This window comes from Gobio gobio (assembly GCF_949357685.1).
Source record: "Gobio gobio genome assembly, chromosome: 23".
NCBI classification, from domain to species: domain Eukaryota; kingdom Metazoa; phylum Chordata; class Actinopteri; order Cypriniformes; family Gobionidae; genus Gobio; species Gobio gobio.
The window spans coordinates 6,608,841-6,725,398 of record NC_137119.1 but is presented as its reverse complement, the minus strand read 5'-3'; the positions used below and the strand labels follow the sequence as shown (position 1 = coordinate 6,725,398).

General features: G+C 39.0%; 2 protein-coding genes across 8 annotated transcripts; one reads left to right on the top strand and one right to left on the bottom strand.

The window, feature by feature from the left end:
• Window positions 1–4,806: 4,806 nt before the first annotated feature.
• wdr37 (WD repeat domain 37) lies at window positions 4,807–81,395 on the bottom strand. Of its 7 annotated transcripts, XM_079805975.1 has the most exons (17): window positions 81,179–81,379; window positions 76,208–76,316; window positions 69,934–70,112; window positions 66,752–66,804; window positions 64,190–64,286; window positions 63,654–63,749; window positions 59,992–60,056; window positions 55,707–55,790; window positions 49,082–49,217; window positions 45,109–45,180; window positions 44,903–44,947; window positions 37,903–37,979; window positions 36,092–36,326; window positions 35,861–36,002; window positions 12,795–12,929; window positions 12,318–12,432; window positions 5,771–7,357 (listed from the first exon to the last, which is right to left on the bottom strand). In XM_079805975.1, exons 4-17 carry the CDS (start codon window positions 66,755–66,757, stop codon window positions 7,226–7,228), a joined length of 1,437 nt encoding a protein of 478 aa, XP_079662101.1. In that variant the 5' UTR covers window positions 66,758–66,804; window positions 69,934–70,112; window positions 76,208–76,316; window positions 81,179–81,379; the 3' UTR covers window positions 5,771–7,225. The 7 variants fall into 7 exon arrangements, with proteins under 7 accessions (XP_079662100.1, XP_079662099.1, XP_079662101.1 ...); XM_079805972.1 differs by lacking the exon at window positions 66,752–66,804 and having other exon boundaries at window positions 81,179–81,388; XM_079805976.1 differs by lacking the exon at window positions 55,707–55,790.
• Window positions 81,396–82,425: 1,030 nt separating this feature from the next.
• Window positions 82,426–108,664, top strand: idi1 (isopentenyl-diphosphate delta isomerase 1). The gene is made up of 5 exons (XM_079805999.1): window positions 82,426–82,774; window positions 83,256–83,428; window positions 84,096–84,188; window positions 97,125–97,255; window positions 106,691–108,664. Exons 1-5 carry the CDS (start codon window positions 82,662–82,664, stop codon window positions 107,006–107,008), a joined length of 828 nt encoding a protein of 275 aa, XP_079662125.1. The 5' UTR covers window positions 82,426–82,661; the 3' UTR covers window positions 107,009–108,664.
• The last annotated feature ends 7,894 nt before the right edge of the window (window positions 108,665–116,558 follow it).

Sequence of the window (116,558 nt, the reverse complement as noted above, 5' to 3'; positions counted from 1 at the left end):
AATACCCGCCAACCCGCCAAATTTAATATAAATCAATACTGAAATACCTGAAACATTTCATTTTCCACAGAATAGATACAGGATACCAGCTGTGCTTTCTCTCCCTCTCTGATCTCTCCGACAGCGAGTTACACACAAACCCGCCTCCCCTCTCGATTCATTTGCTCCGCATGAATATTGTTGGTGTTAAAGGGCTTGAATTTCGCCGTGGGATTGTGCGTATTGCTCATCATTTTACTCATTCTCACAGATTTTGTGCTCAAACACCTAAAGTGCACGCACATAAAGCCGTCTCTCAGCACTAAATTCAGTTTTTTTCCGCTGCTTATCACGCTTAAACAGTCGAATACACACTAAATAATGTCAAAATGCTGGTCTTGGCGAGTATTCACGTACACACAGTCAGTTCTGTTTTAAGTGAACGTAAACAGTTGAGAAAGAAAACGCATGTGTAACAGTATAATGTGTGTCAGGTCTTAAAGTGACAGCAGCCTAATAAACTTGCTGGCAAATTATGAGATAATATTAAAAATATAAATATGGCAGATTTCCCCCATGGTATCGATGTCAAAATTAGGAACCACTAGCCACAGTGTCTGCTGAGCAAAAAAGTAAATGCCAAGCCCTGGTTGTAACCATGTTTTTTTGTCATTTGTATAACCACAGTTTTACCACAAATACCATGGTTAAATTATGGTTAGTCTATCAAAACCATGGTTCATTTGTGGTTACCATGGATTAACTATAATAACCATGTATAATAACCAGGTTCATTTTTGTAAAGGTAATGTTCATGCAAAAAAGGTCCTATACCCATCCTCAAAGCTTGATTAAAACAGTGTGACATCTTATAGCTAATCAAAAAAGCTTTTCTCAACCACTTAGCGCTACGCTAAGCTAATAAGCTATGCTGTTCGTTTGCTAACAAGTGTAAAGGCTAAACCATGTTTCATTTTTATCTGTGACAATGTGTGATATGTTATTTAAAAGGCACAAACTAGCATATTTTCATAATTAAGAACTAAAACAGCATAAAATGTTTTTTTTAAGCCTTTCTAATCAGGTTCAGGATAGAATACCCATCAAAAGTACTCAGACAGACCTACTTTGGTGTCCAAACGGGAAATGATCTTACAAACTCTGTCACATTTATAATAACTTCCGATCACAATTAGGCTAATTATATTATAATAAAGTATATATATATATATTAAAAACTATAGTAAACACATTTTATTATAATGTTTTTGTAACGAGTTCCAGAAGCTTTAAATACCTTTAGTGCAAAGGTGGATTAGTGCAAATATTGCTTTCCTGCCATGCAACACTTCAAGAATTAATTTTATGCCACAATTTCCATACGCATTTGAAGTTGTGGTGACCGTTCGGGTTTGTGTCCATTATGTCATGTTGATTACCACAGAAAATAATCAAAAACCCAAAATTAATGTTTGCAACACACTTGGGTAGTTTAGGGTTAGCTTTTGGGGGAGCTCTGGGAAACAATGTATAGCTCTCACGAGACTTTTGGCAGAACGAGGTTTACCAGCGGACAACGAGTGAGAAACAGGGACAATTTTCTCACAACACAGCAGATGGAAAGATGGTCACCTCTCTCTCACTCCACTGACGGCTCTCCTGTAGCCGTCATTCAAGCGTGTGTATGTGTGTTAACCTTCGCCAAAGTGAAAGGCAGCCGCCGTCTTGTCATTATCTGCCCGTTTCCGGATGGCCTGCCCCTGAAGAGCTCCGACACGCTGTCCAATTAGAGGTCCTGTCAGAGTGATGCGTCCCTCATTTTCCTCTCTCTCTCTCTCTCTCTCCTTTGCCTCATTGGTACAACTTTAAAATGAGGGGAAAAAGAAGGAACGAAAAAACAGTGGGGGTTGACATTGCAAAGACAGGTTAATTCAGCCCCATTTTGGGCGTGCAGGCTAGAGGTAATGGTGATAAACTAATGTAAATGGTGCCATTACGACACCCCGGGTCTTTTTTTTTTTTTTTTTTTTTTTGAATTGGTACAGCTTGCTGCTTTAATACCTCAATCCCGCTCACATGTGGCGTGTCATTTCTCTGCTGGTTTCTCTTTGTGTGTCAGTGCTGTATCTTTACACACGATGTTCTGGACCTGCGGGAAAAGAAAGGGAAACGTCGGTGGTTTGACGTAGACACAAAAGACGAAAAGAAAATGGAGTTAAGAGTGCGAGTAGAGATCTGTGATTATGGAGTAATTTGTAGTTAATGGGTTCATTTACAAACCGAGCACATTACAAATTGCTTTGTAAAGCCCCGACCCAACCTTTGAAACGCATGCCACTTTACCAGAGGTTTAACCAATGATTCACCCGCATTTGTTCAGTTCATTTAGATACTTCTCATTCGTGACTTTTGATTGTTTAGATTTGTTTAGTTGTTTTTTTGTGTCTGTGTGTGTTTCAGTATGCATGCTTCAACCTCCATTTATTTGATCAAGTTATTACTATTGATTGTTGTATATCATTATTATATTTTAATTGACTGGCAACATTTGAATTGTAGAGTCCTTTCTGTCATTGCATCATTTGTATTCTTTAATAAGCTTTCAGTATATGTTTTCAAATGCCACTGTCAACCCTCGAGATGTCATGTGCCACCCTTAACAAACAGCTCAAAATGTCACAGGGACACCTAGTGGTGGCAAATATATTTTCAAGTCTCACTCAGACCCGTTTAGTGTCTCACCTGATGTTATATTTTTTTAAACGATAATGAATCTATCCAAGATTAAATGTGATAAACTTTGTCTACCCATAGAAATATATAATAAATAGAAAGATGACCGTTCAAACATTACCTGTCTTCTGTATTTTTGTTTAATTCCCAGTAATTGCTCAAAGGATCATCTTGATGATGTTAAATAAAAAAAGGCTATTTTCAGCGCACTGACAACCCAGTTTGAAATTTCCATATCTTGAAAGACTGTTAATGCACGTCTTTGCTTTTGTTTTTTCCCTGCAGCATTCATTTTAATGTTTGAGTTGAGCGTTTTCTTCATCACAACAGAAACATAAAAAACCCTGGACGAACCTACATCAAGTAATTCAGTCGTAAAGGCATGATTGAATGGCAATATTGTACTAATGACTGTACATTTTGTAAAAATTTGTAGAAAAAAACACAGAAAATTAAAAGAGATAACCTTAAGATCAGTAAAGTGTAAATTTGAACCCCAAAGCATATGCTGCTAAGGTCTGTACATTGCACTTGAGTCAAAAGTGAATGTTTATGTGAATAAAAACAAAAATAATCACATTGTGTTATACTTTCACTTGCTTCTGGTTGTTGTGCTGTAAAAATATAAAGTTTTGGGACGCCTGCCTTTACATGCACATGAACTTTAATGACATCCCATTCTTAATCCATAGGCTTTAATATGGAGTTGGCCCACCCTTTGCAGCTATAACCGCTTCAACTCTTCTAGGCTTTCCACAAGGTTTAGGAGTGTGTTTATGGGAAATTTTTATCATTCTTCTAGAAGCGCATTTGTGAGGTCAGGCACTGATGTTGGACGAGAAGGCCTGGCTCTCAGTCTCCGCTCTAATTCATCCCAAAGCTGTTCTATCGGGTTGAGGTCAGGACTACACACCGAAACTCGCTCATCCATCTCTTTATGGACCGACGTTTTGTGCACTGGTGTGCAGTCATGTTGGGACAGGAAGGGGCCGTCCCTAAACGGTTCCCACAAAGTTGGGAGCATGAAATTGTCCAAAATGTCTTGGTATGCTGAAGCATTAAGAGTTCCTTTCACTGGAACTAAGGGGCCAAACCCAACCCCTGAAAAACAGCCCACACCATAACCCCCCTCCACCAAACTTTACCCTTGGCACAATGCAGTCAGGCAACCGTTCTCCTGGCAACTGCCAAAAACCCAGACAGAGAAGCGTGATTGGTCACTCCAGAGAACACACCTCCATTAGGGTTGGGGACCGAGAACCGGTTCTTATGCAGAACCGAAACTGATTTTTGAAAAATACCAGAACCGCGCGAAATTCCTACGTTTCGGTTCCGAAAAACGGTTCTGGTGCAATGTGTGTGCTAAGCGCTGGAAGCGCATCCTTTAAAAGCGAGTGACAGCCAGTGTTGCCAAGTCCGTGGTTTTCCCGCTTTCCCGTTTTCCACTGTTGCCGCGGGCTGTGTTTCACGTCCGCGGGTTGAAGCGACCCCAATTATGTGATATTTAGCCCCGGAAATGCGAATTTTACCGGAGAAGCCCCCCTGAAAAGCGATTGGGCTTGTTTTGGGCTAGTTTTGAGTAGCAATTGTGCGGTTTTTGTTGTGAAAACCTGGCAACCCTGGCTCACCTCATCATGAATATTAATTACGTTGCCTGCCGCTTCCAGGAGTGCAACGCAGTTCAGCACTGAAAGCCCTCGCGCTACACATTTACGGTTTTGCATCAGATATTTTCTCGTTGACCACCAGCATGGCGAAGAGAAAGTCACAAGTATGGATTCATTTCCAAAGAATGAATGATAATGAAGCAAAATGTAACACATGTGAAAAGTTAATAACATGCAAAGGAAGCTGCACTAGCAATTTGACAAAACATTTGCTACAGCACAGAGTGCCACAGGGCTTATACCAGATTTATAGTGAAAGGCCTATATATATATATATGTCAACCGTTGAGTCACCATGGTTTAGGTAAGCGTTTAGGCACAATTACCTTTGTAATGCTGAATTGCAATATATTATTTACAAGTTCACTGAATAACTGAATTACTATTAAATTAATATACAACTAATTAATAAATATAACTAATAAAAATAATTTATAACTTGGTTTTATTCAGAGACAGAGAGATAAAATGTAATAAGACAATTTCGGAGGTGTTCATTTGAAAAAAAATTTGTTGCAAGAATGGCTTAATTAATACTGTAATATATGTACAGTACAGGACTTTTTTGACATTGCCTACCTGTAAATTAATTTTAGAGCAAGTAATAAACACAAAATGGATTGTTTGAGTTGCGTATTGTGCCTTTTTCCTTTACCACTATTTGTTTAATAATTTTAATGGAACCGGAATCTTAACCGGAATCGTTAGGCGGAACCGGAACCAGAACCGGAAAATTTCTCACAATTCCCAACCCTAGTCTCCATTGCTCTAGAGTCCAGTGGCGGCGTGCTTTACCCCACTGCATCCCTCGCTTTGCATTGCACTTGGTGATGTAAGGCTTGGATGAGCTGCTCGGCCATGGAAACCCATTCCATGAAGCTCTACACACTGTTCTTGAGCTAATCTGAAGGCCACATGAAGTTTGGAGGTCTGTAGCTATTGACTCTGCAGAAAGTTGGCGACTTCTGCGCACTGTGACCCTCAGCATGCGCTGACCCCGCTCTGTGATTTTATGTGGCCTATCACTTCCTGGCTGAGTTTCTGTTGTTCCCAATTGCTTCCACTTTGTTATAACACCACTAACAGTTGAGCGTGGAATATTTAGTAGTGAGGAAATGTCACGAATGGACTTATTGCACAGGTGGAAACCTATCACAGTATCACACTTGAGTTCTCTGAGCTCCTGAGAGCGACCCATTCTCTCACTAATGTTTGTAGAAGCGTCTGCAGGCCTAGAGCTTGATTTATACACCTGTGGCCATGGCACACCTGAATTCAATGATTTTGGAATTCCTACTTTTCATTTATCTAATGAAAGAACATTTAAAAGTCAGGTGTTTTTTTTTTACACACTATTTAACAAATTATTGGTTTAATCAAAACGACGTGATCAATGAAAGACATTTTCACTTTATTGTGTAGCGCAGCAGTGAGTGATTTAAATGATTCTATATCTCTACATTGTCATTATATGATGCAATATGTTTTTCAAATACAGCAGATTAAGTTACTCTCTCTCAAATAAAAGGCTCAATACAGAATACCCCACAGAACATCGACAGCTTGTTTGACCGCTGGATAAAAGCTGAACGTTTTCTATGCGTTTTAAAGTCAAATACAGCCCATCAAACATGGACATCACACAAATATACAGATTTAACAGACGGTCTACGTGAAAAAGAATGAACAACTGACACTTTCCACCAGCATTAAGTCCAATGTAGTTCTGGGGAAAGTAACGATGCCGACTGTAACACACTGACGGAAGAGTTTCCATTAAGGATTTTTTTATGAATGTCGAAAGTCATTTGAGCGAGGTTTCTGTAGATGCGGCTAAGCACAGTGGTTCACACATCACAAGGAGTCCAAAGCACATCAGAAAGCCTGTCGAGCATCAGTAGATCCCACTGAGCAAGGCATTGACATTTGGTCTGATAATTATCGACGAATATTACAATAGCGAAAACTCTGCTGCAAATACAACTACAGCAACTTGTTCTGGATTTAGATGCATCGCTTCAAATATTTACCTCTACATGACTTGAAAGCCCTTGAAATGGAAGTGAACATCAATCGTAGGGCTTCATAAACAGTCACAATACTTACAAAGTCTTACATCTCCGCTTCTTTATGGTTTTCAATAGGGTGAATGAGATTACACAGCAATTATACAGCGTTTCGCTTCACATACTTGACAGAGAGGTGGGTTTATCATGCAAATGGTCTGCGGCAACACTGACAGAAGCTGATTGGCCGCTTGAATGGCGCTTCCAATCAGAACATCAAGAAGGTGCGGATCCGTTTGCCGATTTCCGTTCACAAAAGGCAGAGCGCTCTATGTTTCTTTCATCTCTATAAAAAGCAAAGCAGAAATCTATACAAAACAGAAAATCTAAAATGCTGTCGAAAAAAAAATAAAAAGTCACCTGTACAAAGAAACTTGCAACAACAAAAATACCACTAAAGTGAAACCTTACTTGAATGTAACAGCGAGAAGGAATGCCCTGGTCTCTCAGGATTCACGAGTCTCAGTTTGAATCATGCAAACGTGTAAAAACAGGGTAACAAGACTGCGAGGGAGTTCACCGTACTATATGACCAGCGCAGGGATAGATATGCAGAATATCCATGAAATACACTTCCTGGATGATGACCACTGGACAGTGACCGTAGACGCCAAATGGGATGAAGCACTGAATCGTATATATCGCACACAACGTGAACGTGTTCTTTAGTAAAATCTACAGAAGGTGTGGCACTGAAGAACAAGTTGGATGATTCAGTGGTGATTGGCCGTGTTAAGCTTGTGTAGAACTCTTCAAATAGGGGTTGCGGGTGTGAGGGCGTCACTTCTCCTGCAGAAGGGCGGGGATGTTGATGTTCCAGCCGATGGCCTGGCGGTCGAAGCCACAGGTGAACAGATTGCAGGCTTGGTTCTCCTCGTTCCAGGCAGAGCAGCACACCATGCGCCGATGGCCCTGCGTGTTAAAGGCGACATGGTTGTCAGGACACATTCAAAGGTACAAAACAAGCCAATGCAACAGTTAAAAGGACCAGGGCTGTCTCAAAACCTAGTGAGCCGTCTTCACACTAAAATACTAGATATAAATTACATGAAACTATTTCCTAACAACACTGCTGAGTAAAAATGGAACGAACAAACATATATTCATATATGTGTGTGTCGAAATGATTACAGGGGTTTAAACAGGAAATAATATTACATTTACAGGCAATATCCAAAATCCATGCTTTATAATGGCAGTGACTTGTTGGGTCATTTTTGAAGTCCATTAAAAGTGCATCTATACATCATATCCTTCTGAGATCCAGAAAAAAAAAGTATTTTGAATTTAGCGTTTTTTCATGTCATTGCATTGTTTAGAGCAGTGTTTCCCAACCGGGGTGCCGTGTGATGAGAGCAGGGGTGCCGTTTAAAAGTCCTTCAAATATATAAAAAAAATTTTTTTTCAAATTTTTCAAATAATTATCTCTTTGTAAACTTTGTTCAATGCATGCGAGTGCTGCCGTATGTTCGAATATGACCAGTAATTTTCGCCGTCATCACCCGGGTGTAGTGCCAGAAGAAGTGAATGAGAAGACTCGCGCGCTGTGAGAAAATGTGTCTCTGTGCACTCATCCGAAAGCGCGCACACGTCTCACAGCGCGCAAGTATTGAGTTCTCTTTCAAGTCTTGTTCTTGAACGGACAAACTCACACAAAAAGTATGTCAACATGTCAATCTTGATGAGTATTCTAGCAGACATAGTCTGTATATGCCTTAAATAAACTTTATACAGTCGAGAAAGACGACGCATATCCATGCTTTAGGTCTTAAAGGGGCAGTAGCCTTTACTGCTGTCTGCTGTTTAATGTCAAGCAACAAAAGACAAGGACATCACTCACTGCTCTTGATTGAATAGCTTTTGTAAGTTTAATAGGATTAATCTTTAATTTATACACTCAAATATGCAATGCTATTTTACATTCGATCAATTTCTGTATCTGAAAACTAATGTTAGACATACCTGAAAAGAATAGTTTATTTTATTAGTATCTTTACTCAATAGTATTTATTTGTGCTGCTGCTTGTATTTAAATTATTTGTTCTTATTAGTTTTTTTATGTTTTATTTGACATTAGTCCCTTTTTTCCCTGAACATAGCAAATACTGAACCGTACCGAAACCGTGAACCTAAAACCGTGATACAAACCGAACCGTGAGCAATCTGTACCGTTACACCCCTAGCGTAACGTATGATAGGGGGTGCCACAAAATGGAGAACATTTCCAAAGGGTGCCATGACCGAAAAAAGGTTGGGAAACACTGGTTTAGAGGATAAGAAACAAATGAAAAAAAATGGGGTTTTTTTGACAAATTATATTTTATTCATATGTTATGATATGTCCTCTGTAGTTGACACTAGGACTCAGTTGCTTAAAAAATAAGATGACATGAAATTGCATGTATAGGCAAAAAAAAATGGGATTCATTTTTAATTCACCAATAAATTTTTAGGTTTCAGGATTTTTTTAAACAAACTTTGTTTAAAGATGATTCTGGACTATGTTATGAAAGATATAACGAAATGCATTGCTATACCATTTCACTTTATGAAATACAGGGCTCCAGAGTGCGACCAAATGGTCGCATTTTGCGACTAAAATTTGAGAGTGTGCGACTGAATTTTACATCCAGTCGCACATGTGCGACCAGTAAATTTGCCTGCTGTCGGTACTGGAGAAATTAAGAAAATACACTTACTAATTATAATTGATAGACGTTATGTCTGGCAAATTCTATATTTGCCAGCCGTTTCTATATGAGAGAATATTAAACCATTTGTCCGTGATGCATTTTTGCCATTCGCAATCCAGAAGAGAGAGAAAGCGAGCGAGCGGGCTCTCTCACATGGAGCTACAGCGAACACAACACACAGTCAGCTGACGATGGCCAAGAACTAAACAAAAGTTTAGTCTGCTTAAACTTTAGGGATGTGCTGTGATATTAATCTAGTTTTATTTTCGATTTTGGCTTCCAAGAATTATAAAAAGATGGAATGAGGTAAAACTATTCCTATAGCCGTGTTCCGTCGAGCGCGACATCCTTCCCTTCACAGCCTTGCGCTGTCATTTCTCCCTAAACCTAAACTAAACGTCAGATTCAGTGATTGTTGTAAACTGCAGTCTCTGCTGTGGCTAAACTGCGGGATGTGTGTGATAATAAAGAGCTATTAAATCCACAATAATCCGCGCAAGAGACGCTGACGCGTGCAACTTCAAGCCGGCTTACGTGTGTGTGCTGCGAAATGGACCGATTTGCACATTATATTGTAGGCTTCGTGTGCGCGTCTAAACCATCAAATAAACAACAAATAGCCGGTGTCAAAATGACCGGATTGGAGAGTAGTTATTTTAACAGTTTATATCTTAAATGGGCGTAAATAGTTTGGAGAAATAGGAGAATATGATCTTATTAGTTCTACATTCGATCGGTCTTAAAGGGGCAGCGTCTAATAAACCTGCTGACGATTGAGCCATTAATTCGAATCGAACAAAAGGCAAATAGAGAATATTCACATCTCTTGAATTAATAACTTAGCTTTTATAAGCATTAATCTATCAATTTATACAGTGAAAACTATGCAGTGTTATTTTACATTTCATTACTTTATTAGATTTCTTTGTAGGTTTGTTCTTTAGCAGACCTTCCGAATGCCTGCACACTGGTCCATTTACAAATAGATGTTTTATATTTTGTTCAAACTTTGCGGTTTCTTTTGCTATAGATATTTTACTTTTCAGATTATAAAGCCATGTTAATTATGTTCTTAATTATGTTTTTTTTTTAATAAAAAAAATAAAATAAAGTATAATAAAAAGAACCGGTAAGAATACTGTTAAAGTACCGGATCGATAAGCAGTATGGGTAAGAGTAGTAATACCATTAAAACCTTAACGATACAGATCCCTATTAGTAATACAGTGGAAATTAGTAGATTTGGTTAGCATGTTGATTTACGGTGTGCGCCCCTAAAATTTCTGGTTGTGCCCCTCAAATTTTCAGTTGGGGGCCACTGTGCTCCTAGTGAAAAAAGTTAGTCTGGAGCCCTGGAAATATGTGGGTAAACTGGCCATACTTGGACTTTCGCATTCAATACAATGTATCTATACACTGCATCTAATTTGCATATTAATGTGTTCTTGGTGCAACATGTAATGAAAAAATAAGTGTAATAATGGGAGTAATAATTGCCGACATTTTCATTATAATATCTAATATGTCATAGGAATATTGATATGTAATTTCTTTCCCTATTCACTTGTTATGTCTCCAAAATGCCTGATAAACATGATTTCAATCCTGGCGTCCACTACAGTGGACATTTATGAAATCAATGCCCGGTTTTGTAACAGAAAGTCATATTTTGTCATAATTTAAATTATAATAAAAAAATAACATTTCCGTAAGAGTGCTAAACATTAATGTCAGCCGTTTTTAAAGACCAAGAAAAAGTTGTTGTCCTGGTGAAACCTCCAAACATTTAGTATCTCTGCAAAGCCCCGAATGTGCTCTTTGCTGTGACATGTGACATGTATGATGTCAGAGAAATTCCCTAAAATATAATGTCCACTACAGTGGACAAAAGTCTATTCGTGGGTCCCAGTAGGATATAACTGCTCCCCACGGCTCCGGGGGTTAAAAAAGGCCTTCTGAAGTGAAGTGACGCATTTGTGTAAGAAAAATATCCATATTTAAAACTTTATAAAGTAAAATATGTAGCTCCCGGCGGTCAGCGGTACGCAAGTAAAAGAGTAACCCTTTAACCAGTGACGCATGCGTATTGACGAACGCAGAATCGCAGAGGATAGAGCAAAACAAAACACCGGTCATGTGTTTTTAAAGAGAAATGCCGGAGGATTTCAATATAAGAGAAGAGGGGCTTGAGTTTGTTGCCCAGCTCTATCCACGAGAGGCGTCACACCTTGCGATGCTCCTGTACATCGCGTCAGGGGTCACTCTCTCACCATAAAGTCGACTTGCGTACCGCCGGAAGCTCGTTATTTTAGTCTATAAAGTTTTAAATATGGATATTTTTCTGACACAAATGCACCACTTCGCTTCAGAAGGCCTTCATTAACCCCCCGGAGCCGTGTGGAGCAGTTATATGATGGATAGATGCACTTTTATGGACTTCAAAAATGACCCAACAAGTCCCTAACATTATAAAGCTTGGAAGAGCCAGGACTTTTTTAATATAACTCCGATTTTATTCGTCTAAAGGAGAATGTCATATACACCTAGGATGACTTGAGGGTGAGTAAATCATGGGCTAATTTAGATTTTTGGGTGAACTAACCCTTTAATACATAGTAAAAAGAAATACGTGTACCCAAATCTGAAAATTTAATTAAACCACATTATACACTATCATTCAAAACAAACATTTTCAGCAAAAATGCATTAAATTGATCAAAAGTGAAAGTAAAGACATACTACAAAATATTTCTATTTCAAATAAAGCTGTTCTTTTGAACTGAACTTATTCATCAAAGAATCTTGAAATCAAAAAATTTTGTTTTTAACATTGATAAAATAAATAAACATTAAGAAATGTTTTGTTCAAATAAATGCAGCATTAACATTAAAAACATCTTACTGACACAAAACTTTTGAACAGTAGTGTTTGGCTTAGCAAAAGGAGGCATTTCAAAAGACGACATAATTTTGCTACCTATAATTTCTGACAACACAGTTGGAATCATGTATATGATGGCAAAAAATGAAAAAACTTTATAAGAGACGGTCTATAAGAAGAAAAAAAAACGAAAAAGAAAAAAAATCAAAGGAACTGTCTAGTGCTTAAAGAGTGTGAGGCACCTTGACAGACATGGAGCAAAAAGAAAGGTAATAAAAGCTCCCTGTGTGAAACGTACCTGTCTGTTGCTCCGTGGGAGACGGGCCAGACGGACCCCATTCATGTCAAACAGTCGGACCTGCCTGTTGTCATGCGGCAGAGCGATGATTCTTTGGTTCGCAGAGACGCTTATCCTGCAGGTTAGGACAGTGAATCAATCAATAAACTCCAAGTATAAAGAAATAAGAATGTGTATTTATGCTAAAAGGCTATTTTCACTCCCATCAGTAGTGTAAAGATGCTATTCCTTGTTATTTAATGTAAATAGAGCTAGTTACTGATTACATTAAGAGTAAATATCAAATAAAAACCATCAACCAAAAATATCCAAATCTTTCATACTATTTCTAATCCAAATTCTGACTTATTCCTTTCAGAATATCTATATGTGGAACACAGTCTCTCAATTTTCCAGAACTTTCTAAAACGGGCACTGTTTTGCCTCTACTTGTGTCTCAGGAAGCTGTCTTACACCTCACCAACCTGCTGCTCTTACCTATTAACGGCTGAGTCTGTGCGAATGGTAGCAATCGGAGATCTCATGTTCTTCAGGTCCCACACCTTGACGGTGCGATCGTCACTTCCAGACACCACATTGTCCCCCACGGTGAACACGGCAGATGTCACAGTGCTGAAAGAAACAAATGGTTTGTTAGCGGAAACATGCTCCAATCACTCTTTAACACCTGAAGTCTGAAAATATCACCCTGAACAAATGAACATGGTTTTCACGAAGGACATGTAAGATATCTATACGGACAGATAAAGACAGATCGTTCTGTAGCAACCGGAAGTTGCAGAAGGTCAAGGATCTGGGCTGCTAATGTGAAGGACAGCCTGATCGTGAGTCACCAATGAACTACTGTAACTGGGTTGAGGGAGGATGTATTACGGAGATGACAATCTTGCGGTGGAACAATTGAACTTGAGAGCGAGACTCTTAACTCCAGAACGCTCCGGCAGGAATTGTCAGGAAGTGTGGCGTAAGGGACTTTGGATTAAATACATCAGCAAAATGGCAAGTCCCCTAAAAGTAACTAGCTCAGCACTCAAGTATTCTTTCAAAGCAAGATGGACTCTCTCTTTTACTGGCATGAAAAATTACCATACAGAGTGACTAGAGAGTGCTCAAGGTGATTTGGTTATCTCCACATTTCTATTCTTTGCAGAACCCAACGGATCAGGAAGCAGATCATGTGAGCTCCACTGTCGGCACTCCCATTGATATTCTTTGTAGTCTTTGTTTTCTGGTAAACAAACCTTTTTATGCTTGATCACTGGTGTCATGCTCGAGTCCAAATCTGGTTTTGGTCCTCTACAGTAGCACTGTTGAACATTGTCAAACAGGTAGTATATAGTCTCGGCATGTTCACTGCCTGATGCATGTTAGTTGTGTATCAATTTTGCAGGCTGCGTCTGCCAGAGGACACGTTTGTCGACTGTATGCGTCATAAAGGATGTCTCATTTCAGAAAAGTAACCATTAGAGGTGCTGGTCATATAATTTGAATATCATCAAAAAAAAATTTTATTTCACTAATTCCATTCAAAAAGTGAAACTTGAATATTATATTCATTCATTACACACAGACTGATATATTTCAAATGTTTATTTCTTTTAATTTTGATGATTATAACTGACAACTAAGGACAAACCCAAATTCAGTATCTCAGAAAATTAGAATATTACTTAAGACCAATACAAAGAAAGGATTTTTAAAAATCTTGGCCAACTGAAAAGTATGAACATGAAAAGTATGAGCATGTACAGCACTCAATACTTAGTTGGGGCTCCTTTTGCCTGAATTACTGCAGCAATGCGGCGTGGCATGGAGTCGATCAGCCTGTGGCACTGCTCAGGTGTTATGAGGGCCCAGGTTGCTCTGATAGTGGCCTTCAGCTCTTCTGCATTGTTGGGTCTGGCATATTGCCTCTTCTTCTTCACAATACCCCATAGATTTTCTATGAGGTTAAGGTCAGGCGAGTTTGCTGGCCAATTAAGAACAGGGATACCATGGTCCTTAAACCAGGTACTGGTTGCTTTGGCACTGTGTGCAGGTGCCAAGTCCTGTTGGAAAATGAAATCTGCATCTCCGTAAAGTTGGTCAGCAGCAGGAAGCATGAAGTGCTCTAAAACTTCCTGGTATACGGCTGCGTTGACCTTGGACCTCAGAAAACACAGTGGACCAACACCAGCAGATGACATGGCACCCCAAACCATCACTGACTGTGGAAACTTTACACTGGACCTCAAGCAATGTGGATTGTGTGCCTCTCCTCTCTTCCTCCAGACTCTGGGACCCTGATTTCCAAAGGAAATGCAAAATTGACTTTCATCAGAGAACATAACTTTGGACCACTCAGTAACAGTCCAGTCCTTTTTGTCTTTAGCCCAGGCGAGACGCTTCTGACGCTGTATGTTGTTCAAGAGTGGCTTGACCCAAGGAGTGCGACAGCTGAAACCCATGTCTTGCATACGTCTGTGCGTAGTGGTTCATGAAGCACTGACTCCAGCTGCAGTCCACACTTTGTGAATCTCCACCACATTTTTGAATGGGTTTTGTTTCACAATCCTCTCCAGGGTGCGGTTATCCCTATTGCTTGTACACTTTTTTTCTACCACATCTTTTCCTTCCCTTTGCCTCTTTATTAATGTGCTTGGACACAGAGCTCTGTTAACAGCCAGCCTCTTTTGCAAGACCTTTTGTGTCTTGCCCTCCTTGTGCACGGTGTCAATGGTCGTCTTTTGGACAACTGTCAAGTCAGCAGTCTTCCCCATGATTGTGTAGCCTACAGAACTAGACTGAGAGACCATTTAAAGGCCTTTGCAGGTGTTTTGAGTTAATAAGCTGATTAGAGTGTGGCACCAGGTGTCTTCAATATTGAACCTTTCCACAATATTCTAATTTTCTGAGATACTGAATTTGGGATTGTCTTTAGTTGTCAGTGTGGCGAGCAGCGAGGCTGAGGGACCGTGAGAGCGGGACGAGGCCGCGGTCATTATTATGATGATGAGCACCAGCTGCGTGCCGCATTGGCCTCGTCTCTCGCGGAGGAGTGACGGGAGTATAAAGGAGGAGCGACGACAGTGAAGGACGAGAGAGGACCAGGCCTGGATTTTAATTTGTGTTTTATTTATGTTTTGTTATGTGTGTGCGGCAGTCGTCCGTGAGGGGCTGCCGCTTTTACTTTCACTTTGTTTGTATTCTTTTTGATTAAAGTATGTTCTATTGTTCGCCGGTTCCCGCCTCCTTCTTCCCACACGAACAAACATCGTTACAGTCAGTTATAATCATCAAATTTAAAAGAAATAAACATTTGACATATATCAGTCTGTGTGTAATGAATGAATATAATATACAAGTTTCACTTGTTGAATGGAATTAGTGAAATAAATCAACTTTTTGATGATATTCTAATTATATGACCAGCACCTGTATAAAATGTACCATTCCCTGTGCAGAAATTGTTGTAATTTCTTTCAAATGCAATGGTCTGGTGGAACTCAGCAGTTCCAATTTGACTGGCTCGCTTCTACACAACTTAGGGTGTGTTCACACTTGGCATGTTTGGTCGAATTAAAATGAACCCTAGTGCGATTGTTCTGTTAGTGCGGTTCATTTGAATAAGTGTGAACGCTTCCATCTGAACCCTAGTGCGCACCAAACAAGCGGACAGAGACCTCTGAAAAGATGGGTCTCTTCCACGAGATGTAGGCGGAAGTACCGCCGTAGGGCAAAGAACTCGCTCTTCTCATTTTCTCCTACAACTTCAAAATCGTCCGACATCATTGGTTTACCTTTTTTTTGTGAAGGGTATTTCACTTTCCCTCAAAAGCCTTTATTTATTTTCGACTAAAGAAAGACAGACATGAGCATCTTGGATGACATGGGGGTGAGTAAATTATCAGGAAATTGTAATTCTGAAGGGAACTACTCCTTTAAGTGGGCAATTCTTGGCTAGAATAAACTACCATGTAGACCAGAATTCATGGAGGGAATTAAAGGTCTGGCTATGTGAGCCTATCTAGCAAGTGACTTCTGTAATGAGGCTTGAGTTGCTACTGGAATTGAATCTTCCCAACAAATTATATTATTGTGATTATGAAATTAAACTCATCTTTCCCTGGTTGGAAAGACCACCCTCTGCTCATGTACAGGGCAGGAGAGCACCAGCAGCTGGGGTAAAATGAGGCAGAGAGAGTGTGTGTGTGATTTGAGACAGTCTGGGTGAACAGCAGGAATGTCAGCAACCCTCAGGGTCACAGCGCACATTTAACTGCTCCGCTCAGCACACACACTTCCATTTAATGGACCTTAATATTTCTAATCTATCACGTCATTCCCTGCTGACATTTCTCTCCTCTTTGTATTCCCTTCTCTCGGGAGAGCGAGGGAGAGAAAAAAGGAAAAAAAAAAGAAAAGGGCCGGAGTTGGTGCTCCACTCGCCTCTAGCCGTGCTAATTTGAATTGACATGATATTAAGGTTTAATTAGGGGCTAAATTCCACTGCATTAAAGATTTGGAGTTGGGTTTGGCCGTATTTAACAGCTTTGCTCGGCTCGCTCCGGCACAGTTCACATCCAAAGTGAAGCGTGGAAACACTTTCTGACATCGCGGGTCGCCACCGGAAAGCAAGGGTGGGGGCGGTGGTGGGGCCGATAATAGATTAAAGGCTTGATTAAAATCCTATTACAACTCAAATGATATTTTGGGAATGTTCCATTTCCCCTGGGACCACTGACAAGCAAGGTCGGGACTCATTAGAGGAAAAGTGGCGTGTGTGTTTAATAAGAGATCCAGTGCCGGATCATAATACACTTTTTAAAACAATGGCTAATGTAGTTGCATGTGATCATGTTCTGCGAAATACAAGATGTAAACTAGTATTTCTTTCTTTCTTTTCTCTTCTTCCTCAATAAGAGGGAACTCTCGCCTGTACTATGAAAATGGATAGGGATGGATGAACAGGGTCAAGTCCTAAAAGTAACAAAGCACCATAAAGGTGACCGATATGACTTATTCCAAGTTTTCTGAAGTCATTCAATTGATTTGTGATGAACAAAAGTCTTTATTTACCAAAAATCTTGCCCTCCACCATTTCTCTCAAAACCTATTCATGCCTCCACATAACAAAATGTATTTAAAGGGTACATAACACACAGTTTTGCCAATCTCATGTTAATCTTGAGTATCTATAGAGTAGTATTGCATCCTTCATATCTCAGTGAAGTCTATAGTTTTATCATATTTATAAGACAGACACACTGTGCCGATTCTTCCAAAAACAGCCGAACTCGTGTAGGCGTGCAGTGGGCGGAGTTAAAGAGTCACGACTACACACACACACACACACACACACACACACACACTTGCATGCACTTACACGCAGATTGCCAACAAAACACAGACATTTGATGCAGTTTCACTCATCACCTGTGGGTTCGACTCGTGACCGGGAAGGTGGGAACAAACACACACACACTTGCAGAACTCCGTTGCTACTCTGGAAAAACAAACTGCATCCACGGTTTCCTTAATGCTGGGTTATTTGGGAACACTTTATGGGGCATTGTTGATTTTGTGGTCTAAAAACAAAATGTAAGCACTGCCAGCGGCTTCCGTAACTCAAACGAAGCTCGTTGATGGGCGCATTCAAGGTATTCCACCCTTTATGACATCATACTCGAAAAAAAAAACTTTCGGAAACTTGTTTGAATCCTAAAGGAGTGTATTTGGCACTCATCTTCTCCTTCTACTTCTTCCAGCGTGCGTGCAGTTGAGTTCTGTTGACAACTATGCGTCGCTCAATATACATCACTTTGTTGCTCTGATTGGTTGTAGGTCTATCCAATTGAGTGCAGAGGCATTTTCTTTCCTGGTTCGGTTGAAACACACCCCATAATCAAAGCCCAATGTTATTCATAATAATTGTATGCTTCATTACATGCATGTTAGAGAACATAGGAGAGTTAGTTTTGGACTATGAGGTTCCATGTGTGCACATGGTGAAACAGCATGAATGTGTGTGTGTGTCAATGCATATGTGCATAAGTTTCAATGCATATGTGTACATTCAGTTAATGGAAACAAGATGTTTTTCGGGCTGCATAAAAACCAAAGTTTTTGTCCAGGAGGGCAGAGAGAGAACTGGCGATGGAGAACAACACTGAAGCATTATAACATCTCTCCAGAACTGTCTTTCTCTCCTATGACTTACAACAACAACAATTATTAAAATAAAGAGATCTCTTGATAAAACAACTGGTGTCTTGTCCCGTGAATCAAACAACGGGGAAAGAGGCAAATTCCAAATCTACATATTCCTTTAAGATTCAACAAATAGAAGTAATTTAGCAGTTCACTTATTACAGCTTCATAAATGAGGTCCATAAATGTACTCTTTTTCTAGGTTCAAACCTACAGCCTTTTGGCCTCCAGCCTGAATCTTTAACCACTAGTCTGCATCCGAGAAACAGAAATAGGTGGGCTTGTCATCCAGAATTTATGTGATCTGTCTCAAAGGAGACACCAGCTGTGATTTTTCCTCAGTGAGAAACCCATTCTGACACATTCCCCAAGACAGCAGGTGTGTCTCTCCTGTTTGTCTGAAATCGAGCACACTGGCGATACTCTCATAAGCATCCTGACAGACAGATAGTGTCTCTGACAGGAAATGCCCTGCAGATGAAAGAGGAACGAGGCAGCAAACACTGCGTGCCCGTGTGTACAGCGCCTCTCATGTCATGTATCATTTGTACTGTGCCACTCATTAGCATCTGCACCATCATTAGATGATTAGAGGACGGCATTTTAGGCCATTCTGCCGCCCTTTTGAGCGGCAATATGCACAGGCTCAGGTTTAGAAAGTCTCAAATTCAGTTTTGGTTTCAATTACATAAAAAATTGATTGCTGGGTTAAAAACAACGCGATTGGCAACCCAACGGTGGGTGAATATTGGACAGAACACATGCCCAGCCTAAACTAGCCCAGCAGGTTGGATTACACATTTTAACCCAGCAGTTTATGAGCATGTGCATCGTTTCTACTGTCAGTGAAACTTAACCCAGCAATGGGTTACACAACAATGTGAAAATAGAAAATGACCCAACAGGCAGAACCCTCTGAGTAAGAAAATAGCCCTGCAAATTTTAGCTTACCAGACCTGTGTGACTTCCACTCTTCCATAGAACTCAAAAGGAGAAATTTTGAAGAATGCACAGAAAAAGGTACACTTTTTTTTTGTTTGTTTCATAATAGTGGTCCATATGACTTCTGTGTTGTATCCCAAAACTTTTAAATCCATATGATAGCTGTGTATGAGGACCAGTGCCCGGTTGCATAAAGCACCTTAAGGGTAATTTTCCCTTAAGTTTGCCCTTAAGTTTTCCTTAAAACAAAGGGTGTTGCAGAAAAAAACCCTTAAGTGTTACTTAAGGGTTTCTTTAAGTGAAACGTCATAAACACTTAGAATTCCCCTTAAATGCTGTTTTTTCACTTAAGTAATCCCTTAAAAAGCGTTAAGCGTTGCATAAAACCCCTTAATGGTCATTTCCCTAAGTATAACTTAAGGTTTGGAAATCATAACCTTAAGAGTAACGCAGACAAAAATAAGACGACATGGCTGAATTTATGGAACCAGCTGAAGATCATTATGTGCCAAGAAGAATTTTTAGGGATAGGGAGAACCCTTTGGACCATCTTAGCGATGAAAAATTGTTGCAAGAATACTGATTTGACCGTCACACATCGCAACCACTGTGACACTGAACACTTGCAGTCATACGTACATTTCTGAATGAGATGAAGAAAGACTCACACAGTTAAAGAAGTCTTTGACGTTATAACAAGTCATTCATCTCTTTTAACTTATATGTTTCATATAATAGAACCAAAGCTATAGATTGTGAATTTAAACATTTCTCGGTTATCAGCGGCAAAAGTCAGGAGGACTAGCCGAGGTAAGGCTGTTCCAGGCGGGTTACATGAGCGCGAGCTCCTGGTGATCGCCGGGATCTCACAACATTTTTAAATAGGCGCTATCTTAACAAATAAACCACAGATTTGAGCTTTAAACAACTACATTCTCGACTGAACAACTCTTAAAAGTACATTTCGTGACACAATAACAGTAGTATTTTTTAATTTCGCGGCCGCACACAACCACAATGAAAAGCGCAAAAGGACGCGCGTCAATTTCGCTTCAAACGCTTGCTTTTTATGCGTGTCCATCTCGCTTTGGACGCGCAAATGCATTCAAAGTTCAAACATCAAACTAGACGCGAATTTGACGCTCTATTCACGTTTAGGGTGAACGCACCATTACTGTTAGTGTTTTGCGTATCTATGGCAACAAGACTTTTATAACGTGAATCCAGGATCGCTGTCGTGAAACACTTAAATGTTTCCCTTACCTAAGAGAACTGTTTAAGAGATTATATGCAACACCCTTAAGTTATTCTCTTAGGTATGAGGAAATCGGCCCTTGAGTATCATATTTGAGGTGCTTTATGCAACCGGGCACAGATCTTTTCAGACTACCTTAGCAACATTTTGTTCTAAAAGCACCTAGCAACAAATTTAGCAATTTTTTTATTTATTTGGCAACTTTTAGCAACTTCTGGAAAGTGACTCCAATCCAAACAACACATGTACAAGCTAGCTCAATAGGCCGAGCGGTTCATTCATAATTCCTTAAAATCGCTGTGGAAAGGTGGAAATCGCTGTAAAAACCGGAAGATCATTTAGGTAGCATATTTACGGAGCCCAGCATATGACATGCAGGAAAAAAACTAGTAGGCTAAATCGTGCACACGATTTATAAATCAAGGGAACAAAATGAGTAAATCGTGTGGACGGTTTAGTAAATCGAGGGAACAAATTTGTAAATTTTGCGCACAATTTACTTTTTTTTTTCTTGCACGTCATGTGTGGGGCTCGATCCGTACATATTAACTAACACATTGCTTTAATCTATTTTACAGACAAATCTAAATTAGCATTTCAAATAAAATCTACGCGTTACTTAATGGCGTAGTTTTGCCTTGCGATTACGCAATGACGTCATAGCGCAATGACGTCACAATGTCATTTAGCAACTTTTAGCAACAACTCGATCTGCCTTTAGCAACTTCCCCTGAAAATTTGTTGGCAACAGTGCTTCAGACTCGTTTTCCATCTCTGGTCTCACTTCATGTTCTAGGAGCACCAGTATATACTAATTAGCTCTAAAAATGCCACTCTATAAAGTTTTCCTTGCTTATGCTGCTAACAGCAGAAAAAAACTGGGCAAAGGCTTGAATGTTTCATCTAAGTGTCCATATGTCGTAATGCTGCACTCATGGTGTGTCCTGATGCTCTGGGTTAGTGAAGTGAGACAGGCATATGTCAGCTGTACTGCACAACTGAGATGAACTTCACTCACTATTAGAAACTGTACAGCAGTGAGTAATGTATTCTTATTAAAGCTGCTAAAGTTATTCAATCAAGAGCAGTGAGTGATTTTCTGTTTTTCTTTTGTTGTTTGATTCATATTAAGTTACTGTATATTACACTGCTGTCACTTTAATACACAGATCTAATATACACGTGATTTCTTTACTTGCCCTTTACCTTCACAGACATAACCGACTGTGTTTATGTGAACTTTGACATAACCTTGTGTGTATTTAACAATTTAAGAGTGGAAGAGAACTTAGTTTAATACTCACAGGTAAGGATGCTCCGATTAATCGGCCGATAATCATATTTTAAAACTTGATCGGTACTCACTAAACTTGGCCGATCTCACAAACCGATCGCAATTCGATGACGTCAGCGGATGAGGACGTACAAGACGCGTGGGGTAGTAGCCAGGGCTCTGAACCGGTTCAAGGAACGAAAACGAAAACCGGAAACGAACAAAATTTTAAGAGGAACAAAAACGAAAACAAAATCAAAATCAATTTGAATCGTTCTGAACAGAAACGTTAATTTGAAATGAGCATTAGATTTGGCTGTGACCAATCATGAATAGAGTAGTGCAGCATGTGATGTGACGGATCAAGCGAGAGTGAAATGTAGCGTGCGCATTTACACGCCTCAAGCACATTTCTTTCCCCGCTGAGCTCATCAATGAAAGTGCAGCTATTGGAGGACATTCTTTTCGTACGTTTAAATAAGCAGTACAAACTTTAAGCTCAAATAGACTGATTTAGGCTAGTTTGTGGATTCTGTTTAAGCCTGTCCAAGTAGGCTATAGCATCTATCAAACATTCCTATAGTCTTTCAGATTGCCAATACAGCTCAATGTTTTCTATATAGACGGCTGATGCTTCGTATTAAATGGTGTTATATTGATTAAATGATCAAGCTTTATTAGCCGACTGAGTTTGATTATGGGATGCAAGGACGTGTTGCGCAGTGTTTGCTTTGAAATTACCAGCATTAAAAGAGCAATGGTTATCCAGTTTATTTATTCTTTATTCATGCAATTTTTAAAACAAGTCGTGTTGAAAAAAAGTTATGTACAAATAATGTTATCACTCTTCTGAAAATAATTCGGCATAAGAGGCCACTTTCAGCTCCATTAAAACAGCTCAATATTTGTCCCGCTGTTTATGCTTTGTAATTAATGCATGTATTTCTGTTGTGGTTTTAAAAATGTTATGAAATAAATATTCAAGTTTAATTATCATGCGTTATATTATTATTGAGAGAAAATAAGTCTTTATTTATACATATTTAAAATTACGTTATTAACCGTTATTTTTTCAAATCAAACCGTTTTTGGAACAGTAATGTTTATTGAGGAACGCAAAAACGGAAACGCTATAATATCGATTCTGCTCGGAGTGAACCCATTGATATTTTTTTCCGTTTTTAAGCCCTGGTAGTAGCAAATATTCAAAAGAGAGCTTTGAAGACCGAAGTGGAGAAGAGTTCCAAGAGTTCTCTTTTCTTTGTGTTTTCTTTAGAACAATGAAAAATTAGCCATTTGCCGTGTATGTTCCAAAGAAATCTCACGTGGAGGAGCATTGTATTGTACAATGTTTAAGTTATATCAGACTTCTCCATTTTAGGAGATTCAATTTTTATTTTGTCCTCAACATTTTACTATTGGACAATGTTTAAATAAACCTTGTGGGCTGCATCAGACTGCTCCATTTTGTTTTTTCTTATATTAAGTATCCTAATATGCGTAGTGTTATGCAGAAACTCCATTTTAAAGGCAAATTAAAATCTAGTACCCTGTCAAAAAAATAGTTACATTACATTACATAATTACCATTAAAATGTAACAAAAATATAATAAAGGCAACATCTATAGTATTTTTTTTATCTGAAAAAAGGTTAACGATGATCAGAGATCTCACAAATCAGTGAAGCATTGGAATTGGTATCGGCCGATCACCATGACAAGAAATCGGTACTCGGTATCGGCTGCAAAATCCTGATCGGAGCATCCCTACTCACAGGATGTGCTGTCTAACAGCCAGCTCAGAAAACCATATATCAGAAGTTAAACGTTCATGATGATGAAGAACTGCAATGTCACGTGAGCGTGAGCACGATAGAGATGAAACTCAAAACCAAACTGATGTTTTCGTTTTTGGCAGAGTATCCGAGGCACGAGCTGTAAAGGCTCCGCCCTCTTCTGGAAAGTGGGTGGGGAGCAGCAGTTCATTTGCATTTAAAGATACATGGCAAGAAAAAAAGCAAGCGTTTCCTTCCACTCAAAAATTAGACTTATATTACATCTTGTAAAAAGGGTCATAATAGGTCCACTTCATAGACTGTAAAAAAATATGGACGTAGTGTCCGTGACGTCACCCATAGGATTCTGATGAGCCGTTCTGAAGCGCAAAGTATGGACGAGATGGCCGTTGCCATCTTGGCAGCGCGTCATCGCGCTTCACTCCCGGATAAAAGAAAATGGGCAAAAAGGCGGGACGTGGGCGGAGTTTAAGTGACATGATGACTAACAGACAGCAGATAAATGGCTATCCATCTGTCACTCGAAGTGGCCACGCCCTTAATTATGCAGAACTTTAATGCTTTATATAATGTAAACGAATGAGTTATAAAAAAATTCACCCCCCTCACAGTCGTCATGAAGGGCAAAATTAGCCGTATAGACCAAAACCACAATTTGTACAAGGCTGTAAACTTTTTTTTTCTGCTGTAAAGTTGGCCATTTTAACTCAATGGGATTCTGCTCCCTTCTGGAGCCTGTCCCTAGTGGCCAGTCGATGAATTGCAGTTTAAGGCAATTCCGTATGGGCTTCAAGAGAAACTGCGGGAGGTTGCCGCTCATGCTTGGTCCACTTTAAACTCTATAACGCAGTGAAATTCGCATGCACATGAATTAAACCCACTCAAAAATGAAAATTCTGTCATCATTCACATACAAAGCAGGTCAGTGGAAAGAAAGAAAAGAAAAAAAACGCACATCTTGAGACTATTTTTAAAAGTCTCCAGCAAAGTCTCAAGCATAGTAATTTTAAGCATTTTTAGAATGCTGTGGCATGACGCGAAGGCCAAGTATGGTAACCCTTACTCAGAGTTTGTCCACCAAGGTCACTTTAACCCATCCAAGCTAGTGGACACACATTAGGAGCAGTGAGTAATGAAGACACACACTGCAAACCGTGAACACACACACACACCTGGAGCAGTGGGCAGCCATTCACTGCGGCGCCCAGGGAGCGATTGGGGGTCAGGTGCCTTGCTCAAGGGCAACTCAGTCGTGGGTGAAGGGTATTGAGGGTGGAAGAGAGCCCTGTTCAGAGAATCGAACCGGTAACCTTCAGGTTAACTCTATAACCATTAGGCCACAATGGTCAAACACATCCGTCTAGTGCTTCAAAGATCAACGAAAGTCTCCCATTCAGAAGGTTTTCCATTCAACTGCACTACTTTTCCATTGTTTTTCGGATGAAACTTGAGTGATTTCCATCACTAGGTTGTAAGCCGATTCACCCCAAACTTTGATGGTTCAAAAAGTTCATAAACACATTGTAAAAGAGATCCAATGTTTGGAGCTCCTATGTGGAGCTGGATTTTGGACCAATGAGATTCCATTGTGGGCGGAGCTACCCATTATGGGGTAAACAGAAGAAACCGTGCAACTTGGTAAATGTGTGTTTATGTGGATGTATGTGTGTGGCATCATGTGGAGTCAACACTTGAAGAATGAGTGGAGGAAGTTAAGGGAAATGAGGATAGCAGGATAGGAAGTCTGAATGACAGGAAGGCAGAATCAGGAGATCCTGAGGGAGTGTGTGTGTGTGTGCGAGAGAGAGAGAGAGAGAGAGAGAGAGAGAGAGAGAGAGAGAGAGGCATGATTCATGTATGTGTGCCTTGCATGCACCCACAGACATGATCAGCATGAATGAATATAAACTCAGCCTGTGTGAAGGTGTGTAAGTGTGTGTGTCTGGTCTTTAGGAGGTCCTCAGCTCCTGCCAGGAGCGCTGCAGAGCTCATTCATCTTACGGTCCCAGTGCAGCAGAGCATTCACTCCCACTGACAGCACAACACCCTCTCTCTGTCTCTCATGCGTGACTCAATCAAGCCACACACACACACACACACACTGCACTGTACGCCACTCATTACAACCAACAGCTGTCTCTACAGCCCACACACACTCACACATCTGCATGCAGGAATACTCACACACGCTGCTATTTCCTGTCAAACATCTCATTCATTAAGCCTTTCGGCGCATTTCGAAGTGAAAGTTTCCGTGTCAGGTGATGCATATTCTGAGGAGAATCCGCAGCCAGCATGCTAGGGTGCTTTGGGTGGTTTCCTGGCATTATTATTTAGTTGGTAAGCTGTTCAGGGTGTTTTCAGGAATGCCGCTATGTGGTTGCTAGGGTGGCCCATTGGTCAAAAATCAAAAGAGCACATCCTAAGATATAAGTCTCTAAGATATTCTGACATTATTGTGGGATTTTCAGGGCCCTATGGAATGATCAACCCCCCCCAATTCAGTTTTCCATTATAATAGTTTAATTAAATTGCAATAATGAAAATCAATTTGGATCAATTGAAATTATAAAATTTTAACAATTGAATAATTACAATTACAATTTTAGCAATAATAATGCCCTATAAATGTGATTATGTTTCCCCAACAATTCTATATTGTTGATTTTTTTTTTTTTCTGGATTCTGTGTTTTACAAATTACAATTAAATTCATCTTTTAAAATGTAATTAAATGTAATTTTAACCATTCCTTTCAATATTTGCCAAACAAATTTCTGTTTACTGCTTAAATTGCTGAAAAATTGTGATATTCCTTAAATACAGGTTTTAATAAACTGTTTTAATTATTATTACTTTGAGAAGTACACAGATCAGGCATAAGATTATGACCACCTTCCTAATATTGTGTTGATCCCCATTTTGCAGCCAAAACAGCCCTGACCTTTCGAGGCATGGATGGCAGGATCCAAGGTTTCCCAGCAGAACATTGCCCAAAGCATCACACTGCCTCCGCCGGCTTGCCTTCTTCCCATAGTGCATCCTGATGCTCACATGCCACTGTTGGCGCTTTCGGCGGTGGACAGGGGTCAGCATGGGCACCCTGACTGATCTGCGGCTATGCCGCCCCATATGCAACAAACTGAGATGCTCTGTGTATTCTGACACCTTTCTATCAGAACCAGCTTTAACTTCTTGAGCAATTTGAGCTCCAGTAGCTCGTCTGTTTGATCGGGACCACAAAGGCCAGCCTTTGCTCCTCACGTGCATCAATGAGCCTTGGCCGTCCATGACCCTGTCTCCGGTTCTCCACTGTTCCTTCATTGGAGCACTTTTGATAGAGACTGACCACTGCAGACCGGGAACAGCCCACAAGAGCTGCAGTTTTGGAGATGCTCTGACCCAGTCGTCTAGACTTCACAATTTGGTCCTTGTCAAACTCGCTCAAATCCTTACGCTTGCCCACTTTTTCTGCTTCCAACACATCAACTATGAGGACAAAATGTTCACTTGCTGCCTAATATATCCCACTAACAGGTGGCGTGATGAAGAGATAATCAGTGTTATTCACTTCGGTCATAATTTTATGCCTGATTGGTGTCTATTCTACAGTATAATAGTAATATATTTCCGTCACAATTTCAAATTAAATCAAACTTTCATGTGGAGAGTCCTCATACATGCTGAAAACTCTAAAGCTACTTTTCACACATTTCTTTATTTTTCCACTCCAATGTCTGATTACATAAGGGGAAAAAAGAGAAACACTGATGCACAGGTGTTAAAGTGAGGACTTGAGTGCGAGCGTGTGTCTGTGTTGAGTGTTGCTCAGGGCTCAGTGACGAGTGAATTCAGCGGCCCAACATAATTAGCTACGTCTCATCAACTCCTGTGTAACCTGACAGCACTGGAATCAATCTGATACCCCGAGTCACATGTACAAACCTCTTCACATATAACAAGTTCAACTACGAGGCGACAGCAAATGTGTTTGCCCTCATGATTTTTGGTGTCTTATTGTCGGGAAACGCTCACATTCATTTCATTTACACTGTACTCTTCACTTACATTACCAAAGCAGTAAAAAGATATCAAAACCTTTTTCTTTTAAAGTTTAATTTGTCTAGCAACAGTGAACATACATGCAACGCAGGAGTTTTTTTTTGTGTCTATTTATACTAAGTGCAAATAGCCCGCCTTGTTGGCAGAGGGTATTTTCACTGACTCCGCCCACTGACGTCTAGTTGGGCCAGAAACAATTACGGAAGACGCTGGATTGTCAGCAATGGGGATAAGGGCAGAAAATTGATGCAAATCGACCCGAGTTCAAATCCGCCTTTTGCCGAACTCACTCTACTCCCTTTTCCCCATCACATATCAGATCGGAAAGGCATTTATTTTCAATAAAAATAAAGAAAATATTCGAGAAGTGGAAATTAAGTGTCTAATAAGTATTTAATAATAAAGTGTTTATTGGGTATAGTTAGGGGTAGGTGAAGGGAGGGATTTATTGTCCCAATAATGTGGCATCCATTTAATAATTTTATAATTTACACTCACATGTTATTATTGCATACCGTTTAATGTACAACAACACTGAGGTACAAATAGTATTGCCACTATTTATAAGTAAATATCATAACCAGTTACACTAATTTCAAAGAAAATACTGCTATTTTTACATAGTGTAAATAGAATATATTTCAACCTTTGCATTCACTCACAAAATCTCTTTGTTTGCTTGCAAAGAAAATTTTGAACACAAACAATTTTTTTTTTTACATTTACATTGCCAAATATTTTTTTCCCTTCACCATGTCCAACCCTCTACACACTGTCGTGCGCTAGTTTGAGATGACATACGTCACGACCAAACGTTAGTGATTGGTTATGGCAGATCCAGAGTGGCTCTGGGCAGATCCAATAGTTTTAAACTTCAACAGAGAACCCGCCTTCAAGGAAGTTAACGCTTGTCAACGGAGAGCAGCCAGACTCTCTGAACAAATGACATGTACGAGAGTCTGGTAGGGCCAGGCTATACATTTACCATTTTCATAAAGAGAACCATTTATTTAATCGAATCGAATGAATGAATGACTCAATTAGACATTTACCGCCATCTATGGGCAGTTTCGTATTTAGAGTATAATTTCATATTTCCATATTAATAAAAACAAACATTAAAAGGTATAGCTCACCCAAAAATATTTATTTCTGAAGCTACTTTTGTAATGTCTATTTAACAACTTTAAATGATCTTTTGGGAGTCATTTCTGTGCGATTAATTAATCGCCACATTGTGTAATTAATTAGATTTGATAAATTGAATCGCCCTAGTAAAAATCATTGTCATACAATAAATATTACAATGGTTTATTGTTCTTTTTCTGAGATCATTTCAGTTTTTAAAATCTATCAATTAATATGTTGATGGGTTTTCTTATTTTAGGATAACAATAATGTTAAAAAACTAAAGACATTTGAAAAATTAACAAACATAAATGAAGGCATGGTAAAAAAAACATTTTTTTTTTTATTTGATTAGTTCTAATAGAACTCAACCTCTGGAGTTTTATATTTAGCTTAATAATATATTTAAGAGAATATTACAATAAAATTATCCCTCTTTATTATTATTATTATTATTATGTAATAACTATTTTATAAAAGCGATATTGTGAACACCGTCACAGGTAAAGCGGTTTGATTGTTCATCTAACAATGACTATATTCCCTCTATAGCCCCGCTTCTGCTACATTTTCACTCAAATATGAACCCTTTGAGTAATTAATGAACTGAATGAATTGTGTGAGGTTGCAGATGATCCACGGCGCTCTTCGTCAGGAATGCACGAGAGCCAAATGAACAATCGGCGAGTGGCGATATCAGCGAGCCTCCCGTCAGCCTCAATGAGAGTGAAGGACAGTAATTGACTTTGCACGGAGGGGCTGACAGTGGGAAGCGTGCGGCAGTACGCCGGCTAATCTCATTACGCTGATTGTCTATTTGAGAGCATTACGCTGGGATCTGACGGAATTATACATGTTGGGCTTGAACATAATGAGCGGCGTGTAATCCCCGGTAATCAAAGGCTGCAGCGCCTCCTCATTCCTGCCTTAACCAGCTATAACCACCAGGCAACTGATTTCACACGCCACCAAAACGCAGCTCACACTGCAGCTGGTGACACATATTACAGAGCAAAGGGATTGCTCTGGGAAAGCAGAAATAAGAGCGCTGGAAATAAATGATAGAGAGCAAGACGGTAGAGGGTTTGCTTTTACTTGGTTTTGAGGAAATTGATGTGAATGAAATTAAAGTTAGGAGAGAAATAAGTACATGTTGAGCTCTTCCTGTAAATGCTGTACATGCACTGCCATCTAGTGGTCAGAGGAAGGAACAGAAACAGCAGAGACATTTAAAGGGTTAGTTCACCCAAAAATGAAAATTCTGTCATTAATTATTTACCCTCATGTCGTCCGACACCCGTAAGACCTCCATTCATCTTCAGAACACAAATGAAGATATTTTAGTTGAAATCTGATGGCTCTGAAAGGCCTCCATTGACACAATGCACGGTTCACTCTCAAGACCCTTAAAAGGTACTAAAGACGTCGTTACAAAGTCCATCTCACTACAGTGGTTCTAAAATAACTTAAAATAATCGGCGAGAAGTTTTTGTGCGCAAAAAAACCCTAAATAACGACTTCTATAGTGATGACGATTTCAAAACACGGCATCATGAAGCTTCGAAGCGTTATGATGCCGTGTTTTGAAATCGTCATCACTATGTAAGTCGTTATTTAGGGTTTTTTTGCGCACAAAAACTATTCTCGCCGATTAATAAAGTTATTGTAGAACCACTGTAGTGAGATGGACTTTGTCTATTTTCTATGCAGAGAACATGCATTTATTTGTGTTCTAAATGATAGCTGGCGCAGGATATGCACTTTATGTATTCGTTTTATTTATGGTGAGCTTACAAAACCATGTGTATATTGTGTTACGTAATGATAATTTGCAGCGTGCAATTTTTTTGGGAAGCTTTGATGCTTTCACTGAGAGTGAAATAAAACTCTGAATCAGAATCTGTTGCTGTGTTGTCAGTCAGTCTCCCCTCATCCCCACTCCACTCTGCAGCTTAACCACGCCCACTTTTATAGCATTTTTCAAAACTGTGGTGAGAACTGACGGCTGCTGAAACGGGGGTTCATTTAGGGTTGGGTACCGAACTCGGTACTTTTAAGGGCACCGACCCAATTACGTCGGTACTACCGAGTACCGATACACATTAAAGCTGCACTATGTAACATTTTTGCAGTAAAATATCCAAAAACCACTAGGCCAGTGTTATATATATTGTTCAGTTGAGTACTTACAATATCAAAATGTTTCCAACTATTTGTAAATCGTGAGAAAAATGCTATTTGAACCAAGGAACCGGGACGTGTGAGGGAGTCGCCTGTCGATGGCGTCATATCGGTTCCCCTCGGGTTTTTTTTCTTTTCAGAAACGCTGTACTCTCACTGCAGTGTGAACAAGTGTCATAGCAGCCGCTGAGAGAACGCACAGAGTAACGTCATAACATCATCAACACACTCAGATGTGTCTAATATGATAAACGGAGCTGTTTTACCTCATACTCATGACCGGAAAAGCGGAAATGGCGCCAGCGACTGAGTCATAATAAAAGTCCCGCTGCTTGCGAGGCGTGTGTTGCGTTCATCTTATTAACAATCGCTCTAGCGGCCTGGCTCAGCTCCACAACACTTGCTCCTGCTTTGCTTCAGACTACATTAACGTTAATACATGAACATAATTTATGCCCGAGTCCTATCCCGATTCTTCTCCTCCGGCTGTGAGGTGAAGACCTCATATCCCAAGATTCTGCGCTCAAATGTGGCGTCATCAAACTACGCCTTTTTTTTAACAGACGACCTCTAGTGGACGGAAAAGTCACATAGTGCACCTTTAAATCAATCGGTACCAAATGTCGGTACCTGAGAACGCATCTGGTGATATAGACTAGTGTCTGTGAATGTTAAACTGCAAAAAGACTATTTAAATACGACTTGTGCGTGTCTCTGTGCGAATTAATGCCATAGACGCGCGGTTTACCTCACACACTCACTCAGGTTTGCACGTGACATTCGCATGTTTCCATCTCTGCCATCTCATGAACGCACGGACGTCATCGCCAGAGCCACTGAGAGTCACTTTATGAGCATTTTACCATTTCATTTGAGAAAAACTACAATCTGTCATGTCAGAAACTCAAAGGTCTTCACGGCAACCCGTCAAAATAAAAGTTTGCCTTAACTTGACAAATACATCACTGTTGTACAGTAGAATTTATATACATCTCAATGTATTAAATAATACTAACACTAATGTAATAATATTACACTATCAAAACTTAATTTTTTAAGTAATAAATTAAAAAATTTCTTCCATGTTTTAATTGTTACCATATAGGGATGAAACGATTACCTGTTTCACGATAAACCACGATAAAATTTAGCGACGGTTAGTAATATCGTATAAAATGTATTTATCATTAAAACCGCGTGTGATTATCACGATTGTGAAAACTTGCGGTAAATCTTGTCCAGTCAGCGTCAGTCTGGCGCAGCGAACCGCACCGCTGTTTTTTGAATGAGAAGAAATGGCAGAAGGCAGTGACAGTGCCTGGATTTCTAAAAGGACCAAATCTGAGGCGTTGTCATATTTTGGCTTTTACAAAAGTCCTGAGGGAAACTTAATCGAAGATGGTCACCCTGTCTGCAGAACATGCCAGGAGAAAGTCGCTGTAATAGGGGGAACACTTCAAAACTACGAACGCAAGGCAAGTGGACTTTGACCTCAATACCAAAACTACGTCTGGGAAATAATAACGTGAAGCGAACAAACAAATTCAGTCAAGACTAGGGTGACATTTAAGGGATAATCAGGGCTTGACATTAACAACCGCCATTTGCGGATGTAACGTTATTTCGGCTGCACACTAGCCACTCTGGCTGTTGAACTTATTATAGTCTTCTCAAAAGCCATCTGTTATAATCGCGTTGCGCATTATAACCACTCACACGTGTTTCTATTGAGTTTATGTAAGCGATGTCGTCTCATAATCAGAGGCGTTCAGATTAGCGGAGTTTTGTTCAGAGCGCGCGCCACTCTCACTCGCTCAAATCTGCACTCAAAGCGGAGATAAACGTGCGATGTACGCAGGAGATTCACTCATCATACAGGTTGACTGTTTTTGTTCTATTTCAGCAGCGAACATGGTTTCAAACAAACACAGCAGAACCACAGCGCCTCTGATATGACTGGCATAACGCTGGCGAATTTAGAGACCGTCTTTAAAGTTTCATACAACATTGGTAACGTTATACACGTTTCTGACTTCAATAGCATTTGAAGGGAATGACAGTCATAAAACTGACTGTAAAGTGTTCATCTAGGTGTACAGGTATGATGCACACCTTTTGATATTTAATAAAATAAACTGTCAAATCATATGAAAATATGGATATGCATTATTTCACTAGGATTCTGTTTGGGCTCTTACACAAAATATGCTCGATTAAAATGCATCATTGCTGAACACTGATGAGAATTTTGCTTGAATATATTTACAGAGATAATATTAGAGATTATATTTACGACAAATTATTATTATTTATGTGTTATGCGTTGCTATTGACGACGGCCATTATAAGGAAGGACATCCCAAAGAATAGAATCTAATCTAATCTAAAAAAGTGCATAGAGCTGCTTGATTTATTTGTGGTTTGTTGATTTTCAAATATAAAAATTGTTGAAATGTTTTAAGTGTGTGCATCAGTTCTTTTTGAACACTTTCATCTCATTTGAAGAAAACCGTGATAATATTGATAACCGTGATAATTTGGGTCACTATAATCGTGATGTAAAATTTCCATACCGTTTCATCCCTATTACCATATAAAGCTCAGTTGTGCAGCACTTTGTTTGACAAAAAAAGTTTAATTAAATTAAAAGATACATTAATTAATGTCTTCATTTGATTATAAAATACACAACACAGAATTTGTGGGAAATCTTTTCATAGAAATGAAATTAAAAAGAAAAAATCATAATATGGTTGTTATTATTAATTAATTAAGTAGCTAGTAGCCTACTATTTACTAGTAAATATTTCAGTATACAAACATCACAGACAATGGCAGACAGAGACCAGGGCAGCTCTGGCATAATGTCAATAACACTTCTATAAATGACTTACAGTTTCTTTACAGTTATTGATGTAAACATCCCTAAAGTACAGAAAAAAGGTACCGTTGGGCTCCGGTAACGAATTTCAGTTAAAATGTGAACTGTACCCAACCCTAGTTTCATGAACCTTTAAGATGGCATTTCAAAAAATAGTTCAGTTATTGCCTAAGATGTAATCCATGAACCTTCATAAATGACATATTAATGTCTCAAATTTGGCTTAATTTCTTTTGTGTTCCAGGGAAGAAAGGAAGCCACAGTTTGGAATGAGACTCTGAATACCTTAGCATCAACATAGCAACACCCTAGCAACCACCCACAACATCCCTGTATTGTAACTACTTTTGCAACTTTTTTTTCAGAATTAATTGGCAATAAATAAACTAAAAATATTTATCGTTGTTAGATTTAGAATTAACTTTACATTTTAATAATAATTTGTTACATTTATTTAGCGCTTTTCTGGGTACTCAACACGCTTTACATAGAAGGAGGGAATCTCCTCATCCACTACCAATGTGTAGCACCACCTGGATGATGCGACGGCAGCCATATTGCGCCAGAACGCCCACCACACACCAGCTGATTGGTGGAGAGGAGACAGAGTGATGAAGCCAATCGTATATGGGGATGATTTGGAGGCCATGATGGACAGGGGCCAATGGGCAAATTTGAGTTACACCCCTACTCTTATTCCAAAGGACATTCTGGGATGTTTTTTATGACCACAGAGAGTCAGGACCTGGATCGGTTTAACGTCTCATCCGAAGGACGGTGCTTGTTACAGTATAGTGTCCCCATCACTATACTGGGGTGTTAGGACCCACACAGACCACAGGGTGAGCGCCCCCTGCTGGCCTCACTAACACCTCTACCAGCAGCTACCTAGTGTTCCCAGGAGGTCTCCCAGGTTGATATGGCTGCTGGCAATTTAATTAAATTTAGTCATTTAGTTACGTTTTTTTATTATTATTTCTATTTAGCTTTAATTTATTTTAATTCCCCTTTTAGTACATACATTTATTTTATTGCAGTTAGTTGCCAAAGGCAACATTTCTAATTTTCATTTCAGTTTTTCATCTATTACTTCATTTTTATTTCAATTAATGAAAATGTTTTAGTTAACAATATTGTCATTTTTATTAGTGTTGGTTTTTTATATATATTCCTATTTACCCTTCATTTATTTTTATTTCAGTTTCAGTTTTAGTCATTTTAGTACGTACTTAAATGACAATTACTGAAATAAAATAAGCTGAAGTTTTCATCTAATATTCATAATTTACATCAGCTTTATTTCAATTAATGCAAATTATTTTTAATAGTTTTAGTTAAAAATAACACTGATATTTATCAGCCATAACTATTTCTTTCTTACGTCATGAAAACGTATTTTCGTATTGTGAATTATTTGATTAAGAATTTAAAAAAATTGTCGCAATAACAAATGGACAAATCTATATTAAATATGAGTTATCAAGTCATGTCAAAACCACTTTAGCTACAGTCTCTAGTTGAAAAGTAAGCAGGCACAAAACCGTTGAGACCCATTCTGATTTTGTTTCTTATATTCTCTCTTTGGTGACAGAATGCATAAATGTTGACAATGAAGTCTGTTGGCTTCCTAGCAAAACGTCAGATAGTAAGTTGTAAGCCGATGGCCAACAGTCACTGATCCTGTCTTTAGAAGAGCTTTTGTGTCACAATGATAACATTTTTACTCTCATTTGGCACCAACTTTTACTTCAATTTGGCGCAAATTGATGGCAAATTGATGTGAACCTTATTTTATGTAGAAAGTCAGGCATGTAAGAAAAGAGATCATGTGACTTACTCAGTGTGGCCTTGGAAGACGTTCACAGAGTGGATGGAGGGATCTCTGAAGTCCCACAGGCGGAAGGTGGTGTCCCTGGATGAAGTCACCACCAGACGTTGGGTGGGGTGAGTACAGCAGTGGGTCAACTCTTGATCGTGACCTGCAAACACACCCATATACGTGTTAAACAGAGGTGTATGACCCTAGCAAAGGAAACCAACACAGCCACCAGAGCAGTGACATGTTCACCTGTGAGGGTGTGCACCAGCTCAGAGGTTTCTACATCATAGAGGTTGGCGGCTCTATCCCAGGATGCAGTGACCACCTGCTTTCCTCCCACCAGCCAATCAGCTGCAATCACCACCCCCTGGTGGCTCTTCAAGGTCGTCGTTGCGACACGGATAGTGGGGCATTCATTGGGCCCATCTGCCTCTCCATCGGCCTCGTCTTTATCAGAGAAGTCCACGTCATCGTCCAGAGAGGCCTAATTCAGAGAGGAAAGAAGTCAGCGCACAGCTGTAGTATATGTACAAAAAATAATAAAGGATTTAAAGTTAATTCAGACTTTTTTACAAATAAAAAAAAATAAGATAAAATAAAATAAATAAATAAGATTAAGAATAGAATAAATTAAGAAATAAATAAGATAAAATAAAATATAAAAAATAAAATAAAATAAATAGGGCTGTCAAAAGATTAATCACGATTAATCGCATCCAAAATAAAAGTTTGTGTTTACATAATATTTGTGTGTGTACTCTGTTAATTATTATTTATATATAAATACACACACATTCATGTATATATTTAAGAAATATTTGCATGTATATACTGTATATACATTTATATAATCTATAATATATATAGATATAAATGTTTTATATATAAAAATAATATTTTTTTCTTAAATATATACATGCTTGTGTGTGTATTTATATATAAATAATAATTAACAGAGTACACACACATATATTATGTAAACACAAACTTTTATTTTGGATGCGATTAATCGCGATTAATCTTTTGACAGCCCTAAAAATAAATAAATAAATAAGATTAAAAAAAAATTAGATAAAATAAATAAAAAATAAAATAAGATAAAATAAATAAAATAACATAATTAAATATAAGATTAAAAATAACAAATAAATAAATAAGAAAACATTTAATATAAAAAATAAGATAAAATAAATAAAATAAAAAATAAATAAGATAAAATAAATAAAAAATAAATAAGATAAAATAAAGGAAATAAATAAAATAAAATAATTACTGAACATTTTAAAGCTACACTTTGCAACTTAAAAAAATTAACTTGCATGCGTCTTGCTGGAGGTTTGCCATTTTGAACGATCATGGTAAAAAAAATTCTCGTTCATTGTGACAACTAACATTCAGCGCTTCATGCTAGGAGCTGCTTTTCTCGGTGTCAGGACTATTATAGTTAAATATAATTTAGTTTAGTTTAACTCAAACTGAAATAAATTAATATAAACTATATAAACTAAATTACTAAAACCGATATATTAAAATAAAAAAGTAAACACTCATTTAGTAAAAGCTAATTTATGGTACGTTTACACGACAGAGATGTACTAAAAACAGAAACGTTTTTTCCTTCGCGTTTTTTGAGTTCAGACGATGTTATAAAAACGATCCCCGTATACACATATCAGGTGAAAACAACAAAAAATGCTGTATTATTCATACTAGGCCAGTAGTTGGGGATGTCACTGTAGAAAATAACGGTAATTCTTGTGGAAAAACAACAGTTACCATGAAACAACATTTGTAACTAATTTTACAACCAAATATTGGATGAGTAAAGCTGTTTCAAGCCGTTTCTTGAAATATTAAACCTTTCAAACACTTGCTTTTGAAAAACTGTAATAAAATAATAAACTAATACATTGTAATAAACTGTGCACAAAAACTGCAGATAAATAATATTGATGTCAGTACTCATGTTGAGGCACTTGGATGAGAACCCCTGCTCTAGAGGAGCATAATTACATAAAAAGGAGGCAGAAAAATGACGGTGTGCGTGTTTTAGCACTCACGCTGATGTCTGCTGGGGGCTGGGGAAGTGGCAGCTGTACCATGTAACGCCAGATGTGTGCCGTCTGGTCCCCGGACGCTGTCAGGAAACGCAGACAAAACAAACACAGATGGAGCATTGTATAAAAAAAAAAGGGCAGTCATCTATCAAATCACATTTAAAAGCATCTGACAGGTGGGGGGAGAGATACAAATAGAGATGAAAAAAATATCTTAAGTCTTATGGAAAAATAAATATTAAATGCAACATAGCCTTTAGTCGTGGGATAAATGAATCAGTGTTTCCCCAACCACGTTCCTGGAGGTCCCCAAACACAGCACATTTTGCATGTCTCCTTTATCTGACACGCCCATTTCAGGTCTTGGAGTCTCCACTAATAAGATGATCATTTGAATCAGGTGTGTTTGATTAGGGAGACATGGAAAATGTGCAGTGTTGGGGGCCTCCAGGATCGTGGTTGGGAAACACTGAGGGTTCGATTCTTGAGCTTAAAGGGTTAGTTCACCCAAAAATGAAAATTATGTCATTAATTACTTACCCTCATGTCGTTCGACACCCGTAAGACCTCCGTTCATCTTCGGAACACAAATGAAGATATTTTAGTTGAAATCTGATGCCTCTGAAAGGCCTCCATTGGCACAATGCACGTTACACTCTCAAGACCCTTAAAAGGTACTAAAGACGTCGTTACAAAGTCCATCTCACTACAGTGGTTCTACAATAACTTTATGGAGTGACGAGAATAGTTTTTGTGCGCAAAAAAAACCTAAATAACGACTTACATAGTGATGACGATTTCAAAACACGGCCTCATGAAGCTTCGAAGCGTTATGAATCAATGAGCCGAATGATGATTCGGATCGCGTGTCAAACCGCCAAACTGCTGAAATTTGGCGATTCAAACCGCTGAATCGACTCACTGATTCATAACGCTTCGAAGCTTCATGATGCCTTGTTTTGAAATCGTCATATCTATGTAAGTCGTTATTTAGGGTTTTTTTGCGCACAAAAACTATTATCGCAGATTTATAAAGTTATTTTAGAACCACTGTAGTGAGATGGACTTTGTAACGACGTCTTTAGTATCTTTTAAGGGTCTTGAGAGTGTAAAGTGCCATTGTGCCAATGGAGGCCTTTCAGAGCCATCAGATTTCAACTAAAATATCTTCATTTGTGTTCCGAAGATGAACGGAGGTCTTACGGGTGTCGAATGACATGAGGGTAAGTAATTAATGATAGAATTTTAATTTTTGGGTGAACTAACCCTTTAAGCTGGGCATACACTGTACGATTTCTGTGCGATTTCATCAAGGTTACCTACTCACACTGTACGAGTAGATCGCATGCGATGTAAAGCCAAAGCTCACGGTTTATGTGCTCACACTGTGCGGTCCGATCGTTGAGCGCGACGTGTCTGCTCACACTGTATGAGTGAAATATGCGCAAAAAAAACCTATAATAGAGAGATAGCCTATCAAATGCATCAGCTATCGATATCAAGAGAATTTAGCATTTACAATTTATAGGCCTATAAATGAACATTATTATTAGGGTAGGCCTACTTTTATTATTAAATTGATATTACATTTAATTTGCACCGTGCTAATTTTATAACGCATCAATGCATAACCGATACTCTGCATAATAAAAGAATAGATAGATTAGCTTACTTCTCATTATTTAAATACATTTTGCCCAATTAAACAAGGAATTATAGGCCTATAATTAAAATGATTATCGGTCTTTAATATGTCAGAACACTGCAATAATATTATCAGAAAGTAAGAGCAGCTTTATTTCAAAAACAACTTGTTTAACAGGAAATGGGCCTATACTTCTCTTCTAATTTGTTTCACAATATGGGCCACAAGAGAAATATTATTTTAAAGAAGATGTATCTCGTCTCTGTGAGAATATGCGCCGAAAGCTCGTCAGATTTTACTTTCACTTTCGCATTTTTGCGTGATATCCACTGACTCGCCTTCATGATTTAAAACGAAAAGAAAAAAAATCTATACTGCGCCGTGACATTTTGTTATTCTTTTATTTTGTCAAATGATGGACAACGGTTCACATTTTTCCCATGATAATAAAATTAAGTAAATATTAAATAATAGTAAATAAAATAATTTGTGCAAGTAAAACAAGTAAATTAATGTTCAAAGTTAAATGAATAAAAGAGGCACTGATAGGCTAAACACGGTGGTTTGAACGTCTTAGATTATCCATTTTACAACAAGAACTGGAGGCAAGCAACAGTTTGCTAAATTTCTGCTATTTGATAACTGCCTACAGAACTTAAAGATCTCTCTTTTCGTTTTCTTTCTTGCTGCATTAAAGATGAAATGGTTCAACTTCTGCTTTCGCGCAGGTGCAGTGATGAGAAATAGAGCAACAGTTCGTAGCTCTGCTTCAGCTGTTTAATAACCTCGCGAGATGCGACCAGAATTTCTGACATGCCAGAAATTCATCCGACCATCCGATTGCTGATCGGGAGAGGCTTATCGCGCTCGAAATCGGACGAAAATCGCACAGTTTATGCCCAGCTTTAGGCTGTGAGCGGTCCCAGCTTCAAATCCCAGACGAGCCCCCATTTAACAGATTTGTAAGCTGCGGGAACTTTCCCCAGGAACTAGGAACTTTGGGTTGGTACTCAGGAACCAGTGTCTAAATGAAGTTCTGGGTAAATATTTCCCCCTCAGAAAGTCCCCGGTAGTACTTTTTCAAAGTTCAGGAACATTCGGGGGTGGGACTTTGAACATGCCGATTGGTTGAGTTCATGCTGAGTTTTATTTCAACCACCATTTTATAAAGCCTGTTGCGGTGCGTGTAGTAAGAGTTGTTTGCTATTAGAATCAACAATGGCGTTTAAAAAATACGATGATGGACCGCCGACGAGGTTCAGGCTTTATTAAGCTTATATGCGGAGGACAAAATCCAGCGGTAAACTGGAAAGTCATGCACAGCCCTGCGTCACCGGACTAATCTTCACGGTACTTTAGACCGCGATGGAAACGCAGACAGCAACAGGTCTGGGGGGGGAAGGAAAAAAAAACCTGGGACAAATTGTTCCAGGTAATTTCGCTGCAAACGGGGCAATAGTGAAAGATGTGACTGCTGCATCAGCAAATGCTCACACTTTAAAGATTTAGTTCACCCAAAAATGAAAATTCGGTCATTAATTACTCCCCCTTCATGTCGTTCCAAATCCGTAAGACTTTTGTTCAGAACACAAATGAAGATCTTTTGAAGAAATGTGAGAGCTTTCTGTCCCTCCGTTGACAGCTACACAACTATGATTAAAAGCCTAAATTCAAACGGTTCATCATATAAAGCGATTGAGTCTCTTCAAAACATTTGGACTAAACCCCTGAATTCATATGGATTCGTTTTATAATCTCTTTGTGAACTTTTTGAATCATCAAAGTGGAAGTCATGTAGCTGTCAGCAGAGGGACAGAAATAATGGTCAACCGATATATCGCCATGGCCGATATATTGGCTTTTTTTTTTTTTAATATCGGCATCGGTATAGGCAAAGTAGTAGCCTATAGTGTATGCTTTTGGGTTGTTGACGTGACATGGCATTTTCATTGTCAAAAATGAATATAATTAGTATTGTCATCATTAAAAATGCAGTAAATGGTTAAACATTTCTTTGTCTTACATGGACCTGTTGATATAAAAACTGCTTTGTTATAAGATTTGTAAAATTCTCCTCAAAATTGTCCTCAAATTGTCTCAAGCATGGTTTAATAAATTAAAACTTTTATAAAGTCAAAAAGAAAAGCATACAAATATTAATAAGTGCCTCTATTTTAGTAAATGGCAATCATTTCATCCATATCTTTTTTTTAAAGCGTAAGAATTGATACATTTTGTCACTGAAAACCATATCTTCCGGTGTGACACCAAATCCTGATTTTAAATCAGGCAATTCCACTGAAAAGTTGAATTAGTTGAAGGACCCCATTCAAGGTCATGCTACTGAAGCCCATGACATGTGCACTAGGTAAGTTGTCTCAGAATTGTTCAAATATTTAACTTTTTTGGAACCACTATAAAAGTGTTAAGTTTTGTAGTCCTTTGGTGGGATACCCCTATATTCTTAATTGTTGCCATGTCACACCATAGTTATAATAATATTCATAATATGAATTTTTCTTCAAAAAAAAGAAGCGTTTTACAAAAAAGCTTTTTTTACTGCATATATCAACTACACTTTTATATTATTAGTAACAGAAAGACAAATAACTGTTATTATTAATTAATACCTTTTAATTTACTGTCATCATTCAGCAACTATATATACTTATAAATATACTTATATCATTTAAACAAATCTTGGAACATCTAATAAACATTTAATTTCATGAACCTTGCAGACTTGAGTGGAATCCAGCTGTCAGATATTCTGAAGTGCACATTTGTAGCCTGCGTGAACATGTTACTCTGTGCGTGACGGTCAGTCCATGTGAATCAAATGCAGAAAGGAGAGTTCAGCTTCACTGGAGTCGCACAATCGACAAACTTTAAACCCTTGATTTCAAACTATGATGTGCTGTATTCAGTTGCTATGTCATATTCACTCAGCTGCATGTCAAATTCGTGTTACCTTGTCTTTATTTGAAAAAATATGATTCCCAGTGCCCACAAATTTAGATTACTGAGTGCCCTGTTGGTTTATATCGGCACTCGGCCACTCTGCTCTTGGCCATCAAAAAAATAAACAATATCGGTCGACAACTAGACAGAAAGCTGTCAGATTTCATCAAAATGATCTTCATTTGTGTTCCAAAGAAGAAGAAAAGTCTCAAAGGTTTGGAACGACATGAGTAATTAATGACAGAATTTTCCTTTTTGGATGAACTGTCCCTTTAATGTGTAATAAAAGGTTATAACCAGTGGATGGCGCCATCGTGCATCAACAGCATTTCCAGAAATTGACCCTTTTAGCCTCTGTAATAAATGTCCCTGGTATTGATTGCACAATATTCTAATAATCTTTACTTTATTTTTTAAATATTGAACTTACTCTTGTAACAACTTTTTCTTCCTTTTGACGGAACCAATGCTACGCAGGCAGAAATAATAATACTGTTCTATAATATTATCAACCATTTTTCAAAATCAAATTATTTCCAGCTGAATATTTTGTTTCATGATGTCTATTTTTAAATAGAGAAGAAAGTGATGTGTTGATATGATCTTCTACTAGGGAAATATAATAAAGTAAACAAAAATATTCGCTCAAATGACCCGTTATACAGCTCCATGTTCCTTGGTCCCAAACAGAGCTTGGGAAAAAGATTTGAACTATAATGCTTCTGTTGCTCGGAATTAGGGATGGGAAGGTTACCGGTTATACGATAAAACCACAATAAAATGTACTGACGGTTAGTATTATCGTTTAAAATATAATTATCATGATTTTGAAAACTTGCGGTAAATCCTGTCCAGTCACCATCAGTCCGACGCAAGCGCAGGCGCAACGTAGTTTTTGGAATGAGAAGAAATGGCGGAAGGCAGTGACAGCGCTCGGGAGATTTTAAAACCTTTTAAAAGGACCAAATCTGAGGTGTGGTCATATTTTGGCTTTTACAAAAGTCCTGAGGGAAACTTAAACGAGGATGGTCACCCTGTTTGCAGAACAATACGGTGAAATACTTCAAATCTACAGAGTCGTCTTCGTGACCATCACACACTATTGTTGTGCGAACGCAAGGCAAGTGGACTTTGACCACAATACCAAAACTACGCCTGTGAAATAATTGGACACAAATTGTTGTTTTGAGTTGAAATATTTTTATGAAATAAACGTGAAGCTTCTGCGAATACATTTTGCGGCTAGGCTTTGAGCCAAAGCTGAACGAACAAGTTCAAACAGTGGCATTCAAGGGACAATAATGTATATTAATCATACACTTATTACACAGATTTTGTTTTTTTACCACGTCAGTTATTACAGGGACATATTGAATTGAGATGTTTTAAATCCATTTTGTACAGCGTATAAAACAATCGTCCAGACAAGATGATCACAACAATATTATAGTAGTATTGATAGTAAAGTCCTCTGATTTTATTTTCAATACAATCAAAAGCAGAGACCCAAGACGCAAGTTGTATTCGAGTGAAACGAGAGCGAGTCTGTTGTGATACGTGGATGTGCGCTGTTATAATGCGCTGCTATTGATGACGGCCATTTTAAGGAAGGACATGCCACAGAATAGAATCTTGCTTAAAAAAGTGCATAGAGGTGCTTGATTTATTTGTCGTTGGTTGATTTTCAAATAAAAAAAAATGTTTTCAGTGTGTGCATCTGTTCTTTTTGAACACTTTCATCTCATTTGAACAAAACATATAAATAATACGTGATAATATTGATAATCGTGATACATTTTTGTCACTATAATCGTGATATGAAATTTCCATACTGTCTCATCCCTACTTGGAATAATCTATAAAATATTTTAAAGTTGTTCAAACTCTCAAGGTAACATTTCACAATAAAGTCTCATTTGTTAACATAGCATTAGTTAATGAATGAACTAACATGAACTAATTATGAGCAATATATTCTTACAGCATTTAATAACCATTGCTAATGTTAGTTAATAAAAATGTTCATGTTAGCTCACAGTGCATTAACTTATGACGCTAAACATGTATTAGTAAATGCTAAGATTAACATTAAGATTAATAAATGCTGTTCATTGTAAACTAATGTTAACAAAAGTGTTAGTGTTACCAAATGTAAAGCACTTTTAAAAGACTTTATGTTTCATCCCCTGGTAAATTGTTGCTGTGATTCCTAATTGTATTGTGGTTGATATTGTATTTTTTTTATGTTATATGTTGCAGCCTTCTTGGCTAGGTCACTCTTATAACAGAGCAACAGTTTATTATCTCAATGAGTTTTTAACTTGGTTAAATAAAGAAAAAGGAAATGAAAGAGCGGGCGTTGTTCAAAAACAAACCACTGAATGTGTTGATGTATACCTGTAAGTGCCATCTGCTCTGTGGGGTGAAACTTAATGGAGTTGACTGCAAGAATAAAAAAAACAAACATTCATTAGAGCCAATAAAACATATTTAACATTAACCAAACCCACAGCATGCAAAATCTGAAGTTCACAAAATCAACACTTTCCCTAGTGTTACAGACACAAATCATGACACAAGCGTACTGTGAAAAGAGATCATACCTGACCCAGCGTGGCCGGCATATTTTAACAGGCACTTCCCCGTCTCAATACTCCACAGCATGGAACAGTGATCTAAAGACAAATGAAGACAGAATGGTTTCTGAAGGATCATGTGACACCGAAGACTGGAGTAACAGCACTGTAAAATCTACTGAATAAGAAAAGTTATTTTAAACTGTAATATTTCATAATATTACTGTATTTTTGATCAAATAATGGAGGCTTGGTGAATATAAGAGACTTCTTTAAAAGAAACATTTAAACTGAAGTGTATCAGCCATTTTATTTTGCATATGCTGTTAACAAAATTTGAGGCATGTCTAAATTCAATTTAAAACTTATGATTTTATCAGCAATCAACATTATATAAAAATAAAACAAAAGTCAGAATAAGTAACAAGAACCAAAATTTTGATTTGAAATTAATTTGCCACTTAGTCCATCTAGTTTGAATGGTAGTTTACATTTAGGGTGTGTTCCCACTTGTAGTTCAGTTTTTCTTGGTTTGTTTGGCCCGGACCAAAACCTTTTGTCCTGGGGCCTGTACCATGATGGTAGTTTGACAAACTCAGGGTTACAGGATTAGTTTTGAGTTGACAAAACCAAACCAATCTATTCAGGCTTTGTTGGTCCCATGATGCTGATCATCAGCTTTCTCTGTCAACTCAGGCTTTGATCCTGAGTTTAGGAGTTTAGCTGTGGCATCAGCAGTGAACAGCCAATCACATGCTGTGGATCAGTGAAACTGAGATTCATTTCTCTCTTCTGCAGAATATTACATGATTGAAAAATATTAAGAATTTAAACAAATAGACAGGAAAAAAAGAGCTGTCTATGAAAGAGGATAACTTAAAGAAATATATTATACGTCAATGCAAGTAGAAGCTATGAAGTTAGTTTAGTTGATATATAGAGAGAATTGAACATTTAAGATCACATGTAGTCATTTTTATAGCTTTATTTATTGATTTTAAAGCTTATTTGTATGACCTTTATATAGGCTATTAATATTAATTTTAACTAAGTGCCTATTAATGATTGATTAACTAAAATATATAAGAGTATAATTACATAAATTATATCAAAATCATTCAAAAGTATTATTATTATAAATAAGCATTGTTAAAAGCCAGATGCGTTAGTCTTTAAAAACCATTTGCTATAGTGACCTTTAATTTGGAGTAGAAACAGAGGGAGTGACTTTATTGCATCAGAGGTGTGTCACTTTGCACACAGCTGATTGGTCCAATTTCAGTTTGAGATGTTTTATCCAGAACATAACCTGCCCTGGAGCAGGTTAGCCGTGGAGAGTAAGTTACTATGGAGATGAACACGGCTAAAAGCCAAACCACTTTAATGGTACCTAAAACCCAGGATTGGCACAAACTAAGCTTAAACAAATCTGGCTAGCCAGCTAAACCGGCTTCATGGTATAGGCCCCAGGTCTGCTTAGAGTTCACAGAGGCATTTTGACAACGAACATAAAGATACCGAACCTAAAGACTTGTGTTGGTCCCTGTAGACTTGGAATTTGCCTGAATTTGCCTCATAAAGTGATTTGATTTGATTTGATTTGATTTGATTTCCCCCGTAGTTTAATTCACGGGACCAGACACCAGTTGTTTTGTCAAGAGATCTCTTTATTTTTAAATAATTGTGGTTATTGTCAGCCCATAGGAGAGAGAGACAGTTCTGGATTGATGTTATAACGCAGCTTCACTGTCGTCCATCGCTAGTTCTCTCTCTGCCCTCCCGGACAAAAGCTTATGCTTTTATGCATCCCCAAAACATCTGGTTTCCATTAACTGAATGTACACATATGCATTGAAACTTACTCACACACATTAAAGTTACATGCTGTTTCACCGTGTGCACACATGGAACCCCATAGTCCAAAGTTAACTCTCCCATGCTCTCTCACATACATGTAATAAAGCATACAATGATTATAAATGATTATAAAAAATAATAATAATACAGATACAAAACAGTAACTAATTATGAATATTAATGAAAAGTAACATTGACTAGTAAAATTTGGTCTACAGTCCCCCTTTTGCTGCCAAAACAGCCCTGACCCATCGAGGCTTGGACTCCACTGGACCCCTGAAGGTGTGCTGTGGCATCTGGCACCAAGATGTTAGCAGCAGATCTTGCAAGTCCTGTAAGTTGCGAGGTCGCGCCTCTATGGATCGGACTTGTTTGTTCAGCACATCCTACAGACGCTCGATTGGATTGAGATCTGGGGAATTTGGAGGCCAAGTCAAACCATGGCCTCAAACCATTCCTGAACCATTTTTGCTTTGTGGCAGGGCGCATTATCTGCTGAAAGAGCCACAGCCACCAGGGAATACCGTTTCCATGAAAGGGTGTACATTAGGGATGGGGCCGATCCGATCCAGTATCGGTATCGGGACCGATACCAGCTTAATTCACGTATCGGATTTTCCCGATCCAACCTGCGGAGAAATCCGATACCCATGAGCCACGTCTGCGCTTTCCAAAAGTGATTCCCGCCGGCTTGTCTGCTAGCTGGCTGCAAACTATGGAATGGATTTCCTGAACAGAGGCGCGGAGTGAGACACAGAGTTATGAGACACGCCCCACTCAGGAAATCCATTCCGTGACATATTCGTTCCCGGAAGAAAACTCAAGACTACAATGGAGGCGTTTCAGGGAGTTCAGAAATAGGTTTTTTCATGATAGGTGATAGGACCTCTTAAAGTCCCTGTAAAGTCAAAACTAAACATGTGTTCTGAGTTCCTCACACCACAGATAAATGTGTTATTAACCACCCAGCCAAATTTGAATCATAAAAAATTCCGGGAAGTACATAAAATAGCTTATCAAAAACCTGAAAAAATGAGCAGCATTCTCTGCTCTCAAACGCTGGGGGTGTGTCGGCTGTCGGCGCTGAAACCACGCCCACTCGCGGGAAAGCGGCAGTAGCACACAAGACAACAAACACTCACTGATCACGAGCGTCTATGATCACGACGCTCCAGATGTCTGCGGGACGGGAGGATGAAGGCCTGGGCAGGGGATAGTCGGTTCTGCAGCGGATTATCAGTGAATCCCAGTTGTCTCCGGTGAAAGTTTGTAAAACGATCCGGTGTAAAGTCACTGCAGAGGCAGGTGTCGGTGATGATCCTCAGCTCTCCATCAAGGTTGCTGTTCACAAAATTAATCCACTTCTTCATCGTTTTTGTTTTGTAAGCTGTTATGTAAGTTGTTGACTATAGTAACTAGCCGTACTAACAGTAACTCGCGATCGAACTGATGCGAATGTGCTCTAGTTATGATCGTGTTAGGGGAGGAGCCAGGCTCGTTTTAGCCCCGCCCAGAAAATCCTGAACACAGCAACGGTGAAAAACTGTTTAACGGTCTAACTTCTGAATTCAGTACTTCATAGTTCACAGTCTTTGTAATGTGTTTCAGCAATACATTTCTAACATTTATAATGTGTTTAGAAACAAATCTCAGAATTGCCTTTACAGGGACTTTAAAGTAATTAATTCTCAATTCAACAAGTCATATTTATTACACTTTTTTCACAAATATCACAGATTTTTATTCAATCTGGTTTCAGGGAGTTCAGAAAAGGTTCGCACTGATATAGAGAAGAACTCCCTTTGTAACCTTGCAGAGCTTTTCCATGCTCAAACAGCAACATTGCACACTAAAGAAAGCTGAACACGTAGAACAGGATGATAGGACCTCTTTAACTCGTCTAACAGGGATAAATACTTGAGCTTGATGATGACAGATGCAGTCATGACAGAAATTATTATTACGTTTTTGGTAATTAAAGTAGCAATAGAATTAAGTAGAATTACATAGAACTACACTTATTAATTTTAATTCAACATATTTATTTCACAAATACAGATTTTTATTCAATCTGGTCAGGACAAAAAAGAGGTCTTAACTGAATTATGAACGGGTAAGGTAAGAGTGGTTGTGTCAGATTTACCTGCTGAAGCTGTGCCTAGAACCAGCGGCTGAATCCGAGTAACGGCCAGGTCCCATATCCCATCCCGGTGTCCCACATACTCCTTGACCAGCTGACAAACTGCACGAGATGTGGTGGCTTTGAAACTGGACACGATCTGAGGGACATAGTGGAGAGTGAGCATTTGATCAGAGGTCCCGCTCACACACACACACCACACACACAGATCTAACTACAGAGCAACAGTAAGCAGCGCAGAAGCATGGGGATACTCAAACCATACATGACTGGAACATCTCTACACTTATAACACACGTCATGTAGTTACAGCTGGATTGTATGAACACACTGCATTCAGTCATACAGTCTCTCACACAAGATCAAGGTCTATGAAAGGAGAGCGTAGTCAATACTTCTGAAATGGGAAAGTTCAAATTAAAACACCCAAACAAACATAAATAAACAAGAACAGCATCAATACCATTAAAATAAATGAAAGATTACAAAACCAACTAAATTAATAAAAAATACAGACGAATGAGAAAACGGTTCGTAAATTTGGAAAATTATACATGTAAACATATGGATCATATCTGAATACGGAAAGAAGCTGAGCTGAGAGAGCAAGTTGGTCATTGGTTGCTATGTATCCAATGCATAGATACATAATACAATACAATTGAATGGCAAATGACACATTTACAAAAGTGTTGAAAATACACAACTATTTTACACAATATCAACTTCAAATTCACAAAATGTGGTAAATCACTGTAACACACAACCTTTCCTGGTGAACTACTTTACTCCATTGATATGGAGGTGTTTTAGAACTATAAAAAAGGGCCCAGATATTGTCCAAAATGAACTAACTGGCCTGGTGGATTTACTACCGTTCAAAAGTTTGGGGTCTGTAAGATTTTATCAGTTTCTTATGCTTTTTTTGATCCAAAACACAGTTAACCGTGATATTCTGGAATATTAATAGAGTTTAAAATAACTTTTCTATCTGAACATTTGAATGCAATTCAATGTCACATGATCCTTCATAAATAATTGTAATATGTTGATGTGGTGCTCAAGAAAAAGGACTTATTAGTTGTTGTTTTTTCAAGTTTTAGTTTTTTGATAAACAGAAAGCATTTATTTGAAACAGAAACATTATAAAGGCCTTTACTGTCACGTTTGATTCGTTTAAAGTAAGGGTAGCCAATTTCAGAAAGGCTAGCAATAGCAAGTTAGCTTTCAAAGCATGAGATCCCACCCTCACTTCAGAGCATCTACAAAGCCACGCCCCCTCTGAAAGACATGAACGCCGTACACAGCCGATTCGGCAAAGCTTCATGAGAGACGTCGTTAAACTACCTCATACTGCTGCAGATTAATTTCAGTGTTGATCGTGTCGACACAGAACCACATAAATGCGAGCTCCGTCAAAGGGCTCCATCTCGTAATTACAGTTATGACTAGGGTTGGGTATCGTTTGGTTTTTTTACGATACCGGTGGAAAACCAATACTTTTAAAACGGTACTGGTGCTTAAACGGTACCTGAACTGATACTTAAAATTAAAAAAGCCACAAAATGACAGTGGATGACATCAAAGAATGGCTTTTTTATCTTTAAACTTAATAAAAATAAATTGTTAAAATTAAAGTATACTTGAATATATTAAACATAAATAGATACAAAACACAATTTACTTAACAAATTCACAGTAAAACCTAAACTACAACAGGCCTAATTTAACCCTAAATAATAGTTACAGTGCTAATAACAGCAAAGTAGTCGGTATTCTTGGTCTGCTACAAACCAGCTTCAAGGTCCAGAATTATTTTGCAGAAATATGACCATATTATCTGGCTAAATATTTTAAAACGCACAGCCTTATTGTTTCCATGGCGATGCATCATGCTTCCGCAATAGTGCTGTATGACAGCTATAGCTGTTTTATTTTATTTTTTATTAAAATATTCACAAACTTGTTAACTATGTCATGAACTATCTGATATTTTGATTTTCAAATATGTGTAAGTGAATGTGTTTTGCCATTTAAATACCTTTATAATGCTCATGTTGATCTATAATGCACGATGGGCACCGCCATTTTAGTTTGCGCCGCAATTCAGAGAATTGGATCTGTCGGATTTATATCACATTTATTCATCTAAGTCTCACAAAATACATGAAAGACTGGTGAACTGGGAGAAGAATAGAGTAAATTATATAGTTACTAGATTATGTGTATCTGATATAAATAAGACACGTAGTCAAATTATTAAACTTTCTGAAAGGATTGTTATTGCCGCTTCCATAGACAGTGTGTGTGTTTTTGCTAGTACTTAAGAGCATTTAAATGTCTGAAACCTAAAATAAACATGATGTGGTTGGAAACACCGAATAGTTGTGATACGTGACGAGTGGTGAGTGTGTCTGTCTCTGGCTTGGCGCCAGCCAAAGCGCGAAAGTACGTTTGAATTTAAATGGCACCGAAATGAGGAACCGGAATCTGCGTTCTGATTCGGTCCGGTTACATACCGGTTATATAGGTACCCAACCCTAGTTATGACATGGCGTGAACGCAGCAGAAGCTGGTTGTTTTGGTCCAATCATTGCATTTGGACCGAATGCAATGATTGGATGAAAAAATGTTTGGTCCTGAGACTTCCACAGAAGATATATGTAATTTTTCTACACTATTATTTATTGGTAACAAGATGCTTCAACCAGGATGACAAAAAGTATTTATAAGAAAAATTGCCTACCCTACTATTAATGCATCCATGATCAATAAATAATAAACCTTACTGACCCCAGACTTTGAAAGGTAATGTATATCATTATATCCCCAATTTTGCAGATCATTTGGCATTTAAACATTTTAATAGGATCTATACTTGACTTAAATTAATAAAATTGCCCCGTCTGAAAAAACATCAAAATAGTTGCACAACTGTAAATCGTAAAATATTGTACATCTGTAACTAAGTAAAAAAAAAAAAAAAAAAAAAAAAAATGTCTTTTCTTGATGCCTACAGTGATGATACCAACAAAGTTTCACATATATTTGATACAAAAAAAAAATGCTGTAATATTTAGGGATGCACGATATTTCAGTGACCATTTCAAGCCGTGCATTATTGATTTTTAGTTCTGTTTTGTCATTTGAAGCATGTCAAATTGTAATTAAACTTGTGTAAATCTATTTTTTACTATGATCCAAGTTCAACAGTATAGATTATTATACTGGCCTGCAGTCATAAGATAAAATCATACAAATTGGTATCGGCCAACATTTCTATTTCAGTGCATCCCTATAATAGTGTTTGTAAAAGGCAATGTTCAGAATAAAGAAGTATTGAGGTACATTGTCCTAACTTTAACAAATGTTTTGGCATCACAGGAAGCAAATGACTTCTAAGGCCCTGTTTACACCTGGTATTAAGATGCGTTTTGATCGGTCGGATCGCAAGTGGACGCTGCTAAATGGGATCTAAAACGTTTTGAGCAAGTCCACTTTCGACCACTTCCAGAGGTAGTCGAAAACACATTCGACCGAATTGCTTTCGTAGTGTAAACGCTCATTTAGTCAAATGTGTTCGAACAGAAACAAAAGACCGCCTACTGACTTAATGCATGAATATTATGAGAAGCACGCTAGCCAGGCGGGATTTAAACTTTGATAGCTGAAGACCCAAAAAAATGTAAAAAGTACCAAGCACAATGTTCTATCATCATTCCTGATTTCTAACACACACACAGCGTTTTTCCCACAGACCCTCCCCTTGAAGAAATCAGGACAGAAGTGGTTGAAAGTGGTCAAGAGAGACTTAACCTTTAAAGATTAAAATACAAGGTGTAAATAGGAATGTCTCCATGTATTTGTGATCCGATCGACCAAAACATATCTTAATACCAGGTGTAAACAGGGCCTATAAAGCAATGGACTGAGGAAAGTATGCAAGCATGTCAATATGCAGCCTAACTACTAATAAGCACTGCTAAGCTCAAAATTTCACTGAAGGTAAGAGCAAACACAGCAAGCACAATGAGCCCTCATCTCAGCACTGTGAAAATGCTCTTTAATATTAGAAAGCAATATTATATAGTAACTGACCAAGCTCCTCATTTAGAGTTCATAAAACATGTCCAAAAGACAATCATGAAATTCCTTGAATTCGTATGTACAATATACTTAAAAGTTACACAAAACCAAGCCCCCAAGAGGGCTATTAATGCAATGCATACATTTGCAATATAATGATTTAATTGTAACTTAAAAAAGAGGTCACAACACCAAAGGTCACCAGTGTCTGGATAGTTCAGCCAAAAATTTTAATTAGCCCATGATTTACTCACCCTCAAGCCATTCTAGGTGTATATGACACTCTTCTTTCAGATGAACACAATTAGAGTTATATTAAAAAAGTCCTGGCTAATCCAAGCTTTATAATGGCATTGACTTGTTGGTTCATTTTTTAAGTCCATAAAAGTGCATCTATCCATCATATAACTGCTCCACACAGCTCCGGGGGTTAATAAAGGCCTTCAGAAGGGAAGTGGTGCGTTTGTGAAAGAAAAATATCCATATTTAAAACTTTATAGACTAAAATAATGAGCTTCCGGCGGTCAGCGGTATGCAAGTCGACAAGCGCTAAAAGAGTGACCCCTGACGCGATGTACAGGAGAATCTCAAGCTGTGACGCCTCTCGTGGATTCTCTAATATCGATTCTCCGGCATTTCTAATTCATGACCGGTGTTTTGTTTTGCTCTATCCTCTGCGCTTCTGCGTTCGTCAATACGCATGAGTCAAGGGTTCAAGGGTCAAGGGTTACTCTTTCACCGCAAGTCGACATGCGTACCGCTGACCGCCGGAAGTTAGTTATTTTAGTATATAAAGTTTTAAATATGGATATTTTTCTGACACAAATGCACCACTTCGCTTCAGAAGGCCTTTATTAACTCCCCGGAGCCGTGTGGAGCAGTTATATGATGGATAGATGCACTTTTATGGACTTCAAAAATGACCCAGCTATTCACTGCCATTATAAAGCTTGGAAGAGCCAGGACTTTTTTAATATAACTCTGATCCGTCTGAAAGATGAATGTCATGTACACCTAGGATGACTTGAGGGTGAGTAAATCATGGGATCATTTTCATTTTTGGGTGAACTAACCCTTTAAGTTGAAAATATTATCTTAACAATATGCTACGTGAACACAATACTTTGTTTTATGAAAGGCTGTGATGTGTAATTTATAATTTAATGAATGGTGTCCAATCTATTAAATCGCATCCAAAATAAAAGTTAGTGTTTACATAATATGTGTGTGTGTACTGTGTATAATTATGTATATATAAAATACACACACATGCATGTATATATTTAAGAAAAAAATATATATTTATATATAGAAAATATTTATATATAATATAAATTATATAAATATATACAGTATACACATGCAAATATTTCTTAAATATATACATGTATGTGTGTGTATTCAAATATGCATAATTATACACAGTACACACACATGTAAACACAAACTTTTATATGGGATGCGATTAATCGATTTGACAGCACTAAATTTAATAGCTAACAAAAAAACAATAAAGTATTTTAAAAGAGATTTTTTTAAACAATACAAGTATTTTTCCTTCATAAAACAATTAGTATGTAATAAATATATAATAACAATCTATTAAAATAAATACTATTGCTACTTGAGATTAAAACTTAAAATCAACACTGTTCTGAGCTTCATTTTATTGAGTGAATCAAGTCCTAATTTTAACATTTTCAATACTTTTTATGGTGTTACAAAAGCAGAACGGAGTAAAAGTACACTATGTACAGCCTGAAAACAAGAGAGCATTTTCAACACTGACTAAACAAGAAACATCAGCTAATGTTCCCTGTAACGGGGGAAAGAGCTGTTGGTGTTTTCTCTTCTGCCGTGTCTAGTGTTTTTGAAGGGAAGGGTTTGTATGAGGGATACCACATTACAGAACTACTCAGCAGGGGGATCAACTTTTTAATGTTTTAAAGTGTGAATAAAGAAATTTTTGCGGCCAGTTTGTTAGAACAAAAATGTCACAAAAAAAGACAACGACTATTTGCATCAAATTGAGCTGTCTAAACCGTCCAAAGCCAGAATACGGTAATATCATTGTTAGATTTAGTCAGCTGTCATGGTTCTCTCCCAGCCAGCACATCTGGCCCAGGTCACCATCAAGATATTTAGCCATTGCATTTCTATTTTTTTTGGCATGTATGCAAAATACTTGGTCACAGAACATTTCAAGGTTTGCTCTAGTAATGATCTGAAGGGCTTTTTTCAACCAATTCAAGATTTCGTGCTCTGGCCAAATGCTTGAATGTGGTAAGATGTGCTGGCAGTTAAGAACATCAACGTCAATCAAAGGTTTCCAAGCCAAGCCAACTATTCAGAACTTCCATAAGCGGTATTTCTTAATCTTAATACAAGACATTATCTTAACGTGTTGTATAATGCTGAATTAGTGTTAGAGTTAGCCAGATAAGCACAGATTGATGGCTTGTCATCAAGCGCATCGTTATTGGGTTATGACCCCCAACTGTTGGATAGTTCATGCATTTTGGCACACTGAGGAGTTAATTACCCATGAGTCTCCACCCCATAACTCCCAGTTTCCTACATTGAAGTTGCGAGGTCCACCTACTTTCCCCGGGAAAGAATTTGAGCGCTACATCAGTGAAACCGAGAGAAAAGAACAATTGTAATCTATGAGGAGCAAAACGTTAAAAAGCTGATTTGAAATTTCAACCAGCACCATTCAGCTAAATATTCAAGAGTCCACGGGTAAACAAGGTGCTTTGTTCCATACATGGACCCATGCGGAAAGTTGTGAGAAATTCTGACAATAGGGATGCAACGATTATAGATTTTGTTGGTACGATTATAGTCTGAGAAATAATCACGGTTTCACGATTATCACGGTTATTATAATTTCACAACAATGTATAAAATCACATGAACACTCTTTAGATTTTAAAGGGGTTATTTTTTGCTACATTTTGAACCAGAAATAATCACAGCAACCAAATAATTCAGCACAAATTAATATACATAAAGACAAAAGTCCATCTCTCCCTTTGGAATTAAAGAAAGGAATTAAAGAAAGGTGACCTCCGCTCTGTAATCATCCAATATCAGCATGAGGGGAATAAACTGAACTGTTACTGTCACGAACTGTCCTCCATACGTATTCATTTTACTAATCTTTTTAATAATTAATCTAATTTTGCATGTGGCCTGAGAAAGTCATGTCTATTATTTTGGTTTGTTTGTTTGTGTCGCTGATAAATTCAAATGTGCTTCTGCGCTTTGCGCTTTTCATGTATCACTATTCATATATCACTATATCACTATTCATATATCACTATTCATATATCACTATTCATATATCACTATTCATATATCACTATATCACTATTCATATATCACTATTCATATATCACTATATCACTATTCATATATCACTATTCATATATCACTATTCATATATCACTATTTAACCACATAATGCTTATTTGAGGTTTTAGAGATTTAAATAGATATGAATTAATAGCCTATATAAAAAGACATGTATAGTTTGTTAAATTTCAATTCCATACACCGATATCCATGGAAGCTGCAATAATAATGCTTTTTAATTATAATTTGAATAAATGTTTTATTCATATCAGATACATATTGTGCATGAAACAATAAAGTTTGTTCTTCTCTCATGTTCACTGGCCACTTCTATGCATTTCGGGGAAAATTGATTAATTTTACATGATGTAAAAGAGTTGGGCTGGACCAGAATATTTGAATATTCGAATAGTTGGTATTCCATTTTCAATTTTTAGGATTCGAATATTCAGGGTTTTTTTTCCCTTTTCTTTTTTTTCTCGCATTTACCTGGCATCCTCCTTGAGCCGGTTCTCATTCACGCTTGCATTTGTTAACACTATAAAATCTGGCGAAATACAATACTCTTTTTTAACAATTATTTATAGCCTAGCAGTTTTTAATAGGATGGACAGTTGAATAGGAACCCAACCTCGTTATATATATTTGCTTCCCTGCAACGGAGTCTCTATCTAGAACGCACAACTGCACAAGCTTATGGAAGAAGCGCGTGCCTGAGCTTGCATTTCGGGTTCAGCTGCGTTGGTTTTACATTGTGGAAAATTGAATAATAGAATCAAAATGTATTAGCTTTTTTACCCGTTAGGGATGTGACGGTAAAAAATGTTCCCTTGCCGTCACATTGCAGTGCTTGTGCACTGAGCGGCTGTGAACGAATGCAGCCGTGCGCAGTTTACTTTCGGTTTGCCAATTCGGGGGCGGGTTGCTTGAATTGTGGGTTCATTAGCCTATTATTTTTAATTAAAAACACAACAACAAAACATTACAATGACAAACTCCCTTAAATAGGCACTTTTACATTTCGCTTTGAAACCAAATCTTCCTCGATCATCTTGTCATTTAGCTCCTCATTCTCGTGATGAATGAAATCTGACTCTCGTTCGGCTCACGCTGCACGTTCAGTATTTAATTGTAGTTAATCTGTTCTCTAACTGAACAAAATTATTTTTACAACTATATCAAAACTGGGACGTAACTGACCTGTGTGTTTTGTATCACTACTGAAGTGTCAGTTCTCTGAGCATATAAGCCCTGCCCGCGTGAGGCGTGCCGCTTCTTGAGATTCCTGCCTTTATTAGAGAGAAGAATATCTTCAGCCCCTTCCCTCCGAAGCTTCGAATATTTGATGTTGATTACTACACTGTAAAAAAAATCCCTGTAAAACTTACGGTAAAAAACCGGCAGCTGTGGTTGCCAGAACTTTACCGTAAAAAATACGGCAGTAACGTTTTAGGGACAGCACGATATAATTTAAAGGTTTATAATGTAATAATTATGGTCCAAATGTTTTTTTATTTTACAGTTCAAAACCGTATAATGTAAAGGTTTATATTGTAATTATTATGTTTTCATTAACTGAAATAATGTTAAATTACCAACCTATTGAAATACTAATATCTGTTATGTACCTTTGATATATATACGGACAACCACCAATCACAGTGGTGATGAGAATCACGTGATGAATCAAAGCTCATCACAAGCAGCTTTTAAGGGGACAATACTAAAATATAGAAGGTGCTCAGTGTCATTCACACAAACACTAAACACCATCATGGTAAAACACATGAAATAAAAAAAATGCAATAAACATTAATTTAACAACATCAGATGTAACATAAAACCCTAATGTACATAACTGATTAGAAAAAACAAAGAAGAAACATAGTTATTGCAATGAAAGTACATCAAATGCGAAGTGTCACGCAGAGAATTCTGGGAATGTCAATTTACGGGTTTTCAATGTAAATTACACAATGACTCGTTCTTTTTCACTTTCAAAAACGGTATTTTACTGTAAAATGTACGGTTAGATCTATTACAGGTATTCACTGTATATAGTACGGAAACTTTCTGTTAACCAATTAACTGTTTTTCACCGTAGCATTTTTACAGTAAAATGCCATTAAAATCACAATCATTTTTTACAGTTTACCGAAGCTTCGAAGCTCAAATAATGGTATTCGGACCAGCCCTAGAAAACAGATCTTCTGAATTGCAAACTCATTGCGCGTTATTTCAACGACAAAGGCATTTAAACGACTGTTTGCTGTTCGCTGTTTGGTCCCTCTGCCATAGTTAATCCAGTGTGTACAGTAGTAGCCTCCGTGTCTCTGATAAGCACTGCACTTTAAGCTGGTGCACCGCTGGTGTAAATTTGTTTTCGTTTTTTGCAAAAGAAACACTCGGTGTAGCAGAGCCTTTACGGTTAATTAACCGTGACGTTGTTAAGCGTGATTAATCGAGAAATTGGTTAATCGCTGCATCCCTTTTTGAAAACATGAGCTTTCTAAATGTGTTTCATTTTCAAACAGCACATTTGGGTAAGAACACAGAAGATTAGGGGTGTAAACATTTAAAATAGAGTAACTACACAGCAAAAAATAAAAATAACTAAAAAACATGAGCAAATAAGCAAAACAGTGTGCACAGATAGTAGTTCACATTTTTTGATTTAGTAATGATGGTACTAAATTGTGTGATGCACCATGAAAAAAAAAAAAGAAGTATAATCGGGAATGTGTCGGAAGGAAGTAGTCTGAAAAGTCAAGATTTGTATTTTGGATAATAAAGGAATGTGCAATAAACTGGGTGTTGTTCCATATCAGAATAAATTATGAAATTCCATAACTGATGCATTGAAGTTTCAATGTCAGATCAATGCATGACACGTTTTGCACCCCTGCTACTGATAAATTGGTATGCAACTCCATGAAATATGTAGCTTGTGTAATTGAAAGGAACCAGAATATTAACAGACTAAAATGCATTTAAGCACAGAACCACTTCATTCACAATTCAACACAGACAAAACATAGACACATACATATCACCTAAAACAGCTTGCTATAGAGATGTCACAAATCAATACCAAAATTCAAGAGATGTAACGATACCAGTAATGTCAGTAATACACCATGTGATGAAATTAAAAAAAGGTAGATGGCGTTCAGTTAATAATTATGGAAACTAAATGAAGGAGTGGCAATAAAGGAATTTCAACCTTTGCTGTGAAGTTGGTATTGCTAACATTTTGGTATTGTGACAACCCAAGCTTGTTCAATTCTAAAGTATCTACATATGTTAAACAGCAGATTCTGGAAGCCGGCTAGAAAGAGCAGGACTTTACACTGAAACATTACGTTTTTTTATAGAGATTAGTGAGGTTTACCGAGATAAATATTCTGACCCACAGTAACAGTTTTAATCAGAGCTAAATGTGAGCGATAACCCCGTAGATACAATCATACCTTGCTCGTGGAGGCTTTGTATGTCGTCTTCAGCTTTTGGGACAGTTGACTTGTGCTGTGACTAGCTGTGCACAAGAAATTAAAAGATTATGAGTAAAATATGAATTAACTGTTCATTTTCATTACATTGAAGGACATTGAATGTGCAGAGTTAAGTTCACCAGAAAAACAATTCTTTATGGACCTGTAACAAAAAAGGCCTAATTCTACTGTAAATGTTTGTCTAAGGAGATTATATGGCAAAATGATTTTTTGCTCCTGTTAGTAATGGGTAGGGATGGGCATTTAAAGTAAAAATAATATTTGATGATTGCTGGGAATTATTCGAAAATCGCAACTCCTCCCCCCGCATGCACACGTGTATAAGCTACACACATATAAACAGAAAGAGAGAGGGAGAACGAGACCATTCACGCTCTCATTCTGTATGATAACAAACTGTTTAATTCATTAGGGAATAGGCTATATTAACTCAAGCCATATAATTATTGTAACATGCTGAAACATATGACTGGTATTTGACATCGCTCTAAGTTACCGTAACCGTTATGCCACAAGTCTACAGTGTGTGTGTGTGTGTGTGAGACAATGTGTTCTTCTTCTGTTGTCTCAGGGCGTTTTTACACTGGCAGATTAGCTCGAAATGGGGAACGGTTCACATGAAAAATTGCTAATGTTAAAGCTTTCATAAACCTCTTTTCCACCAGCATGAACCGGGTGCTAGTTCAGAGCTAGTGCTAGTGCCGGTTCGAGGTTGGTTCGACTGACAAGCCTTCTAAGATCCGGTTTGCCTTTCCATGGGCTAGAGAGCCACCACACAGCCAGTCTTCCGTCACTGTATACGTCTCATCTTTCTCAGCAACTCTAGCGAGGCAGCGGGAAACACATCAGGCTTGTTCGCGATGCATCGGCGCTGCACAGACCGATCAGCGTATGATATCAAAATACAGCAAGAGCGATTCAAAAGCATAAGGAGTCGTCTGCTCTTGTTGTACTTTGATGTCATTTGTCAATCTGTCTGCACAGCGCCGATGCATCTCGAACAAGCCTTCCATTAGTGCTGGGTGGTTTACCGGTTCATACCAAATACCGGTATTTATTTTTGTTATGATATGAATTTTGATGATACCGCAATACCGGTATATGTCGCTTAAACATCGTTCAGAACGCGTCGTTGTTTGAGAGGGGACACATTTCACTGTTGCACTGTACTAGTGAGAGCGGTCAGAGCACAGCTGAGATCGCATTACAGCCTATGGCTGAATCCGAGATCGCCCCCTATACCCTCATTCACTATTCCCTAAGTTATCACTTTATTTGAAGGAGTGAATGAAAACGAGAGAGTGAAGTCGGACAACCGTTGTGTGTACATCAGCTGTACACTCGTTATTGTGGTGCGATGTGGGATAGAATAAGTGCACTAAATAACGTCCACTATGGTTTCGAACACCACTACAAAGCGTTGTCCCCTCCAAATAATGCCCTATTTGAGGTTATAGGGGGCAATTTCGGATTAAGCCCTTGATTATAGCGGATAATTCAAACTACAAGTGGCGCTTGAGAGAGAGCAGTATCTGTGCTGAGCGCCGTGATGAGATTACCAGCGTTCTCCACATGGATCATATAGCACATGTATAGACCGTAGCGAGCGTGTTTAAGTTTTTAATGGACATATTTCATATTCTCTAGTGCTCTGAACAACTACCAGAAGCGTGTATGCGCACATTTCATCACGTCTTCTTCAAATGAAATGTGCACTGATTAGGCTACACAGCTCACGACCGCGATGACACGATTATTCTGCTATACAAAAGACAATGAATGATGTAAGTTAATAAATAAACTGACAATTCAAAGAAGAATGGGCAAAAAAGTAACTGCTTTATTCTTTCTGTGTTAAACTGATGTGTGTCATTTGTTCAGAGAGTGCTCTTAAATGTATTGCAAATATCCGCGTTTCTCCCTCGTTTTGTCAGTTTGTTGTTATATAGTGTTAGATGTTTAAAAATGCTTAAGGTGCCCTCAACTCTGTTTTTTCTCTCCATGGTCATATTTTAATATTCATGTGCCTGTAATGATCGTGTTGCAGGTCTGTGTTTTATCGGTTGTCAAATAGCATCATTTTATGGGGCTTTGCAAACCTGTATTAACTCTAGTGTGGAGTTTTTCTACAATATTCATTTGTCATGACAGTAAAACAGGGCATTCCAGTCAATCTACTGCAGTATTTCCTCTCTCAATCAGTAGAAAATGTGGTTAACACCCGGTCATGCATAGGGGAAAAAAATACCGTCTTATACCGTGAAACCGATATAATTTAGAAAAATACCGTGATATACATTTTTGGTCATACCGCCCAGCACTACCTTCCATCAACAATGGCGAAAGTTGCGTTACTATTGATGCACATGGCTTTACGATCCTACATCGGCATCAAACCACAGCAAATCCAACGCATTCGTGCAGCTCGCCGTGATTTGTATAGACGGAGATTACAAACAAGCAGCAGCTATTAGCTCGATTAGCTGCCATTTCAAAAATGGCAGTCACAAGTTTGTGTTCGTCTTGTTGGTCACGCTAACCCCGCCCCAAGCCCCTGATGCAAGCGGTTCTTACTTCTAGACCATCAATGTTTTGGTGCTACTTAAGAACCACTTTTCCTGGTTCAGAGCTGGTGCTTTAGGTGTCGAAAGACAAAGAACCGATTTGAAACTAGGCTCTGGCTCCGAACCAGCACTCAAACTGCCTTGGTGGAAAAGGGGCAATACAGAGCTTGGTACGCACTGAGGTACCGAACCCGAGAACCCACAACCTGAGTTCGGTTGCATTCGAACTGTGCCGTGATTTCTGTGAATGTAAATGCAACACTCGGGTGCGCGAACAAGAGCGAGACTGCAGTGTATTCGCACATAGCGAGTGCAATCAGGGCAGCAAATGAACAGCAATTCACGGTCTCCTCAAAAGAGTCTTGTTTGCAAGCAGCAAAAGCCGCCTTCAAGCGACACACATACGGTAAACCCAAGTGTCGTTTACTCAGCTGTGCATAATAGCACCAAATTAATAAAAAAACTAAACTATATATTCACCTGCGTCTATCATGCCCGTGCACGTTTGTGATGACGTAAGATGAACGCAAAAGCACCAGGGTTCAAGTTGAGTATGAAACCAGACCAACGCTGCGGAGGCGCTGGGAAGAATCACAGCAAACGTGCCCAGTATAAAACACCCTGATAGTTGATTGACAGCTTTTAGGTGCATTATTGACAGCGCCACCCTCTGGTTACATGACCGCGTCACCACCACATCAGCACAGAAAACATGGTGATTTTTAGACGATAATCGCACAACCTATTCAATATTCTATCATTAAATCAACTAATCGAATATTCGAAAATCGTGACTCATCCCTTGTAATGGGTGTTGCTAAAATAGCCAAACCCTTCATTAGAAGAGGGTGTCTACAAACATTTGACCATGCTTTGATAATTGAATAGCAAATTTGAGTTAAAACATCATATCATACAAGAACACAGCTTTAGGCAAAACGTTATGAAATTATTCCTCTGAATCATCATTATTTATTCAAAAGCTTGTTCAATGATCTGGTATTATGAATGCAGAAATTAAACAACAGCTAAATGTCAGTTTTGCTTTGCACATACCTTTTGTTTTCAAGGCTCCTTTGCTCAGATCACCGCCATCGACTGTCTGTCCTTCTCCAGCCAAACGTTCGTTTAGGGATTCAATCTCTCTCCGCACTGCACAAAAACAGATATTTTGACCTCTGATAAAACACTGATCTGGTCACATTTACACACGAAAGGGATAATGGGATAATGTACTTTCAGCTAGTTAAGCTAGATAAGTAAATAAATGGATGTGAAATATAATTTGACCACAGGGTGACATGACAACAGAAATCAATTGCAAAACCCAAAAAAATACTGTGATTGACTAAAATGAAGTATTCCTGAGAGCTCATTAATAAAAGAATATAATACATTTTAATAAATACAGATAACAAGGATTCAGATCTTGAGAATGTTGTAAGTGTGAAAGTCGCTTAGTTAAAATAGGATGAAGATTACACAATTAAATGTGTCTTAACATTGTGAAATTAAGAATAAGTCATGTAAACTGTGTCCAGTCATGCAAAAAGGATATTAAATATGATGGAAGCCATTTGGCTAATACTCACATTCCAAGTTTTCAATGTAGAGATTTTCAAACTCCCGTTCAATCTGTCCAAACAGATCTAGTAAGTTACTCCTTAAGGCCATCGGCAACTTGGAGTCCTAGAAATGTAATCAAATAAACCATATTGCAAATAATCAGAAACTGTATCATCATAAAAACAAGGTCCATATATTCTAGCTATTTAGAAATAATGCAAAAAAAAATTATAAACTACTACAACAAAAGGAGTGTGGAGGGAATCTTGTTAACAGGATATTTCCAGGGGGAAATAAAACAAACACCACAGATCTACAACATAACTTTATGTAAAATGTCTTGCTGGTCAAAAACTTTACATCTAAATGCTTATGTAATATATTTTGCTGTTTTAAAGGTTTGTATAAAAAATAATGCTGTTCAAAACGTTTACGTTAAAATAGATTTTTGACGTAAACTACAAGCCGACAGTTTACAACAAGACAGTTCACATAAAATATCTTGCTGTTCTAAATATTTACATCTAAATGTTCTAAACAATCTAAGTGTTCTGAAACTTTACATAAAATACCTTGTTAAAAGTTCAAATGTAAAAGTTAATGTAAAATATCTCACTGTTCTAAAACTACATCTAAAATGGTAGTAAAATATCTTGCCATTTTAAAACTTTATATCTATGATTGTACGTAAAATATCTTGCTGTTCAGAAACTTTACATTTAAAAATGTACTTAAAAAATTTAACTGTTCGGAAACTTTCCATCTAAAAGTTAATATAAAATATATTGCTCTTCTAAATGTTTATGTTAAAAATCTTGCTGTTCTAAAACTTTACATCTATGATTTTATGTAAAACATCCTGCTGTTCTAGAACTTTACATTAAATATCTTGCTGTTCAAAAACTTTACATTTAAAATATCGAGCTGTTCTGAAGCTTAACATTAAACATTTACTCACAATATCTTATTTTAAACTTTACATTTAAAATATCTTGCTCTTCTAAATGTTTGTTAAAAGTCTTGTTTTAAAACTTTACATCTAAAAGTTTACATAAAATATCGAGCTGTTCTAAAACTTTACATTTAAAATATCGAGCTGTTCTGAAACTTTACATTTGAAATATCGAGCTGTTCTAAAACTTTACATTTAAAATATCGAGCTGTTCTGAAACTTTACATTTAAAATATCGAGCTGTTCTGAAACTTTACATTAAACATTTACTCACAATATCTTATTTTAAACTTTACATTTAAAATTAATTTAAAATATCTTGCTCTTCTAAATGTTTGTTAAAAGTCTTGTTTCAAAACTTTACATCTAAAAGTTTACATAAAATATCTTGCTGTTCTGAAACTTTACATTTAAAATATCGAGCTGTTCTGAAACTTTACATTTAAAATATCGAGCTGTTCTGAAACTTTACATTTAAAACATCTTGCTGTTCTGAAACTTTACATTTAAAATATCGAGCTGTTCTAAAACTTTACATTTAAAATATCGAGCTGTTCTGAAACTTTACATTAAACATTTACTCACAATATCTTATTTTAAACTTTACATTTAAAATTAATTTAAAATATCTTGCTCTTCTAAATGTTTGTTAAAAGTCTTGTTTCAAAACTTTACATCTAAAAGTTTACATAAAATATCTTGCTGTTCTAAAACTTTACATTTAAAATATCGAGCTGTTCTGAAACTTTACATTAAACATTTACTCACAATATCTTATTTTAAACTTTACATTTAAAATATCTTGCTCTTCTAAATGTTTGTTAAAAGTCTTGTTTCAAAACTTTACATCTAAAAGTTTACATAAAATATCTTGCTGTTCTGAAACTTTACATTTAAAATATCGAGCTGTTCTGAAACTTTACATTTAAAATATCGAGCTGTTCTGAAACTTTACATTTAAAATATCGAGCTGTTCTGAAACTTTACATTTAAAACATCTTGCTGTTCCGAAACTTTACATTTAAAATATCGAGCTGTTCTGAAACTTTACATTTGAAATATCTTGCTGTTCTAAAACTTTACATTTAAAATATCGAGCTGTTCTGAAACTTTACATTTAAAATATCGAGCTGTTCTGAAACTTTACATTAAACATTTACTCACAATATCTTATTTTAAACTTTACATTTAAAATATCTTGCTCTTCTAAATGTTTGTTAAAAGTCTTGTTTCAAAACTTTACATCTAAAAGTTTACATAAAATATCTTGCTGTTCTGAAACTTTACATTTAAAATATCGAGCTGTTCTGAAACTTTACATTTGAAATATCGAGCTGTTCTAAAACTTTACATTTGAAATATCGAGCTGTTCTGAAACTTTACATTTGAAATAGAGCTATTCTTTACATCTAAACATTTAAGCACAATATCTTGATGTTCTAAAACTTTACGTAAAAACAAGCCACAAGCCTCATACAGATCATTTCTGCCCTCAAAATAAAAGCATTGTTTCTTTTTAAATGACCCAGGTTTGAGACCAAGAGTAACCAAACATTACTAAGGATGTTGCGACAGAAAAGATCTATAACAAAATCTGAAAAAGCCAATAAATAACTAATCTACCAAACCAACTTACCTCCATTATCAAGGATAAGAAGTTCCAAGTAAAGTCTTTCAGCCTGATTAAAGCTACACAAAGAAAAGCAATCCACAAACAAGCATTGCTGTTGTGTAGGTTAGACTAGATATGTCCATATTAACTACTCCAGGACAACAAGGTGTGCTGTCAAGTTAAACTTGTTAACGGTGAGAACAGTGTAAGCAAAGTCAACTGCTCTCCATTCTGTCATTACCACATGTACTCATGTGCACATGAGAGAGGGAGAGAGAGAAATAACAATTAACAAACATCTCATCGTCTATTCTTATAAACCTACTCAATCCCAAAAGTTGTGGTCACCATAGCAACTGGACATAATGACAGCATTGAGAGGGTGAAAGGCGGTATAGTCTAAATCCAGTGAACGGTTTACAGTAGGGACTGCTAATCAGAAATGACTCCACAGAGGAATAGCCGGAACAATCAAACCCCAGAGTGGGCCGCTCTTTAAAAATGGATGAGGCTATAGACCATAGAAAGTACAAACCATAGATCCCCACTGAGTATCAATAAAACAGACGACCAAATGGCATCATGTCTCAAGTCTGAAATGAGCTAGACTATTCTCCACGCCTCTTAGCTTAATGAATAAAACATTAGATGGAAAATAATGTTTGGTATGATTACAAACTTTTGAAAGAAACATCTATGGATAATTTTCACATTCCATTCATAATACAGTTGTGCTCAAAGGTTTACACACCCCTTGCAGAATCTGTGAAAATGTGAATAATTTAAACAAAAAATAAGAGATCATACAAAATGCATGCTATTTTTATGTTTTTGTACTGTCCTAAAAAAAAAGATATTTTACATATAGTCCACAAGACAATAAAACAAAATTGCATTAAGAGCCGGGGGTGAAAACCTTTTGATTTTGAAAATCAAGGTAAATTGCACTTTAAAATTGAAACATGCTAGTATTTTCTGTTGCTTCCGTAGGGACTAAATTTAAAAATATATATATATTTAAACAAAATAAGAAAAATGTGGACATCTTCATCCTGTTCAAAAGTTTTCACCCCCGGCTCTTAATGCATTGTGTTTCCTTCTGGAGCATCAGTGAATGTTTCAACCTTTTTTTAGTAGTTGCGTTTGAGTCCCTCAATCGTCCTCAGATCTCAAAATCATACAGTCCCTGCTGGAAAGGGTTCAAATGTGCAAAAGATGCTGGAAATCTGAAGAATGTGCAGGACCTGGAGGATTTTTCTGAAGAACATTGGGCAGTTTAACTGCTCAGGACAAACAAGGGACTCATGAACAACCATCACAAAACACACACACAGCCGTGGATCATTCAGAGTCAAGGGTATTTAAACTTGTGAACAGGTCATTTTTATCAATTCAGCTATTTTTTTTGTCTCTTTGGACCATATGTAAACGTCTTTTATGTAAAATATCTTATTCAGGACAAAACTAAATAAAAAAAAAAACATGCATTTTGTATGATCTCTCTTAATTTGTCACATTTTCACAGATTCTGCAAGGGGTGTTTAAACTTTTGAGCACAACTATGTCGAAAGAAACCTTTTCAAGAACATGTAAGTTCTTAGTACACTTTATTTGAATGGGAGAACTGATGATTACTGTAGTAATTTATGTGAGTACAGGCGTCTCTTATCACTGACGTAATCCAGTAATGTTTGCGTAAGGAATGTGCGTCAATAACACACTCGTTCAGGACAAATGATGTGTGTTAGAGGATGTAAATTCCAGGGATACGTCACAGTACCAAAACAATGGCAAAACTACTTATTGACAGAAATGCTTAACTCGTGTCATTTGTTCACCAGATGTAACTTTGGACTTCGACGTTTCATTTTTACGACACTCTTTCCATCCATCTAAACTGGAATCACTCTCAATAAAGACATTGATACAGTGTAATTACAATTTCAAATGGTCATGTTAGTTTTTATTTCTATTTTATTTACAATATGTCCTTCCAATTTAGTTATTTGTATGTAGTTATTAGTTTTTCAGTATATTTTGTTTTCATTTTAGTATAAGGATACCAAAGTCAATGCATTAACTGATACAATTTAAATATTTTTAACCGTTGAATGATTCATTTTAGCATTTTTAAAGTTTTTAAAATGTTGCTTGTTTTGCAAGTGGGTTGTTTACAATGTTCTAATAAACTGTGCAAAACATGGATTTAAAATTAATTATGGCCATTTCTAGTATATTTCTATTATGGCCATTTCTAATAACTATTGTTATTTTATTAGCTAGTTTTGGAGAAAACAATTATTTTGTTTTACTTTTGGATTTTCCCATTATGTTAATAAATAAATATTAACATAATGTGAAAAAAAATATATATTATATTATATTATATTATATTATTATATATATATATATATATATATATATATATATATATATATATATATATATATATATATATATATATATATATATATATATATATATATATATATATATATATATATATATATATATATATATATATATATATATATATATATATATACATATATACATACACACACCGTATATATGATTTATAATTATGTATATTGACACATACACTATATATTTATGAAATATTTGCAAGTATATACACTGTGTGTGTGTAATATATATATATATATTACACACACACAGTGTATATACTTGCAAATATTTCATAAATATATAGTGTATGTGTCAATATACATAATTATAAATCATATATACGGTGTGTGTATGTATATATATATATATATAAATATATATATTCTTAAATATATATTTACAAAAATATATATATTTCGGTTAAGGAAACAAATTCATTTACTTTTGGATTTTTCCATTATAACACGTCATTTAGAAATCAACATTGGCTTCCTGGGGACTGAACATGGCTAACATTCTAAAACAATAAAAAACTATTCAACCACAACATGACACGTGTTTATATGAATGCTTACATATCCCAGCTGTCATGGCTTGGTGTTTATCCAGAACAAAAAAAATCATGAACAATGTCACAGAACTGGCTTTGTGTCATTCTTGCCTGTACACCTGGGGACGACAGCATGCTCAAACACTAGTTTCCTCTATTGTTCGTAACCATGAACTTCAAGCCTGCATCTATATGTAACCATGCAAGTTTCCATTAAAAAAAAACCCAAAGACAAAAAGCAACCTACCTGTCCCTCCAGCATGTCTCTCTGCATGCCTGGTCTGTCCTGCTCGGTGCTGTTGGTCCTCCTAATGGAGAGACTGTGCGACTTGCGCTTCTGTTTGACTTGACGGGCGGCTGCGCTGTTTCCACTTTCAACAGGCATCACTCCTCAGTGACGTCCCCCTACGCACTTCCTACCTGAAACTGAGCAATCAAACGACAGGGTTTGCCCCATCCTGCAGCAATGGAGGAATACAGTGTGTCCTTTGTAGGATACTATGCAGTATGCTCTATTCCTGGATGCCATATGTAAATATCAAGTTAAATATTGAGGGAGGAAACATAAGTAAAGTAAGTCTTGGTTGATGACATACTTGAGGAAGTGTTGCCTACCGTGGGTGTAGGTTGATTTAACACTAGTTAAGCCAACATCATAAAAGTGAAGAGTTGCTGTAAAACTCTGATGCCTGAAGAGACGGTTTGACTGAGCAGGTGAGTGTGAATCTAAATGTCAAGATGAGTCTCACGGAAACTGTTAAAAACACGTCTGAGACATATTTCACCCAAAAATCTAAAGAAAGCTAAAATAAAGTAAAAAGGAAGCTTACATTTTTAGTAATTTAACAAGTTTTACAGTCATTTATCTGTGTTATAATTAAGAGAACGGCTAACTTACTATAGTGCGAATTATTTTAATATTAAAATCATAATCACATAAACGTCGCACACCTGTGTGTGATAGGTGCAAAGGAGAGCAGGACAAAAAAGTCCAATTAATATCAACCAATGCAAAAAGTCCCGCACACTATCAACTTGCAATTTAAAATGATTTATTTTATCATTGCAACGTTTCGATCTTTCGACATAAGAACATAAGAAACTTCCGTTTCTTTTAAAAGGTACCGTTGACCAATCGCAATCTCGAGGTCAAGGTAAACCAATCACAATGAATAATAGAACACATTAACATAAAATTGTCACGTCACAATTAATCGTGAAATCATCTTAAACTCATCACATTACCATGAATGAATAGTGGAGCACATCCTCATGAACTCGTTATATCACAATTAATGGAAAAACCAATCATCATAAACTCGTCATATCTCAATGAATGGTAAAACACCATTCATTGTGATGTGATGAGTTTAAGATGATTTCACGATTAATTGTGACGTGACCATTTTATGTTAATGTGTTCTATCATTCATTGTGATTGGTTTACCTTGACCTCGAGATTGTGATTGGTCAACGGTACCTTTTAAAAGAAACATCATGCCTGAGGAAGATCGAAACATCGAAACGTTGCAATGATAAAATAAATCATTTTTGATGATAGTGTGCGGGACTTTTTGCATTGGTTAATATTAAAATCATGAAAATTAATTCTCATTAGCAATTTTTTACCATGACAAGAACGCTTTTGCTTAACAGAAGTATCGGAATTTTTCCTTTAAAGTATTGAGAATGGGATATTTTTATATTACATTATCAGTAACAAGAATTTAAGAAGAAATTAGCTTAATTATCATGAAAATATATCAATAACGTCACATATATACACTATATTGCGAAAAGTTTTGGGACGCCTGCCTTTACATGCACATAGGGCTGCTCGATTATGGAAAAAATCATAATCACGATTATTTTGGTCAATATTGAAATCACGATTATGTAACACGATTATTTCACATGACTTTGGGAATGTGTTGCATTTATTAAAAATACACCTTTCAACAATTCAATTGAAATTGTAACATTTGTTGTACTTTTTGAACTATTAAAATAAATAATATAACATGTATTCAAATCAAAGTATAAAAGTATTCACGTAAAAATGATAACCACAAATAAATAAGATCAACAATATGGTTCGGCTAGATATGCTTTTCAGGAATGTCTAACATTAGTTTTCAAGTACAGAAATTTATCAAATGTAAAATAACATTGCATATTTAAGTGCATAAATTAAAGATTAATCCTATTAAACTTACAAAAGCTATTCAATCAAGAGCAGTGAGTGATGTCCTTGTCTTTTGTTGTTTGACATTAAACAGCAGACAGCAGTAAAGGCTACTGCCCCTTTAAGACCTAACGCATGGATATGCGTCGTCTTTCTCGACTGTATAAAGTTTACTCAAGGCATATACAGACTATGTCTGCTAGGATACTCATCAAGATGGACATGTTGACATACGTTTTGTGTGAGTTTGTCCGTTCAAGAGCAAGACTTGAAAGAGAACTCAATATCTGCGCGCTGTGAGACGTGTGCGCGCTTTCGGATGAGTGCAGAGACACATTTTCTCACAGCGCGCGAGTCTTCTCATTCACGTTTCATTCAGAACGCAAGACAAAATGAGAGTGTTCTTGCCAAACTGAACTCGTTTTTTCTCGATTGTACTATTTTGGTGATCGTTGGGAGGCAAAATCGAAATCGAAATTCGATTAATTGCACAGCCCTACATGCACATGAACTTTAATGACATCCCATTCTTAATCCGTAGGGTTTGATATGGAGTTGGCCCATTCCTTGCAGTTATAACAGCTTCAACTCTTCTGGGAAGGCTTTCCACAAGGTTTAGCAGTGTGTTTATGGGAATTTTTGCCCGTTCTTCTAGAAGCGCATCAGAAACTGATGTTGGACGAGAAGGCCTGGCTCTCAGTCTCCACTCTAATTCATCCCTAAGGTGTTCTATCAGGTTGAGGTCAGGACTCTGTGCAGGCCAGTCAAGTTCCTCCACACCAAACTCGCTCATCATGTCTTTATGGACCGACGCTTTGTGCACTGGTGCGCAGTCATGTTGGAACAGAAAGGGGCCGTCCCTAAACCGTTCCCACAAAGTTGGGAGCATAAAATTGTCCAAAATGTCTTGGAATGCTGAAGCATTAAAAGGGTAACTAAAACCTAAAAAAACTTTTTTTAGTTAACGATCTGCAAGACTGGGGCTTTATTAGTGCTGTTCATTGCTTCGAGTAAATTTTTTGACATTTGGGTATAAAGTGTTTTAATTCTACAATATATGGTGTAAAAACGTCTGAGGTTGAGCGGTGGATACTGCAGTTGAATTTTCCTATTGGACGTTGTTTGCCATTGTGGCGTATGTTGGCTCTTCCAACGGCTTACTCCCCACGCCCCTGAGAAATGTTTTCCCACATTGATCACATGAGAACGGCTTCACTCCAGTATAAACGCTCATGTTACATGAAGTAAAAACATTATGAATGAAACTTACTTGACACTTGCTTTAACATTCTAATGAAGAAAACGCACTTGTCAGTACACGTCAGGCTTTTCTTGCAATATTTTTTTTTTGCCGTGGTAACGAACAACAATACCATAACGTGCAGCCGTATATAGTGGAAATCTGTTTATAATAGGCTATTAGGTTTGAACTTATTGGTCCTATTGATTCAGTTTATTATGAATAAACATCTGACAGCTGTCAATCAATCCGTCACTGTGGGTCTCAGGCGCATGCCCCCGCTCAGCCCCGCCCTCGGTTCGTCCCGTCTCTGCCCACTTTTTCAGCATTTTTTAAACATTGCCAGTGGGTGAAGTTAGGCTCTGATCAGGGGTTGAGTTATCCTTTAAGAGTCCTTTCACTGGAGCCCAAGAGTCCTGACCTCAGCCTGATAGGACACCTTTGGGATGAATTAGAGTGGAGACTGAGAGCCAGGCCTTCTCGTCCAACATCAGTTTCTGATGCGCTTCTAGAAGAATGGTCAGAAATTCCCATAAACACACTCCTAAACCTTGTGGAAAGCCTTCCCAGAAGAGTTGAAGCTGTTAGAGATGCAAGGGTGGGCCAACTCCATATTAAACCCTACAGATTAAGAGTGGGATGTCATTAAAGTTCATGTGCATGTAGAGGCAGGCGCCCCAAAACTTTTGGCAATATATATATAATAAAAATTTAATAAAAATTTTGAAAATATAATTGTGCTCAAAATTATTTTATTAACAGGTCAAATTTTAAATTATGGTGAATTTTTATTTGACAAATAGGCATCTTCTGGCTAGAAATGACACAAAAAGTTGCGTTAGAGATATTAACGAAGAACAATAGCATTTTTCTTTCTTTTTTTTTTACATTTTGACAAAACATTCCTCATTCCAACATGTCCACAATTATTCATACTTTTTCTTAATAATCAATGGCAAAGCCTTTATTTTTCATCACAGCTATCAAACGTTTTTTTTCATAGTTGGTGACACGTTTTTTGCACATTTCCATAGTGATTTTGGACCACTCCTCTACTGCACAGATCCCCAGGTCCTTGAGGTTGGAAGGCTTCCTTGCCATCACTCTGGTCTTTAGTTCTCTCCACAAATTCTCAACTGGATTCAGGTCTGGTCAGGTCTCAAAATGTTGATATTGTTCTGTGCCAACCATTTCTTGGCCACTTTTGCTGTGTGTTTTGGATTGGAAGGTCCACTGCGTCTCAGGCCAAGTTTTTTTTTCTGTATTTTCATGATGCCATTTACTTTTAAAAAGGTTGCTTGGCCCATTGGCTGAAAAACACCCAGAAAGCACCACCATGCTGGACTGTGGGCGTGGGGATGGTGTTCTTGGGGTTTGAATGCTTCTTTTTTTCTCCAAACAAAAGCCACATCCCTATGTCCAAACCACTCAATTTTTGTCTCGTCAGACCACAGAATCAATGACCAAAAGGCTTCTTCTTTGTCCAGGTGAGGCTAGCTTTTCTGTGCCTGTCTGGAAGTGGACTCCATCATGTCTGCCTTGAAACGTTGGTACCAGCATTGCTCAGATTATTCAGGATGGCTTTGCTGGTGATCCTTGGATTCTTCTTAGCTTCCCGCACTACCAGCCTCGCCAGCACAGGGGTCACTTTTGGCTTCCTAACACGTCCTTTCAGATTTGTTTTACAATGATGAAGCTCCTTGAATTTTCTAATAATGCTTTGCACAGTGGCCACTGGTACTTGAAACATTTGGAAATACCTTTGTAGCCTTTCCCTTTCTTGTGAGCATCCACAAGCTCCTTGGTTTTAACCATGACTTGCAATTGACCAGAAGCTGACAAGCAAACAGGTGTATCAGCTGTTCTGGATGTATAGTTTATAGACCAATTGAATGCCCTAGAACATGCTAGAAGTTGCCAGGAGCATTTAGAATGGTACTGAATTTCCTGAGAATTTTGCAATGAGATCTGTGATATGCATAATTTCGGACATGGAATATTGTCAACATGTAAAAAAAAAAAAAAAAAAAATTTTCAGTAATATCTCTAACACGCAGAAGATACCCATTCATCAAATAAAAAAATTCAGCCTGGGTATGAATCATTTTGAGTATAGAGACACGCGTCATAATCTGAAGACCAAGCCCACCGGGGGGGAAAACAATCCAAAGCTCTCCATTGACTTTGCATTGCGTGAGGCTGCCTCCTTGTCATTTCGGACTCATAACAAAAAACAGAACAATGTCTAAAAGCTGATATGTGAAAGTGTAAAGCAAACAAGCTAAACAAAACTCAGAACTAAAAAAAACTGAAGTTTTTATAATCTGTTGACTCAAAAAAAAGCGTTTAAGGATACAGAAGTGGATACAGGCAATTGAGACGCCACATGTTATATTGCACTGAGAACTACACCGACTAGAGGGGAACGTAATCAGCGACAGGAAATATAATATATAAAACTGACATTTGGATATTAGACTTAACAGTGACACAATGTTTACTGCACACGTAGACATATTGAGTGTCAGGATCCCAAAATTTACACATTCTTCCTTCTAATGCTTCACGTCTTATTGCCTGTATCCACTTTTGTCTTCTTAAACGCTTGTTTTTTTCGGTCGACAGCTTATAAAAACGTATTTGTGTTTTTTAGCTTGTTTGCTGTACACCTTGTCACATATCAGCTTTCAGACATTGTTCTGTTTTTTGTTATAACAAGGAGGCAGCCTCACACAATACAAAGTCAATGGATGTCAATGGATTCATACTTTATTTTTTTTAGGGGGAACGGGTAATATGACTTGGACCCTTTTTCCTTTTGAAAACCCATTATAATTTTGGTTTTAGATGAAGCAATGGGTGTCATTTTAAAGTAAAATAAAATGTAAATATGTGAAGTTTATGTGAGTTGATGAAGTGATGAATAAAAAAAGTTAAAATTGTGATCAAAAAAGCAAGCCAGGCATTATCCATTCCACAATAACAATCAACAGAAAGTGTTAATGTCAGCCTAAGCATCTTAAGAAGTATGAATGATCATATATATATAAAAAACATAATGCTAAATAAAGGGCATGCAAAAAAAAATACAAATACCAGGCATGGAGAGCAGTGAATGTTAAACAAAGCAGACACATCCTCAGACGACTGCTTAAAGTGATGAAGAAGACCTCAACAGGAAGCCCGGGCCGCACTCACTCCAGCACTGAACACAAAACAACACCAGCTATCGGTTCACAAACATGACAATGAAGAAAAGAAAAGCTGCAGGCATGGAGTGACAGCTCACAACCTAAAATAACAGGAAGGAGGATGAGAGTAGGTGGATGGAGCTGGTAAAACAGACGGGTTTTAGCTCATGAGGTTAGTGGGTTTGAACAACTCAAGTGTAATACATCCAAGAAGACATATGACACTATTATAAAAGAGTTATTGTTTTGTTTTTTTAGGGGCACTAGAATAGGTTATCATGCTTTAAAGCTGCAATATGTGAAATTTGTGCAGTAAAATATCCAAAAACCACTAGGCCAGTGTTATATATTTTGTTCAGTTGAGTACTTACAATATCCCAAATGTTTCCAACTATTTGTAAATGGTGAGAAAATGTTATTTTAACCAAAGAACCGGGACGTGTGATGGAGTCGCCTGTCAAACGTGTCATATCTGCGTTCTCCTCGGTTTCCAGTTTTTATTTTGCAGAAACGCTGTACTCTCACTGCAGTGTGAACAAGTGCCATAGCAGCCGCCGAGAGAACGCAGGGTAACGTCATAACTTCATTTTCTAATATGAGTCTAATATGATCAACAGAGCTGCGTTACCTCATACTCATGACCAGCGGAAGTGGCACTGGCGACTGTGTCATAATAAAAGTCCCGCTGCTCGCGAGGCGTTTGTTGCGTTCATCTTATTAACAATCGCTCTAGCGGCCTTCACAACACTCGGTCCTGCTTTCATACAACAGTAACGTTAATAATCACATCCATGAACATGATTTCTGCCCGAGTCCTATCCTGATTCTTTTCCACCGGCTGTGAGGTGAAGACCACATGTCCCAAGATTCTGCGCTCAAACTTGGCGTCATCAAACTACGCCTTTGTTTTGAATAGACGACCTCTAGCGGACGGAAAAGTTACATAGTGCACCTTTAATGTTCAAAAACATTATTATGTATGTACATTTTTGCAGCACCTCTTATTCCCAGGCTGTCAGAAACGCTCTGATTTCTACCAAGTCCCTCGCTCTGATTGGCCAGCTGACCCAGTGCGTTGTGACTGGCCAAACATCTCAAGCGTGTCGGAAATGTCACACCCCTTACCATAACTGAGATTCAGCTTCCAAGGCTTCTAACGCAATCATAAACGCACAGTTAATATTGTTGTGAGTACCGTATCAAATCAGATTCGTAATAGGAGCCGATTATTGGCCTGGCTGATATTAAGCATTTTATGGTTATCGGTATCAGTCATTTTTAATTTTGAAATGCGCTTTTGGCTCTGATGCAGCCACCTCCATCTTAACGTGCATTTCAAAATAGTTCAACTTTCACCGCTGTGCTCTGTGATGATTACCCGAGCGGCCAATAGAAACGGGGCATTCAAACAAGTGCGGAAAGCAAAATGGTTGAACAGCTAGTATTGTGTGTAGGGATCGACCGATATGGATTTTTTTTTTGTGCCGATGCCGATACCGTTTTTTTTTTCATCAGCCTTAGCCGATGACTGATACGGGCTGCCGATTTTCTTGAGCCGATATTTGGAGCCGATACTGCTTTTGCTCCCTCAATTTACACAACATAAAAATGACACAATGATCATGATGATAACAATTTAAAATTTAAAAAAGGAACATTTATTGAACTAAAAAACCAATATTTAACAAATAGTAAAAACAGGTGACGTAGAACAAGAAAAAAAAGAGTTCAGTGGTGAAAAATTCTGAAAATAAATATTTAAGCATAAATACAATAATGACACTATTGCACACAGTATCAACAAACAAGCAGCATAATAAAGTGCACACTGACTGTACTATACTTCATTTTAAAACTATTTACAACCTAGTCATTTAATGGTTACACTCTAAAAAATGCTGGGTTAAAATTAACCCAAGTTGGGTTGAATATGGACTAACCCAGCAATTGGGTTGTTTTGACCCAGCGGTTGGGTTAAATGTTTGCTTAAAACAACCCAATTGATGGGTTAGTCCATTTTCAACCCAACTTGGGTTATTTTTAACCCAGCATTTTTTAGAGTGTAGGTGCACTTCACTTAATCTCTTGTAGAGCAACACCAGCAGTAATTCAGGAAAAAATCTCCCAATGCTCCACGTGAAACTTCAGTCTTTCGACCTTTTACCATCGTGTCAATTCTCAATTGATTTGGATTAATATGCGCGAGGGAGGGAGAGCAAGACAGTTTGAAGACGGTGAGAGCTGCCCTGTGGACGCCCGTCTGTAAATAATGCAGGGAAAAAAATATTGGCGAACGCAGCAGCCTTGTATCGGCCGATGCCGATACACGTAAAAATCGCAAATATCGGCCCGATATATCGACCGGCCAATATATCGGTCTATCACTAATTGTGTGTGTCGGAATTTCCGGAGCTATAAAATACAAGTTTAGCACAGGATAGATACATATTTTGCTGCTGACCGAAAGGTGGAACAACAATCAAATACCTCCCGCTAAAAGTTTTGAAAACTCCGCCTACTTTGCTCTGGCCAGGGTAGCATAAATCGCTTTGTATCTGAAGCGCAGCGCATTCCACATCCTGCCTGAAAGGTCCTCAACACTCACGGGACACTTACATTCAAAGTTTGTTGTTGCGCCAAACACCGGTTTGCTTTTGCTGCAGTCGCCACTTCCGCTCTTTTCGTTGCGTATGAGGGGTAACGCAGCGCTGTTTTACATGCTTAAAACAATCATACTAAATACATTTGAGTGTGTCGGAAGTTATGTTATAACGTTACTCTGTGCATTCGCCCGGTGGCTGCTATGAGAGACTTGTGGCACTTAGCAGTAAAAATCCAGAAAAGAGTCTAGATCGATATTAGAATATCATAATACAAACTGCTGCTAATGACATGCAATTCATTTTAATGATGTATACGGATCACAAGTGCCCAAAACTTGCATCTTTTTCACATATTTTTGTTTTTAAGACTGAAAATTGACAGGCTTGTGCAGGAATTCTATGGCTGTTTTGCCCTCCAGGGCAACAGTCACGTGACTGAATACTATGAATAGAGAATTGTTGTTTTTTGGGCCCAAATTGGCCCCTTTAAAGGGTTAGTTAACCCTAAAATGAACATTAGCCCATGATTTACTCACCCTCATGCGTAAAAGTGCTCCATGCGGCTCCGGGGGTTAATAAAGGCCTTCTGAAGCGAAGCGATGCATTTGTGTAGGAAAAATATCCACATTTTAAACTTTACAAACTGTAATCTCTAACTTCCGCTAACTGTCGTATGCGCGTACACAAGAGACTGGCGTTCCAGCCTATGACGTAAGATTTTGGATTTACATTTTACATTTACATTTATGCATTTGGCAGACGCTTTTATCCAAAGCGACTTACATTGCATTCAAGGTATACATTTTACATTTTGTCAATTCTTGCTTTCCCTGGGAATCGAACCCATGACCTTGGTGTTGCTAGCGCCATGCTCTACTGTTTGAGCTATAGGAAAGCTATATGAAAACAGTCCAGGGTTGTTCTCCATATAATGGACTTCAATCGGCTACAAACGGTTCAAGGTCCAAATGACAGTTTCAGTGCAGCTTCAAAGGGCTTTAGGGGGAACCAGACGATGAATAAGGTTCTTATCTAGCGAAACGATCATTTTCTGTGAGAAACCGAGCAGTATTTATGCTGTTATTTTACCTCTTAACAGACGGACGTGATCATCTCTGAGCTCCGCCATAACTTCCGGAGAGTAAGGTCAAATTAGATCGTGGTTATAGATATATCGATAGTAGATGCCTCATTCTACTGATCCGTGCAGTCGCTAATGAGGCATCTACGTATACATCTATGACCACGATCTAATTTGACCTTACTCTCCGGAAGTTATGGCGGAGCTCAGAGATGATCGCGTTCCTCTGTTAAAAGGTAAAATAAAAGCATAAATACTGCTGGGTTTCTCGCAGAAACGGATCGTTTCGTTGGATAAGACCCTTATTCATCGTCTGGTATCGTTTAAAACCCTTTGAAGCTGCACTGAAACTGTCATTTGGACCGTGAACCGTTTGGAGCCCATTGAAGTCCATTATATGGAGAAATCCTGGACTGTTTTCATCCAAAATCTTAATTTCTTTTCGACTGCAGAAAGAAACAAACGGACATCTTGGACTACATGGGGGTGAGTAAATTATCAGCAAAAGTTTATTTAAAAGTGAACTAATCCTTTAACCCAGTTTGTAGACGCAGTTGTTATTTTTAAGAAAAAACTATCAAAACTTGCCCACTTGTATTGAATTGTTAATATGATTGTAATGACTATCATTACCATGCTATGTTCCTCACATGACCACGTAAACCATGGTAATGTCATGGCATATTGTCCAAAATTGACATTATGGTATTTGATGCTTCTTCTTACGTTTTGTAAATGCTTCATAAAATACAAATTCCTCTACTATTTATGGAAACATATGACTGCCTATATTCATATTTAAAGGCTATTTACATTTAGAAGTCGTACATGTTTAATTCTAAAGTGGAAAACGTCGTTAAAAATACTATTGTTTTGGTACAAGAATAATAGTTTGGGTTTAAGTATCGTCCCCTGAAAAAGTCTGGTGCGCTGAACACACAATTATCCAAATTGCATATATGCCATACGCAAGATCTGACCACACACACACACACACACACACACACACACACACAGCTGACGCAAGGTCAGCTGGCCTGCTCGGTTAAAACACCACTAACACAGTCAAATGATGCCCGTTATCATTCATGAGCCGGTGCTGTTGTGTCTCTCTGTGTGTTGATAAAGTGATTATCAGCTAATCTTCCATTACGACGAACACTGGCGCCTCTGCTCTCAATAACTTACTCACATTTATGACCGCTTCAGATGATCTGAGCGCGTTTGTCATTCGCTGACGGTGGGCTGGTGTGTGTTTGAGTCCTCCAGCATGATCCACACAAACACGAACTGATGATTCTGTCAAAGAAACCTCCGGGATTTTCACACTTTGATGTTATTTTTTTTATCAAACCCGACGCTGTCAGCAGACTGTGAAGCAAGAGGAAATGACAACAGATCTGACGGGCGTCCCACCGGATGCAAAACTTCAAAATAAAAGCTTGAACGACGTTATTCATTAAAAAAAAAAATCTTCGTCACTATGTAATTAATTATTAATAATAAAACGCACAGCTAAATATCACCACAAATACGTACATGTGCATCGACATTATTAAAAAATTGTAATGATTAAAATATAATGAATAATTAAATTATGAGTATGATATTTCACATTCATACATAGACAAAAAAATGACGAATGATGAGACAACAATGTAAAAAATATTGGTTTTGCTCTCATATGGAAGCTATGTGTTTACACAAGCTTACTTTAAATAGTAAATAGCCAACTAAATACGTAAACATTTAGTTCACGTGATTTTGAACCTTCATTTAAAGGGTTTTCTGATATACCAGAAATGAAAAGTGGAAAATGTGAAAAATATATCCTTATATCCTCAATTTGCATGGGTTATTATTATTATAAAGGGTTTTACAATAATGTTGAGATTAATTAAACGATTAAAAAGATTAATTATATATATATATATATATATATATATATATATATATATATATATATATATATATATATATATATATATATATATATATATATATATATATATATCCAGTGTAACTGTTAAACGTTATATTGTTATGTCCAAAATATTTGACATTAAACAATTTACATGTTAAATGACTTGCATGTAAAAAAAAAAATATGTTAAACAATAATAATTAATAATACTAATAATAATAGCAATGACGATGACAACAATATGAATTGATAATAACACTTTTGACAATCGTGTCTTAAAATGTGTGCTGATATTTCCAACAGTTAAACGTTACATTATTGTATTTAATCTTATATCCAAAAGAATTTATTTAGTTTCGTTTAATGTCATTTAATGTCTTGCTTGTTTGATTGTCAGGCTTTTCCTGCCGTCAAGCAAACCCGGAAGAGATCCTAGCTCAATATACACCAATCCGAAGACGGCTTCATTCCCAACAACCAATCAAAATCTTCGGCATAAACGCTCATCTATGGGCGGGGAATCAGTGTGTCGTCAGAGCTGAGCAGTGATCGTTTCCTTTAGCATTGTTCGTGTGCTTTATGTGTGACTCGCGCGTTATAACGACAGTTCGAGCTTTATCACTTTAGCAGTGTGAGTGTGTGAAGCGTTGCGTTACTGCCGAGTTGTAGAGCGGGTGTATATAGGTTGTGTGGTGTGATGGCGTGTTTGTAGTGTGCTGGAGTGTGATTGGTCTGTGCGGTGTGCGCGCTCATGGTGCGGTGGTTGTGGGCGGGGCGCAGATCAGCTGCTGCGCTACTCGCGAGAGTAAATAAACCCGCGGCAGGAGCAGAAACTCTTCATTTACCTGCTCAACATCTTCCCAGGTGAGTGCAGAATACACTAAAATATAATTTACATAAAGCACGTTATGAGCTGCTGATCTTACAGGGCCTAAATAACGTGTCGCGAGCTTTTAGCACACCGCTAAACTAGTTTTTGCTTATTTTTTTTATTGTAATAACGATTTAAGTATCATTTTTTATTATTATTATTAGGTATGTTTACTTTGTTTAATTTTATTCTGCAGTTTTCTTTTTATTATTATACGCTTATGACATTTAGCCGTTAAGTATGTGACATTTTCTAATGTTTAAGTGTTGTTTTTTTTATTATTATTTATTTAATACCTTTTTATGTATGTTGTTACCTAATTATATTTCTTTAAAAAAATAAATTCAATCTTTAAAAAAATGACGTTCTGTATGTTAACCATAATGAATGTTATTTGTGTGTGTGTGTGTGTGTGTGTGTGTGTGTGTGTGTGTGTGTGTGTGTGTGTGTGTGTGTGTGTGTGTGTGTATGCAGTCAGGTCAGACGGCTCAGTGCACCTGTAAGGATGCCGGAGATTAACATGGATAATCTGGATGAAAAGCAGGTCCAGCTGCTGGCAGAGATGTGCATCCTGATCGATGACAATGACAAAAAGATCGGAGCTGACAGCAAGAAAAACTGCCATCTCAACTCCAACATTGATAAAGGTAATGTATGTGCATGAGATCTTAATGTTGATTATACCACGCATGCCCAAAAAGTGTTTCAAAACTTCAGACACACTTTTAAAATCATATTACATTCTGGTAGATTCTGACAAATGCCTTTGCATCATTTGTTTGCCACCATCATTTGCTATCTAATGCAACTAAAGACTGTGGGATTTCGGCAATCCTATAAGATCATTAGAAATCACACTGCACTGGTCTAATAAACTTGGGTTTGACATGTAGGCTATGTAGACTTTACAACGATGATGACACCCATTGAATCGTAGGCTACTACGATGCAAGCTAATTTTGCAAATGTAGCTTGAGGTAAGTAGTTTTAAGTTTTAGCGCCAGGTCACATTGATCAGCCCAAAATCGTACAATGTATACCGGCATAATGCAACTATACATTTTGAGCATGACGGGTGTCTAAATAGTTTTGGAGCCATTGTTTGTGTCATATACTCAAAACAAGTAATGCATCAAGTGTCTTATGATTTAAGTGATTTCCTCATTCAAGGTGAGGTATAACATATGTATTACACCGACTATATTGTATTGTCTGTGTGGTGGATAAAACCACATTTGGCAGGTTGTAAAACTGATCTTATTTTCTTGTTTTAAATGCATAGTCACTAATTACATTCCTTATTTGCTTCTTCAGGATTATTGCATCGAGCGTTCAGTGTTTTCCTGTTTAACAGCGAGGAAAAGCTTCTCCTTCAGCAGAGATCCAATGCAAAAATCACTTTTCCAGGTGCGTCTTTGTTAATATTACTTTTATGCTATTATGGTGGCGTTTGCTCAACTCCGTTTTCAACTAAAAACAGGAAAACTTTGGCCGTTCATTTACAGGACAACAGCGTTTTGCGGACCTGACAACACAACTTGTTTCAAAGTGCAAGTGTTTGAAAGCTATACCGTTATCTTCTCCCTGTAAACCACAAAAGGGATTTGTGAAAACAGTGACGTCATGCACATGCGTGTTATGTGTTCAGTCTATAGATGCTTAGGGCCAGATTTACTAAGGCCGGCTACACACTGCAAGCGTGGCGTGAGCTTCTCGGCTGCGTGGCGTGTCCGTTTTTATTTTGGCTCCCATGTTAACAGGTCAGAGCTTGCACACTGCCTGCGTGACACGGGCGGACATGCATAGAGACAGAGCGTATTTAGGCCACGCCCACACCGGGGGGGGGGGACAATCCAACGCTCTCCATTGACTTTGCATTGCGTGAGGCTGCCTCCTTGTCATTTCGGACTTATAACAAAAAACAGAACAATGTCTAAAAGCTGATATGTGACAAAGTGTACAGCAAAAATGCTAAAAAACACAGAAGTACATTTTTATAAGCTGTCGACCCAAAAAACGAGCGTTTAAGAAGATAAAAGTGGATACAGGCAATACGAAGTGAAGCTTCAGCAGGAAGAATGGGTAAATTTTGGGATCCTGACTCTCAGTATGTCTCAGTATACCTATGTGTGCAGTAAACATTTTGTCACTGTTAAGTCAAATATCCAAATGTCCGTTTTATATATTATATTTCCTGTCGCTGATCGCGTTCCCCTCTAGTCGCCGTAGTTCTCAGTGTAATATGACCTGCGCGCTCTGTCTCAATGGCCTGAATCCACTTTTTTTGTCCTTAAACGCTCGTTTTTTTGGGTCAACAGCTTGTAAAAAGTTTTTGGTTTTTGGTTCTGGGTTTTGTTTAGCTTGTTTGCTGTACACTTTGTCACATATCAGCTTTTATATATTGTTCAGATTTTTGTTATAAGTCTGAAATGACAAGGAGGCAGCCTCCCGCAATATAAAGTCAATGGAGACGGTTTGATTGTTTTCCCCCCTGGTGGGCGTGGTCTTCACATTATGACGTGTGTCGTTCTGTCTCTATTAGGGATGTGACGGTGAGGACATTTTCCCACCGGTTAATCGACATGTGACAACACCGGTAATACCGGTATCACCGGCGGGGGCTTGTAAATCACTAACTCTATCTAACCGAAAGTAACATACACGACCGCAACTGAAAACTGAACTGAAAATGCACCAGTGCGCGCACACACTGTGAATGACAGCTCGTCTGTAAATGTGAGACCATGAATGAAGTTCGTCCGTAAATGCGCACTCTGTGAGGCCATGAATGAAGTTCATCCGTAAATGCGCGCTCTGTGAGACCATGAATGAAGTTCATCCGTAAATGCGCGCTCTGTGAGACCATGAATGAAGTTCGTCCGTAAATGCGCGCTCTGTGAGGCCATGAATGAAGTTCATCCGTAAATGCGCGCTCTGTGAGACCATGAATGAAGTTCATCCGTAAATGCGCGCTCTGTGAGGCCATGAATGAAGTTCGTCCGTAAATGCGCGCTCTGTGAGGCAATGAATGAAGTTCGTCCGTAAATGCGCGCTCTGTGAGGCCATGAATGAAGTTCATCCGTAAATGCGCGCTCTGTGAGGCAATGAATGAAGTTCATCCGTAAATGCGCGCTCTGTGAGGCAATGAATGAAGTTCATCCGTAAATGCGCGCTCTGTGAGGCAATGAATGAAGTTCATCCGTAAATGCGCGCTCTGTGAGGCAATGAATGAAGTTCATCCGTAAATGCGCGCTCTGTGAGGCAATGAATGAAGTTCATCCGTAAATGCGCGCTCTGTGAGGCAATGAATGAAGTTCATCCGTAAATGCGCGCTCTGTGAGGCAATGAATGAAGTTCATCCGTAAATGCGCGCTCTGTGAGGCCATGAATGAAGTTCATCCGTAAATGCGCGCTCTGTGAGGCCATGAATGAAGTTCATCCGTAAATGCGCGCTCTGTGAGGCAATGAATGAAGTTCATCCGTAAATGCGCGCTCTGTGAGGCAATGAATGAAGTTCATCCGTAAATGCGCGCTCTGTGAGGCAATGAATGAAGTTCATCCGTAAATGCGCGCTCTGTGAGGCAATGAATGAAGTTCGTCCGTAAATGCGCGCTCTGTGAGGCAATGAATGAAGTTCGTCCGTAAATGCGCGTTCTGTGAGGCAATGAATGAAGTTCGTCCGTAAATGCGCGTTCTGTGAGGCCATGAATGAAGTTCGTCCGTAAATGCGCGTTCTGTGAGGCCATGAATGAAGTTCGTCCGTAAATGCGCGTTCTGTGAGGCCATGAATGAAGTTCGTCCGTAAATGCGCGCTCTGTGAGGCCATGAATGAAGTTCGTCCGTAAATGCGCGTTCTGTGAGGCCATGAATGAAGTTCGTCCGTAAATGCGCGTTCTGTGAGGCCATGAATGAAGTTCGTCCGTAAATGCACGTTCTGTGAGACCATGAATGAAGTTCGTCCGTAAATGCGCGTTCTGTGAGGCCATGAATGAAGTTCGTCCGTAAATGCGCGTTCTGTGAGGCCATGAATGAAGTTCGTCCGTAAATGCGCGTTCTGTGAGGCCATGAATGAAGTTCGTCCGTAAATGCGCGCTCTGTGAGGCCATGAATGAAGTTTGTCCGTAAATGCGCGCTCTGTGAGGCAATGAATGAAGTTCGTCCGTAAATGCGCGTTCTGTGAGGCCATGAATGAAGTTCGTCCGTAAATGCGCGTTCTGTGAGGCCATGAATGAAGTTCGTCCGTAAATGCGCGTTCTGTGAGGCCATGAATGAAGTTCGTCCGTAAATGCGCGCTCTGTGAGGCCATGAATGAAGTTCGTCCGTAAATGCGCGCTCTGTGAGACCATGAATGAAGTTCGTCCGTAAATGCGCGCTCTGTGAGGCCATGAATGAAGTTCGTCCGTAAATGCGCGCTCTGTGAGGCCATGAATGAAGTTCATCCGTAAATGCGCGCTCTGTGAGACCATGAATGAAGTTCATCCGTAAATGCGCGCTCTGTGAGGCCATGAATGAAGTTCGTCCGTAAATGCGCGCTCTGTGAGGCAATGAATGAAGTTCGTCCGTAAATGCGCGCTCTGTGAGGCCATGAATGAAGTTCATCCGTAAATGCGCGCTCTGTGAGGCAATGAATGAAGTTCATCCGTAAATGCGCGCTCTGTGAGGCAATGAATGAAGTTCATCCGTAAATGCGCGCTCTGTGAGGCAATGAATGAAGTTCATCCGTAAATGCGCGCTCTGTGAGGCAATGAATGAAGTTCATCCGTAAATGCGCGCTCTGTGAGGCAATGAATGAAGTTCATCCGTAAATGCGCGCTCTGTGAGGCAATGAATGAAGTTCATCCGTAAATGCGCGCTCTGTGAGGCAATGAATGAAGTTCATCCGTAAATGCGCGCTCTGTGAGGCCATGAATGAAGTTCATCCGTAAATGCGCGCTCTGTGAGGCCATGAATGAAGTTCATCCGTAAATGCGCGCTCTGTGAGGCAATGAATGAAGTTCATCCGTAAATGCGCGCTCTGTGAGGCAATGAATGAAGTTCATCCGTAAATGCGCGCTCTGTGAGGCAATGAATGAAGTTCATCCGTAAATGCGCGCTCTGTGAGGCAATGAATGAAGTTCGTCCGTAAATGCGCGCTCTGTGAGGCAATGAATGAAGTTCGTCCGTAAATGCGCGTTCTGTGAGGCAATGAATGAAGTTCGTCCGTAAATGCGCGTTCTGTGAGGCCATGAATGAAGTTCGTCCGTAAATGCGCGTTCTGTGAGGCCATGAATGAAGTTCGTCCGTAAATGCGCGTTCTGTGAGGCCATGAATGAAGTTCGTCCGTAAATGCGCGCTCTGTGAGGCCATGAATGAAGTTCGTCCGTAAATGCGCGTTCTGTGAGGCCATGAATGAAGTTCGTCCGTAAATGCGCGTTCTGTGAGGCCATGAATGAAGTTCGTCCGTAAATGCACGTTCTGTGAGACCATGAATGAAGTTCGTCCGTAAATGCGCGTTCTGTGAGGCCATGAATGAAGTTCGTCCGTAAATGCGCGTTCTGTGAGGCCATGAATGAAGTTCGTCCGTAAATGCGCGTTCTGTGAGGCCATGAATGAAGTTCGTCCGTAAATGCGCGCTCTGTGAGGCCATGAATGAAGTTTGTCCGTAAATGCGCGCTCTGTGAGGCAATGAATGAAGTTCGTCCGTAAATGCGCGTTCTGTGAGGCCATGAATGAAGTTCGTCCGTAAATGCGCGTTCTGTGAGGCCATGAATGAAGTTCGTCCGTAAATGCGCGTTCTGTGAGGCCATGAATGAAGTTCGTCCGTAAATGCGCGCTCTGTGAGGCCATGAATGAAGTTCGTCCGTAAATGCGCGCTCTGTGAGACCATGAATGAAGTTCGTCCGTAAATGCGCGCTCTGTGAGGCCATGGGTGTGTCTCAACAGTTCCCTAGTAGTCAGGGCACTGATCAGGCATTGATCGGTCTATGTGTGAGACGCACTCCATGAATGAATGACAATTCGTCCGTGAACCCTTGTTTATACTCGACGCGTCCGCACCATGGTCCGAACGAACGAGCGCGAGGGTGCGTGGGGCAAAAATTGCGTCATCTCAGAGTGTCAGACTCAAAGTAAACAATGCGCGCTCTGTGTGGCCGTGCACATTTTACTTTCGGTTTTGAATTGGCGCCAATTCGGTGGCGGGTTGCTTGAATTGTGGGTTCATTAGCCTATTATTTTATATGAAAAACACAACAACAAAACAAATGACAAACTCCCTTAAATAGGCGCTTTTACGTTTCGCTTTGAAACCAAATCTTCCGCGATCATCTCAGCCAGCTCCTCACTCTATGATGAATGAAATCTGATGAATGACTCCTGCCGAGACTCACGGTCAGGTCATGCTTTATTAAGCAGACACGTTCAGTTTTAATTTGTATTGTCTGTTCTCTAACTGAACTAAATTATTTTATTAGGATTTAAAAAAAAAAAAAACGATGGTGGGGCGGTGCCACGGTGGGCAAGTGATGTAAGCGGTGTTGAGTCTGAACACCGGTAACAGCGGCAACACAGAATATCGTAGCAAGCCTAGTCTCTATGCTAGAAATAGAACCGACGCCTATTTTTCACGCGACACGCAAGTGTATTGGAAGTGTTTCCAGGCAAAATAGAATAGGAAAAGATGTTTATATGTCATTTTGACACGAATACATATTAATAAATGACATTTTGATGTTTGAAAGTCTCTAGGTTTTGACATAAATGCAGATATAATTGTAATTCTTAAAAAAATTAAAATAATTATCGATGTTCAAATATTGTACCTGTCAATATAGAACAAAATATTCTGTAGCCTATTTTGCTGTCAATCAATACTGGCGACTTTGTCTTTGCTGTATCAGTAGGCTATATATTTATGTTTAACATGAAGTATAGTTCTTCCACTATGTCACCTAGCAGCAGCATCTACATCAGTGTGTAGCCGGCCTAACAGCTTGCACCAGCTCAAACCCTCTTTTGGCATTAAAAAACGACTGTCAGGATTTACTAAAGACACGCAGTGAAAATTTTGCTCTGAAAAGACGTGGACAGGGTTATTTTTGCGGCTGACCTTATTGCATGTCCATTGTTGAAGTTTGTTGGAGAGTGTTAAAATGAATCATGGAAGGTGATTTACTAAGGTTTGCCCGTGTCAATTTACTGGTGTTTCTGCCGTTATTAGGGATGAAACGGTACGGAAATTTCACATCACGATTATAGTGACCCAAATTATCACGTTATCAATATTAGCACGGTTTTCTTCAAATGACATGAAAGTGTTAAAAAAAGAACAGATGCACACACTTTCAACAAGTTTTATATTTGAAAATCAACAAACAACAAATAAATCAAGCAGCTCTAAGCACTTTTTTTAAGCTAGATTCTATTCTGTGGGATTTCCTTCCTTATAATGGCCGTCGTCAATAGAAACGCATAACGCATAAATAATAATAATTTGGTGTAAATATAATCTCTAATATTATCTCTGTAAATATATTCTCAAGCAATATTCTCATCAGTGTTCTATCAGCTATAACACATTTAAATCGAGCATATTTTGTGTACGAGCCCAAACAGTATCCTTGTGAAATAATGCATATCCATATTTTATTTGATTAAATATCAAAAATACCTGACACCTAGATGAACACTTTACAGCTGGTTTTGTGACTGTAAGTTATTCTCTTCAAATGCTATAGAAGTTAGACACGTGAATAATCTTGTATGTAACTTTAGAGACGGTCCCTAAATTCACGCATCTCGAACGTAAAGCCAACTTTATGCCAGTCATATCCAAGCCTGTAGTGCTCCAGTCAGAAATTGAAGCTTTCGCGCCTCGATCGCCCCCCGGTGGCCGGTCCCAGTATAGCTCCTAAACCCCGCCTCTCCATGTATTTGAATGGGCGCGAGACACACTAAACAATTTAATTACACTTCAAATAATTGTTTCCTAAAGATGGTTTCTGTCATTTTAGGCAGTTTTTATTACAATAATTTCATTTCAAGTGTTCGTTTTTTAAATAAGTTTAGTTTTAGTGAGTTATTTGATGCTATAAAAACGGGGGGTGTGACGTCATGATTGACAGCTGAGATTGACGGCTTCTCTGAGTGAACTTGTCACTGAGGCACTAACAGACTTTTTTCTGGATTTTTGGGAGGAGATTGGAGCTTTAGCTTTAATTTCTACACTTCCATAACTGTTTATTTCACACCAACATAATGAATTGTTCTGCATCTGCGAGAGTGTGGGCGGGCTTTTGATAATCGCGCCTCTACTTCCTGTTCTCTACTGCGCAACTCCGGTCCCGAGATCGCTACTGCGCAGACTCGGTCCCAAGATGTCAGCGCCGTGAGCGGGCCTATGAAAGCTTCAACTTTGGTCAGCGGAAGTCAATGAAGTCGCGTCGTCCATATTTTTTTACGGTCTATGGTCATATCAGATGCGCTGTGGTTCTGCTGTGTTTGTTTGAAACTATTTTCGCTGCTGAAATAGAACAAAAACAGTCAACCACTGTATGCAGGATTCCCGCGGGGTCTTAAAAAGTCTTAAAATGTCTAAAATAATTTTTTTTAAATTTAAGGCCTTAAAACGTCTTAAAAACGGCCAGATTTTCACCCGAGGTCTTAAATTTAATTTAGTTAGGTCTTAAAAAAAGTGTTCTCGTTCATTTCCAGAAATGCTGGCTGCAGAAAGTTATTAACGTTACACTGTGGCAAAAAAGTATCGAATCGCGAAAGCGGAGCTCAAAGTGGAGCTCTAGAGTCTTTGCTCCGCCGCCCTCAGAGCGTTCGTTCGGTGTGTTGTAGTTCTTTCTGGGGGTGTTGTTGGTACACGTACTCGGTGATAAAACTACAAATCCCGTGATAAATGCAATTACCTGCCCGCAAAATACGTCTACATTTAATAACGTTGTATTTTTCTGGACAGAATGAGGCAGACAAGCATTGTTTTATATTATTCTAAACAGTGATAAAGTCTGCACTCAATCAGCACTGCATACCTTATTATTATGACAATAGTGAAGGCTTGAAGAACTCAAATACACCATAGCTTGATACAGTCGTGTTTATTGTCTTCGTTTCATCAGTCAAAGCGTTTCTATCTTCAGTCTATCCTACATCGCTTGCTTCACATTAGGGCTAAGGATTACTTCTCTGAGGGAAATGAGGAGTTTCTGCTCGAGGGCGCCCTCTGGCTTCCAGTATGAATAAAAGTTTGGGTAACAAATATGAAAAATAATACTTCTCTCTAAATAAATTTATATGACAACCCATATGTTTTTCTCCAATGTACAGTTGTTCCCCCACAGTGGATGCGTAAGAGGCTCATATTTCATATTAAATACATAGACTTTAAGAAATGTATATGGGTCAAAGACGAGACGTCACAATTTTGGTGTCCGCATCAAATTATGTTTACAAAAGTCATTTTATATACATAAAAAACATGTTAAATGCAAGTAAACTGTCTACTTTACTATTTCAAATAACTTTTGTCAAAATAAAATGTCAACATTTAGGGGAAATAATGTTCCAAAGTGTAAAATTGTCATTCAGCGTAATGGTCCGGACTTTGATTTTGCCATTACATCTTTAAATAAATGTATAAAATAACAAGTAAAAAAATATATTTGTTTTCTTGGCATTTTCAAATATGTGTTGGCTGTGTTATATTAAAAGGACTATGTCTTACTTATTTTTTTAAGTATTTAAATAACCAGGGGACTTTTGTCCCGAAAATCCAGTTTGTAAGAGATCATTCAGTGTAACAGGATCAAGAAGCCATTCTGAAATCATATAAAAAACAGATAGTCATTCGACAGTCTGTGACATCATCAAAAGGCCCCCTAAAGACCATGTGGTGCAGCAGAAAAGTGAATTCATTGCTCTTTAATATTTGATAATTCCACCTTTTCATGGTGTGGTATCTAAGTTACAAAACCGCACGTCATTCAGTGAAATGCCAAAAAAACATTTATATTTAGAACTTTTTAAAAATAAGTAGATGTTGTGAATAATTGTGATTAACTTTACTGGTCAAGCTCACTTTTTGATATAGATGGCCAGCTTATGGCCTGCAATATAAGCTGAAGTAGAATTTCGTCATTCAGGGTAATGCTTTTTTCATTCAGTGTAACAGATATATTTATGTAAAAAATTAAACAATATACTTATTCTAACCTGTAATCATTCAAATATATGAAATAATGTGATCATACAAAATGTTTTATTATATTTTAAATGATTTTCACTTCCTTACAAAAACTTCTTGCTGGCAAATAGGTAAACCTAGTGGTTTGAAGGATAGTGGCAAAGTATAAAGATTTAAAAATTCTTTTAATATGCCATCAAATGATTCCTGTTTTAAATATGCCTAATAAGATTTTCTGATACATAAATATTGTTACACTGAATGACATTTTAGTGGGTGTCTTCTGTAAATCATGGTAAAAAATGTGTGATAGTCATTATTTTTTGCTAAAGAAAATATAAAATTAAACAGGACACATTCTAATGTACAGGAAAAAACTAAATTTAAAGCTGTATTACACATTTATTTTTTTGATGCTTGAAAAACCCTGTTTCGTCTTTGACCCATATGCATACACTTTTCATTTGTAAAAAAAAAAAATAATAATAATACTTTTTTGCATTTTAACCAGAATAATCTCAATTAGATATCTTCCCCAAATCGTGCATCCCTAGTTTATCCTATCTCCCTAGTGCATCCCCTGTTCAATCTCTATTAGGCTATTAATATGCTGTTTTGTAATCTATTCTATTTGAGGGCAAGTTTGTTTTAGCCTATTTTCATTTTGGGCCTAAGGTTTTGGGCATGCCAAAGGTTTTGGCCGTTGTTGGCTGTGGAGGGTTACTAATGTCATTGCTTTTTTTATTATTTCTTTGATTTAAATAATTTTGGTAATGCATCGTATAGGTCTTAAATTTCAATCTTTATGGTCTTAAAATGTCTTAAAAAGGTCTTAAATTTGACTTTCTGAAACCTGCAAGAACCCTGTGTATGATGAATGAATCTCCTGCGTACATCGCACGTTTTCAGTGAGTGAGAGCGTGCTCGACAACTCTGGCTAATCTGAACGCCTCTGATTATTAGAAACGCGTGTGGTTGGTTATAATGCGCAACACGATTATAACCGATGGCTTTTGAGAAGACTATAATAAGTTAAACCGCCAGACGTAGTTTTGGTATTGAGGTCAAAGTCCTCTTGCCTTGCGTTCGCAGATGTGAAGTGTTTCCTCTATTACAGCGACTTTATTCTGGCATGTTCTATAGACAGGGTGACCATCTTCGATTAAGTTTCCCTCAGGACTTTTGTAAAAGCCAAAATATGACCACACCTCAGATTTGGTCCTTTTAGAGGCTGAACAATCCCCCGAGTGCTGTCACTGCCTTCTGCCATTTCTTCTCATTCAAAAAAACAGCGTTGCGCTGCACCAGACTGGACAAGATTTACCGCGAGTTTTCACAATCGTGATAATCACACGCAGTTTTAATGATAATTAAATTTTACACGATATTACTAACCGTCACTAAATTTTATCGTGGTTTATCGTGAAACCGGTAATCGTTCCATCCCTAGCCGTTATATAAAGTGCCCCAATTATGGAAGGTGATTTACTATGGTTTGCCCGTGTCAATTTACTGGTGTTTGTGCCGTTATATAAAGTGCCCATATTATGCTATTTTAAAGTTTCCTAATGTAGTTTTGGAGGTCTACAACAACAGGTTTACATGTAGATTTACAGTAGTATTTCAGTAAGACAGTAATAACGTCAGTTAGCCAGAGACCTACACAATACTTACACAATAAACACACTGTAGAGCACAGCTTCTTCTCGACATGATGCTATCAGTGTCAGCTGCAGTGTTTGAGGAGGTTTAAGGTTTCCATGGTCTCTGCGCGGCGTGCGCGCGCACAATAAGTGGACGGGCAATATGCTAATGTTCCGTCGTGACGGCACAACAAAACGCATTGCGACTTGTTTGAAGCACTATTAGTTTAAAAGACAACTTTACATATGCTGCACTTTCATATTCATTCACTTAGAACAATGTTACATGTTTGAAAATCTCAAGGTAACCAGTGGCGAATTGGTTGTCATCGCTGCACCACTCTATTGATTAGATGGTTTTGGTTTGCTATAGGTGGATCTCATGTGAGTGACAGGTTGCCCTCTTATTATGGGTGCTCCGATTGATCGGCAACCGATCTCGATCGGTCGATCATCGCTTTGGGATGATTGATCGGCGGTCTCCAAAAAGGCCGATCTCATGAACCGATCGCATGCTGACGACACATAAAAACCGCGCCTGCCGTGAGAGCGAGGGCATGATATGCAGCGACACCGTCTCATTCTCTTTCCAGTGCGGGTAAAATAATTATCATGCTGAAGGTGAGGTACAATTCATATTTCTATATTAAATAACTTACGCAGTCATTTGAAAACTTTCTGTGGGACATAAGTTCACAAACAGCGCGCGTGAATCACCGCGTGCGCGCGCTCTCTCTCTCCCTTTCATAATGCTCAAATGGCTTCACATCAGCGCATCGCATCTGCACTAAAATCGAGCTGCTCAGTTGACACAGGATTTGCCACTTTGCACAATCGAGGCAGTGTCGCATCGTCACTAAAGTTTATCATTTGCATTTATTTTTAAGTCTTGCCAGTGTTCAAACCGCTCAGCACTCGCGTGCACGGTCTAGAGAGAGACACACACACACACACACACACACACACAGGCCATCTCACAAAAAGCTTGCGAGTACAAATTGCGCTGAAATGGTCAGATACACACAAATGTATGTATTAAATTACCGTCTTGACGAGTGTGCACGTAAACCCCGTCGTGACTCGCGAGTGAGCGTTTGTGCAGCTGTAACCGTATCCGTGTTCGCTCTTAACCCTTTAACTGTCACCCCCCTTTTTAGAATACACATGAAAATGCACTATCCAAACTTAAAGGGCTGTAATTCAAGAATGCTTTGGAATATAGACCAAAGTTTGGTCTCGTTTTAAAGACGACATTCTGCAGATTATTGCTGAAGTGAAAGCAATTCGAAATATGAAAGTATGAAATAGTTATGGAAGTTTAAATTTACTGTAAATGAAAAATACTGTACTAAATATTTTTTATTTCATATAAAATATATATTTTACAAAAAAGAATTTACTCTAAAATTAGCCATATGTCTAACCAATTTGTGTTCCAAATTTGAAGTTGATATCACAAAAATTGAAGTCCCCATGAGATTTTGTTTAGGGTGCTGTACCAAAAATAGCCACCGGGTGTCATTCAAATTCCATTTATTGTTGTTTTGATGCATTTTCCTGTAAATTTCTGTCCAAATATTACTTCCATCACAAAACAGTCACCAAATATGGACCCTTGAGACTCAGACCTTTCCGACAATATGCGTTTTGTCAAGATTGGAAAAGATTTTGAATATAAAGTAGTTAAAATAATTGTTGTAATATGAAACATGACAGCGCCCACTAGGGGAGGAGCCCACTAGAATAATTTAGAGTAACGTTTCCATGGCAACACAATGTCCGATTTCAAAACGTTTTTCACAGGATGAATTTTGAGTTTGTAAGCTTTCAAATGATACCTAATTTGTGATAATTACTTAAATATATGATATGAAAAAAAGGCGATCAAAAAAGAGCACCAGGCGTCCCACCTGTGGGACGGTGACAGTTAAGAGGTTAAAGTGACAGCTGTCGAATAAACTGCTCCTGTCTCTGAGTTTCTCTTTGTCTTGTGTTTGATGAACCTTTATGACACTCACTGCGCTTGAATGACTAACTTTTGCAACCTTAAGTGTAAGGATTAAACTAATTTATGGTATTCAGGGAAGACCAATATTAATTTACATTTGATTTCTTATTAAATGTCTTTATTTCTTACCTCAATACTAATGTTAGACCTACCTGAAAAATTGTTTTTAAAAACAAAAATGCACTGCATGATCAAATATTTAGGTGAGATAATTATATACATTTATTATATACATTTATTTGGGAAAGATGGCCTACAGTAGCCCTAAGTTATCTCATTTTCTAAAATAAACACTTGGTGGTTCTTCACGATCTTGACTCAGTTAATTTAGAGTTTGTTTCATTTCTACAAATGGTGCAAACTCTGCAAGATTATAGATAAAAGATTGCCATTCTGTGATCGGCAGTGATCGGCAATCGGCAGATCATGAACTTGGTGAACGGTAATCGGTGATCGGCCCCAAAAATGCTGATCGGAGCATCTCTACCTGTTATGATATGCTTTTATTTGATATGCTTTCCCAGGCTGTTTTACCAACACTTGCTGTAGTCACCCGCTGCACACTGCCAGTGAACTGGAGGAGCAGGACACCATCGGGGTCCGCCGCGCCGCACAGAGACGCCTCCAAGCTGAGCTCGGCATTCCCATGAATCAGGTACGGATACTGAGAAATTTTTTTCCACAGCATTATTTAATCGCATAACAGCGGCATGTACAGACAGGGCCTAGAATTAACACTCGCCAAGTGACAAATGAGAGTAAAAATCTGCGTTGGCAAGTATGTGAAACGGTGTCACAATCGCCAAACGGTCGGTAACATTTTTATGAATTCTAGCAAAGCAATATTGTGAGAACTTGAACATGAACGGCTCTCTGAAAAGATGACGGCCAGCATTGCATCGTCACGAAAGTTTAAGCCTTGCCAATTGAAATATTTAGCGAAAGAGAACTCTTGCTTTGTGGGAAAGTTTTCTGTGCGCAAACATCCGAATTGTGCACCCAGAAATTAGCATCTCAGACAGTATGTGAATACTGAATTGAACTCTTTCAAGTCATCTTGCACTTAGAAATTCCCATATTGGCGAGTGTCCTCGTAAAGTGAACATAAACAGTTGAGATAGAAAACGCATGTGTGCAGGTAAGAGATAATCCACAGCTAGCTGTACATTAAACGATTTTAAAGGATCCCATGGTGTTAAGACTTGAATGGCTCAATATAACATAAATTGTCTCTTACTGAAATATGTAGTAGAAAACCCATGAAAGATCTACGTTATTTAAAAAATCCGTTATAAATTTGGACAATGGGCGGTGCCATTTTATTTGCATTCTAGGTTGATGACGTAGAATGGTTGCACTCGGCAATCAACTGGCGCTACCCGTAGCTATTTTTACCACAACACACCTCGAAAAATGTTTCAGAGTTAACCCTCAGAGCCCGACGGCATCGCCCACGACGTCACACGGCACCTCCGATAAATATCTATATTATTTCATGAAACTTTTATCGATTTTCTTACCGTTTTTTCCAGCAGAAAGCTAACGAGCTAGCCATCACGGGGGTGTCTTTGGTGTCTTTGTAGCCTTTACAGAAGGTTTTCTATCCAGCCTGGAACATGTGCATCTTTTTGGAGTTGTTCAGCAATAAATCAAAACGCTTACATCCAAGATATATCCACTTGATGTCCATAATTTATACATTTTCCGTCATTTTTGCCGCTAGCGCGATGCTAGCTGCCATTTTGGATGAGGGTTTGACCAATGACAGGCTGATCCGTCATCCACGTTGGTGTGCGTCATTACGCATGAACCACAGCTCTTTTATTGTGAAGAGAGAGAGACGCACGGCTAGTGTTGAGGATAGAGAGAGAGAGACGCGCTGCAGTTTTTAGTAGTTTTGTGGAGAAAGTTTGAGGAGAAAGTTTGAGGAGAAGTTCCTGATAGGAACTGTTTTGAGGCTTGGCACCAGTAAATATCCAAAATCCAAAGAGGCCAAAAGCGCCTGGACTTTTTTTGGAAAAATGTAAATAGTTTTGGTTCTGTATAAGTTATCATGTTTATTCCTGAGTTCCAGGACTCTAAAGACTTGAACAAACTGTTTTCCAGAGGAAATATGCTTAGCTTTTATTTATTTGTGTGTGTTTTCAATAAATATTTGAGTGATTCAATTTCCGTTTTATGTTTTCATTTGTCTTTATGGTCCCATAACTTATTTTACATTCAGGTGACATCAATGCAACACAAATATACTGACAGAGCAACTTGTCTTGAAAAAAAAGAGGTGTGTCAATTGTCTGTGCACAACAGGGTTGATGTTTTACAAGCTTTTTTAGTAAATAACACCAGGCGGAAAATTAATTGTAAAAATACCCTTAGGTCTTAAAGGGTTAAACAAAACCCATCAATTGCTTTGTAATTGCATTTAAAACACACATGCACACAAACCCTCTCTCTCTACACACACAGACACACCAATATATCGGTGTGCGCTCACACACACACACATCCGCGCACACACATGCTCAATCAGCTGTAATGTTATACACGAGGTTGACTTGCCTAGTTTGTCACCTGGTTCCGATTCGGCAGGCCAGCACTCTCCCTGGCTGAATCCGAAATATACCCTCAAATAGGGCGTTGTTTGAGGGGACAGCCATTTGTAGTGGTGTCCAGACCATAGCGGACGTTATTGAGTGCACTCATTCAATCCCACATTGCACTGATATAAAGAGTGTACAGCTGATGTACACACAACAGCGGTCCGAATTCACTCACTCGTTTTCATTCACTCATCAAGTGAACTGTATTAGTGGATAACGTAGGGAATAGTGATTGAGGTTTTAGGGGGCGATTTCAGATTCAGCCCCTGTCGTGGAGACTGACGAGGGCAGCCCATAACACATCTCGATTGAGACAGAGCAGTCTGTCAGATGTGTGTGGGCATGTTTTTGTGAAATATCAGGACACAAGTGTATAATGACATGGGTATGACATAGGTATTACAAAAAGAGGGTGAAATATGAGGACGTTCCCCATGTCCTCACTTTTCAAAATGCTTATAAATCATACAGAACGAGTGTTTGTGCACGTGTTAGTTTGAGTGTGTTTTAAATGCAATTACAAACATTTTTCGAGGTGTGTTGTGGTAAAAATAGCTACGGGTAGCGCCAGTTGATTGCCGAATGCAACCATTCTACGTCATCAACCTAGAATGCAAACAAAATGGCACCGCCCATTGTCCAAATATATAATGGCTTTTTTAAAATAACGTAGATCTTTCATGGGTTTTCTACTACATATTTCAGTAAGAGACATAATTTATGTTATATTAAGCCATACGAGTCTTAACAACATGCGATCCCTTAAAGGGGTGGTAAAACACATTGACTGTGTTTGTGGGGTGCACTGTAACATGTGTTCATGCTTCGTTTTAAAAATAATTGCCTTATTTTTCATATATTTGACCTTTATCCTACACTGCTCTGTCCCTCCTTGTAAAACGGTCTGATGCTTTCCGGGTTGTATGAAGCCAGTCCCTCAAAAATACGCAGTGGGCTCTGATTGGTTAGCTGGCCTAGTGTGTTCTGATTCGCTAACCGCAGTGCACGGTTGTCGGAAACGTCACGCCCCTTACCTGGAGGCTGTGCTTTGGTCGGCGTCAATAAAACCATATGAGCCCGGATCAGACCTAGAACATTTGAGTGAAGATGATCAAGCAGAACCTGTTCAGTCCTCAAGAGTAAAGACTGCGGATCTATAATGATCGCTACTGAATGGCACTTTAACTTTTGTATTTTTAGAACGATTATAGCCAAATATCTGTCGCAAGAACTAACCCAAAACGAACACTAAGCACTGGCTTTAACTAGTAAGTTAGCCAAATCACACACAGAACCATGTTTAGCATGCCTGTAGATAAACAATACATAAAAGCTCTAATCAAAGAATCATTTACACTAATGTCAGGTTCGCTGTTGAGATTTTAACGTTAGTGTTTGTAACGTTAGGTGTTCGTCGGATAAGGTTAAAGGGGGGGTGAAATGCTGTTTCATGCATACTGATCTTTTTGCACTGTTAAAGACTTGGATTCCCATGCTAAACATGGACACAGTTTCAAAAGCTAAGGTGGACGTTTGATGGGAGTATTTCTTTGCCAAAATTAGTACTTCCTGTTAGTCATAAGTTTCGGAAAGTTTTTTTCGATCATGGGTCCGCTTGACGTCAACAGGGCGGAATTTCCTTGTATGGGCCGTACGGACAATTCCACCGGAAGAGCGCGCGCGAGAGAGAGAGAGAGAGAGAGAGCGCGTGAAAGCAATAGGCTACGCCCATCAAAGCGCTGGCTCGTAGCCAAATAACCCCGCGTTAAGGCAAAAGTGGATGGAGTTTGCTTTTCCGGATTTTCAAATCGCCTAATACTGAAGGATGGAGCGGTCCCAACGATAAAGGTCCCAACGTTGGAACCGCAGGCAGTGAGTAAGACTGCTTCAAATGTCTGTTTTTGCCTATGCCCATCAAGTAGCCCAAACATGACCACGTATTGATCAATGGAGCAAACAACAATACACAAAGAATGGGGAAATATGTTGAACTAAATAAGCGCGCTTCTTCATTCAATTGCGCTACTATTCCATGTCTTTCTATGTAAACACTAGCCTGACGCGCAAAACCAGTCCGCTTACTACAAATCATGTCTACACAAACCACGCGTAAACACACACACACACACACACACGATATAATTAAAGTATAAATGTGTAAATAACACAAGCCGCTAAGCATATTATATAGTTAGTGTAACTTATACCACATAGAGATGTCCTGCTCTAGCCGTTTTTGCTGCTGCTCCTGTTCAACTTCAGCCTCTGGGTCTGATTCCGGATCATAGATGTATGGCTGTATCTGATTAAAAGCCATTTTTTATGTTGAATAAAGTTTTTTCCCGCTTTTAGGGATGACGCAGCTTTCAGACGCACTCAACACAGTAACAGCGGCGCGCGCTCAACATTCTTTAGCTCCGCCCACACGATACGCCCCCAGCCGCACGGCTTTTTTCGGAAAGACTCGGAACAGCGCATCTTCCTTTTATAATTATAATAAAAATGAAGACTTTTCGGAGATATGCAGGATGCAATGCTACTCTATAGGTACTCAAGATTGACATGAGACTGACTGAAACTGAGTGTTTCCCCACCCCTTTAAGTATGAATGAGCATTTAACAGACTGGTTTGCAGAACAGCGTTGTCATCTGTTTACTTCCTTGCTACAACCTATTACAGGAAAACACATCGATGAAAAATAAATCAGACTTACAGGTTGTGGCCCGTAAACAGCTTCTGTTTGTAAATCCAGCTTTCAGGACAAGCCGTTGTGCATATCCTGTATTGAACTTGCGAAGTTTGTGGAAGTTTGTGTTGTCCTCCGTGAAATGTGCAGCGCGCGCGTCGTGCATCCACGCACCGGCAGTGTTTTTTTCACGCAGCTGACGTTGTGCAAATCTGGCATTGAAATCGCAAAGACGGTGGATGTTTTCCTCTGTTAGATGTGCTGCAGGGAGCCCTGCGCGCGCCTGATTCCCCGCTGACTCAAACACACGTGCATATAACATGCTGTATGTTAAACGCTCTGCAACGCACCCCCGTCCCTATGAAGGCTGAACAGAGCAAGTACCCCAGACCTGCAATCCGGATGAATATAACAGCGTTTCGTCGGCATTGCGGCAACAACACTCCAGCCTAACTAACTTATACCACAACAGCACCGCAATACAAAATGGCCTCACCCCCCCTTATTTAATATTCTCGGAGGAGGGGTTTATGTAAATATTGAGCCTGTTGATGTCACCAACCCTGGAGGAATGTGTGTAGTCGCCTACTGGCCGTTTGCTGTAGTTCTTAGAAACTGATTTCTTTAAAAGCAAATATCTCCCTTTGCTTTAAACTTTGAACGTTGTAACTTTGCAGATGTTGTTTATGCTCAAGCAGCAACATTACACGCTAGCTAAAGTTAGAATAGTGAAATCGTGGTTTACCACCCCTTTAATGCATGACGTGGAGGCAAAGAACCGCCCGACGCGAAGCACCTCCATGAAGTGCATTAAAATAGTTTAATGCACAACTACCCGGGGATTATCCCGCTTATACCATGGTCATTTGCCAGCATTGACAACTTAAAGCTGTTATTGATGTTTGCTTTGCAATATTTGACCAGGGGCCTGTACCATGATGAAACTGAGATTCACTTCTCTCTTCTGCAGAATATTACATGATTGAAAAATATTACGAATTTAAACAAATTTACACAGCAAGAAGAAAAGAGCTGTCCATGAAAGAGGACAACTTAAAGAAAAATCTTATACGTCAATGCAAGTAAAAGTTATGAAGTTAGTTTAGTTGATATATAGAGAACTGAACATTTTAGCTCACATGTAGTCATTTTTATAGCTTTATTTATTGATTTTTAAGCTTATTTGTATGAGCTTTTATATAGGCTATTTATATTAATTTTAACAAAAGTGCCTATTAATGATTGATTAACTAAAATGAGACATATGTAATTGATTAAGGGTATAATAATTACATAAATGATATCTAAATAATTAAAAATTATTATTATGAATAAGCATTGTTAAAAGCCAGACGCTTTAGTCTTTTAAAACCATTTGCTATGTAGTGACCTTTCATTTGGAGTAGAAACTGGGGAGTGACTTTCATCAGAGGTGTGTCACTTAGCTCACAGCTGATTGGTCCAATTTCAGTTTTAGATCTCTTATCCAGAACATAACCTGCCCTTAGGGCTGAAACGATTCATCGAGTTACTCGATTACAAAAATTCCTCGAGGCAAAAATTCTGCCTCGAAGCCTCGTTAAATTCCTATGACGCGCACTATACGCGCAGGATCTGATTCACACGGACCGCTGTTCAATGTTCAGGAAGCACACCATAGCGCGTGATACATTTTGAATTTAGTTCAGATTCTAGATGCCCAGAATCACTATAGTAACTGCGTGTTTTACACAGTTTATGTAAGTTGATTACCGTTCTTATAGCTGCCACACACGCGCGCGCGCGGCTCGCGCAAGCCCCGAAGCCAGATCGCTTTCACTTTCATCCTCATAAAGTTTGTCAAGTAAATGCTTTTAAAGCCTTGCCAGTTTGAACATTGAAGCGATTGTGCACTATTCAAAAACAACAATACGGAAAACTTATCCGTTCAGTGCTCAGCTTTTTTCTGTGACACGGAGAGCCGAGCCGCGTCGCGTCTTTGACAACGAGCGCGCGCCCTGAAGGCAGACCTCTTTTCGCGTGAAGATCGCGCGCGGAGAGCAGCGCAGAACTGATAGTAGAAAATCAGTAACACACACACACACACACACGCACCCTCCTCTCTCTCTCTCTCTTTCTCTCTCTCTCTTTCTCGCGCCAGTCAGACCAATCGTGGCAATGCATCACATATGCTTAAACTTTTATGTAGCCACGCAACAATAATTTCAGCGTTCACTGTATTCACCGGGACGTGATGTTGTGACGCGATTTTTCAAACGGATGCTTCACCTAAAATGCACCGCAATGCAAGTGATGCAAGCCAAATGCAGCGCTCTATTAAAAATGAATGTATGTATTTCTGCTGTACCAAACTGCAATGAAGCCTCTCACACACACACACACACACACACACACAGGTTGCTAGGTTACCATAGCAAATAGGCTCACCCCAGAAATTATATTTTATTTGTTAGTAGCCTAATGGTAAATGCTGCAGGTGTAGAAATCTACATAAAAGATATTTACTTTGATGTCAGCGCTAGATTACAGCATGAAACCTGTTGTGCATATTAATAAATTAAATTGCTTTTCCTTCATTTTCGTTATGCATTATTTGTTTTGGTTGTTTAAAAACACGGGGAAAAATGTACCCGATTAATCGATTAATCGATCGATTAAGTGCTAGATTAATCGATTACAAAAAGAATCGATAGCTGCAGCCCTACCTGCCCTGGAGCAGGTTAACTGTGCAGCGTAAGTTACTATGGAGATAAACACTGCTAAAAGCCAAGACACTTTAATGGTACCTAAAACCCAGGATTGGCACAAACTAAGCTTAAACATATCTGGCTAGCCAGCTAAACCGGCTTCATGGTATAGGCCCCAGAAGAGTTAAAATGGCTTTTACTTTCATCAGTTAAGGCTCGTGAGATCTAGCATCCTGCACATAAGATTACATTTATTTGAATGAATTGTATCCTTTATTTGAATGAATTATTGAGAAACATGAGCTGTACCTGCATCTGTTCAGCGTCTCTCTATATACACAATGAATCTGCATGAGTTTAATAACTTCAAAATAGCGATGTAACACCCTCGTTGCTGAGAAATATAATGAAGAGATTCAGTAGCAACACTATTTTATTACTTATATTAATAATTGAATTATTTTAGTTTCTGTGCGCCTGGATGTTTTTGTGTGAGCAGCGTGATCTCCTGTGCATTAAACTGTTTTATTGCATAACTTCCAGCCAATCAGAATCTAGTATTCAGACAGACATAGTATAAAATGAGTATATTGGATACATGCAGTAGCTCTTAAAGTGACAGCATCCTAATAAACCTGTTGCCCTCTGTGTCCTTAAAGGACAACTCCGGTGAAAAATGAACCTAGGGGTAATTAACACATGGTTACCGAGTAGATCGTTCTCGAGTCTGGGATGCGTTTTCATGAAAATCGTATGTAAAGAGTTTTATCTCTAAAAACAGATTAGTTTATAATGCTAGTATATGGGGCATAGAGTAAGTACAGTTAAATCGCTAGTTAATACCAAAATAGATAAAATATATATAAAATAGCCTCACACTAACACGGTAGCATAATGAGGGTCCCTACATGCAAACCGAAGCATTGAGAACTTTGTAAGTGTACAAAAAGTTTAATAAGAAGATACTTTATAAAGACAGTACATTACGCGTATACAGACAGGAGCCATCTTGGAAAACAGTCTGGACAAGTCGAGTCACGGTTGAATAATCCGCCATCTCTTTAGTGTGTATCCTTTGGAGGCACTAGTCTCTAGTTTTTTTTTTTCTGTTGCGTTCAGTGCTTTCTTCCGGAAACAACGGACCATATGAGATTCCAAGTCACAGTTCATCACTTAGCACAGCGTTCGTGGCTCGACATGTCGAGACCATGTTGTTTTCCAAGATGGCTCCTGTCTGTATACGCGTAATGTACTGTCTTTATAAAGTATCTTCTTATTAAACTGTTTGTACACTTACAAAGTTTTCAATGCTTCGGTTTGCATGTAGGGACCCTCATTATGTTACCGTGTTAGTGTGAGGCTATTTTTAGCCTTGTTAGTGTTATTAACTAGCAATTTAACTTTACTTATACTATGCCCCATAGATTAGCGTTATAAGCTAATCTGTTTTTAGAGATAAAACTCTTTACATTCGATTTTCATGAAAACACATCCCAGAGAACGATCTACTCAGTAACCATGTGTTAATTACCCCTAGGTTAGTTTTTTCACCGGAGTTGTCCTTTAACTGGGCGTGCACAATTTTGACATTGATACCATCTGGGAAAACTGTCATATAGATATTTTTAAAATGATCTCATAATTTGGCAGCAGGTTTATTAGGCTGCTGTGACTTTAAGACCTGACGCACGGATCCATTATACTGTTACACATCAACTGTTTACGTTCACTTAAAACAGAACTGACTTTGTGTTTACATGAATACTCACCAAGAGCGACATTTTGACATTTTGTATGTATTTGACTGTTTAAGCGCAATAAGCAGCGAAGAAGAAATCAATTTAGTGCTGAGAGGCGGCTTTATGTGCGCGCACTTTAGGTGTGAGCACAAAATCTGCATGAATGAGTAAAATGATGCGCAATATTTTCAATCCCATGGCGAAATTCAAGCCCTTTAACACCAACAAATATCAATTCGGAGCAAATTAAACGATTGAGGGGAGGTGGGTTTGTGTGTCACTCACAGTCGGAGAGATGAGTGTGAGTATTGGAAGTGTTTCAGATATTTCAGTATCGAAAAATCACACTACATTTACGCCTAATCTGCTTATCTTAGGTGCCTCCGGAAGAGATGACCTACCTGACCCGCATCCACTACAAAGCCCAGTCAGACGGCGTTTGGGGCGAGCATGAGATCGACTACATCCTCTTCATGCAGAAAGACGTGGATCTGAATCCAGACCCCAATGAGATCCAGAGCCACTGCTACGTGTCCAAAGAGGAGCTGAAGGAGATCCTGGAGAAAGCCAAGAGGAAAGAGCTGGATGTGACGCCCTGGTTCAGCCTCATCGCTGAAACCTTCCTCTTCAAGTGGTGGGACAACCTCCATAATCTCAAACAGTTCATCGACCATGACAGGATCCACCGCATGTAAGCAAGGACTTGGTTACTAATGGACACTTAAACGGTTAATAGGCCACACATCACACCGATAAACACTGGACACTGATAAAGGGCTTGTCTTTGTTTGTTAATGTTTGCACAAGCAGTGAGTTTTATTTAGCATTTAAGTTCTAGATTAGAACTTTAATCCCCTTACATTTCACACTGCTACCAGATCACTGAGCGTTTAATGTCAGAGGATTTAAGGAAGGATTTCTAACAAACACTGTTTTCATTTGTGTAACGTGCCTAGTTTCATATCAGAGACTGTGTAGATATAACTATCAGGGCTCATGAAGAGGTTTACAATTATGTAAAGTACTTTTTAGAGAAGTAAAATAAAATTTGGTTTCTCATAGTCTCGTTTATTTCAGCTCATTCATTACACAATTTTTAGAAAATAAATATGGAAAATTGTATATCCATCCATGCATCCCTTATATTTCCCTCTCAATATATAAAACAAATATATAAAATGTAAGTATTGTGATATCCATAATTTTGGGGTTGATAAGATTTTTAAATTAAAAAGTCTCAATCAGCTCCCTAGTTCAGTAGTCAGGGCACTGATCAGGGAGTCGGCCATTTTAAGGGCTGTCTCAATTTCAGAATCCTTCCAGTGCACCTGAAATGTTCGCTCCCTAAAAAGTCCCACAATGCACAGCAAAACCCAGGGTGCATCGATGCTCCCTTAACGGAAGTTCTGAAGGGGAAACACAAATCACGCGAGCCAACTCACTACATGTAATGACTGATAACGACACGCGACGTGTTTTAAAAAACAGAAACCATTATTTTATTATATTTCAGCATAAACATACATCGTTAGACAGGTAATGAACACAATCTAGCTAACATTTATAATTTATTTATGGCTGAAATCAGTATGAATTAATTTTGATATATAAGTCACACCTGACTATAAATCACAAGACCAGCCAAACTATGAAGAAAAGTGCGACTTATAGTCCGGAAAATACGGTAGTTGCATTTGATCATTTACTAAAAGTAAAAGCACAACTCTTTAAAGGAACACTCCACCTTTTTTTTAAATAGGCTCATTTAATTTGTAATAATCAAGGAACTGCCGTACCATGAGTGCAGCGGCGCAATGATATTACGCAGCGCCTGAAAAAAGGCTAACTTCTGTCCACATATCCAACGTGACAACCTCCTTACACAGAGAGTGTGCTTGGGACTATTTTCAGGCGCTCCGTAATATCATTGCGCCGGTGCACTCATGGTACAACAGCAAAGTTCCTTGATTATTACGCAGGAATGAGAGTATAGTTCCTAGCCAAATTGGTCTAGAAAATCGCATCATTTCATTTTCCGTCGGTCTTAGTTCACGATGTAACTACAGAAGAGTCAAGTTTTTAATAGGAATCATATTGAAACTCTTTGGTCATTTTTTGAGCCAGACGCTAACGGTCTAATCAGATTTAATTATCTATGCTAAGCTATGCTAAAAGTGCTACCGCCAGATCCAGAGATCGTCTGAATGGATTCGAAAACGGTAAAAATCAACTGTTTAACTCTAGGGGAGTTGGAAAATCGACCTATTAAAAAAAAAAAAAAAGTGTTCCTTTAACATCCATCAGACAAACGGTGCAGGATAAGTTACTTCTCAAGTGTATTATTAGTAGTCAAATCAAACTTAAATCGATATATCTAAGTATCAATGGTAACGTTTCGGTTACTAACGTAACCTCGGTTCCCTAAGATGAGGGAACGAGTATTGCGTTTTGCTAAAACGCTATGGGGGAATTCCTTTCCTCGAGATATTGAAGCAAATTTTTATCCAAAAATACCTTTTATACGCAGTGCAGCTGCACAACTCTCAGCAGGAAGCAGCTGCGTGCTGATTGGCTGTGCCGTTGCAACTGCAGCAACCTATAGCGAGACCTTGGGGCGGGACGGACCAATCAGGTCCTTCCAAACTCCCGCCACAAGGGGCAACATAATTTGCATAGCCTAGGGTATATAAGACCCACTCTCGCAAGGTTAGTCAGGTTAATCGACTGAAGCGACTCCTGAGCAAGTGAGCAAGCACGGCAAGCAAAACGCAATACTCGTTCCCTCATCTTAGGGAACCGAGGTTACGTTAGTAACCGAAACGTTCCCTTACGAGAGTACTCTCGTATTGCGTTTTGCTAAAACGCTATGGGGGACCAATGCAAAACGCCGTGCTTGCTTAACGGCTCTAAAGCCGACGACACCAAACCCAGGCCAACCTAGGTGGGCCTGTAGTATGATATCAATAATTCAGAATGGGCCAGACCTGAGTCGGGCCCTCATGAGAATGAACACGATATTCGTGCAATAAGTATAGACCGGACATAATCGGGTCAGGAATAAAGAGTGGCCAGACACTTCGGGCCGTAAGGAATATGCTTATGACTTATACAATATTAAACCCAGGCCGGACTTATCGAGCCTCAAGGGGTTAATCTGTTCATACAGCAAGAAGCCCAGCTTGTAAAGCCGGAACATCTAAATTATAGAATCTGATAAAAGTGGACGGGGAGGCCCAGCCTGCCGCCGCACAGATATCATTCAGAGAAATGCCAGTAGACCAAGCCCACGAAGAGGCCATGCCTCTAGTAGAATGGGCTTTAATGCCCAAAGGGCAGCCGAGATCTTTAGACTCATAGGCCAGTGAGATAGCATCCACTATCCACCGTGACAGGGTCTGCTTTGTAACCGCGCACCCTCGGGTGCGTCCGCCAAAGCATACAAAGAGCTGTTCAGTTTGCCTGTAAACAGCGGAACGCTCTATGTATATTCTCAGCGCTCTGACAGGACAGAGCAAATTAGCATCTATTTCATCTGACTGTGATGAAAGTGCCGAAAGTGAAATAACCTGTGCTCTGAACGGAGTTGAAAGCACTTTAGGTACATATCCATGTCTTGGTTTGAGGACGACTTTGGAGTCGTTTGGCCCAAATTCCAGACACGAGGCGCTCACAGAGAGCGCGTGCAGATCACCCACTCGCTTAACTGATGCAATCGCTAGCAGAAAAGCGGTCTTTAGTGACAGGAGCTTTAAGCTCACAGAATGCAGAGGCTCAAATGCAGAGCTCTTCATGGCATCTAGGACCGTGGACAGGTCCCATATAGGGACTGAAGGGGGACGAGGTGGGTGAAGCCTTCTAGCCCCTTTAAGGAAGCGAACAATGAGATCGCTCTTTCCTAGTGACAGTCCGTTCACTTTAATGTGATACGCTGCTATAGCAGCCACATAAACTTTGAGCGTGGAGGGGGAACGACCCGCGTCCAGAAGCTCTTGTAAAAATGTAAGCACCTCTGACACTGCACAATCATGTGGGGTCAGACTTCGCGCTTTACACCAGTCTGAAAAGACTGACCATTTGCCTGAATAGAGCCGCCTAGTAGTGGGGGCTCTAGCTTCAGTAATAGTGTTCATTATGCTTTCAGAAAGGTTCTCATGTACCCGTTGATGGGCCAAACATGAAGCGCCCATAGATCGGGACGGGGATGCCAGATCTGCCGTTCCGCCTGCATGAGAAGATCTCTCCTCAGCGGGATCGGCCACGGAGCTGCATCTGACATCTGACTCAGCAGTGAGAACCAAGGTTGATTTCTCCAAAGCGGGGCTATTAAAAGCACAGCGCATTTGCTCTCCCTGATCCTCTCTATGACCTGAGGTAACATTGAGATTGGGGGAAACGCATAAAGAGGAAGGTTGGGCCATTCGTGGGCCAACGCATCCTCGCGCTTGGAGAAATATATTCGGCATTGAGCATTGTCTTTTGAGGCGAAAAGATCCACTTTTGCCTCTCCAAACTTGCCCCAAATTATCTGAATTATATTTGGGTGAAGAGACCACTCTGCCGGGGACACTTTGCCCCTGGACAGCATGTCCGGACCCAAATTCAGAATGCCTGGCACGTGAGTCGCTCTCAGCGAGCTCAGATTGTGCTCTGCCCATATTAGGGCTTCTTCCGCCATTGAGTGCAGATCGATAGATCTCAGACCGCCTTGGCGATTTATATAGGCTACCACCGACCTGCTGTCCGTTCGGATCAGGACATGGTGGTATTTTATGTACGGAAGGAAAGCTCTTAGCGATATCGTGACCGCTTTCATCTCTAGACAGTTTATATGAAGGCTCTTCTCCGAGTCTGACCAGAGACCGGAGATCGGCCTGCCCTCGTGAAGGGCTCCCCAACCTAGGTTGGATGCATCTGTCGAGATAACTTTCCACTTCGTAACAGTGCCCAAACTCACGCCCGTCTTGTACCAGACGGGATTTTTCCAAGGAGCCAGAGCTAACACACAGCTGTGGTCTACCTTGATTTGCAATCGGCCCGAAAGCCATGCGTGAGCTGGAACGCGGCGATTCAGCCAGTGCTGTAGGGGGCGCATGCGCAACAGACCCAGTCTGAGAACTGGCGCCGCCGAGGCCATGAAACCCAACATCCTCTGAAAGTGTTTGAGAGGAATGTGTGCACCGGACCTGAGGGAAACCGCTCGGTTCCGAACAGAGAGCGCGCGCTGTGACGTCAGCCGCCCGCTCATCTGCATTGAGTCCAATACTGTTCCCAGAAACGAAACTTTCTGTGTGGGAGACAATAAACTCTTTGCCACATTGATTCTGAGTCCCAAGCATTGTAAATGGTTGAGAAGCCAAGATCTGTGGTTTAATAACTGTATCTCTGACTGAGCTATTATGAGCCAGTCGTCGAGATAGTTGAGAATTCTCATTCCCCGAAGCCTCAGCGGGGTTAGCGCCGCTTCCATGCACTTTGTAAACGTGCGAGGGGCTAGAGATAGACCAAAAGGTAGCACCTTGTATTGGTATGCTTTCCCCTCGAAGGCGAATCTCAAGAATGGCCTGTGATGGGGGGCTATTTGTATGTGAAAATAGGCATCCTCTAGATCCACAGTGAAAAACCAATCTCCCGGGCGAATGTGCGCGAGGATTTGTTTCATTCTCAACATTCTGAACGGGCGCTTCATAAGGGCTTTGTTCAGATGTCTGAGATCTAGGATGGGTCTTAGACCACCGTCCTTTTTTGGTACAAGGAAGTAACGGCTGTAAAAGCCTGACTCGCTCTGTGAGGGGTGTACGGCTTCTACCGCTCCCTTTATTAACAGTTTTGATATCTCGGTTCGAAGCACGTGACTTTTGTCGCTTCTCACCGTTGTCTCTTCCACGGCGCGAAAGCGCGGTGGTCTGCGAGCAAACTGTAGCGAGTAACCTCGTTCTATTATGTTCAACACCCATTTCGAAATGCCGGGAATGGCCCGCCAGGCCTCGGCCTTCGAAGCCAGGGGCTGAATTAATCTGTGGGGCGAGTCGCTGAGTAACAGGGACTCGGTGGCCCGATAACCTTGCGCTAAGCTGGCGCTTATGAGGGAATTGTTTCCCGCCGCCTGAGTGCAGGGGGCCGGGGGACATAGAGGATTGGTGCTTGTGTACAGGCGAGCGCGCTTGAGTGCGGGCTCGTTGACTGTGAGAATAATGTTTCCAGCCACCTGAGTGCAGGGGGCTGGGGAACATGGGGGAGTGCTTGAGTGTAGGGGTACATGCTTTAATGCTGGCACACTGCCTACAGAGAAAAAGCTCTTTTTGTGACTCATATGGGTCGCCGTGAAAACGGCGTTTGTGTACAGGCGAGCACGCTTGCTTGCGGGCTCGTTGGCTGTGAATGTGGCGTTCCCAGCCGCCTTGAAGGGAGCTGGGGAACGTTTTGGAAGAGAGCGAGGCGGTGCACCGGCCGAAGCGGGCACTATCCGCCTTCTCTTCATACCTCTGGCTAGGACGGCTTCGGAGGCTCAGGTTTCGACACATTGCTGGGTCGTGGACCTCGACGCTCCGGCGGTCTGCTGCGGCTCGTAGAGCGGGAACGCTGACCGGGCTTGGAAGCCGCGTGAGGCTGGCGAGCTGAAGGCGGCGCCTTGGCGGGCTGGGCTGGTCCAGCCTTAGCTTGACGGCTAGCGGAGGAGCTGGAACGCTTGGGCAGGAAATGTCGCATTGCCTGCGAAGTTTTCTGTGCCTCAGTGAAGCGCTCTGTGAACCCAACCACGGCGGAACCAAACAATCCTGAAGGCGAAATGGGCGCGTCCAGGAAAGCGGTCTTGTCCGCGTCCTTCATCTCCGTTAAGTTAAGCCATAAATGGCGCTCCAACACCGTCAGGCTGGCCATGCATCTGCCGATCGCCTGAGCATTGGCCTTGGTGGCGCGCAGGGCCAAGTCAGTGGCGCCGCGCAGATCCTTCAGAGCCTCGTTATCAGGAACAGACTCGTCCAGGGAACGGAGGAGTTTGGCCTGGAAGACTTGAAGAACCGCCATGGAGTGTAGCGCTGACGCTGCCTGGCCGGCGGAGGCGAATGCTCGACCGGCGAGGCTGGACGTAGTGCGGCAGGCCTTGGAAGGGTGCACGGTCTTTGACTGCCATCCTCTGGCGGAGGGCGGGCAAAGGTGTGCAGCGACAGCCTCCTCGAGGGGAGGAAGGGCTTGATATCCTTTTTTCTGAGCGCCATCGACTACCGAGAGCGCTGGAGAAAAAGAGGATCTGGCGCGTGATGAAAATGGCGCCTTCCACGATTTTGTTAGCTCCTCGTGGACTTCTGGGAAGAAGGGAGCGGGTCTTTGAGCGGTAGGTTGACGGCGGTTCTCGAAATACCACTCATCCAGACGGCTTCTCGTGGGCTCCTCGGGCTGAGACCAGTCAATGCCGAGGTCGTCCACGGCCTTGGTGAGCAAGCGCATAAGCTCCGACCACCCGCTCCCGGATGCAGCAAGGGAAAGGCTGTCATCCTCTTCCTCCTCCGGTCCGCCGAACGAAACAGCAGCAGCCGCCATGCGAGGGGAGCTGTGCTGCTCGTCGGCGAACAACACGGGCGATGGCGAGGCACGCGGGGACATGCCCGGCGTGTGCTCGTCAGAGCGCTCCGGTGGCCTCTGGTCGCGACGTTTTTTCTTCCGTGGCTCTAGAGGCTGGGAGCACGGGACGGGATCCGAGTCGAAGCTGGCGAGCCGAGCCCGAAGGGTCTGCAGCGCCAGCTCGTCGCACTCAGGGCAGCCGCCCTGGTTGAGTGCAGCCTGCGTGTGGTCTCGTCCGAGACATGACACGCAGATGATGTGCCGATCCTCGTCCGCGATGAAACCTCTGCACGAGGCGCAGGAACGAGACATTTGTATCAACGTCTCGGCTCTTTTTGAATGTTTTAGAAAAACAGAAGGTATAAAGGATATGGTGCCGGATGGCGCAGCTGGAAGGCAGGCTGAAGGCGGAGAATCCGACGTCCTCAGGCTGCGTGTTCCGCTGGGTGCGTGTCGACGGCAGGCTTCGATCCGGAGCTCAACGATTGCAAGTCGCTGAAGAAGAATTAATCTGACTAACCTTGCGAGAGTGGGTCTTATATACCCTAGGCTATGCAAATTATGTTGCCCCTTGTGGCGGGAGTTTGGAAGGACCTGATTGGTCCGTCCCGCCCCAAGGTCTCGCTATAGGTTGCTGCAGTTGCAACGGCACAGCCAATCAGCACGCAGCTGCTTCCTGCTGAGAGTTGTGCAGCTGCACTGCGTATAAAAGGTATTTTTGGATAAAAATTTGCTTCAATATCTCGAGGAAAGGAATTCCCCCATAGCGTTTTAGCAAAACGCAATACGAGAGTACTCTCGTAAGGGAACTGGACTCCTCTCCTAGCAAACAGCATCATTTTTGTATAAAGGTCATACTTGATTTATCCAGCAGATGACAGCAAACCCCCAAAAAAGAGCCATGTCACCACAGAAACAAGGGAACAGACTGTACAAAACCAACATGGGGCAAGAATATTATAAGAAACAACTGGGCATGTCAGTATCCTTTTGTGGGCCTGTTTCATCTTATATTTTTAAGTGTATAAATGTATTAATACATATGAAAATGCCAGCCATTCATAGCAGCCCAACAATTCACAGGGCTGTTGCTCTACTTCATGTGTTCTGGATATGTGTATTAAAGGCCATTTATAGCTGTGGTTGTCATACAGAAGCCATTCTGAGAAGGTGTGTGTGGTTTGTGAGATGCACCTGAGAGCTGTCAATCATCAAAGCAGTTTATAATAACTGCGCTTTACCCATAATGCTTGAAGCACTGACACTGTTCTTCATCTGAATGAATCTGGAGTAGAAAATTAAAACTAACGATTAGTTAATGCTACTAATGGCATGATTTCCTTCATTTGAACAGCAATGCTGTGGTGTCGCACCATAAAAGACAATCAGATCTGCATGGAAATATCACAGCTGCTGTGGAGGAAAGAATCCCTTCCATTATGCACACAGATTTTCCACGGAAATGTTCATGGGGGAAGGGTGGATAAAGGAAGAGTTCTCTAAGCATGACCACCAGGGGGCCTGCTGGATTAAAAATGGATGAAGAACATCATCTAGAGCAGCAAACGCATCAGCAGCACATGTGTTTTACACGGAGGTGAGATGTTCAAACCAGTGTGCCCGACCTGAAATAGCATCCTGTGCTCTGAAATGGGTTGTGTTCCCTCTTCCTCTTTTGTTTGTTTGTTTTGGTTTTTACAATGAGGTCTAAGAACACTAGTGAAAATGCTTTTAATTTGCATTCATTTCCAAAATGAATACAACAATTTTTTAAGGCAAAAACAAAAAAAATATCCACTTAAATTGTAACTATTTAAGTTGAGGAGAAAATTTTCAGTTTTTTCCTTTATGACGGCAGCAGTCAAGCTGAATAAAACCTGATGATCATGATTTTTGAAAGAAAATGGATGGATGGATGGATGGATGGATGGATGGATGGATGGATGGATGGATGGATGGATGGGTAGTATTATGGATGGTAGTATGCAAGGGCGAAATTGTCAATCACACATTGGGGGGGACAGCTATGGGACTTGTTGTGGTGGCGCATGCACACATTTTTTTTATCAAAATAAAATAAAAGTCAGAGTTTGAATGTTTGTAATTGTGTAACACAACAAGGAATTTTCTTACATCTGATCGTCAAACCAACGTATACTCGCCCTGTAATGATTACAGCATCGGCTGTAATTGGCAATACAAAATATTTTTTTGTGTGTGTGTTGTAAATAACATTTATTCTGAAGCAATATTCTCACCAGTGTTCAATCAGCTTTGACATATGCATATTTGTGATATTTTTACCTTTTATAAAGGGCATTTTCCCCTAGTCTTATTAAATATAGGCTATGATTCAGATTAGATTAGATTAGATTAGATTCAACTTTATTGTCATTACACAAGTACAAGTACAAGGCAACGAAATGCAGTTTAGGTCTAACCAGAAGTGCAATAGCAGCAAGTGCAGGATATACAACGTTTGCATAAGTGCAGGACATGGATATGTACTGAGTATATATAAATATGTCTATAAATAGAGAGATGGTTATTACTATAAATTACTATAGATTTCCTTTTATATTCTTAAATTGTATCAATAAATTAAATTAGAAGACGACACTGGCTGTTACCAGTAAAATTAAATAATTTACACTGAAAAATTACAACTGCATTAAATAATGTTATGAG

Bases quoted from the DNA above. Each gene is read 5' to 3' on its own strand.
- wdr37 (XM_079805972.1), bottom strand. From the start codon at position 70,071: ATGCCTGTTGAAAGTGGAAACAGCGCAGCCGCCCGTCAAGTCAAACAG. The intron at 63,750-64,189 runs GTGAGTATTAGC...GTTTTTGTGCAG, and splicing joins CTACATTGAAAACTTGGAAT to TGCGGAGAGAGATTGAATCC. The intron at 36,327-37,902 runs GTGAGTGCTAAA...TCTCTGAATTAG, and splicing joins AGCCCCCAGCAGACATCAGC to GCCTCTCTGGACGATGACGT.
- idi1 (XM_079805999.1), top strand. From the start codon at position 82,662: ATGGTGCGGTGGTTGTGGGCGGGGCGCAGATCAGCTGCTGCGCTACTC. The intron at 83,429-84,095 runs GTAATGTATGTG...TTGCTTCTTCAG, and splicing joins CAACTCCAACATTGATAAAG to GATTATTGCATCGAGCGTTC. The intron at 97,256-106,690 runs GTACGGATACTG...TGCTTATCTTAG, and splicing joins TCGGCATTCCCATGAATCAG to GTGCCTCCGGAAGAGATGAC.